This window comes from Vulpes vulpes, chromosome 7, assembly GCF_048418805.1.
Source record: "Vulpes vulpes isolate BD-2025 chromosome 7, VulVul3, whole genome shotgun sequence".
NCBI classification, from domain to species: Eukaryota; Metazoa; Chordata; class Mammalia; order Carnivora; family Canidae; genus Vulpes; species Vulpes vulpes.
Genome location: NC_132786.1, coordinates 85154555 through 85273008, shown reverse-complemented (window position 1 = coordinate 85273008; position 118454 = coordinate 85154555). Strand labels below are relative to the sequence as shown.

Genomic DNA, 118454 nt, shown 5'->3' with positions numbered 1-118454 from the left:
TTAGATCCCTGAGGATAGGTTTTGGAGGCATTACGAGCAACTACGGTTCAGAATTCTGCTGAATTGGAGTCTCCAGTTGACTATATGTGAGGCAAGTAAGAAACTGCACCAGAAGACCAGACTCAAAGGCCTAAGAATTTCCAGGGCAATAAGAAAAGAATGAAAAGTGCTTTGGGAACTTTGTAGGAAATGAAGAAACACAGACAGTAAGAGATTTGGAGAACAGAGAAAGCAATGAAATGAATTATACTTAAATTATTCCTTGATACAGATGTGGAGGGATATGTTCAAAATGGCATGGAGCATTGTCATGATTTAAAGCTCTGCTCAGTTCAGTCCTGGGTGCCAGCAGTGGAAGATACAAAAGGGGGGAAAATAAGTGCTTTAACTATGCAGGATAGACCCACACCAACAAACCACACCGCAAATTTTTTAATTTTTCAAATACAAGAATAAATCAAATGAAACTTCTGGACAATAAAACTATGTGCATAGTTGGATATTATTGCGCAAATATGTTGAAAACATGGTGGCAGAATTGATTTCTTAATAGAGGGCTACTTTTAATTGGGGTGAATTTCATAGGTTTGGGACTCAGAAGAGCTGGTTCTGAGTTAAATACTCCCTTATAGGCAAGGTTCAAACTAAACTGTTTTTTTCTTTTGGTTCATAATTCTCTTTGCTCATCTTTCTTAATACAAGTAGATCAGAAGCAATGTGGATCTGGACTGTACTATGTGTCAGAAACCAAGTTGTCTACTTGAACTTCATCTGTTATTTTCTTTCTCCTTAGAAGCAGGTCCCAGAGTTTTAGCTGGATGTGACACACATGTGAAGTGAAATATTACTTTTCTATCCTCCCACATCTCCTCCCCAACACATAACCATAACCAAGGTCAGACCAATGAAATATTAGTAAAAGCATGTGGGATTTTAGCTTAAAGGGAGCTGACTCAAAAGGACCCCTTCTTGTTTTTCAGCCTTTCCTCCTTCTTCTGGCCAGTGGCCATCTAAGACTGGAAGATGGTGGAACAGCAGCTGGAAGTCTAGGTCTCTATTGATACTATAGAGCCACTTCACCAACCCGGGACTGTCTTTCGGTCTTTCTTTCTTTTTCTTTCTTTCTTTCTTTCTTTCTTTCTTTCTTTCTTTCTTTCTTTCTTTCTTTCTTTCTTTCTTTCTTTCTTTCTTTCTTTCTTTCTTCTTTCTTCTTTCTTTCTTTCTTTCTTTCTTTCTTTCTTTCTTTCTTTCTTTCTTTCTCTCTTTCTTCTCTCTTTCTCTCCTTTCCTTTCCTTTCCTTTCCTTTCCTTTCCTTTCCTTTCCTTTCCTTTCCTTTCCATCTTTTCTTTTTCTTTCCTTTTCTTTTCTTTCAAAGATTTATTTATTTATTTGAGACAGAGAGAGAGAGAGGAGGGGCAGAGGGAGTGGGAGAGAGTAGTTTTCAGCAGACTTCTTACTGAGCCCAGAGCCTGACTGATGCAGGGCTCCATCTCAGATCCCCGAGATCAGGACCCGAGCCAAAAACCAAGATTTGGATGCTTAACCGATTGTGCCACTCAGGGGTCCCAACCTCTGGACTATTTATTTTTGGTCTTTCATTTGAGAGAGAAATAATCTCTATCTTGCTTTAGCTACTGTTACTTTGGAGTTTTCTTTTACATGCAGCTAAAACTAAAACTGACTGATGCATACTACACATTTAGGCTTAAGAACATCATTTTGCTTGGTTAAAATCTTTAAGGGGTGTGGAGCATAGTGGTTGTATGTGTATAACTGTAATACAGGCATACTTGGGAGATACTGAGGGCTCAGTTCCAGACCACCACAATAAAATAAGTCAAATACATTTTTTGGTTCCCCAGTGCATTAAAAAGTTATGTTTGCATTGCACTGCAGTCTATTGAGTGCACAATAACATTATGCTAAAAATGCTGTACGTACCTTAATTTAAAATTACTATATTGCTAAAAAAATGCTAAGCATCATCTGAGCTTTCAGTGGGTCATAGTATTTTTGCTGGGAGATTGTCTTGCTTCAATGCTGACGACTGCTGACTGATCAGGGTGGTAGTCACTGAAGGCTGGATAAAGCCACTGCTTTATCAACAAAGTTCATGTAATATTCTGAATTCTTTATTGTCATTTCAACAATCCTTCAACTATCCTCAATAGTAGATTCCATCTCAAGAAACACTTCCTTGGGCTCAGTCAGTTAAGGGTCCAGCTCAGTCAGTTAAGGGTCATGATCTCATGATCTCAGGGGTGTGGGATAGAGCCCCGCCTAGAGCTCTCTGCTTACTGAGGAGTCTGCTGGAGATTCTCTCTCTCCCTTTCCCTCTGCTTCATACCCTTCTCAAGCTCTAAGTAAATAAAATCTTTAACAACAACAACAACAAAAAAAAAAAAAAACGGAAGAAACTCTTTCTTTGTTCATCCATAAGAATCATCTTTTCATCTACCAAAGTTTTATCATGAAATTGCAAGAATTCACTCACATTTTCAGGCTCTTATAAAAACATCAAAGATCACTGATCACAGGTCACCATAGCAAATACAATAATAGTGAAAAAATGTGAAATATTGCAAGAATTACCAAAATGTGGCACAGAGACACAGTGAGCAGGTGATGTTGGGAAAATGCTGCCAATAGACTTGCTTGATGCAGGGTTGCCACGAACCTGCACTTTAAAAAAATACAGTATCTGTGAAGTACAATAAAGTGAAGTAGAATGGAATGAAGTTTGCCTGTCTTATGTGTTCTATTGATTGTTTTTTTTTTTTTAAAGGGAAACTGGGATTGAATTTGAGGGATGCCAAAGAAAGTACCAGCATCCCTTTAGGACCAGACGGCCCAAACGTAAGGGACCCTACTCCACCCAGAGTGCAATAACACCCCACTGATTAGACTAAATGGAATAAGAAACTAAACGGGACAAATTGTGAACTCCGACCTAATTCAGAAGGACATTTCTTTTCACTTTAATTTCTCCTAGAGAGAGCAGCGGGGTTGATACATTCTAACTTGGCTTCGGCATCATATGGTTTTCTAAATTGTCTATACAGTCTAATGTGTGTTTTGCTGAGCATAATTTGAGATTAAAATAATAAATGGGATGAAATTTTGCCCTAGGCCATGGAATGTTTTATTTTTATTTATTCATTTTTTTATGGAATGTTTTAGAATTAATTAACATCCTATTATGACAGATTTCAGAGATTTCTGGGAATAAAACTAAACTGTCCATCACTGGGCATAGATGAACAAAGTAGCAGTATCTGTTACTAGGGAGATGCCCAAGAATAGGTATTGGCTTACCTTGTCAAGCTACTGGTGGCTCCTTCTCCAAATGTGACAGCCATCTCATAGTGTGGGTTGTTAAACCTAACCAGATAATAGAATGAGGAACTCGGGAGGGTAGAAGGAAAGCATTTTCTATCTTACCTTACTTCATACAGTAGATCATCTAACAAGAGCTTGTCCTTCTGGGGGCATTCTGGTGAGGAAACTCTCCCCTGTAGTATTAGAAAGATGAAGGTGACAGTCATTGTTTCTTCATGGCCCAACACAAGGCATTTGTTCTTCCTTGCTGAGAGCTTCTGGCAACAGAATGCTATCCATTTCTTTGCTCTAGCTCTTGAATTCCAGAAGGCCATGTGCATTGAGGCGAAGAGCAAGGTTATAAAGCTATGGGGGATTGTATGACCTTTGGTGCATTGTACTATGAATACTCCACTGTTTTTTTTTTAAAGATTTTATTTATTTATTCATGAGAGACACACACACAGAGAGAGAGAGAGAGAGGCAGAGACACAGGCAGAGGGAGAAGCAGGCTCCATGCAGGGAGCCTGATGTGGGACTCGATCCTCGGTCCCGAGGATCACGCCCTGGGCTGAAGGCAGCGCTAAACCGCTGGGCCACCCAGGCTGTCCACTCCACTGGTTTTGATATAGAAATGCAAACATCAACCAGAGAGAGAATATGTTCGTATTATATTTATTTTATTATAATTAACACTAAGTATATGAATATATTTATACTTGTTATATTTATTATATTTACATTTATTTTATTATTCTACATTATACCATAATGTAGAGCACATCAAATAATGATCGAATACAACACATAATATATCCTATTTAAGAAACTATATTATGCTTACATTTATTTACTATACTACTCTACAATTACAATAAATATAAAATTTATGGAACATAACATACAATATTGTATTGGTCTTCTAGGGCTACCATAACAAAATACCACTAGCTGGGTAACCTGAACACAGAAATTATTTTTTCACAGTTCTGGAGGTTGGAAATCCAAGATGAGGTGCCCCATAGATTTGGTTGCAGATGACCTTCTTTCTGACTTCACATGGTCTTGTATGTGTATGTGCTACCTCCAAGTTGAGAGGGCTTCAACGTATGGATTTTGGGAGAACAAAATTCAGCCCATAACAAATATTTTATATAGATGATATGGATTAGCCATTTATGGAATACATAAGTGTGGGATTAATCAACATTTAAAAATCCAATATAAAATTATTTAGTCCATCTAAACTACATTTTTAAATTAATAAGCATCACATACACACACAATCTTTGTAGTATAGTAGGTATAGACCTTTTAATCTCTAGGTATGTGTCTGTGATAGTCCATTACTTATTTTGTGGTAGGGATGCTATCTCTTCAAAGTGGCCCTCTAGGCCATCACTTTAGATTGGAATCACTATGCAGGTCTTTGTCACATTGACTTTCAGAGTTTCTGCCCAGAGATTTGATCTTCCAAGATGAGAGGAACAAAGTGACAGCAGATATTATGCAGCAGAACTAGGTGTCATCAAGTTCTAAGTGATAAGGATTTTCATACTTAGTGAACCCTGACATGTTGGTTCTAGAATGATTAGCTTTCCTGATAGGAGTTGTTGTTGGAATGGAGACAACTCTTATACATTTGTATCAATATTGTCCTGAGGACAAACTGGAGCTTATGTTCTATATTCTGTACACTTATGGAATCTACACAGGCTTGTCTTACAAAGGTAGGCTTCTGGGTATTATCTGTCTTTCTCTTGCTCCCCTATTAAGCTCTTGATGGATATGAAGCACACTTCTCACCTCATGTCCACAACTGAAATGGGAGAGAAGTAGGAGGACAACTTTAACCTAAGGCCCAAATTGCATTCTACAACTTAGCTTTACCATAATAAAGATGCATTTTATACCAACGAAACTAAGCTGGTTTTTGAAAAGATAAATAAAACACACAAACTTTTAGCTAGACTCAAGAAGAAAAAAAGAGAAAGGACAAAAATAAAATCAGAAATGAAAGAGGAGATATTTCAGCTGATACCACAAAAATACAAAGGATCATTAAAGACTATCATGACTAATTATATACAAAAAAATTAGACAACCTAGAAGAAATGGATAAATTTGTAGAAACAGATAATGTACCAAGGCTAATTCATGGAGAAACAGACTCTTAACAAACCAATCGCTAGTAAGGAGATTGAATCAGTAATTTAAAAAATCTCACAACAAACAAAAGTCCAGGATCAGATGACTCTGCTGGTGAACTCTATCAAATACTTAAAAAGGAAGTAATAGCAATTCTTCCCAAACTTTCAAAAAATAAATATACGTATTGAATTTTATGTTGTACACCTGAAACTAATACATTATATACCAAATATATCTCAGTCTAAAACTAATAAAGAAAAGAATGCTTTTTAATTCTTATTTAACTTACTGTGTTCATTTTCAAGTAGGTTCAAGAGAGTAGAGAGGTAATTAGTGAATGTTCTCCTAACCCCAAAATTGGGTTTTGATGAGGTTTAGCCCCTAGTAACAAAACTTAAGCCCAATTCTGAGAATTGGGCATTATTTCAGTGTTGGACTGATGGGGAAATTTGATATGCCCTGTGTGGTCCTAAAGCTAGTAAAATGCCATCACCCTACTGTGAGTAATCTTAAGAATTGCGGGTAGTGTTGAAACTCGGGGTGGTACTTCAATGACTCAAAGTTATAGAAATGAGCAAAACATAGTCTTAAAATAAATTTTGGCACAGATTGTAGGATGTTATGCTATTTTATTAGACTTTAATGTAAGGTTGATGTAAATAAGATTTAAATAAGGTTGAAACCTCTTAGTAATAGAATAGAAAAATATTTTTATTAATTTTAAAGAACTTGGGATACCTGGGTGGCACAGCAGTTTGGCGCCTGCCTTTGGCCTAGGGCGCGATCCTGGAGACCCTGGATCGAATCCCACGTCGGGCTCCAGGTGCATGGAGTCTGCTTCTCCCTCTGCCTGTGTCTCTGCCTCTCTCTCTGTGTGTGACTATCATAAATAAATAAAAATTAAAAAAAAATTTTTTAAAGAACTTTTATCTATAATGAATTTTCATGAGGAGCTGTTTTTGAATATGAATGCCCACTCATTTCTTTCATGGTTTATGACATGCGCTGCTTGAGAACTAGCCAATGACACAAAGTTATGTAAGCGATAATTACTTTGGATTCTGTGATTTTCTTATCTAAGGTCTATAAGGCCAGATCATTAATGATCTTCCAGAGGTTCTCTTGCTTTCTCTTTGGCATTTTTGTCATGGGTCAAAATGGTATTCTGGAAATTATACTGATTTGCTGGAAAGTAGGATTCTAGACGTACCTGTGTCACCTATCTGTAGGGATTATCCAGGAATAGAATTAGGAAACTTTATTGTGTGCAAAAAGAGTTCCTTGGGAGGAAAGAGCCAGGTAGCCACCTTTTTTAAATTGATCCTTTCTAATTCTCAAATAAGTACTAATCAAAATTTTAAAAATTTAACAAATTTGGTATATTCTACAAAAATAACGCAGATGCCAAAAATTAATAAAGATTCTTTTTTTGCAGCAAATGATGATGACATAATGCCTATTCACAAATGGCTTGGGCAACTATGCTAAGAACAATTGGGATTTTCTGGCTGGAGAATCCTTGGGTGCTCATCCTTCAACTGCACTAGTCCAAGGTCTGTGCCCAGCACTGTGTCCCCCAAACCCTAGTGTCTGGCACAATGAAAGAAATCAATAGATATTCGGGCTCACACACACAGACACACTCATTCATTCATTCATTCATTCATTTCCATCGATTCCAGATTCTTTCCTATATTATACTTAAAAAAGCCAGAAATCAATAAACACACACACACACACACACACATATACTCACTGTTTATTTATTTCCATCCAGATTATTTTCTACATGTATTCAAAGAACTCAGAAATCAATACATACATTTATTTATATCTAGCTTTTCTATATATATTTAAAGAAGATAGAAATCAATAAGTATACAGATATACATATAGACAGAAGTGCATTTAATTTATGCATGCATAAATTAATGCATAAATTCATTGATTTTCATTGAGATTCTTTTCTACATATATTCAAAGAGCCCATTAGTCAATTAACATACAGATACAGGGGTGTCTGGGTGGCACAGTCAGTAAGGTAACCAACTCTGTTTTGGACCAGGTTGTGATCTCGGGGTGGTGAGGTTAAGCCCCTTGTTGGGCTCTTCTGCGCTCAGCACCCAGCCAGCTTAAAAAACTCTCTCCTTCTCCTTGTTCCCGTCCCATTCCTCTCTCTTTTAAATAATAAAATTTTGGGGATCCCTGGGTGGCTCAGCGGTTTTGCACCTGCCTTTGGCCCAGGGCGGATCCTGGAGTCCCGGCATCGAGTCCCGCATCGGGCTCCCGGCAAGGAGCCTGCTTCTCCCTCTGCCTATGTCTCTGCCTCTCTCTCTCTCTATCATAAATAAATAAAAATAAATCTTTAAAAAAAGAAAGAAAGAAATTTTTAAAAATATATATATACATATATATATATATATATATATATATATATATATACAGACACAGACAAGGGCACACAGACACATACACACTTTATTTCCATCCACATTCTTTTTTATATATATTTCAAGAAGCGAGAGATCAATAAATATACAGAGGCACAAACACTAAATAATTTATAATCATATTTTTTACTGTATATATTTAAATCCAGAAATCAATAAATATACAGACACACAGACACACACAGATGAGTACGTGTGCAGGCACACACATAAACACACGTTTATTTAATCTCTAGGTACTTTTCTATATATATTTAAAGAAGCCAGAAATCAATAAATTTACAGATACACACACACACACACACACACACACACAGACACACACATTTATTTACTTCCACTCCAATTCTTTTTTTTACATATATTTAAAGAAGGTGGAAATCAATAAATATATGGACACAGACACACACACAGACATACACATACTTATTTATTTCTGTCCAGATTCTTTCCTATGTATATTCAAAGAATATGGAAAAGGAGTTAAGGGTGGGGGCTGCGTATCGGTATTTATTTCTTCAAGAAAATATTAGGTGCTTCAGTAATAAGTTATATTACATATTTTACAGATATGTACCAAATATTTTCTTGTGTCATGCATGTTATTTATGAATTCAAAATCATTCATCTTAGTTTTGATTATTATTCCATGAATAATTTTATCTTTCCCCACTATTAAGCTCTTCTCCCTTTTTGTATTCTTGATTTATCTGGAATTTGTTAGTGTACTTTTTGATGTATGGTTTAGAAGAAGTGATTCTTCTCCACAGTCATATTTGATTATTTTTATGTGTTTTTAAAAGTTGTATGATTTCTCATGGTTGTGTAACTTATTTTGTATTACTAATATAATTTATTCAAGAAAGGTAAGGGGGCAGCCTGGGTAGCTCAGCGGTTTAGTGCCCCTTGGGCCTGGGGTGTGATCCTGGAGACCCGCGATTGAATCCCACATCAGGCTCCCTGTATAGAGCCCCTTTCTCTCTCTGTCTGTGTCTCTGCCTCTCTGTCTCTGCCTCTCTCTGTGTCTCTCATGAATAAATAAATTTAAAAAAAATAGAAAGGTAAGCGCTCCAATCAGTGAAACATAGGTTTCTATCAAGATTGACCAGGATACCTGGGTGGCTTAGTCTGTTAAGTGTCCGCCTCCTTATTTGGCTCAGGTCATGACCTATGGGTCATGACATCAGGGTTATTAGATTGAGCCCCTGCTTATGATTTTCTCTCTCTGCCCCTTCCTACCCCCTGCTTATATTTTCTCTCAAAAAAAATTGATCAATGAAAGTATGTTTATGAAATTAGTATATTTGTGTTTTAAGTAGTGTGGTCCTCATTTTAAACAATTGTTTTAATTAATTATTGGCCTCAACTATGTTGAATAAAAGGGATTCTTTATGTTATTCCTATAGCTACCAAACCTTGTTGATATCTTTCTGGAAGCCACTTTTTTTTGTAAATCTGTTAATGGATTTTAACAAATATTGCCATTGTTGTACAAAATAAGGTTAATGTTCCAGACTAGCCTTGTGATCAAGTTGCGTAATCTAATACAATCTTGAGGCTCAGCACCTTTTTGTATGTTTCCCTTAAGTTTTCTTTAATCACATGGTTTATGGAAAGAGGTGAGGGTCAGGAGTGGGAGGGGCCTCGGTGTCGCAAAAAGGGGATGAATAGGATATTTCCATTTTCTTTCAAAGTGATGTGGTTGATAGCTTTTCACCATATTGTTTAAATTTTAAGTACTTCCCCTCGCAGGCACTTGATAGGCTTTCGCTTGTGCTCCCTCTCCCAATTTCCCCAATTCCACGCACCACTCTGCACACCTGCGGAAATCTGTGTACTCTGGGCTGAATGGATAACTATCCAGGGTAGCCCCTTCCAAGGGGAGACAGTTTTAATTGTGTGTTTTCATCATTAGTTCCAGCTCTTTCTATTTAATCACCATCTTCATGTATCCTTCCCATAAACCGTGTTTATATGACCACCATGTCATATGAACCCAGCAACTTTTTGAAACTGGTACATTAAAGTCCCTTTTTAAAGTTTTCTATATGCAACTTATTACAACTCTGATGTCATTATGTTTTGAAATATAATAGGATGAATTCCTCATGGACTTCATCTGTCACTTTTCTTAACCTTCATGATCACTCTTTTAGTGTTAACTGGTATTTTAAAAATCTGATGCTCATTTCCTGCACATCACCATTTTACTTTATTAGTATGTCTTCCTTTCAGTCCTAATAGTTTGATAATTTTTAAAAAATATTTTATTTATTTATTCATGAGAGACACAGAGAGAGAGAGGCAGAGAGGCACAGGCAGAGGGAGAAGCAGGCTCCATGCAGGGAGCCCAACGTGGGACTCGATCTTGGGTCTCTAGGATCACGCCCTGGGCTGAAGGCAGTGCTAAAACGCTGAGCCACCTGGGCTGCCCCAGATAATTTTTCTATTAATAAATATTAAGTCTTCCATGAGGAACTTATATTAAATATAAATTTTTTATAGGTCAAAAGAATCACTATTATGTGGCTTTATATGTTAAAGCTTTGCATCTTAAAGATTTTATATTGTATCAGCAGTGCATGGTGTTATTTTTATTTTATATATAAAATTTTGAAGCCAGGAGTGATTTAGTTGATTTCCTGGGGTATCCTGGATAATGGACATTGGGTTGTTTGATTTACCTGTTCTTTATACCATCCCCCACTTCTGAACTTATTCCCACCCTCCCTCTAGACTCCTAGACCCCCCACCCTGCTCCACCCTCCTCTCTTCCTTCCCCCACCCTCCTCATTATCCCTCCACCTCCATTGCTTCCCAACTCCCTTCCGCCCCCACCCTCCTTACCACCCCACCCTCACTGCTGCAACGTCCCCTCTCTGTTCCTCCCACATTCCTTTGATGTTGGTGGACAATGCTGAAATGATCAGGACACAGTTTGCACTTAACCACTAAATCTTTATTTATTGAATTTTTATTATAACATCAATACAATATTAGTAAATAGAAATACAGCAATAAAATGGGGAAGGGTAGGGAGGTGGCTGGGGTAGGGAGAAGAGGCAGGGGTTAAGTAGGAGGCCCACAGACAGGGTTCTTCTTCATCACTTTTCTGTAACTTCTATGAATATTTACCATCCATCATTACCAATTTTATTCCGGCAAGAATTTCTCAAAGAGTATCTACTTGTCCTGATTCTTCAAAGGCTTTGCTCACAATCTGGATCCCTGTAGTTAACACCCAGGGCAAAGAGCCTCTTTTAAACTATTCATCCAATCACTTTTGAACTTTTTCCCACTAGAGTTTTATCCATGTCCAATTTGCTCTAAATAGGTTCATCTCCCTGTAGTTCCCTCTGAGTTTATTTGCAAGCTTTAAGGGTAACAATCATAGGGTAAAGGATCACAAGTAAGTACACATGTCCACTTAGAGTTATCTAATACATAATATCATGCTAACTTTTAAACTAACCCCACCCACCTAAGATTACTTAGTCCCTCCCACCCTAAAATAATTATATATATCCCCTATTACTTAAAATGATTACATAAAGAAATAAAAACAATGCAATGTCCACAGACTAATTCCATCAATCGCATTCTACAATCTGAAACAACAAAGAACTTTCAAGTCCCACTAGATGCTCATTCTTCAGATGAAAACGTAGCACGGTTCCCACCCAGCGCTTCATCTCAGCAGGTGGTCCTTCGTGTTTGCCCAGGTCTTTCCAGCAGAATGTTCTCTGTTGCCAATCTTGGAATCGTAGCTGACCTTCGATGTCTGTGGTGGATGACAACCGGATCAATTCAGGAGCCCAAGAGGTACCTGCGAACTTAAACAGAAATCCAGACTGCACCATGTAGACGTGCCCCTCTTTGTTTCGTGCACAAGTTCCTTATGTCACCTCTCATGATTGAATCAAACGAATTCTCCATTTTCTAGCATCTAATACAAATACCTCATTGCTCAGACTAAACTGACCCTTCAGAAATGCATGTAAACTTCCTCCATCTCAATATCTTAGCATGATGACCTTCATTAGTTCTCTCCGGGTGTGTCTAACAACAGGAGCTCATATCTTCTTCCTTGATTTAATTAAGACCGAATATTTGGGTGAAAAGTTAACCAAATTTGCCAGTTTGTTTCGAAAAGGTGAATGGCAGCTTTGCTTAATAATTCTGATGTTTTGATTTATGTTCTTTAGGCTTTATTTTGCTCCCTTTCTAATTCCCTTAGAGATTTAATTTCTTTGCTCTTTCCTTCCTTATGAATAAAGACATTTTGTGGGGAAAATGTCAAAAAAGGTATTCGATTAACATAATTAACAGCAACAAAATAAATTCAGTGAGTGAAAGGAAACTTATTAAATTCTGATACTATAGAATAAATTTGAAATTACTTATCCTTAACACCTACATTTATAGATATTATATATATCAATAAGGCATAGAACACACTGCCAACAGTTTTTCACGAGCTTTACTGAACAGCCAAATGTGGGTCAGGGTCTTCATCCATGAGTCGTTGACCCACACCACCATGCTCTGCCTGACCGTCGCTGTTGTTGGTCGACCCCTCCGGACTTGCTTGCAGGGATGGCAAATGTCCGTGTGCTCATGCCAGGGCTGCAGACAATGACCTATTTCTAGGCCCTCTGCAGCTTGAAAATCAATCGACAACTGTAAATTTGACACAAAACAACTTGAATTCAAATGTATGGATGATGGATTGATCTGAGGTAAACTGAAGTGACGCTTCAAAAGAGTCCAGAAGCACAAACGCACCATTTTCAAAGTAATTACTCGAAAACACATGAGTGATTGACAAGCTTTCAGATTCCATTGAAGAGAAAGTAGCCAATTAGGTATCTTCTTTGAATTTGTATCTCTTTTTGTGTGATTTTTTTTTAAAGGCCCAATTGATAAAATTGAAGTCCTATACGACGTTAAGCTAGAAGATTGAAGATGAACAGGATGAACTATTTTACAAATACTCCAGTTCTGAGGAGCCTCTCATTCACAGTGTTGTAAGAGAAGTTCACAGTCAAGAAATATTTTACACTATGTTACTTATCAATTTTAATTAGTTCAACAATAAGAATTTGATAGTAGTTTGTAATTCAATGGAAATAACTTCTGAAAGCAGTCATCACTTTAAAACACTGTTAAAAGACACTAGTAACCTACGGCTAAAACTTTTAAGTATTTAAACATGCAAGAATAAGGGTGGAGGGTAATGAATGTGTGAAAGATGATGTTGATGAAAAATGAAACTTCACCGTTAGACTCCTTTTCATGATTAGCAACTTGAAATATATACCATGTTGTCTACTGCTCAAACTGTGTTTTGGCAATTGGAGGTTGCGTACTGAAACACAAGCCCCTTGAAGCCTGCCTCTTTCTTCTCCGTGCATGGCAGCAAAATGGGAGTCTCAGCAACCAGGCAGGAAAGATGACACAAATCCTGCAGCAGGGTTAGTGGCAGTAGTAAAGAATTAAACAGAAAGAGAGAGGTTAGACAAACAGTTCAAGGTAGTAGCAAAAGACCAGGTAAAGAAGTCAGGCAGTCCCAGGTTAGCACAAAGCATCCAGGAGACTAGATGTCATCACTGGACTGAAGACAACGCTTGTGTTGTCTGTTGCTTTGAGTCGCTTGAGGCCTTTCATTTCGTTGGCAGCTTAGTTTTGTCTCCATCCTCTAAAGGGGACCCCTTTCCACTGTGTGAACTCTGATCCTTTAAGGTGGTTACCCATCAGGTCACCCTCTGGATGTAAAGCTCACTAAAGAAGTCCGTATCTTCAAGACAGTGTCCAGCGCCCCAATTCTTCTTCTTCAAAGATATCCCTCGCAGGCATAGGAGTGTGGGTCTGGGTGCTAAGTTCATGTCCCCTCTCTAAGCATCCTAATGCTACAGTCTAGTGAGGGGACTGGTGATGAAATGCCCAGATGCATATGGAGGCAGACATATGGAGAGATGCTTCCAAGACTTCAGGTGACCCTCTTCCAGCCAATAACAACAACGCTCCAAAATTCCTTCTGAAGTACCAGGACAAGTTGTTAACGTTAACTCAGAGTCTCTTAAGAGTTGAGTACTGGTTGGGCGTCCTTCTGATTTGCTACTCATTAGCTCTCCTACATGATGGAAAGGTAGTGATGCTTCATAAACATCTGACACACGAGCCACCAACAGTCTCTGGTTACCAGGTTTAACATTTTGTGGAAGCCATTACTGGCATGATGATGGTAAGGTGTTGTGAGAAAGCCAGAGTTCTTGGGTACGTGTGATTTGCACCAGGGTGTGAAGGCACACTCTAAACATGCAAGAGTCCCATCTGAGAGAGCACTTCCCTTCTGAGGCCTGAGGTGTTTCTGTTGCAGGGGCTTTGCCTGCTCCTGGGAGAACCGGTCGAGTTGCTGCTCCTTGAGATTTAACGGAACCATGAAAGTGGAGTTTGAAGATGGTGAAGTTTCTAAAGGTGCAGCAAAACAGATCGCGGAAGCCACCTTACACTGCACCAACAAACTTGGCTTCCTTAATAAGGCGTCGGTCCTCCAGGGATGTTAAAGAGTACCGAAACTGCAAGAAAAGTCATGTCCTTCTCCTCCTCCTCCTCCGTCTCCGTCTCCCCCTCCAAAAAGCAATCGGCATTTCCTGTGTTCGCATCAGCTTCTCTGTAAATGTCAATCATGGGATCTGGCAGCCCATTAATTTAGATGGTGACAGAGAGTGAGTTTCAGCAGGTAAAACCCAGGCTTCCAGGATTCGCTGGGAAGTAAACTTACGACGAATTTTAGTTAGGCTGGCAGTTAAGGTGGAAAACTGAGAGAAAATTCGTTGGTAAATATTCTGTCGCTCTCGGAGAGCTTGCTTTTTAGGGTGTGTGCCAGTCCAGGGTGGCTCTGACCTTCCTATAGCCATTGCAGCGAGGGCTGTGCCTCAGGCTGGCCCGAAGATGCAGTAGCCTACGTACGCACACAGTCACCGATTGAGAAGCCGAACAGGAGTGCAGTGTGAGGGCAGAGATCCTGAAGGACACGACAGGTGTTTACATGGTGCTGTAGGACGGCGGCGGCGGCGGCGGCGGAGGCGGCGGCGGCGGCTGCGGCGGCGGATACTGGGGCACCGGAGGCTGGCGGTACCAATGCGGATTCCAAGTGATCATCACGGGGACATAGAGCGATCGTCCATGCCCATCTCGCCCCACTGGGTACCAGGCGAATCCTACTGGGTAGGTCGGGTACGTGGCGTACGTGGGGTACGTCTGGTATCCAGGTATTTGAGGTACATACTCCGTGTAGGTCGCCAGGTGAGCCTGGTCATCCAAATTTGGAATAGAGAGTCGAGGATACTGATTCTGGATGGTGAAGCTGTTGGGAGCTCGGCAGTCGTAGGACACTTGCAGTTTCCACCCCCTTTTCACCTGGAGAACCTGGGCTCCGTTAGGGGCGATGGTTGGAGTGATGAGCCCATCCTTGACGTTTCTGGCCACGAAATCTCGCAGGGCTGCCATCTCGGGTTCGGACAGGGAGTACACGTGTCCGCTGGGGATACTGTGCGCTCCAGGGATCATTTCTATGGTCGGGTCGACCAGGCGGTGGTCTGGGTAGACGTTTTCATCCACCGGAGTGTACACATTCTGGACGTAGTAATACCTCACGGGTTGGTAAACGCGGTATCCATCCACCGGGTAGTAAAACGACGGCTGTGCTGGTGGTGGGAGCGACGGAGGTATCGGGGAATACATCCGGCAGTGGTATCGGCAATATTCGGAATCAAAGACGATGGATCGGGTGCTCCACGTGATGTTGGGATCGTGTGTGCTCAGCCAGCGCACGCCCAGGACGACGGGGAAGAAGGGAGACTGAGTCACGTCGAACGACAGCACCTCACGGTGATCTCCCAGGTCGACTATCAGGTCGTGCGTTTCGTGGACCACGGGGCCCGATGCTATGGGACGCCCGTCGATCGCTTCTACGAGTATCGGCCAGTCCTTGACCCTCAGAGGAATTCCGTTTTGGGCAACGTATTCGTGATCGATGAAGTTGCCGGAAGCACCAGAGTCGATCATGGCGCGGACGAACAGGGTGTGTCTGCCCGGGAGATGAATCTGGAGCATCACTTGCAAGTGCGGAGATGAAGCATCATCTTGTGGGGACCTTATTATTTCTGGCCCGGTCGCTGAAGGTCCCTCTACAGCGGGGCCGGGGAGTTTCCCGCCGGCGAAGCCTTGGAGGCCTTGGCAGGACAGTTGTCGGCGTAGTGACCTCCGTTGCCGCAGTAGAGGCAGAGGTTCAGCTTCCGGCGCCTCTCCTTTTCTTCCTGCGTCAGGCGCATGCGGGCGCCGCCCACCGGCTCGGTGGGATCCACCTGGTGGTGGCCCGCGAGGTGCGGCAGCACGAGCGCGCGCGGCGGGGAGCGCGGCTTGCGCGCGGCGGCCGCTCTGGCCAGCCGTCTCTCGATGTGGATGCACTGGCCGATCAGCGCCGACAGCGACTTGGCGACCTCGAGGCGCGACAGCTCGGCCTGGATGTGGTCGCTGAGGCCCTCGTGGTACTGGTCGATCAGCGCGGGCTCGTTCCAATCCAGGTCCTGGGCAATCATCTGGAAGGCGTTGGAGTAGTCGATGACGGACCCCATGCCTTGGCGCAGGCGCCTGATCTTGCGCTTGGCAGCCTCCCGCCTCTGCGGGTCTTCAAAGACGTGCTTCATTTCGGTCATGAAGGCTGGGTAGTTGTGCATCAGGTAGTGGGATCGCTCCAGCTTGGCGGAGGCCCAGCGGGCGGCACGGCCGGTCATCATGCTGGTCACGAAGCAGACGCGGACGCGGTCGACGGAGAAATCTCTGGTGCTCTTTTCCATGAAGAGCTGGCACTGGGCCATGAAGGGGACCAGCATGTCGGGGTTGCCGTCAAACTTCTCAGGAAGGTCGTCCGGGCACTCCTCCTCCAGCGGGGTGGGTGGGGCGGCGGCGGCTGCAGCACCTCGGAGCTCGAGGTCGTCCTCCTCGTCCGGAGGGGCGGGCTCCACTTGCTCACGCAGCGAGGTGTTCTCCTCTGTGAGCTTCTGCACCTGGTTCTGCAGGTTGTTGTTCTCCTCGGACTGCTTCATGACCTTCTCTCGGAGGTTGTTGATCTCTTCAGAGAGATCGTCTCGCCTTCGTTCGGCCAGGTTGGGGATGTACTGGCCCCTTGGGGCGCTGCGTGAGGATGAAGAAGAGGAAGAGGAGGAGGAGCAGGAGGAAGAGGAGGAGGAGGGGCCGTTGGGGGGAGGAGGAGGAGGAGGAGGTGGGCAGTCGGGCCCCAGGGTGAGGGTTGGCGTGGGAGGAGACCTCCCAGGTGTAGCTTCGCTCCTGTGGGGATGGAGGCCCTGATCCTGGCCTCCTCTTCCACCCTTTCTTCGTTTTGTTTTCAAAAGCTTTTTGTTTCTGTAAAGGAAGATAAAAGCAGAAGTTTATCAGACACGTTCAAAGCAGCACACTACAAAAAAGATTTTAGCAGTTAAAGTAGCCACTAAAGTACCTTAAATACATGAGTATTTAAAGTAGCCATTAAGATACTTTAAATACATGAGTATTTAAAGTATCCACTAAAATACTTTAAATACATGAGTATTTAAAGTATCTCTTTGCTCTACTTGCTTACATTAATATTTAATAAACAAACAGATCTTGCAAAAGGGAGAAGGAAGTTAATTAAGACAATAGGTAGTAACAAAAAGCACCCTACTTTTTAATGTCCAAATGACCTTTTCCCTCATCAAATGTCACCTATTATGATTCAACAACAATGCATAACGGTATCAACAGCAAGTTTACCTTCGCTGACCAGAAAAGAATGCGGAGACATTCTAAAATACCAGTTTGGATCAAGAGGGCACAGCAAGAAACTTTCAAGTCAAAGATGGAGACCAAATTAAAAACACAAAGCCAAAATGATAATTGTTATTAGACAAGTTACCTGAAAAAGAGCTAATAATCCAGCCAATAGGGAACCGAAAAAAAAAAAAAAAAAAAAAGGGTGGGGGATTAAAATCATCAGCTGGGAGGGAGGAGGGCACTACCTCCATGGTGAAGGTTACTGATTATCAAAACAAACAACAACAACAAGGGTCACAAAACCCACAAGATTGTCTAAATCCAACATAATCTGATTCCCCAGAGAGAATTCCCTTCGGGACAGAAGTGGCACTGAGCAGCAACGTGTGTATCGGCCTCTCTCCTTATTATGCAGTTCATCAACAAATGTTAATTGATGCCTCCTAGGAAGAGCTAGGCTATTAAATGGGACAGTCAAAAAAGCCCAGAAAGTTTTAGAATACCTCAAATTTACAGTATGGATTTAATTAGGTACTGCAGGTAAAGCAGTGAATACTTAACAACTGTTAGCTGATATTAATAAGAAAGGTAACTTTCTGTGTAAAGAGGCTAAGATTAAAACAGGGAGGGGCTGCAACTATGGCAACCCAGGCAGGCATTTCCCACCTAAAGACATTACTTTTTTGGGGGGGAGGGGGGAATACCCTGTTGGCCAAACAAATCCAGGGCCTCATTTGATTTGCAGGTCACCAGTTTCCAACTTCTGGTTTTTAAACAAGATTTGTCAGCACAGTCCCACCCAAAAGTTTATAATTTAGAGCAGGATAGGGCTGTACTCCTAGGTGGTGAGTAGCAATATGGGGGCATTGGGGGTTTGGGGGATTAAGGTCTTAATTATGGGTATGGTGACAATAAATCACACATACAATAAATCCAGCAGTGTTTATGTACTTCCTAAAATGAGGGTTAAATGCATTTATAGTAACTTAATTTTAACTTTTTATAATTTTTAAATGAGCATTAAGTTCTCATATTTGGAAAACTTTAGGAAAGCGCTCAAAAGTTTAAAAACATAATTTGTAAAGCAGGCAGACTGCCCATTCACTAAATTTTAACTTGGCATTCCTGGTCACCTGTTCTTCTCTGATCCATCAAGGCAATAATGGACACTAAATTAATTATATTAATTAAAGCCCACAAAGATAAATGTGTCATTCAAAGAAGTTATGTGAAAAATAGCTAATATTTCAATCAATAGGGTACAAGAAAAAAAATGAGGCCCTGGATTAGTCACAAAATAGTGTGATTTTGATTTATTAAATTAAAACCTTTATTTTTTTAAATTAAAAGCTTTAATGTCCCATTAAAAAATAATAAACACAAGTCAGGTGACTCAAGTGCCACTTCTGTATCTAGACATTAATACTTTGAAAACTTAGAAAACTTCTGGAAAGGCCTTCATAGCACGGCCTGGCGTTGCCTGACCCAGGTCAGGAAGGTTAACAACCCACATGTCAATCACAGTCACTGGGGGGGAGCTTTACTGAGGTCCCAGTCTCATGGTTTTAATATCTGCAAAACATAATAATAGGACAGATATAACAACACATTCAGAAATCAGCAAACAATCATTGTATATTGTTTAAGGAATCAAAAGATCAATAAGGGGTTAAAATGCAAATGATTTTAGTAGACAGGAAGGTAACATAAAAGTGAGAAGAAACTGGAGTTAAGACAATAAGGAGTGGGCTGGTGACTATGTAATGTAGGGATGCATGTCCCCTCCCCAGAAACATTCAATTCTTTAAAATATTTTTAATCCAGTGCTGGTCAAATAAATTAAGGGCCTTATTTGACTTGCAAGGTCACCAGTGTGAGACCCCTGACCTTTACCAAGATCAGGCATCAGGTACCCACCCCTGGGATTTTTAATTTTGGTGTGGGATTCTAAATCCTAAAGGAGATAACTGCCCAGAGAAGAGTAGTGTAACCTTTAAAAAACATAGGATAGTGGGCAGGCAGGTTAACATTCAATGTAAATAAAGCTTAAAAATATTTAAATAGCAACTAGACCACCAGTTAATTTGGGAACAGGAGCACTGTGACTCCATTTGCACCTCCCACCCCTTAACTAGGGGCTGGATTGTGGAGGTCAGGTCCAAAGGCCCCATTCCTAAAACCTGAAATGACACACAGTACTGAGCCAAGTCACATGGGATAGATGTCACCTTTACACATGAAAAAGAATCCAGTGTTAGTCTATATAGGAATTAAATACATTTGATTGACCTTTGACTCTTCCTGAAGACTTCTAAAAACTTGTTCCCCAAACACACCAAAAAGTAACAGTAGCCAAAAAACACTGCACATTAAACATCTCATTAGAAAATGACACTTCATTAAGCAACTCTTAATTGCTTTACATTTTCAAATGTCCCAATTTCTTTTTTTAGTACCATGTGTACTATTTGTGAAATGCAAATTATATTAATATGCATATTTTTACCATTGTTCTGAACTTTAAAAAACATAGAATTTTGAAAGGAGGTGGGGGTAGGGTGACAGGGGGGCTGGGAATTAACTGAAAGCTGTAATTACCACAAGTATAAATATGTAAAGATATATAAACTGCATATTTATTGGGGGGTGGGTGACAGATATTTGGGAGTCAGAGTCCTGGCTTATGGCTTACAATATATGAAACCAGGTTTTAAAATTTCTTCATTTTATTAGAAACATAAACATGGAACATCTGACTGGAGGTAAGGCATCAATTTGTTTTATGTGTATGTTTTATAATGCCAGCTAAAACCCTCCAATCTATTTTTTTAATGTAACCACTTTATGTTACATTATACAAAATGTAAATATGACAATTATATACCATGAAGTAGTCCACTCACCCTGAATTTAAATAGGCAATTAGCTTGTTTTTACTTTTAAAAAGCTATTTTGAATATCTTAAATACGTATAGTTTTGTATTATAATTACAGCTTACATTATTAGAGTTTAAAAATGTACTTTTTTTTTATTTTTAAAGGATCCAGTTAAGTGAGAGAAAAGGCAAGCAATGCCTTAGACAATCCTGGACAGCAAAGCACCAGGGGAAAAAAATCCAGAAAACACCTGCAGACACCAAAGAAGGCACTGAATCAGCCAATTCACACTGGTCACTTAACATATATTTAATGAATGCCTACCATGTGCCAGGCACAATAAATATGTAGGCAAGTTAGCCAGGGCTAATCCCCTAGAGTGCCCAGAAAAAAAACCCCAGCTTCACAGGCACACAGATAAACACCTCATCCTTGCCCCAAGGCCAAGCCAACAGTACCAATAAGCCACTTAAAACTCCTATGAAACACAGTTCAAGTCGTTCCTTATTTTGTATCCATCGAAGAATCTGATTCCAATAAGCCACCACAAATGTCCACAGTGTCTCAAAAAACCCTTAAATGTGAAAAGTATTTAAAACAGTTTATTTTTCATTTGTAGTAAAAACTTTTAGCTGGATTGCCCTTAGAGGCACCATCCAGATCTGAGCAGAAGTAGCTTTCATAAACCACTATCAAGTATTTAATTGTGGAATGATGTCATTTAATATATGCAAAGCACTCGTAAAAAGTGCTTGTAAATCCCAGGTATTATCACCATTGTTGCTAATTGTTCTTATTTATTATTCTTATATTTATTAGACACCAGTGGATAGAGAGCAAAATCGGCGCCGCCGAGAAACCGCAGGTGGGAGGGGCTGCGCAGCCAGGCTCAGGCAGTAAAAGCAGTGAAGGCGCGCAAGCGCAGAGGAGGTGGGCCTGTAGGGAGGGGCTGGGGGCTCTCACTGCGCAGGCGCAGGCGGGCTCCAGGAGGCGGGGCCGCAGGCCACCACGCAAGAGGCTAGCCCAGGGAGGGGCCAAGCTTTGGAGAGGCAGTGTCTGGGGGGACCACCTCGGAGGAGGCGGGCCTAGGGACAGGCGGGGGTGTGGGGGAGCAGCCTCAGAGGAGGCGGGCTCAGGGAGAAGCGGGGCGTGGAGGAGTGGCCTCAGAAGAGGCGGGCTCAGGGAACGGCGGGGCGGGGGGGGGGGGGCCTGGGGGAGCGGCCTCAAAGGAGGCGGGGCTTGGGGGAGCGGCCTCAAAGGAGGCGGGGCTTGGGGGAGCCCCCACAGAGGAGGGGGCTCAGGGAGAGGCGGGGCTGGGGAGAAAGGGTCTGGAAGGCGCGCTCTGGGAAGGCGCGCTGCAGAGGAGGCGCGCTCCGAGTAGGCGCTGGGAGGCGCTCGGCACGCTCTGAGCAGGTACTGCAGAGAAGGCGCGCTAGAATGGGCGGGGCGGGCCTGAGACTGGCTGTTTGCCTCTCCCAGGATCCCCCCCCTTCCCAAGCCCCTCCCACCAGCCTCCACGGCCAGATTCATTTCATGCAACAAGAGCAATCACCCCCAGATCCAACCCCCGCCCCCCATACTAAGCAAACCCAACAGTTTCCACAAACTGTTGCTGGACGCCAATTCGCGCCACCTTTACAACTACACCGCCACTTCAATCGAGCGCAACTAGGCAAGGCAGCCCGCTCTGCCACCACCAAAAGATTCCCTTTTACGCTCAAGTCAGTGCCCCTCCACTCCACTGCTATAGCAGGAACGGTGTGGGCAGAATGTTAAACACTAATTTTTGCCCGGGGCTCCATTTTGTCTAACAGCACCATCATGCAGACAACCGTCCTGCAGAAAAACATAGTGGGAGCCATTCCAAAAGGTGTGTTGGAGACAAAGGGTGGGGTCCCCCTCTAAGAAGACCGTAATCTTACTCTGCAGCTCTTGTCCCCTTCCAGCTGGTTTCTTTGTAGCGTAAAACAGCGCAGCTTATCTACCTCTGCAGCTGTTATTACTTTGTAGCGCATTTTAGGTGTGAATTCTCTGCAGTTCATGTACCTCTGCAGTTCCTGTGCCTCGTAGCACAATGAAGCGCTGTTGTAGTGCTAATGGTATCATTTCTGTAGCGCTAAGCTTCGGCAGCTCAGATTCTGTAACGCGTTTAAAGCGTGAATCAGTCATCAGTCTGCAGCTCATACACTGCTGCAGTTCATAATGGTTTGTAGCGCATTGAAGTGCCCATCAGCTTGTAGCGCAACTGAAGCGCCCATCCGTCTACAGCGCATTTGACGCGCTTATCAGTTTGTAGCGCATTGAAGCACCCATCAGCCTGTAGCGCATCTGAAGCGCCAGTCTACAGCGCATCTGAAGCGCTTACCCCCTTAGAGCGCATTGAAGCGCCACTTAGTTTGTAGCGCCTATCACCACGTAGCGCATTCGAAGAGCAAATTGCACATCGGTCTGTAGCTCATGTCCGTCTGCAGCTCATGTCTGTCCGCAGCTCATGTCCGTCTACAGCCCTTATCTGGACTTGAGTCCTGGAAATCAAAGCCCTGGAGGCTTGGTTTCTGCACTCTGTTTTGGGGGTTCGGCCGGTGAAGGCGTGACAAGATTTGCGTGGAGACCTTTAGGGGCACTACTGCATCTCCCGCAGCTCCCGAGGAGGACAGGGGATGAATGTGATCTTAATAAAAGAAACATCCTCACCGCATACTCACCACGCGAGGACTCCTCTGCGAAGACAGGAGGACGGGGTCCCACACCTGTGCCAGGCGTGGGTTCCGCCGGGTGCTCCGCGGCCCGGAGTGGCTCCGGACGCGAGCCCGCTCAGCGGACCTCTGGCGAGGCTCGGTGGACCCTCTTCGCTGTTCTCCCCAGGTCGCAGTCAGGTTTCTTCGACACACACCAACCGAAGTTGAAGCGCGTGTACCGGGAGCGCCGACAGGGAGCCTTATATAGGCTGAACAGAGGAGGGGGGCGCCAAATCCCAGCGTGCTCCGCGGGGTAGGGGGGCGGAGGGGAGCGGGGGCGGAGGGGGGATGGGGGTGGGGGTGGGGGCGGCGGCCGCGCTACGCGGGCCCGCCGCTAGAGGGAGTGCGGGATTAAGGAGGGGGTGCAGGATGCTGATGCTGAACCGGCCAAGCTGGGAGGAAAGAAGAAAGGGAGGGGAGGGGAGGGAGAATCGAGGACGGCCGGCCTAGCCAGGCCAAGAATGCAATTGCCCCGGTGGTGGGAGCTGGGAGACCCTTGTGCTTGGACGGGACAGGGTCGGGGGACACGCAGGATGAGCCCCGCGACCACTGGCACCTTCTTGCTGACAGGTTAGTGGCCCGCGCGCGACGGGAGGTCCTGGGGCCCACAGGCCGCCGCCTCCCCATCCCCCGCCCGGGTTTGGGGGTATCTGGGCGCACCTCCCGGGTGTCCTCCCCTCTCGCTGCCCCCTTCCACCGCACCCCGCACCCCGGTCCCCGGCCCAGGGAGTCCCTTCCCAGGCTTGCCCCCTGGCCTCTTTTCTCTGCGCCCCCGCGGCCCCTCCCTGCCCAGAGCTCGCAGAGATTCCCGCTCCAGTTCCCCTTCCTACCACCCCCGCCCCCTCACCCTCGCCCCCAGTTTCCCAGCCCTGGTGGTGGACCTTTCCTCATCCCCCAGCTGCAAAGACTCGGGGGCTGTGGCCCATTTTCCTGGGGGGTCGTTACCACACGAGTGGGGCGCTGCGGCCCGGAGACAAGCCATAGGAAATGGGGGCCAGGCTGCGTCCCCTTCCACACAGTCGCCTCCTTTCCCTCTTTTCCTTGCATTCGGTCCGGAGAGAGCACAGAAACGTGCCTTTGAAACACCTAATTCCCCCCTTGTTCCTAAGAGCGTTTTCTGGGCGGCGGCGAGGTCGTGTTTTCTTGGGTTTTCTGGAGCGGGGACGCGGGGTCGGGAAACACCGGGAGCTAAGCAGGGCGCGCTCGGGTCGGGCGACCCCGGCCGGCGGCCAGCGCCGAGGACAGGGGCCCCACCAAGTGCGCTGTTTTGAAAAGCAAAAACAATTAAAAGCAGCTGTGGAAGCCTCCAGCGCGCCGGGGGCCTCCGGAGGCTCCCAGCTATGGCCTCTTGGCGCTGATTACAAGGTTCACCCAGAGCCCTCGTTCTCCCTGCAACGTTACGTTTCTCTAAATCTTGCGGAGAGAGTGAGCACGTTTAGTCCCGGTAACCGCAGGTTTAATCCTTTCGAGCGTGTTGCCGAGATTCTGCCGCAAATGTTTGTGTGCATCTATGCCCAGAGACATACGTATTTTACGTTAGATAAAATTGCAGGGAGTCGCCAGCGTCTGAAATCCTGATGAAGAAGGATGCTTAGACGACAGCAACGACAACGACAACGAGGATTTCCATTTAAGCGCCTCAAAAGTGTTAGGCTCCGAGCAGGATAATTTGTTGATGATCTTAGAAGTTGTTTAAGTTAAAAATGGAAAACCGGTTGTCTACAGCTGAATGAGGTTTCTGAAATACGGATGAGACATTTGCAGTTGAAGGCTAAAATTGAGCATATTTTGGTACCATTGCTCCAGATTATTTATACGTATGGGATAAATAGGAGTTTGGCCCATTGTAGAGGACAAGGTGTCAGGGATCGGACTTGAAGCGAGCTTTTCTAAGAATAAACAAAACCGGAGCACATTTACTGAGATATTACTTTCTATCAGAAATTAAAGGTTGACCATATGAATGAATGAATGAATGAAGATTTCCAACAATGAGATAGATTTTCCTAGGAAGTTGGGGGTGAACACAATTATATTTTTTAGAAGTGCTTTTTAATCTTAAGATGTTCATCCTTTTCTGCAAGATAAACTAATTTTTGGATTCTTATGTATGCCAGAGTACCATTCTCTTGACGGCCGAACTGTCAACTCTTTAGGATTTTTTTTTTTTCAATCTAGAAAAAGTTACTTCATCTAATTGTTAACTGATAGGTATTCTTTTCCTAAAAAGTGAGGTTAAAAACCAAGATAGATGGTAGGGAAACTAAAAGTTTAAAAATCTATCCCAAGACACTTAAAGTTTGAACCACTTTGAACCAATTTAATTTTTTATTTCAAAATGTTAACCAGAATTTTTCTAATATAAAAACAGCTTTAGTATTATTTTTATCATACTAGATTCCTACTCACTGTATAAAATTCAGGAGAAAAAAACTCCAGAAAACTGGGGGAGGGGGGTTAAAAAAAAAACCAAGAAAATCAAGATCACCTGTAACCTCTTCATCCTGAACTAACCCCCGTAAACATTATAGTTTACTTTTTTCAGACTTTTTTTTATGAGAAATATGTATTTCTCTTAAAGCTGCATATGTATGATTCTTAAAAATGAGATCAAATTAATTTTCCTTCATTATTTTCTTTCCAAAGAGACCTGTCAGATAACATTAAATTTGCAGAGGTTTTTTTAAAAATGAGATAATATTAATTACTTTTTACAATTAAAATTTTAAATGAACAACAATAGGACGTAAATATTTAAAACTAGAGAACTGAGAATTTCCTCTGACCTGTGTGTTCTGAAATGCATAGTTATTATTTTGGTGTATTTCTTTGTGTTTTTTTATTTCTCAACATATGAAATAATTTTTACTTTGCTTAGAAATAGAATTTTCTAGGAAAAAATGACATACATTGGTAAGTAATTATGATAAAACTTTAAAAATATGAAACAACAAAACAATATTAAAAGTAAACACAAAAATACATTGATAGACAAATACTTTAGATAACGTTTATGTTATCTTACAAAACAACATTACCTGCCCCTCTGCCCCAATTAATAGACAGGAATTTTGAACACTTTTTTTGACATTTAGTATCCTAAGTGAATTTTTGATTTTCTCAGATATTTCCCACCATTGACTATTTCTTACCTATTTTCCACAAGATTACATGTAAAGCAAAAGAAAGTGGTAATGAGCATATTTATTTTATCAAATAATAACTGGTCATTGTGTTTGAACACTTTAATCCATTTTTAAGAGCATTTGCTCTGGATCTATGAAGCTGTTGTTTTACCACCTGCATTTAACTTCTTATGTAGTAGGAAAATTGCATTTCAAAAGAAAGTAGAATTTTCCCTTGTCAGGTAATAACTGCGCTTTCTATTTGGACATTTACCTATTTTATGACAATTTGCCATGTATCTGTGAAACTCTTGATTTACCTCGTATATTTAGCCTGATTTCTAGGGTGGTGGGAAAATTGTATTTCCAAACAAAGTGGAATTTTCACTTGTCAAATAATAACTAGACTTTCTAGTTGGACATTTTATCTCTTAAATGAAAATTTGCTTTGGACCTATGAACCTGCTGATTTACCACATGCATTTGGCTTAACTTTTGGAATGGTAGGGAAAATTTATTTCTAAGCAAAGTAAAATTTTCAGTTGTCAGTATAGCTGGACTTAGTATTTGGTCATATTAGACTTAGTATTTCATCATCTTATCTCTTTATTATAAGAGTTGCCATCAATCTAAAAGCTGTTGGTTTACCTGATATATTTAGCTTAGCTTCTAGGACAATGGACAAATTGTATTTTTAAACAAAATGGAATTTTTACTTGTCTCTCTCTCTCAGACATGAAAAATAACTAGGGATAACACCAGAGAAAACTAGTGAGAGACCACCTCAAAGAGATAAGGAAAACGTGTATTTCAGATTCTAACACTGGTTTCCCACTGATGAAAACCACACTCTAAACAAAATGCTGAAGGAGTGAAGAAACCCTGACATGTTAAAAAATTCTTCATTAAATATTCAGATTGTTTGGGGATTCCAATAAGGGCAGGATTTATAGATCCTATTTTCTCCCAAATAACCAGCTACTTTGTTTCTTTTTCCCTTATGCTAACTGTAGCACACACTTACTCTTTCTGACTCCTTTTCTTAAGCCCTACCCTTGCCTCAGCTCTAAACACCAAGGTGCAAATCCTATTGCTGATCTTATTTCCCGCTCTTAGTGTATAAAAGGATTCTAGGTGAATAGATGTTGTGAATTTACTTGTCTGCTAGAAATTCTTGGGATGGAGCTGTGTTTTAGTCCAGAGCTTCACAAAACTATTAACATGGTGACTTTTTTCCCCCCCTTTTCATCCTTTTGAACTTCTCGAGCAGAGATAGATAGACAGACAGTCGTGAACAGACTGACTCTCACACACACAACGACATTCAGGCTTTTTCTAAACTTCAGAATACTGTTCTCCGGTCTGCTGTCTCTCTGATTTCCAGAAATGTTAGCCAACAACAGGAGTGCAAAATTCAAAAAAAGAAGCTGATGTTCCTAAGGATCAACAAGTCTTTTTAAATGAATATTTTTTGATTAGAGTTTTCAAGTTGGTAGGATCATATAAAGTCTCAGTGCTCTTAAAGCTGTTTTACATGAACTGCCTCCAAACAACATTCTAAGCAGAATTCCTAGTGTCTTCAATTTTTAAACAATGTAACTATAGTAAAGACAGTATTGAATAAAAAGCAATCTCCACAATCTGAGGCAGGAACAGACATTTCCATTGATGCTCCTTTCCTTTTAGTCTTTGTTCTGTGTGTATATGTATTTTTCAAAGACTGTAATTTTAATATGTGTAGCTTTGTACACTTTGTTTTGAAACATAAGTGAATTTCGTTTTCAGCAAAGCATTTTAGGCTTTAGATGCTCTTGTGTGAGATGGTGTGTAGCCTAGCGAGATTGCTTTGTGAGCTTGAGGCAGGCTAAACTAGCACCAGCCAGGTGTTGTGGGTTACTGGGTTGGGGTCCGAGAGTGGTCCCTGGGGATAGATCCATGCCTTTGCCCTGGGTCTTCTCTTTTTCAACATTTTTATGAATGACTTTGATCAAGATCTAAGATGCTTGCTTTAATATCCAGGGATGACTTGCAAAGGGGTAACTGTTATAAGTAGATAACAGAATTCAGAGTTAATATGGTTAAAATAGGCTGCAATGCTAGCAAAAAGATATTTTATGGCAGTAAATGCATCATTATTCATTGGTATATAGGGAAAGAGGTGACTTAATGTGGTGGCAATTTTTGAGGAAAAAGAAGGTTAATATGAGCCAGGGGCTTGATGTGTCTGCAAACAAGAAAAAAAATCAAATTCAGATTCTGATAAGAGTATAGTGTCCATATGTCACAAAAATTAATAGTACCCCACTCTAATTAACCACATCTGTAGTATTGTGTCCATTTCTGGCTGTCACATTTAAAGAGAGACGTTGACAAATTAGACAACTTCCAGAACAGTCCGTGGGGATGGTGAGGGGTCTGGCAATCCTGTCATAGGAGGTATCCTCAAAGGGTCTGGAAATGTTTAGCTTGAAGACTAAAAGTAGACATAAACTCTCTTCTGTTTGCTCCGGAAAGCAGAACTAGCATCAGTGGGTAAAAGGTAGAGATGGATTTCAACTCGAGACCTTTCTAACAGTGCAGCTCATCAAGGGAATCAACTTAACACCTTTACTTGGACTGTTCTTTTAATATATCAGAAATATTCACCTTTATTGCAATTCATGTTTAATCTGAAGGCCATGATAACATTTTCGTGTAGGACAGCAAAGATACTTGTGATGGAAACATTTTTTTTTTTCTGATAAACTGTCCAAGAAGAATAGCCCTATGTGTTGCAAGTTGATCTCTTACAACTTGAAAGTAGCTGCAACTGGGCAATTTAACACATTCCTTCCTACCCTCTTATTCTGTTTCAAACATGAATATCTGAGAAGAGAATTAAAGGGCTTTTGGCTTTGTTGGTTTTTTTCCTCCCCCACTGCAAAGTGTCCTGGCCTTAACTTGTCTCCTATCGTTCCTCCTTTCCTGATGTTTCTTGCTGGCTGGGAGCAGGCTTCCCCGGGCAGAGTGGCCGCAGATGCTGGGGCACCCAGGGTTAAGGAGGAGCAGCCGCCGCGGCTGGGCTGGCCGCTGGGGCAGGACAGCTAAGCCCTTGACTGCTAGATCCTTTTACCCTGAGGGAAATGGGGGGCAGTTCTCCTTTCTGCAGTGTTCACCCCTCATATATCTTTGCAATACTTAGTTACAATTTTTAAGCTTTTCAGTTGAAGATAAAACCTTTCCATCAAAAGTAGCGTCCACCCATGTGCTGTTTTAACTTCTCTCCATTTCAGGTTAACCTGGATTCTGACCCTCTCAGGGGCACATTCTTAGCGTCTCAAACATGTCTTGTGGCAGATATTCTTTCTCCTCCATCCACCTATTGATTGTCCAGTCTGATTACTGTACCTAACTTTGGAAACTTGATTGCTCAAAATTAATTTGTAGAGTACACCACAGAGGATCCCACTTCTGAGGAGTGATGACTTGTATCACGTCTGGCTCCACAGAAACTAATTTTATGTCCCGGGGCCTTGAAAACTAAGGGGGACTTGGATGAGAGATGTAAAGAAAGAGGAAAACATTCTTCAGATCTTTTTTTTTTTTAAACCAACTTTTTCCTTCCTCTTTTACTCCTGCCACTTTCCCCCTTCTCCCCCACATGGCCACAATGTTCTCGCTCAAATTGTTAGGTCAGGAATATGGTCACTCTAACTCTGTGTGAAGTATATTTTTTTCATGTTGAACAAGTTTCTCCTTATTTTCTTTATCTTTTATAAAAGTGCCTTGCACTTCTGTGGGATTGTAATAATGCACAGGGCAACTTGTAATGGCTCGCTTCCCAGTTGTTGAAGATGCCACAGGCGTTCCTGCGCTGAGCTCATATTTCCGAGAGAGAAATGCTCAGAGATGAGCTTCTGGCTTGTCAGCGCTCGTTCACCTGATCCACAGGCAGCTAGTTGTGATTCCTTGAATGCAATGCTTGCTCCTGCTCCTGGGAAGTAAATAATCCTGTGTTAAATTTTGAAGCTTAAAAGAAGTCGTCTTAGGAAATAAATAGGTGGTCTCAAAACTTAAGTTGCTTGACATGATTACTAACATTCTATTCTTGAAAAAAAATTAGTGTGAGTAAAGCTAAAGTGCTGTTTCTTCTAGAGTCACTTTGGTAGAATTTTTATTTTTGGATCTTCCTTCACTAAGAAATTTTATGCCATATTTATGCAATAGTGGTTTAAATGTGTTTTATTACTTACAAAGCACTCATCTTTAGCATGTCTCACTTTCTACTTAATTGCCTTGGACTAATCAGATTTTTAGAATAGATCTTCGGCATTCTGTACCACGGGAATTGCCACGGCATCTGTTGTGACATGGAAGGCAGACTTTTTCTTTTCTGACAAACGAAGCTGCTCATTTCAAAAATGCTTAGGAGTTAGACAGCTCTGGTGTAAATTCTTCCCTGTTCTTTAATGCTTCACTCATTCGTCTGGTCACCACTTTGATTATTATGGAGATTTGGGGTTTATTGCAAATTTGAAAGAAGAGATCACAGTTAATTTTCCGATAGTAGTTAAAGTGAAATATTTTAGTTTCCTGTTTCTTCAGCAATAGGCACACATATAAAGTTATTCTTTTACCTTGGAATGCAGAAGAAAAGAAAAAAAACTCGCCCCAAGGGTCTTTTTGTTGATTTTTTTTCCTCCTTAGCAAATTGGTGTTTCCTGTTATGCAGTAAAATGACGCTAGTTTTTCTGTCCTGTGAAATAGTTAATCAGTGTAGCACCTTTAACATTTTCCATTTTTTTCTATAGCTATAGAGTTGATTCTAATCAAAGACCAGTACTGCAGAAGTGGAAACAGAACAGGTTGCTACATGTGCTTATCAGAATTTGAAATGTATGCTATGTTTTTGTGTAGCTGTTTTACTTCTAAGAGTTTAGCTTGCAGATAGACTTCTGAAAGTGCTTAAAAGTATAAAGATGTTTATTGTAGTATTGATAGCAACAATGAAAAATTAGAAAAAGTACTGGTCATCTCTACTAATTATTCTTTTTTAAATTTATTTCCTGGGTGTCAGCTGGTTTTGAGACTCCTGTTAGATGCTGGGGATTATATGGTCCCAGCTTAATGGAACTTTGACGCTACTGGAGTTGATAAAGATTAATCAAATAATCACACACATATATGTGCCCTTAGAGCTATGATAGGTGCTACAAACACTACTAGGATTTCTAAGGAGAGGATTTGGCCAGGGGGATTAAGGGAGGCTTCTCTGAGGAAGTACTCAGATATGAAGGATGAGTAAATGTTAGTGAGGTGAAGAGGAAAGGTGTATTTGAGGTAAAAGGAAGAGCTCTGTAGAGGCCCTGGGGCAGATTGACTTGGCAAATAGAAGGTGCTGGAAGAAATCCAGGGAAATTGGAGTTGAGAGAGAAGAGGGAACCCAATGTGAGAGGAAGTGAGATAGGAGGTCGGGGAGCAAATTTTGCCCAACATGTTAGACCACCTTAAAGAGTGTAATCTTTATCCTAAAATCTATGGGGAGTCTCTGGAGGGGTTTGAGGAGGACCAGATCAGATTTGCATCTCAAAAAGAGCATTTTGGCTGCTTTGTGAAGACGTTGGAGGGGTCAGAACAGCTTGCTGCTTACTAGTTCAGAAGGCTACTTTTGTAATCCTCAATGGAGATGAAGATCTCCTGTGCTGGGACAGTACTGGGGAGATGAGGCCAGGATGGACATTTGGGGGAGTAAATAGCAACAGGAGTGGGCTGTGATTGAATTCGCCATGGATACCAGCAAGAGGAGAAGTCAAGGACGATTTCTAGATTTCTGTCATATTCAGAGGGATGAATGGAGGTGCCCTTCATGGCATGAGGAATGACGGAAGAGGCCCAGACTTCAAGGGGGAAGATCAGGAGTCCTATTCCGTACAGGCTGACTCCGAGGTGCCGATAAGGAAATTATGTTTGCGCCACATGGTGTGAAGCAGTGCAGCCTTCAAATGTGGTATCATGTAAACACGTCCGAGATATATGATAAGGAAAAAAAAGTGTGGTCATATTATGTAAAAAAGATCCTGCGGTGTGTGTCTATGTGTATGTGCACAAACACAGGTCTGCGTAGGCATACACGTGGAAAGATGCAGAGCCTATTGAGAGTGGCTCCCCTAGGCATTGGAGAGAGGCCACAGATAGATGAGAGGGGATTTTTACGTTTTGTACCCTCCTGGTTATACTATTTGAATACGTTGCAGTGAGGATATAGGGCTTCTGTAATCAAGAAAAGGAATGACAGTTCCGAGTAAACAACAAATATGAGAGTATTTCTCTTTCAGAGGTTTCTTAATTAGAAAAACCTCGTAAGGATTATTGTGTGTGTGTGTGTTTTATTTTGAACAGAGTTTTTCTGACAGTTTGACTTCCCTAACCCAGTAGTAGTTCTTACACTCTGTCTTTTAATCCTTTTCCACTAGATTGCACTATTACACTAGATTTCACATAGTCTGTGTACTATTTGCTATTCTTCCTTTTCTAAATTTTATTAGTTTCAAAATAGTCCAAACATTTTGCAGATCAGGACATTAAATTATAATAGTGTGTATAACTACCACATCTATCAGGCATCCCTTTTGTTAAGGGTCCCACTGGTGCTCCCTATTCATCTAATGTTTCTGAAATGGAACACAGTACCGTTTCCAGGCTGTGGAATCACAGTATATGTTTTGGTCAGGCTCTTTGAGCAAAGGAGCAAAATTACCAAGAGAAGAGGATAACCGTCCCTTCTCCATTAACTATTCTATCAAATCAACACTTTTTCTTTTATTGGACATTTAATCTCCCCCCACCACCAATTTTGATATGTATGATGCAAAGTTGAATCTTGTGTCCATGCAATTTTTGCTTCTGTTGCTTTATTTCCTCAAGAAAAATTCCTAAGAGTTTATGAGAGTCAGAGATAGCACGTATCAATATGACTTGCTTCTTATTACATCTGGCTTTCCTCAAAAGGATTAAGCTGTAGCTTTCACCCAGCATGCCGTGGCCAGTGCCATCTTCTCAATCCTCCGGGAGGCCACATGGACTTGGGGGTGGTTAGAGCCCCTGGGCTATTGCCTCTGCTCATTAGCAGCCTCCAGCATTTACTCCACTCAGCTATGAAGTATTATCATTTCTCATGTGTCTCCTGACTGTGAAAACAAAGAGTGCTAAAGTCTATAATGCCAACTGGATTCACAACAATTTTTTTCATTTAAACGTTTACTTTTTAAGAAATTACATTTAAAGGAATCTCAGATTTTCTTCATATTGTAGATTAAATGCAATAAGAGCTCACGTTTTTTGAGAACATCATTTTGTGCGAAGCACTTTTCTGAAGATTTTAAATGTATTATCTTGTTTAATATCTCATAAAATGTTTCTATGAACCAGCACTAGACTGTCACTGGCAGAGAAGGAAACTGAGGTACAGAGACAGTATATAACTTGTCCAGTGGACAAAAACTAGGATTTTAACCCAGACACTCTGTCTTCCGAGACTCTGATAGAAAACACTGTATTTCTGTATTCCAACTTAATTTCACTCTAATGTCTAATATCTTACCTAGCTTGCACTAAAATTATGAAATTCAAATAATTTTCAAATGTGTTTAATAATGACTTATGTTTTCTCTGCTGGAACTCTAATGTTTTAACAAAGTTTGAATGCTTCTTATTTCAACATTCTTAGGTTTAAAATCCTGCTGTTAATTTTTCTCTTAGCAATATCTTTTCCTGAGGTTTGAATGGACAGGTCTTTCCAGCAAAGCTTTCTCCGTCCGTGGTTTCCAACTTTTTAGTTCTCCTATTTTAATGAATTACCATTCTCTCTTTATGGTAATTCCTCAATCCATTGAGAAGTGGAGGTGGGAGTCCAGAAGGTTTTCAGTTGTAAAGTCAGCCTATGTTTGGTACATATGCGACTCAGTTGAATATCCTATATACCCTTGAATTCTGTAGTTCTTCTATCAGCCTTCTAGAGTTCATATTTGTCTATGAGTATTACCTGATGAAATTGTGTAACCCACCTTCCTAAACTCTCCATGGTGGAGTCATGAATATGTGTTTTTAAATTTTTTTGTTACAAAAAATTATTCCATAATGCATGGAATACATTTTTATGGGCATTGACTCATTCTTGATATTTCTAATTCAGGGGAAACAGTTTTTCTGGAAAGAAAAATAAGTCGAAGATGACTTACTAGTAATGACAATATTTCAAATTGCATTTAAAAATATGTAGTTTACAAAATGCTTTCCCATTTAACCATTTGGGGTTAGTATTGATGAGTAGGTGACATGGACTTTGTGGTAAGCCAAAAAATGGGTTCAAAATTCAACTCTGCCACTTAGTAAATATATGACCTGAGTAAGTTACATGATTTCCCAAGACTTCTGGTCCTCACTGCAATATGGAACAAGTAATGCCTACTTCACATAGGTGATAATGTAAGGATTAAATCACTTAATAGATATAAAATCACTTAATAGATATAAAACTCGTGCCTCACACACTTAGCATTCAAAACATGGTAGCTAACAATAATGTCAACATTTTTGGAAAAATATGAAATCATCTTAATATGAGATACAATGTAAAAAGTATTAAGGATGGTTGCATAAAGGAAGGGAAGAGATGTAGGGGTAAGGAGGCAACATAGTGATTTGGGGAATGGTGAGAGAAGCAAAGAGATGTCAGGGACGTGAACTGTATATCCACTTTATGAAAACAAAGTCTGTGTCCCCTTCCAGTGAAATATGAAAAGAGACAGATGAGACAGTAGACAGAGAAAGACATGACAGTTTGGTTCTAAAGTGAGTGTGTTAATCAGATTAAATTTCATTTGGCATTTCCTGCTGTTTACTTGGACAACAATGTCGGAGTAAGTTATTATTTCTTTCCCTGGACATTCTGATTAGCTCATCAGCAATCAGTCACCATTCACAGCTCTTCAATTGCTTTTATTAAATAACAAACCCCTCCTTCCCAAGTCTGCAAATTATTCAGGTTTGGGAAAGAGTAATGTCTCTTCAGAGAGTGTTTGCCCCAGGCCAGATGAAATGTCGTCAGTCATGCTGCTACAAGACTCAGAATAAATCATGGAATATTAAGACAAACTTTAAGTACTGTATGGTTTCTAGGGAATTTCAGAGCATGCCAGCCACCTTTGGGTTAATTCAGGCTTTGATGATTTTTGAGAGGAGGTGTTGAGGAATTGGTTAAATTGTCTATGCCAGTTAATTGTCTGAATATCTCTTTAGTTTGGGCTGTGTAAATGCAGTATGTATGTTATTCTTTGCTTTTGTGTTTATGAATTACAGCAAAACTCACAACCAGGTACAATTGTAGCAGAGATTATCACGAACCCGATGAGCACAGTGGAATTTCTTTCAAGATTTCTGAAGATGGTCTGTTATCTTTGGAAGGAGTCCAAGAACCAGTCTATACACATTGAAATTTTTTTGCACGTTAGATTTAATCTTGAAAAGTTATGTATAGAGCAAATATTTTTTAAATTAAGTTATATTTTCCCATGCTAACTAAGGAAATTTGTTCTCACAGAAAAAGAAATGCTTTGGTCTTTTTATAACAAAAATCAAACTTTAAAATCAGAGCGTTTTTCAGTGAGTATCTGCATTTGTCATTGCATGGATTATAGTAATTTTCTATACAAGAAGCTAGTCGAGTAGATCCATTATCTTGGACACACAATTAAAAACAAATAGTTATTTCCATGTTATTGAGATTCCTTTCCCGAGGTGTGGGACCTGAATGATTAAGCAGGCCTACCATCTGTGGTGTTGTGTCTTGCCTTTAGTGACATTGTATGGTGGGTGGTATCATAAGAAAAATTGTCTTTTTTTTTTAAATTAGATGTATTGGTCTTGTAGTCTTCTGTGGTCAGAGGAGAACTTTAGGTGGATCTCTATGAAGTTTTTAAAAAATGAATATGCTCAAAGCAGTGCTGCCCTTAAAATAGAGCAATATCAGTGGGATGTCTTATGCCACTTCCATTTTTTAATGATTGAGAAACCAATCAAATTTGTCTTTTGAATCTTGTAAAAGCCAACTGGATGACCTTTATATAGGACCTGGAAATTATGAGCAATGATATGCTGGCTCACCTGGCAAGGACGTGACAGAGTGGAAGACAAAAATATCTCATAAGACTTGTCATCTTGGTAAATTCTTAAAATCACTCATAAAGTACAATATGTGTAGTTTTGTGTGTATAACTCTGAACACCGATTCTTATGCATATATAGTCTGTGAACTGCTGTGCTAAAACAAAGGAGGGAACAAAAGGGATGCTGTCTGGATACTCAGACCATTCTCTTTTTATGGTAATTCCTCAATCCATTGAGAAGTGGAGGTGGGAGTCCAGAAGGTTTTCAGTTGTAAAGTCAGCCTATGTTTGGTACATATGCGACTCAGTTGAATATCCTATATACCCTTGAATTCTGTAGTTCTTCTATCAGCCTTCTAGAGTTCATATTTGTCTATGAGTATTACCTGATGAAATTGTGTAACCCACCTTCCTAAACTCTCCATGGTGGAGTCATGAATATGTGTTTTTAAATTTTTTTGTTACAAAATATTTTGGGGTGTGAATATGTATTTTTAGAGAGCTGCCCAAGTGATTCTTATATGAGCAGTGTGTTGCCTTTGGAACTCAGTGATCAGGAGAACCCAACGGGTGGGATATTTTGCCACAAGAGACTGTTATGAACATTTCTGATCCTATTTCAGATTACATTATTTAGGAAGTGACTACTGTAATTCTTATCTAGATTTAAAAGGACATAATTTCAATTGTTAAGCAAATTAACCATCTATTAGGTGAACCATCCAGGAAATAGATCTTTTGGCAGATATAACGTGAGTACACTTAATTTTGCATATTTTAAATATTACATACAACCAAGTCATTCATTTGCTTGGGATGCTGAGGCATTTGATTCCCACTCACAGGTATCACTGAAATGATCACCTGAGGTTTTGTTTGCTTGTTGGTTTTTAATAACTTGGGTTTTGAATTGTATTCTTTTTTTTATTTGGAAGGGAACTTGGTATTTCTTATAATCTTATTTAAGCTCAGAATTTTCTTCAAAATTCAGTTTAAAAAATAAAATACAGTTCATCTCTGATCTACTAAGGTGAGGAGCCCTTTCAACATGAAGTTTTCTGTGCCCCTACCAATGTTTTTGTCTTTACTTCTCCTTCCTTTCCGAATCATGAGGTATTTTCTTTACTTGTATGTGCTGGTCTTACCCACTCTGGTTTCTCCTGCACTGTGTCTGGTGAGTTTTGTTCCTTTTCTTTCTCCTGGGTTTCTTTTTCTCACCATTTGTCTTTTCCTCAGCTTCTGATCGAAATCTGTTCCCCTGCACTCACATAACCAGCCCTCTCTGCACTTGGCCGTGTCTCAGTTTATCCATCGTATCATTTCATCTCTTTGCTCCCCTATCCTGGCCAATGTTCTTGAAAGATTAACTGTATTTGTTGCATCTACAACTTGACCTTTTGCAGTTTGGCTTCTATTCTTATCACTTTGTTGGAACTCAACTTTCAAGGAGTCACCAGTAACGTCTCACTTTACACACCTAGCAGTCTTTTCTAAACTCTCATTCTCTTTGACCTTTTTGCGGTATGTGAGAGTGTGGATTCCACTCTCCTTGATACCTCTTCCGTGACATATGTGACACTTCAGGTTCAGTTGTCCAACCTCTTTGACTGCCCTGTCTCTTATTTCTTTGCTGAATCATCCTCTGTGCTTGCAATATAAATGTATTTATTAACATGTTCTTTTCTCTTTGCTGTCCCTCCCACTTTTTTGTGCATTACTTCTTGGTATATTTCAGCTCCAGAAGCTAGGACCAAACTATGGGGTATATCCTGGGGGGGCAGGGTTCTTGGACTGAGCTGAACCCAGAGGAAACATACCTGAGATGGTTAGAGGAAAGGAGAATGAGAGTGAGACCCATTGTTATAGTTAGGAAAATGGTACCCAAATCCCATGTCTGAAAGGTAAGGATGAAAAATGGAGTAACATTAAGAGTGGTAGATTGGTTGATGGGAAATAAGGTAGATGAATGGCTCAAGAACACGAAGGTTTATCTTCTCCAGATCACTTTGTATATGAGGGTACCCAATACATATTACCTGGGAGCATGGTCTACTTAAAGAATTGTACTGGGGTTTCGCCTCAAACATCATTCCACTGGGGATGAACATCCAAATGTATCTGAAGCCCCAATAAGTTCTCTTATGTACCAGAGTTCTATTTCCATCTTCCTCTTAGATGGTTTTACCTGATAACCAAGTGGCACCCTGAATTTAATATGGCTCAAATTTATCATCTTTCTCCTGAAACTGACTTATTTTGGGGGGGATTCATAATTTATTACTGTTCTGTGTCACTCTGGATCAAATATTCAAAGTCATCTTTGATTCCCCTTTTAACTAACCCCACATGCAGCAATTTGAAAACTTTTTCTCAGTATTATCTCTATGATGTCGTATAACTGGTCCCACCTTTATTTTCCTTTTGCTTTGGCCACTGATTTATGGGCTGACTGCAGCCCTACACTCCAGAGATAGCCCCTACTAATTATCCCTTGACCCCAATTATGTTAATTTCTGCCAATGTGATGTTTCCAAAACTCAACTGTGAAATTTAAAAAATAGTTTAAACTTCTCACAACATCTCTCACCAGGAATAATATCCCTCCTAGGGTTTTTTAGTATTTATGCTTTCTGTCATTGTATATATGTGTAATTACTGTGTGTGAGTGTGTATGTATATATTTCATATACGTATATATTTCATATATGTATGTATTTCGGGTATACAAATACGTATGAAATACATATTTATGTACCTGAATTATCAATCCTTATAGATTATAAACTTATTGGGGTGCAAGACCTGTGCCTTGTTTACCTTGTATCCCCATATATTCCTTGTACTGACATGCAACAAATATTTATTAAATGGAATTAAACAGCTAGCTGGGCTGGAAGGAATCTAATCTCAGTTAATATTAGGTGACCTGGGATGGTCATTTTAATTTGACATTAATTTCATTTTTTGTGCATTTGTTTTATTCTGAAAAGCTTTTTTATTAAGCTGTGCTGATGGCATAAATGGAACAGTTAACTGGAAGACCAAACAGGCCAACAGTTTTATTATCAGCAGAAAAATGACTGGTGGGAAGAAAGATGGTGAGTTTAGGTGGTAAATCTAAATCCCCTTTGGGGAGTCAATTAAATGTCTGCTTCCAGTATTCCTTTTGCTTTTTTAGTCATGTGTGGATTCTTTTTTTGATAAGTCAGTCTGAAAAAATCCAGTTTTGTTTTCCTAATCTTCTAAAACTTCTGATCCTTTATGTTCTTAATCCATTGTTCTCTAGGTTTTTTTCTTTTGCTCTACTTCTGCCTTTTTTTTTAACGAAAAATAATTCTTGTTTTTAACCTATTGTGACCCTTATCCAGTCACTAGCTTGCCACTTATAAAAATTATTCCGGTGTGGTCATTATAACAATTTATTTATAACATTGAAAAACATTAAGAAGCACATTTAATATAAGTCATTTTAAAAACAATATACAACCTTAGAAAAATGGTCATAAAATATTTTGGCTAATTGTGGATGATTTTTGACTGTTTTGTTGCAAAACCAAATTGATGTGTTTTGCTATTAAATAATTAGATGGCACTTCTTCTCTTTTCTTTTTTTCTTTTTTTTTTTTTTAGATGGCACTTACTTTCTATTGGAAAGATGACCTGACCCTTGGATGATTGATTATTTTTTCTAAATTTTTTCTTCCCTATCATAAATGTGTCCATTAGCAATATGCCAGGACCTTTGAAATAATGCATTTCATCAGGGAGAAAAGACTTACTTAATAACCAAAAGATTAGTTGTTTTCAAAATGTCAATTATCATCATAAGCTTTTACTTAATATATTTTGATTATTTGCCCTTAAGAGCTCTCTGCCCATAAACCCCCGTCCCAACCCCCGCCCCCTCACAATTTTGGCTATATGTGGTCATGCATGTAGATGTGTAGCCTGGTTTCCATAACTTTGGGGCAGCCAAAATATTAAAAAATAACAATTTAAAAATGTTTTTTTAAAAAAGTCATTTTATGTGATTCAAATGGCTTTACTGCCATATAACAAATCCTGGGTACCTTGTAGGAGTGATTCCTGACTTACCTTGTTTTCTTTTTTTTTTTTTTAATTTTTATTTATTTATGATAGTCACAGAGAGAGAGAGAGAGAGAGAGAGAGAGGCAGAGACATAGGCAGAGGGATAAGCAGGCTCCATGCACCGGGAGCCCGACGTGGGATTCGATCTTGGGTCTCCAGGATCGCGCCCTGGGCCAAAGGCAGGCGCTAAACCGCTGCGCCACCCAGGGGTCCCCCTTGTTTTCTTCATACAGCCCTGAAGTTGGGGATCACTAGCTTTTCTCCAGCTATCACCAAATTATTCCTTAGCTGGAATCATTCACTCCCAGCTCTGTTTCACAATAGGACAGAGGCTTCCAATTCTCTTCTACACAGCTGTTTTTGAAACAAATCCATAAATACCTTTGCATTTCTAAGGAATTTTAATCGCTAATATCTTTAAGAAAACATAGAGTTTTATAACAATAACTTCCCATGAGAAGATGACAGAAATTTATTTTAAAAAGCAGTAAATGCATTTGTTCTAGGACTAAGCCCATCATCTCATAGTCCTTTCTCCAAACCCTCCTTAGATATTCTCAAGGGATTTCTCCCTGGTTCCTTCAAGGAAGTTACCCCTGATGACTACCTGTGTCTGGCTGGTTCCTTAATCAAGCTGAGCACCCTCACCTTCTTAGGCATGTACACTCTGCCTGTGTTCTAATCTTCCTAGTTTAGGACCCACATGGCACTCAAGGTTGCCATCTGCTATGTACTGATAGCTCTGTCATCTCCCAAGGACTTAGGACATGCCCTGATTTTCTGGTACCCCACGAAAGATCACCAAAACCTCTCCTTTTGAACTTCACATCATTATGCACTAAATTTACGTTCTTTCTCTTCTCTTCAGTTTCTTCTCTTTAACTTTGATCTCTAGAACTCCTGTCATCTTGGAGCATGTCCCTCTGTTTCCTATTTGATTTGCCAGAAAGGTGTTCCGTAACAAACCTGTTAAGCACTGTTGAGTCATCTACTATGTGCTTTCTTGGTGAAATGCAAGTCCTTTGCATATTCCAAGTCCTTTGCATAGAGCTTTCTCCAGAATTTTCAGATACTTGTCTTTTCCTCTTTTAAACTTCATGCTCCTGTTGGACCCTAAATTGATTTTCTCCTTGGAACCTGAGTGATAACTCAGTGACCAAAATAGAAGTGACTACTACATCTTGAATCTACTGAGGTATTGCATCCTCAGTTTCTTTGAAATCATCCTTTAGCTTCTTCCTTTTTGGTCTCCTCATCCAATTTAAATCCTATAAGGATAGGATAGGATTCAATGTACAGGGAATATATGGAGAATAATGTATTTCATCAACTATATGAAGAGAATTGTTCCTAGTTGCTCATGTAGCAAGGCCATTTTAAGTGCTACCCCAGATATCAAATGTTCTTTGAGGTGTTCTTGGCCATGAGTCCCAATCATCTCTTTTTGACAATTTCAAGAGAGCACAAAAATTTATAAGAGCATTTATATAGTAAAATAAGTTTAGTGATTGTATTTTTTGTATAACTTTCTTTTAAAATAATGTTTAGTTCTAAACTTTAACACTGGGAAGGTGTCTCTTCTATAAATAGGATTTTGGGGTCTCAGAGCAACACATTTGACATCATTCTACCTTGGCACAGATTAAATAGTTCAAAAAATTGTAAAGAGCACTCTAAATATGGGTGGAGGTAGACAAACTTAAAATTTACCCTAGAATAATTTAAATAAAAAAGGAATAAGCCTTCATATTACTAGTTTATATACTTTACTTAGATAAATATTTTCAAATTCTCCTTTCTTACTTAAGACAGCTCACTTTCCAAAATGGGTGAGCCTTAGGTTTACTAACTTTTATTGCTTTTTTTTTCCTTAAGAAACAAGAAACAAACTTTATCCTAAGAAAAAGTCAAAATAATCATGTACTGATTTACTGTTTATTTGCAACTTAAACTTTAATTTGACCTTCTTGGAAATTAAGTGATATGTACTCTGAATAATTGGTTAGAATTCTCTTCTGCCACCTTAAAGGAGCTCCTCCTTAGCTTACTGACAGTCAAGGAACTGGCATGGTTTGAAGATAGAAATATCTCTCTAGGTGACTTCTTTTCCTATGTGGTTGGAGAGGAACAGGAAGTGCTCTTAGGACTGAAAATACACATCCTCCTTTGCCTCTGAAAGGTGGCAAAGTTAGGAGGAAGAATCACAAAGTTCCAGGACTTCAAAGGACGATGTATCAGGCATATGAGTTTCTCCCTCTAGGCTCTGGTTATGATGGCTGAAATGTCTTCTTTTAAACTTCAAGTTTGTTTCTTTAAACAAAAGAATCTTTAAGTTTGTTTCCTTTTTGAAATTGTGATTATCAATGCACTTCTTCCAATTGTGCAGTGTTATTACAATAGCTTCACAAAATAAAGAATGAACTTGGATTATCTGGTCAAATTCTGGTTTGTTATCAAACCAGAGAGATAATTACAAAAGTGAAGGTGTATGCAGCATAATTAGTTTGCTGTAGCAGGTCATAATAATATAATGTACAGCCACTTATGTTTTCAAATCAACAAAATACATGACTTCCTGGGTTCAAGTCCCCGGCTTTTCCTCTTACTATTCCTGTAGGCTTGAGCCTGTCATTTAGTCTCTTTGGATTCAATTTTGTTATCTATAAAATGAAGGACTGAACTCTCCAGGAGAGCAAGTGCATGCCAACTCTAATCGGTAGTATCTGTGGGGAATTCTGAGTTAAGTAGAATGCTGAGGCCATATCTAAGTAGGAAGTAATGCTATGATCTGTCTTTAGTAGAGAAATATATTTGGCATGCTCAGACAGGATGACATCTAAAGCCCTTTTCATCTGCAACGTTCATGAGACTAAGTTTATTGATCACCAATTAACAATGGTTTGCAACCACTTTCCAACTGACATTTAAGAAAAAAACAACAGGACAAAACAAAAACATGTGATCATTACGTGGAAAATCAAGACATTTAACTCCAGCTTAGAAAAATAGTTTTGGTAAGTGGCTTTGGTTGGGAGAGAGAGAGAGCACGAGAGAGAGAGAGAGAGAGAGAGAGAGAGAAACCATTTTGCTTTTTGTAGAAAAAGATGCAAATCGTGGTTTGTCTTCTATCTCATATAGAGAATAGTAGCCTTATCTCTTAGAGAAATAAAATTTAAAAAGGCAATGTCATGCCTTCCCTGTGATGAATTCTACAGCCTAGACATGGTCTGCGAAATAGAAATGGTCACTGGTCACTGCCAAATGAATGGCCTACATCACATTGATGTTGAGTAAACTCAAAGGTGGAGGGACAGATTGCTGAGAAGAAGCTTCTGATTCAAAACCAAGATTTTTAAAGCGGGATTGGTAAAATACTAGGTAAATCTTAGTGAGGAAAAATCACCACACAAGTTGTATACCTGGCTGGGTACTGATGTCCCTCAAAATATTTTTTTACAGCAGTTATCCAGTTTGGTAATTAAATTTTGATTTGACTATAGAAATAACACGTTAAAAAATAGGTTGGGAAAGAAAATAGGTTGGGAAGGAAACCATAAATATATTAGACTCTGAAAACTCTGAAATGAATTCTCTCAACGTAGGGATAGCAAATGAAATTCATCTCTTATAATCAATTCTGATTAATTTGTAGCAGCTTCTCGGAATGCTGTGTATACCGGGGCTCCAAGCCTCAGAAAGAGCTTTTAGCTGTTAAAGCTATAAAATATAAGATGAGTCTTATTTTTTTCTGGCAGAACTTATAATTTTTAAATTATCAAAGATGGTCATATAGTAAAACAAGTTTAGCAATTATGTTTTTATGTAACTTTCTTTTAAAATAATATTCCAATTCTTAACATTAGGATTAACATGTAAAGAGGATTTTGAGGAATTGAAATGTCCTGGTGCTTAGGCAAAAGTTTATTTTCAAAGCTGTACCAGATATATGACTGTTCAGTATTATCTTTCATCTTAAATGTATTTAAAAATCTTCATCATTATTACCCCCAATTTTTTTCTGGGTAATACTTAACTATCAAGGCAGTAGAATGAACAGTTGAGAAATATGCATCTTCTTCTTTAAGTAATTTGTACTCTGTTAAAGCACACTTGTCATGTTTCCCATGGAATAGCTTATCTCTTAAAACTCTCCGAACACGAGAGGCAAATTAACAAAATTGAAGTGCTTTTAGAAATAGGCTTTAATTTCTTATTAATAAATTACTTATTAATTAGAGTGCATTACAATATTCTTAGGCTGATTTAGCTACGGCTAAGGGTAATAGATCACTTAATCAATAGATCTCTTTGTTTAAATTACGCAGTATATTTCCCACACAGCAAATATGTAAGAAATTATTTTATACAACACGTTAAATCCATTCATTTTGATTTGACAGTTCATGTTTACATAATGTATGGGTTGAATTAAGGCTTTCTATGGTACACTTATTTATTTCTGAATGCATTTAATACATGGAGTTTACGCTGCCATCTCAAGTAATGGCTGTGTCCCAATTATAGTAAGATCATCTATTCAGAAGTATACCGCATCAAGTAAGGACCAGGAAATACACCACAAAAGGGTCTTCAGGTGGCCAAAATCGATGCGGCAAACACAGGCTCCTGTTTTTCACATTTAGCAGAGCCCTGCGTGCGCTAAGACAGAACAAATTTGTTCTTACTTTAACACGCAACGCCACCTCATTTGGTAGTCTGGTTTCTAAACCTGCAGCAGATTAATAGCAGCAAATTAGAAGGGATAGAGAAGCTGCTATAGGAAACATACTGATAGCGATGAGAAATGACAGCTGACAAGTTGTCTACAGATGAGAAAACAGAAAATCTATAAAACACACAACCTTAAAAAGCATTAGCAGACTGGGACCTGCTAGCAGAGGTGTGTGATCAGTAAATGACAAGGCAACCAAACGGTCCATAAGGGCGTTGTTGTATAATAGAGCAGAGTGCAATAATTGATGTGCCAAATGATGATTCTCTACCATCATGAAAAAGGATTGATTCAGTACTTGAGAAAACTCAGCTCTCTGAAATGTTTCCTTCTTTGCAGTGTGTGGTAAAGTGAGAACTTACTATATTAAACCATAAAAATTAGCAAAGGTTAATATAAATGGACCTTTTAGAAGGATTAATTTGTGAGAAAGCATCTATGAGAGATTGACACATAACAGATACCTAACAAAGGCCACCCAGGTGTAATACTGACAATACTTTATGAGTTTCTTCTCTAAGAGTTCGGTGGAGAGACAACTTTAAGGTTTAAATCTAGCTGGGACTTGCAGGGTCTCACACTCAGCAGCTAGTTTATTCTATATCCATGTACTTGTTCTTGGTGATGCAGAAAAAAGTCTGGTGAGTGTTCTCTGGACTTTTTTGTAGGGAAGGGACTTTGTATGTGCCTGAGCGTGTGCATATGCCATTAAAAATAATCATTGTGATAATTGTGAAGTTATATGCTATAAATTCATTAGCAATGCACCACCATAATCCTTTCAAAATTTAATGTTTACTAAATACATCCAAATTTGCTTTTGTTTTTAAGTAATTGTAAATAAGCACTCAAATGCACATGCTCATCACGATGTTGCTCCCTTAGGGAGAAAATTTCAAATGGACTATTAATAAAGGAAGACAGGATGCTATTTAGCTAGCATGAGGTCCCACTTTATTGCTACTGCCATCACCGTCTGTTACTTGATTCTTGGCTCTCTGCTGTCACATAATTGTTGAAATGGACTGTAGTTTTCTGTACCTTATGACTAAAACGTACAGTGAACAGTTTTGTGAAGTTTTTGGTAGCATGGTAATGAAGGACATTGAACTACGTTTAGGGAGGGTGACATAATTACCCTGGCTGCTTGCCCATATACTCTTTTGCTCTTCTGAGATATGTAATTTTTCCTTAAAAAGATCTGTTATTTATGACTACCTATCTTCAGTTTTTAATCTTTGCGAATCTAGCTACCCTCACTGCTTGAAGATGATGTTTATGACCCCCTGTGGGTTGGACTTTTGGTTTAATTGTTTTTCCCATTAATGGTGATGGATTTGCACGGGATTTAGCCGCACACTGGTTTCCAGTTTCATTTGTATCCAGTGGCATGTGTTTGCAGAGGTAATGGATTTGCAGCCGTAGACAATTGCAAAGCCATGCGATACACAGAGACCAGACCCTGTGACCTCAGCTTGATTAGCATGACACTGTACACATGTATATTTCAGACATTATTAGATTTTAGTACTGTGCATTTTTAGAGTTTAAATTTGATTTTCAGGGTTTGCGTTTAAGGAAGACAATATGCTTCAGGCTTTCTGTTTGTGACTACTGCTTAGGTACATGTGAGCGCAACATGTGTTAGCTGAGTAATAGCGGTTGTTGGTGTTGGTACAGAACATATCAGCATTATTTATATAGTTCGTGTTTAGAACAAGAGCCTGTACCTTTGAATACTGTGTCATTTGTTGTTTCCGAAAGGAAGCTAGGTCTAAGTACTGTCCAAATAGCCTCGGTTGAAGAGCGATTTGTTTTGCAAGTAACAAATGGGGAAGGTAAAGGTAAAGGGCACTTCTCTAAAATGTTGTGTGGGTGCCCATAATTTAAACTGATGCTACAAAAAGGAAGTATTATTTTCACAAACAAAACATAGTGGCTTAGTCATTTTCCATTTCTAGATGATTGTGCCATACATCCATATCATGTTTTTCTCAAAGTGAATGGCGTACTATACTTATAGTGAAGCAGGCTTTACTGTGGAGTTGCCAAGGTAACTGACCAGCAAGTATGCAGTTCAGCAGATTGCAAAAAGGCAACTGAGTACATGTGAATAAAGAAATGTGGATGTCATCCTAAAACCCATGAGGGCCATGGTAGATTGTGGTTTGGCTCTGTAGATCACAGAAATGTTTTTCGTGAAAGCAGAAACTGAGATGTTCTATATTAGTCCTTGAAGTGAGGTGATAGGCAGTGGCAGGTACCCTTTAATGGTTCTACTTCAGGCCTTGCCAAGGGCTATATAGAAAACAGAATCATTTCAATACTGTTTAATATGAACAACCTTTCTTTTGGTTGTAGAAGCTAGCTTTTACTACCTTGTAGCAGCAAAAACTAAGGGATACTGTTGGTAGTTTATAATGTAAATGGAGGATGATAACTCATAAACTGCTACACACGTGTGAGAATTCAAATTATAAAACTGAAATTTAAGCTAAGTATTATATATATAATATGTATATTAAGTGTATATATATATATATATAGTCCATGAACATAACACTTGTGTTTACCTCCGTGGTGCTTTTTAACTAGAAGGTATTCTTCCATTCAATAGGCATTGATAAAATTGTTCAGCTACATCAGACACTTTCTAGGTGCCAAGAAAATAACAAAGATCTATAAAATTCAGTGCTGGACTTCAAGGTGTTTTAATCTCTAGAAAGAATAAGTTAAACTCTGGAGAGATTCCTTTAGATTATTCAGAATACTCCTGTACTTTGAATGTAGGGTTGTGATCTGGAATTTAAACACCTCTATACATGGAATGAAGTAACTTCTCTGTAGGGGTTCACAAATCTCCATAATTTGACTCTGCTTACCAGTTTTTCTCCTTTTACCTTAATTATACCCCAGGACTATTGGCTTATTTTTTTTTCCTTGAAAGATTCCCCCCAGTAACCCACAATTGTATCTTACACAAGTTTTCACCACTGAAATGCCCAAATCCCCATCTGTGAGTTTCAGAATCTTGCTAGTATTTTACAAGTCATGTCAAGTTCTACTTCTTAAATAAATCTTTTCCAGCTTCCATTGCTCCTTGCCATCTTTCCAGATATTGCCAGAGGAGTTTACACCTCAGAAATCATACATAGTTAGGTGGTCGTTAGTCTCCCAAGCCAGATGGTGAACTCATGGAAGGCAGGGACTGGGTCTCCATCTTCACATTCTCCACAGCACCTAGCACTTGGGGGATGTTGTGGAATCCAATGGGTGAAAAAGCTCAAATTCTCATCCTCACTGTTTTTCTGTGATTTGTTCTTTCTTGTTTTTTGGAATGGGATCATTTCCACAGGTGAGTAAACTGTTCTTTTTTTTATTTTTTATTTTTTTTTATTGGAGTTCAATTTGCCAACATATAGCATATCACCCAGTGTGCATCCTGTCAAGTGCCCCCCTCAGTGCCTGTCACCCAGTCACCCCAACCCTCCACCCACCTCCCTTTCCACCACCCCTTGGTTGTTTCCCAGAGTTAGGTGTCTCTCATGTTCTGTCACCCTCTCTGATATTTCCCACTCGTTTTCTCTCCTTTCCCCTTTATTCTCTTTCACTATTTTTTATATTCCCCAAATTAATGAGACCATATATGTTTGTCCTTCGATTGGCTTATTTCACTCAGCCTAATACCCTCCAGTTCCATCCATGTTGAAACAAATGGTGGGTATTTGTCGTTTCTAATGGCTAAGTAATATTCCATTGTATACATATACCACAGCTTCTTTATCCATTCATCTTTCGATGGACACCGAGGCTCCTTCCACAGTTTGGCTATTGTGGATATTGCTGCTATAAACATTGGGGTGCAGGTGTTTCGGCGTTTCACTGCATCTGTATCTTTGGGGTAAATCCCCAGCAGTGCAATTGCTGGGTCATAGGGCAGATCTATTTTTAACTCTTTGAGGAACCTCCACACAGTTTTTCAGAGGAGCTATACCAGTTCACATTCCCACCAACAGTGCAAGAGGGTTCCCCTTCTCCACATCCTCTCCAACATTATTGTTTCCTGCCTTGTTAATTTTCCCCATTCTCACTGGTGTGAGGTGGTATCTCATTGTGGTTTTGATTTGTATTTCCCTGATGGCCAGTGATGCGGAGCATTTTCTCATGTGCTTGTTGGCTATGTCTATGTCTTCCTCTGTGAAATTTCTGTTCAAGACACAAAAGTCCAGGGCCAGATGGCTTCCCAGGGGAATTCTATCAAACATTTAAAGAAGAAACAATACCTATTCTACTAAAGCTGTTCCAAAAGATAGAAAGAGATGGAATACTTCGAAAGTCGTTCTATGAGGCCAGCATCACCTTAATTCCAAAACCAGACAAAGACCCCACCAAGAAGGAGACTTATAGACCAATATCCCTGATGAACACAGATGCAAAAATTCTCAACAAGATACTAGCCAATAGGATCCAACAGTAGATTAAGAAGATTATTCACCTTGACCAAGTGGGATTTATCCCCGGGATGCAAGGCTGGTTCAACACTCGTAAAGCAATCAGTATAATAGATCATATCAACAAGATAAAAAAACAAGAACCATAGGATCCTCTCAATAGATGCAGAGAAAGCATTTGACAAAATACAGCATCCATTCCTGATCAAAACTCTTCAGGGTGTAGGGATAGAGGGAACATTCCTCAGCATCTTAAAAGCCATCTCCGAAAAGTCCACAGCAAATATCATTCTCAATGGAGTAAACTGTTCTTGAGGAGAAAATGCTAGGTCCTCTAAATACCAAGACTACTTAAGAAAACTGGCAAAGTAAATCAGGAAAGGAGGAGTTACCTTTACCTACCTAGTTTAAACGTAACTTGAGCTTCCTTCCGTCTGTTCCATAGCCTTTGAAGTTGTGTTTTTAGTAGCAAAGCTATGGATACGTGAAGGTACAAGCCAAATATTTTAGTTCAGTTCTCCAAATTTGGCAGCCATCCACAGAACTGCAGGGACAAGTTTTCACAGATAAAGAAACATTTTGTGGGAGTTCTTATTTTTATGCCGAAAATTTTACTGTCAATGATCTTGTATCTAGGGCTTTTAGTTAGTTGTGAGCCTAGAGTGAACAACCTTGAGGTTCTCAAGGTTAGTTACTACATTTACAAATCCATCAGTGACTAAAAAAAATAGAACTGGCCTGGTAGGATTTATATGTTTAAAAATTGCAGCCATGCTAACCAATCAGGAAGATAGAAAACTGAAGGAGATTGTAGAGGTGACAGATTTAATGGCAGTAATGTGTTGGTGGAGATGATGATATCACGGGAAAAACAATAGGTGGGAACTAACCAAACCAATTTAGCCATTTTAATGTATTTATGAATACATAAATACATACTTACATATCATAAGTAACCATGAAATCTTCCCCTATTTCATTTAAAGAAATTATTTGCACTGAATTTTATTATGTGATTTTTTTTTGGTATTTTTTAGGATATAGCATAGCAGAAGAGATTATATTGTGTGAATTATTAAATGTCAAGATCAAGTAAAATGGAATAAAGAAGAGATACAAGGGGAGAGATACAAGAAATAATACAGAGAAAGTATCCAGTGCACTTTTATAAGTATATATGAAAGTAACCTTACATATACTGATGATATTATATAGTATGGTATGCTATGTCTAGCAAATAGTTAATACAGTTTAGATTCTTAGCATTTAAAAATTACTCTTTATACTTTGCTTTGAAAGAAGGAAAAAAGATAAACCGTAGTAATTATGCACTTGGTCAGTTCTCATGATATATTTCGTTGGCAATTATTTCCATAAAAAGAAATTACTGAAAAAATATTATGAATGTCTTCATTATTTAATAACAATTTAAATTATTAAATGTGCCTAATTTCATTGACATATTTGAAAGTCTCTAAACACACACATTGAAAGAGTTGTTCTGTGTTTTGTCTTGAAATAATTTCCCTTTAAAACAAACTTCTTAACAACGTTGTGCATGTTGCTTGTTTTCCCAGAAATTTATAAAAAAGTGAAACCTTTCTTTAGTGTAAGTGAATTATTGAAAGTATATCATTATTTTTCTATCTCTTATCTTCCCTCTTTGTTTTCAGTGTACACTATTTTCTCGAAGGTGCATTCTGATCGGAATGTATACCCGTCTGCAGGTGTCCTCTTTGTTCATGTTTTGGAAAGAGAGTATTTTAAGGGGGAATTTCCACCTTACCCCAAGCCTGGTATGTTCTCAGTGGGAAAAAAGTGGTTAACTTACTAAATTTTTCTTTTTGTTTAGTGTGCATAATTTAGATGATATATGATCAAATATTATTAACATTATTTGAAATGGTCTGCATATGTGATAAATTGGTTGTTGTAGGATAGTTCCCATTTTAAGATTAAAAATTTAATTACAGAAGGAAATAGTTCATTTTCGAATTTCTAAAAAACCTTTATTTCCAGTTTTCCAGTGCTGAGTTTTGTGCTTTTGACAAATGACCTACCTCTGTTTGCATAGAAATAATTATAGCTGTACAATTATGATTTTCTGTATTAAGACTTAGATTCTTACATAGTACATTGATTTTTGGAAGACCAAACATGTGTTGTAGAAGAGAATGAAATACGGCATTAAACAAGAATTATCAAGAAAGCTTTTATAATATGAGATAATTTTATATAACTTCTTAATAATATAATGGAGATTAATTTTTCCTTCAAAATAATACCAATTATGATGCTTTATTTAATTCACTGTTGGTTTAAATTATCTTGTGTTGGACTGTCACCAATGCCATCAAATTAATGAAGATATAGAAAGAATAGCAAGAAAAATATGTTATTACAACTCTTAAGTAACAAAAAATTTCTTAAAATTATAGCATTAAAATTAATATAAATATTATTTTTGTAGATGATATGATGAATAACATACCTAAAAACAGTCAGAAAATAGTTAACCATGTTCTCACCCACATTAAGAAAAAAGTAATCTTTTCATCAGTTATTTAAAAAATGTTCTTTTGTGTGGCATTCTGTGTTTGCAGAACTGTATAGCTGAACCTTTTGAACAGTAGCTCCAACATTTGGGAAGAAAATATGTAATGAAAAGCATAGTTTCTGGAATCCAGCTGAAATTAAATTCTAATTTCACCATTTGAGAAGTTGCTTAACAAGGAAAATTACATATCCTATCAGTAAAATTAGGGCTAATAGTAGTACCACTTTATAGGTGTGTTTGAAAAATCAGGTGAAATTGTGCCTGTAAAGGCCAGGCACATCCTAACAAATGATGCTGTTATTATTGTTTCTTAGTTACATTTCTTTTGGATTTATAACATCTTTGGCAACTCATTCTCCAAGATTTTAAAATTACATTATTTTTGTTTTGATGACACTTAAAATTTTGAGATATTCTTTGAGACTAGTTCAAGAGTGTCCAGAGTTTTATGAAAGGCTTCTCAAGAGAATGAATACATCAGCACCATTAAGGGATTTGCCTGAAAGATAGCTGTCTCATTGGCAGAACTTTCACACTCCTCTGTGATCAAAGAAAAGGAAAGAAAACAAAATTTCCAAAGACATTGTATGACTGCTTTCTTCGTTGCATGAGATTTCTAGGCAAACTAAACAACCAAAAAGATTTTTTCTTTACTTGAGGCTCTAATCTGAATTACCAGATGGATTTTTTTTTTTTTTTGGTGTGTATTTAGTTTGCTACAAATGTAAGAAAAAGATTTTAGAAATATTTTGATTGAAATTATGAAAGCAACATGTGTGAAAATAACTGTTTTATATCTTAATTCTGTGCTTCTTATCTAGGTGAGATTAGTAATGATCCTATAACATTTAACACAAATTTAATGGGTTACCCAGACCGACCTGGATGGCTTCGATATATCCAAAGGACACCGTATAGCGATGGAGTCCTATATGGGTCTCCAACAGCTGAAAATGTGGGGAAACCAACAATAATTGAGGTAATTTAATTATAACAAAGTTGTATTATGGGATTTTTTTTTGTATTTTGAGTTTCAAATGTTGAAATTAAAATTTATGACAGTAGTTTTCAGTATTTTATACATAGAAACACATTAGATAGCATTTGGAAATGAACCATTCCTTTTTGCTCATTTACAAAGGTCTTTATTTCTGTTTTTATATATAAAAAGGAGCAGTCTAAGTTAGTGTAAAAAAATTAAAAGACATTTAAAAGAAGTAGATTACTATAGTATGAATTCTATTTAAGAAAATAAATATAAACTGGAAACATTTGCTTTATATATTAATTTCAAATTTTCATGTTCATTAAAATATAGTCTTTAAACAGATACCTGATGAGCCCCTATCATGTGCTAAGTATTATGATAACTGCTTGTGGTAGAAAAATGAATAAGAGGTGAGTCCTGTTGTGTCTTCTGGTCCAGGCATTGAAGCACTGGAATGGAAATCCACTGTTAGTCAACATCATCATAACAACTCTAATCAGAAGGTACTGTTAATACAGAGTTTTAAAAGGGTAAATAGGAATTCACTTCACAAGTAGAAGGAAGGCTATCTTACAAGAAATACCACATTAGAATCTTGGAGGTATAAAAAAAAACCCAAAACACATGATGTTAGAGAACTCTAATTGGGGCTAGAAGGCAGGACATACCCCAGAGGGCAAATGATGGAAACAGAGGTGTTGATGTTGGTAGGGGTAGATCTTTGAGGGTTCCATAAGCCATGCTGATAGGTTTAGCTTTTATTCTGAAAGACATAGGTGGTATTCGAATTCATCAGATTTTCAGCAGTATCTAACATCATACCTGGAAGGTATTAGAAATTAAAACAATAGCAATAACAATACTGACATTGAAACTTTAATGGGAATGAATACGTTTTAAAAAAATAAATGGATATAAAATCTAGAAGTATTTCCCAGTCCATTATACCCAACAAAATCAGAATTATGATGGCGATTAATGGCAGGACAGTCCTATTACAGTTTTATGCCCTGATTCCTATAGGATTCTAGATTTTAGACTCTAATTTAACTCATCAATTCCACAAAGTTTAGTAGTAGTGACCAGGACAACAGCATAGGAACTACTAATGGAATTTCCAGGAGCTTATATAGGTCCTGAGTGGTATATTTTCTATGTGGTATAAACTCTGAGGGGGTTACATGCTTTGAATTTTTCTCCAAAGTTTTAATCAGCCATAGACTTTTATATGAGCTTCCAGTGTTGGTCAAGAGAAGGTGTTTTTTCTTTTGAATTGAAGTTTAAGTTAAGTTATTAACATTACTTTTCAATGATTTCTATCAATAAATCTGCTTTCTTAAGACAATGTAGATAAAAGATAAGGAAATATATAGATATAGAAATAGAATATATAGATATGTTTATCTACATAGATATAGAAATATGTATACATATAAGAAAGAAGGTTATTTTGTCTTATCAAAATAATTTTAAAAACTATTCAGTAAAGTTATATAGGTTATTTACCCAAAATAATAGCAAATGTCATTTTTTTTAAATAAGTTTTTTTTTTTAATTTATTTATTCAGAGAGAGAGAGACTGAGAGGCAGAGACACAGGCAGAGGGAGAAGCAGGCTCCATGCAGGGAGCCTGACGCGGGACTCCATCCTGGGTCTCCAGGATCAGACCCGGGCTGCAGGCGGCGCTAAACCGCTGCGCCACCGGGGGTGCCCGCAAATGTCATTTTTTAACTGGAAAAACATTAGAGGAATTCTGTTTAAATTGAACAACAGGGACGCCTGTGGCTGAGCGGTTGAGCATCTGTCTTTGGCTCAGGGTGTGATCCCGGAGTCCCAGGATCGAGTCCCATATCGGGCTTCTTGCATGGAGCCTGCTTCTTCCTCTGCCTATGTCTCTGCCTCTCTCTGTGTGTGTCTCTCATGAATAAATAAATAAAATCTTTAAAAAAATTGAAGAACAAAACAGGAATGAACCCTCTACCCCATCTATTACAGAATATATTAGAAATCTTAGCTAGTGCAGTAAAGAAAAAAAAAACATAATCTGTAAGTATTTAAGGGAAGAAATAGAATTGTCGATGCTATAAAGAGTCTTTAGACTATTAAAATTTTAGGAAAACCTAGCAGTAAGCTATAGGATCAATATGAAAAACTTGGTTTTATTTCTATACATGAAAAATAAGTATTGAGAAAATAAATGTTTTAAAAAGATACCATTTTTAATAACAACAAAATTTATAAGGTACTTAGAATAGATCTATCAGAAGGTATGCAAAGTTTGTATGGAGAAAGTTATAAAACTTAATAGTAACATTATATAAATGGAAAGGTAGTCCATTCAGGGATAGGAATACTTGAATTCATGAAGGCATCACTTTCCCCCAATTGATCTATAGCTTCAATGCAATTCCAGTAAAAATCACAGTTGGTTTTTTCATGAAACCAGTGTCAACTAATTCTAAAATCTGTGAAGATAGGTAAATGGGGAAAAAAAAAGATGGTAAATGGCAAGAACAATCAAGATACTCCTAAAGAAGAAAAAGAAGAGGGAAAGGTTTCTTTCCTTTCCAGACGTCAAAATTTATTATAAGCCTATAGTAATTTCACAAAGATGTATAGATACAGAGATAGACAAATTAACCAATTAATAGAATAGAGAGCCCAGAAACAGATCCATCTGGAACAATGATGTATGTCAGAAGAGATGGTGCCGCAAATGATCGGGGAAAAGGATGTCTATTGAATGGTGCTCAGAGAATCGGTTAGCCATATGGCAAACACAAAATTAGATTCTTACTTCATAGGAAATATAAAACTCAAGTCTAGATAGTTTAAGGATTTAAATGTGAAAAGCAAAATATTAAACTATTATATGAAAATGTTGAAGAATATTTTTCTGAATTTGGAGTAGGGAAGCTTTTCCTACATATTTTTTACTTAAGAAAAGATTGAGAAATTTTACTACGCTAAACTTGTCATCTAAACTTGTCAAAATAAACCATTAAAAAATAGACAACCCACAAACTGATAGAAGGTATTTTAAAAATATATAGCTGACTATTGATATGTATCTAAAATATGAGAGGACTCCTATAATAAGACATGAAAATAAGAAATAAGACATGAACAGACATCTCACTAAAGAGAAGATATAAATGACAATTAGGTTAAAAAAAAACCTTACTCTCATCAGTATTGAAAAATGTTCAGATTAAGACCACAACGAGAAGTTTACTCTTGGTAAAAGTCATTGAGGATGGATATGGGGATTGGATAAGTCCTTTGGAAAACAGTATTGAATATTTCACATAGCTGAGTGCCACTACCCTATGATCCAGCAGTCCCACTTCTAGGCATTTACCCAAAAGAAACACTTGCAAATGTCCACTGGAGGCATGGATAATCATGCTTATTGAACGATGTTTGTATAGCAAAACACTGGAAATCCACAGAGCAGTGGAGACCCACAAGTATATCAGGAAGAGAATATATACAAAAGTTCATCAGCAGAATACATAAATAAATTTTGGAGTTTCACATAATGAATTACAAAAAATATTTAGTAGACTTGACACACAATGTTGCATAGTTTCAGGTGTACAACACAGTGATTTGACAACTCTCTAGTTATGCTATACTCACCACAAGTGAAGTACCATCTGCCACCCTACCACTCTTTTACAGTATCACCGAATGTTTACAGCAACAATGAACATCAGCTTGCTCAGCAACATAGATAAATGTTTTAAGCATAATGTTGAATAAAAAAAACAAATCCCAAAAGGCTACATGGAGTTAAACATTTTTATAGAGCTCAAAAACAGGCAAACTAAATAACATATTTTAAGCATACATGCATTTATAATAAGACTATATTTAAAATAAAAGGGATGATAAAATTCAAAATGTCTACTTCTGGTTGGAGAAAGGGATAGGACAGAAATACGTGTGTCAAGCTAAGATTCTCAGGTTCATTATGTTCTGATACCATACTACTAACATAATGTTATGAATATGTCAAATAATATGCTAAAAAGGTAATGTTGAAAATTTGGCATACTTTTCATTTAACACAAGTAGTGATTTATCTATAACTTCTTTATTCATATATAGTAACATTTACAGTATGTAAAAATATTCTATTAATATAGTCAGAGTTTTGCATATTTTCAACTCATATTTAATCATATAAACCCATGGATTAATTTATTTAGCAGATATTTATTAAGCATCTAAAATAGATCAGCCGGGATCCCTGGGTGGCGCAGCGGTTTAGCGTCTGCCTTTGGCCCAAGGCGCGATCCTGGAGACCCGGGATCGAATCCCACGTCAGGCTCCCGGTGCATGGAGCCTGCTTCTCCCTCTGCCTGTGTCTCTGCCTCTCTCTCTCTCTGTGACTATCATAAATAAATAAAAAAAAAATTAAAAAAAAATAGATCAGCCACTTTTCTAGAAATAGGGGATCAAAAAAGTATACACACCTGATACCTCTCTGCTGTAAAGGGTCTCACATTCTCATAAGTAAAATTGAACTGAGAATGTTACTGTATTTAAATATCTCCTTAGAAGTGATAGAAGGACTGCGTTCTGTTGTAGCTGTTAAAATTAAACATTAAATATAAATTCAGATAATAACATTCTCTTCTCATTTATGAAACCTACTTCACTCTTTCTGGTAGCCTGTGACTTTAAAAAATATTAGAATTTATGAAATTTATAGTAATGAAATCTGTGATAATTATGAGAAGGCTAGCCATAAAAATCTTGTCACTGACTTGAAAATGTCTAATATTTCTGAGTTTTAGCTCTGAGATATTCTAACAAATAGTAGAAAATTGATACTTTTTTCTTTCCAGTGAGAATATGATTAAGTTTTTTGCAGGGCAAACCTTTGAAATCATGAAGATTCTCAAGTCTTTTTTGCATCTTTTCAGTTACTTCTTTGTGAACAATAGTTCCTAATTTATTTTAATGACTAGTCTTAATTTTAGTGTCCTGCATGAACCTCGTTGATTATGTGTCCCAACAGATAGCAACAAGGAAGTCATTAAATCCAACAGAAATTCGACAGATTGGGGACAGAGAAATCTTTTTAACTTTGTGCAGTAGTATGCTTTTCAGAATATGTACTTTGAAATATTTAAAGGGTTGGACTTAGGTATTCCAAACTTCTGGTGTTTTCTTTCGCTCTCAAATACTCTTTCTGATAAGTGTGATTTCTTTCATTTCAAGCTCATATACGATGCTGTAAAAATCCTTAGTATTTATTTTTACATAGGCACAATTATTATTTTTAGTTTGGGTCAGTTTGGTCCTGCTCTCTTTTATCTCGCTGCCCACTCCAGCTGCAGTCACTACCAGGAGGCTAGTGCTGGGATGCTAAGACTATTACACAATCATTTGTTGTTTTTAAGGTACTGTAGACCTGTCTGAGTGATTTAATATCTGTTATAAAGTTAATTATTCCTTAATTTTTGAAGCCATAGCCTGTTGTTGGCCTTTGCTTTGTTTGTTGTTTGCAGTGGCTGTTTCTGAGTTGACTTTGATGTAAGTTCTTTGGCTCTGCAAATGTTTACTAATATTTGACTCTACAAAGGGATTGATATGTGTTTTTGGGCATGTGCCATGAGCCTTATAGACTATGATCCTTACTGCTCTACTCCCATCATGAGATATGATTTCTAAGAGGTTATTCGTGCATATTTTGACTGGTTGGCGTGCAGTTTAGTACTGAATACAAGCAACACAAAAGATGTGCTTTTTTTTAAGTGTACTTTTTAGTGTAATCCTCAAGCTCCATTTAAAAGTACAAAAATATATTGTTTTTGTGGGGTTTTTTGAAATCTTAGAATGGCAGTGGTAAGTAATTTCTAATGGTTAATCCATTTACTAATGATGCATCTGCATTGCTGCTAGCACTTAACGGTCTTCTGTAAAAGGGCCTTTCTGATTTTAACTTTTTGTTTTAGCATGTTAAATAGACTTGCCTAATTATTTATTTTCCCATAACATTGCTAAAAGCTCTGAGTTGTTCTTGCCCGGAGAAGGCACATTTTGTAAGTACATAAATAATGAAAATGGAAAGAACGACAATTTGTTTTCATTTTGTCCTTAATGAATTTTGTTTCCCAAATAACATTTCACTTCTTTAATATGATTTTCTTTTTCTAATAGATAACTGCCTACAATAGGCGTACCTTTGAGACTGCAAGGCATAATTTGGTAATTAATATAATGTCAGCAGAAGGTACGTATGGAAGATATGTTGCTGATTCTTTTCTTATATACAAAAGTATTTTATTATGGTTTATGTATCTATGCAAAATATAGTCAAGGATTTTCAGGGACCACATACCTAATATAACTAACAAAATGGTAAAGTATAGAAAAGAAAGCTAAACAACCTTTAATTGGTTATAAAATATCATGATGGGTGATGGTGCTGAAAAGCTCAGAATAGAGACCCAAGCACACAGGCCACTTATCTCTGCAGGCCTTGGTTTCATCATCTATAAAATGAGACCAAGACTAGCATTTCTCTCCCAAGTCCAGGGTAAGGAAGGAGTCCATGAGTTAAGAATTGAAATGTGCTTAACACAGGGCTGAGTGCAGGATACAGGATCAGTAATTAGTAGCTAGTTTTATTATTTTACTTTAAAACTGATCACATGTGAAGACAGAGTTGTTGATGGAAATAAACTGGAATTTGGGTCACAGACTCCTTCCTAAATAGCTAATTATTCATTTCTAGAGTCTATGAGTAATTTGGATTTACATATACTCAAATTGTAAGTGATTCTCAAGGATTTGGAAAGTTAGGGATAGGGGAATATTCCAAGAATTGTTATTTCAAATATTCTGTCCTATTTTGGAGTTTTATTGGGAAAAGTACATACTGCTAAAAACTTTGTAGTTAAAATTTATGTATCATGGGATACCCCCCTCTATACTAGATATCATTATGAGGGTAACAGAAGAAGAACGGACACAGCATTTTTATCCCAAAATTATTAAAACAATTATGTGTCCTAAATAGAGAATTTATAGTTCTATTTGTGAGTACAATTAAATGAGCAAATGCAAAGCATTTTTTAGGACCTACTAATTTGGAATTCATGGTAATTCAGTAAAGGTTGAGTTAAAAAATTGCCTTTATATTTTATGGAAGGAAGTAATTTATATAGAATTGATACTGCAGAACATAAATTGGGAGATTGCATAGAGATTTGAATCCCTTTACATAAGTTTTTTCCCCCGGTTTCAGCAGTATCAGATGCAGACAACAAATGTGCTAGTTTAAAATTTAAAGTGACTTTCATATATGGAAAGCAAGTCCAAATGCTAGTTCTGTGGGCCTGGGCAGAAGATTCCCTGTCCTTTTCTCCTTCCCATGGTCTTCCCAGGAATCTTTAGATTCCTGCTTGGAACAGGAAGACTTTTATTCCCAACTTCAATTGTTACTGGATGCTTGCACCCAGTCTAAAGTTATTCCTGTAAAATTGGAATGCCATTAATGATCAGAATAATCACAAAATTCCCTTTCTCCTCAGGAATTCATCAGTGTAGTGGTATGGTTACATTATACTGTGCTTGGACCACTAACCTTACCATAATGCCCTCAAGGGGGCTCCCCATTCTTAGGTACAGGAGTCCTTACAGACTGAGAGACGGCCTCAAGTCTGGTCTCAGTACTGGTAGATACAGAATATACTGACATCCTAATAGGGGTTTGATGCACAGGCACCAATGTTCAAGCAGATACTAATGGAAGACTATCAGACATCTATAGGATTGAAAGTTGGCTTTACGGGCTATTTATCTAAATCAGGGATTTTGAAGATGTGTTCGTGAGGTAGGAACACTGGACAGGTTTTGGAAGCCTCCATTTTTATTTCAGGCAGAGCTGCCCTGCTGCCTTTTACATATGAAAACCAGTGAACCAGAGAGCATGCATTTATCCTTGCTGGTCTAGACAGCATAAATATGGGCACTAGGATGGACATCTTTGAGCAGGGCCTACACATGTGCCATTTCTCCCAGATGAGATTAGGAAAAGAAATAGCAAAAGTTGCATATCAGGATAATCATGCTCAATCTGACTCCCTGCCCAACTGTCTCCTGCTCTGAGAGACCTAATGGGAAATTAGTCATGTAGAATCACAGAGCATGGAGCTCAAGGAGAGTACATAGAGTGATTCTCTAAATTGGGTTTCGTGTCTCAGAGGCCTGCCACCAATCTGTTGGCCTACTGTTCCCTTGGCCTCTGTGATGTCCAAATATAGCAGGCATGGGATTTCCCCAAAGTTAGAAAGCTCCTATGACTCATCTTTGGAAGGTCTGGCAGTAGTGCTTGGCTCTGTAGACAGCAGGCAGCTGCATGGCCCAGAGCCTCTAAGGGTGTGGCGGCAGCGGGTCTCAGAAAGGAGCCACGAAGCAGGGTCGCATGGATTAGGGAAAACCAAGTAACAGTTCTCCAAAAAGGAGCACTGAAAACAAGAAAAATGTTTTGCATGCTTTTTTAGAAAAGTGGATATAAAAACACTGAGTGAAATTAATGGATGATAGACTTCTAGCACACTCATAACTATATTTGGTATTATTTGTAAATATTATTTATTGCCAAGAAACTGTTCTTCATGGCATATTTATGCATGGCTGTTTTTCAGTATGGAGAAAAATGTGGCATGATTAAGCTACTGTTTAGCTATATAAAACAGGAAATGTATTTGCATAAAACAGGAAACTTATCTACATAAAATAGAATAAATATATCATATTTTAGAAGACTGCAGATGAGCTATACATCAAACAAATCTAACAAAATCACAAGCAGAATAAATGGCAGTGTAGAAGATGAATGAAGAACCTTCTGTGATTAGTTCCATGAAAAACTCAATCTTTAGGAAGAGATACCACACTGTAGAAAATTCTAAAGCCTGAACATCTTCCCTGACTTCACCTCTGGCATCAAGTGTCCTTTAGTATTAAAGAACCTTCATAAGAAATGAGGTCATCAAGATTTCAGTTACTTATTGTGTAATTTTTAGTTTTTACTTAATTGTTGAATAACAGTATAATACTTTACAGATATATGAGTTTTAATGAAATAAATCAGAGGATAAATGAAGTATAATTACTGCTGAGGGCTTTAAATGTGTGTATAGTCAGAAACAATTTCTTTTCCTCTTAAAGGAAGAATTTCAGTACACAACTTATTCATATTATTTATAGTAATTGCTTAAGTTTTCATATTATTTATAGTAATTGCTTAAGTTTACTATTTTATAAGTTCTTATTCTAGGCTGGCAGCTTCACTGAGCACTTTATACACAGATTCTATTAGGATAAAAAAAAATCATCTGAGGCAAGTTCAAAGATGGTAAAATCCTGAGTTCCTCTAAAGATCAATTTTCCCCCTCTGAATACACAGCGCAAGTACCTACTCACCCTCTGGTTTTAAGTGTTAACTGGGATAATTCACCACAATCCCTTTAGCTTGGTAAGGGATAGTAAGTATTCCAAACAAGGTATCTTTTATTATTATAGAAATTTGATTAAACAAATAAAAGCTATTCTTTATCTTAATAGAACAATCAGAACGTAGGGAATGATTTTTTAAGTTCAAGAGTAACATTTGAGAAACTGAAATACAGTTGATCTTTGAACAATATAGGGGTTTGGGATGCTGACCCTTGAGCAGTTGAAAAAAATATATATATATAACTTTTGGCTCCCAAAAAACTTAACTACTAATAGCTTACTGTTGACCAGAAATCTTACCAATGATAACATAAATGAGTCGATTAATACATATTTTGGGGGATCCCTGGGTGGCGCAGCGGTTTGGCGCCTGCCTTTGGCCCAAGGCGCGATCCTGGAGACCCGGGATCGAATCCCACGTTGGGCTCCCGGTGCATGGAGCCTGCTTCTCCCTCTGCCTCTGCCTCTCTCTCTCTCTCTCTGTGTGTGACTATCATAAATAAATAAAAATTAAAAAAAAATACATATTTTGTATATGTGTTGTATACTGTATTCTTACAATAAAGTGAGCTAGAGAAAAGAAAATATTATTAAGAAAATCCTAAGGCAGCCCAGGTGGCTCAGCTGTTTAGCGCCACCTTGGCCCAGGGCATGATCCTGGAGACCTGGCATCGAGTCCCACGTCGGGCTCCCTGCATGAAGCCTGCTTCTCCCTCTGCCTGTGTCTCTGTGTCTCTGCCTCTCTCTCTCTGTGTGTCTCTCATGAATAAATAAAATCTTAAAAAAAAAAAAAAAAGAAAATCCTAAGATGCATTTGCAGTACTGAACTAAAAAAAAAAACCCACATGTAAGTGGGCCCACATAGATCAAACTCGTGTTGCTCAAGGGTCAACTGTAAATTCTATTTATGTCTGTTCTACTTAGTTATACTGAGAGTCTGAGTTGGATTGGTTACTTTAAAATAAATGCTAATATTAAAATTTTTTGGAGGGAAATTTGATGAGTTATTGAAGAGGAAAAAAGCTAAATCTCTAACAATGTGAGATCTGGAATTTTGTGGGAAATTTAAAATCTAATTCTCTAGAATATTTAATTATGAAGTTATCAAAAGAGTAAAATTACTATGATTTCAGATTTTTTAAAAATATAATCAATATTTTAGTAGAAGTAATATTTTAACATACTCTGAAGAGATCAGTAATACCACAAATTAAAAATATGGTATTTCAAATTATACATAAACAACTCATAAGCAATTACGGATATTTTGTAATGTCTTCTCTATTTGGAAAGGGTGTTGCTCTGACTTACTTCTATGTTCAAATGGGCATAGAACTACCTAGGGGCATAGTGATTAAATAAGAGACTGTATGTGAAAAAGATCTGTCAATTTTAAAACACTATAAATACAAAATATTACTCCTACCTATGTAGGGTTCTGGAAATGCTCCTTCTACCGGGTACCTTGGTAGATGAAGAGACTGGCAGGTCACTGGCAAATTGGAAGTGGATTTAGCAGGTTTTTTTTTTTTTCTTTTTTGGCCAAATCCTATAATTATAAATGGCTCTGCTATCCCTTGGTTAATTACATTGTAGGTAAAATTCTGTGTCCAATGTAAGTTATGTGTTTAGATATTTCCTCCGTTATACAGAAAGCCTGTAAAGTCAATATTAGTAGTGTTCCCCAAAGCCAGGATTATGACAGAAATAAACAATATTGAATTGTTCTTTTGTTTCTCTTTCAAAAGACTTCTTCATTAATAATATGCATACCCTTTTTCACCAAAATTAGACTTCCCGTTACCATATCAAGCAGAATTCTTCATTAAAAATATGAATGTAGAAGAAATGTTGGCCAGCGAGGTTCTTGGAGACTTTCTTGGGGCGGTGAAAAATGTGTGGCAGCCAGAGCGTCTGAACGCCATAAACATCACATCGGCCCTAGACAGGGGCGGCAGGGTTCCTCTTCCCATTAATGACATGAAGGAGGGGTAAGCAGACCTTTATCTCGTTGCCTTAAATATGCATTTTTAAATATGGTGATCTTATCAAATGTATTATAGTTGGAAGATGGCCTATTGCATTTTTTTAAATAAGAAGTAGGTGTTGTAAAGATATGAAAACACTAGCAATTTTCTATATTGACAAAGAGGTTACGTTACTCGTTCTTTATATCTGATGTTCCAGGTCCTGTGAATTCTAATTGTAGATCAGGATCACCATCATAAATTATAGCACTAAGTCTCTTGTACCTTCCATAGAGAGGCTGATTATTTAGAGCCCTGCATTTCAAAGAAAAATTGATGCTCCAGTTATCAGCTGCAGGACACTCAGATTGCTGTAACTTTATTCTAGGAAACTATTTCTTCGCCTTTAACATTCTTTCCACCATGTGTCGGTGACGGATGGCCAGAGTGGATTTGAAACCTATTTCTATAGCCTGGCCTTGTCACTCATCAGCTGGGTGACATCAGGCAAATACTGCACTCTCTTTTGCCTCGATTTCCTCATTTGCTCCTAGGGGGATTGTATTCTTTCTTACCTCAGACTTGATGTAGCATCTAAATGAGACAGTGCAATTGAGAGGGATTTGCCCACTCTCATGCCTTACAAAGTGTGACTTAGACCCTTGTAGAATTTAAGAGACACTTTTTATGCCTGGGGGAATTGAGAGGATTGAATGTCGAATCACGCTTTGATCTTTAATTTTTAACCTATAGGTTGAAGCAGATCTGCCTTAAAAAAAAAAACCATTCTATAAACATATGAGATAATGGAATAAATCACAGTTTATATAGCATATCCCTTTCCAATTCCTCCTTTATCCATGTACATGATAACATTTTTATATAGATGCTATCTAGAATTAACTAGAGTACCCGGATTAATAAGAATTATACTTAAGGGCAGTTTTAAAGGAGAACTTTGTTAGAAATAAGGGAAGAGATCACAAATAGACATAGATGAAGTATGAGTGTAGGCAGAAGGGGGTTAAGGGATAAGCAGTGAGCTGTGAAGTCCAACTTACAAATTTCAGAATTAAATTGTAGCTTGTATGTTACAGTAATGGGTTTTGAAGTCAGTCAAGCACACATAGAAGTGCCTTGAGAAAAAATAGTTGCTTTATCACCGGTCTATCTGTTGGTTGGTTTTCTATATGAAACCATAATTTTAGAGCTTACATTTTTTTACTTGAGAGTTTCAACATGATTCTCTTTCCCACTGGGTAATTAAAGAAGAACCATGGAAAAAGATGAACGGGGGGTCTCCCCTGAAAACATTCTCCAAGCATAAAGTCTTTTCAGTAGTTTCTTAAAGTAATATGTTCTACAGTGATAAAACAATGACCAAAAGATGGTGGAGGAAGCAACTCAAACACCAGGCCCTGGTAGAGTTTTCCCTAGCTGGGCTTTCTTCTGGGCTCACTCTTCCCCCATCAGTAATATAGGCTCTACCCACAGAGGCCCTTTTAGAAACAACTAAATTGAACTAAACAACTCTCTAAAGCAGACTCTGACCTGAAACAGTGCTTTCCAACCATGTCTTGGCTAAGAATTGCCAGTTGAGTTTTAATAAAAAAAAAAACAGAGGGGGCGCCTGGGTGGCTCAGTCACTTAAGCATCTGACCATTCATCTCAGCTCAGGTCTTGATCTCAGGGTAGTGATTCAAGCCCACACTGAACTCCATGCACAGCAGTTAAAAAAATTGGATGGATGGACGGACAGATAGGTTCCTGGCTTCTGCGTCCCCCTAGAGAGTCTGAATCTTTGAGGCTAGGGCTGGGCCCGAGCATGTGACTCTAAATTAAGAACAGAATTTTTGTCCTACAAGTACTTGTTAGAGAATTCAGTCATTAGCTGATCCCCCAGCACCTGCTAGAGGGTGGCATGTACTGTCAGCTATTTGAGAGAGTCAGTCCCGTGGCATTTATTTGGACCCTGTTGTCTCAGATCCCTTCCCAACTTGAAATGCTTTCCATGAGTTTTAATTTAATGTTAAGCCATAACCTTTACAAAGTATTCATATGATAAGTCTTTTAAAATAGCATTTCTATAAATTGTAACCAATTCCAACTCCACTGCTCCAGTGTCCTATATGAGAACCAATGGAACAAGGGCATACTTGAGTATAATTCCAGAAGAAAGAATTGTCCCTGGGAATGATTTTGCATACTTTCTTTAGTTGTTATCTAATGCCATAGTAACAACAATAATTTTTTTTTACCTGTTGCCTTAAACTTAGAAATAAAATCCTGTGCTTGACTTTTGTGCCATACTTTCTTTTTGTTGATTTGGTCCTAACACTTAATTTTTTTTTTCTAACACTTAATTTAGTTAATAAACTTTCTGCCTCTGTACTTTCTTTTGAAAATAACGGCTAGGAATCCCTTTTTAAAAGGAAATATTAAAGAAAAGTAAAAAGAAAAAAAAAGCCAAAATAACAAAAAACAACCTAGGGTCAGACACAGCAAAGGGATTCCACCCCTTCCTTTTCTAAGATTTTCCTTAAAAATGTAGTCATGCACTCCCACCATATTAACTAAGCACCTGACAAAAGTGTTCTGCTTATTCCGCAGTAACAAAAGTCCCAGTCTGTGATTAAAAAAAAAAAAAAGAGTAAAACCTCCATGAAATTATTTCCTATTTTACTCACGGTGGGCACAATCTGCTAAATGCAGATTTTTCCTACTTGATGTATGTATGTAGATAAATAAAGAGCGGATGACTAAGAGAAGCTCTCGGTAGTAGACCATCAGAGTTAATCCATGGCCCTTCCACAGCCCAAAGCACTGTTCAATGCCAATCATCAGGAACCTACTCTGCAGCATCCCAGCCCCTCATCCCTCCTGATGCACATTTGTTCACCTCTTCAGACTCACTGACAGCTTTCAGACTTCTCCTAAATCTAACAGAAAACAATTATAAAGATTTACTTCAAAGTAAATAAGCTGCTGCAAAGGAAGCCTGAGCCTCCTGCAAAGATTTTCTTTCCTTTGCCAGACCCATAACCCCAGGCAACTGTGCTCTCTCTGGGTGTGGTCTCTGTGCTGCTTTTGCTCCTAATACTGTGCCAGAGGCTAAGGACTTGTGGATGCATTTAGCCTGGGATGAAGCTAGTGGAAAGAGGAGCAGGTTCGTATTTCACTCTAGGCATGGCATAGCTGCCAACCCAGGGTAAGTGATGTGGTGTAAATGGCATCTATGAAGGGAATGATAGGGTGTGAGGATTAAGGAATATACTCACTTTTCATAAAGAGATTGTCAAACCTCCCACTATTTCCTCTGGTTACCAAAGCATGTGGATCTAGCCTCAATCAGCAACAGAGAATCTTAGTGTATTCGTTAGACAGTCTCACAAAGTGTTCCCTCTAATTAATTGTTTGCTTTCTGCCCTATAAAGGCGTCTGTGAGAAATTACACTTGAGGAAGAGAATGTGAGTCAGTGGCTGCCAAATACTGCTCTGATGCAAGGTCATGATCCTGGACCAGTCCGTAGAGTTCTGTTGAATTTGTCCCCATGTTTGGTGATTTATAAGATTGTCCTTTATTCTTAATAACGTGCCTCCTACATTTTTGCTGCAAATACTCTCTTTTGTTTTGTTTTTATTTTTTGTATTTTTTTAATTGGAGTTCAATTTGCCAACATAATAGCATAACACCCAGTGCTCATCCCGTCAGCACTCAGTGCCTGTCACCCAGTCACCCAACCCCCCACCCACCTCCCCTTACACTACCTCTTGTTTGTTTCCCAGAGTTAGGAGTCTCTTATGTTCTGTCACCTTCTCTGATATTTCCCACTCATTTTCTCACAAATACTCTTTTGGAATGATGGTGATATATGATAATATGATAGGAACTTCTCAAAAGAGCCTTTAATAATGTAAAAATTGGAAGCCCATCTAAGTCCATTTTTATAAGTATAAAAATAAACCAATACATGAAATCAATGTAACTATATGTCTAAAATCTATCCTACGTGCTACACATAGATTGACTTATTAAGTACTTTTATTGGGGAATAGTATACTAACCTTTGTGCTCTAGCGATTAAAAAAAATATCTGTGCTCACAGTCTATTAGGGACCAGGCAAGTAATCAGATAATTAAAAAACAGTCTTGTACATATCCCCGTTGAGGTAGTCACAGAGAGTGTTCCTCCTTTGCTTCAGGTCCATGCCTGGAAAGGGTTCATAGAGGACGTGAAGCCTGATCTGAGTTTAGACTATGAGTACAAATTAACCTGCTCAAAAAATAACAAAGGAGGAATTCTAGATAGAGGGGTCAGTCAGCTTGGACAGAAGCCCTGAGGTAGGAGAAAGCCTAGTGGATTCAATAACCTATTTCATGTGGATTTAGAGAACAGGGATCCAGAAGTGATAGTTACCAAGGAGTAAAAAACCAGACCATGTAAAGGCCTCGTATACCAGGAATAATTGTTTAGATTTTATTCCAAAGCATTAGGGACATTTGCAGAAAATAACACATGGTTGAAAGAGTAGACTGAACCCAAATGCCTCTTTTCTGCAAGTATGAACTCGGGGTGTGAGTTCATACTTGCATTGACATGGTTTTGAATTTTTGTGCTGCACTTGCATTTTATTGTGAAAATAACAGCTTTATTGAGATGTAATTCGCACACAAAACTAGAAGAGTCTGACCCTTGTATGCCAGTTCCCTCTTCTGATAATTTATTCCTTCTCCAATGAAGAGGGACAAGCAAGTAGTAGAACCAGAGTCTGGAAGTGTCCTTTGTTTTCTTTTTTATTCTACATTAGACCTTTTATTTAGTTTAACTTATTCTTTATTTTTCATCTCACTTTTTGGCCAATTGATTGCAGATATGCACAAAACAAAGAAGTGGTGTGGGGGACAGAGGGCAGGAATCATATTGTATTTTCTAAGGGCTCAGGAGTTCCCAGGCAACATGTAACATGTGAACACATTCTTTTCTAAACTGTCTTTTATTTCCTATATACACAAAATTAAGAATAAAACACATTTGTTACTTGGATAATTAGGTCAAATATGCAATCATTGGATCCATTTATCTGGTAGATATCTGGCTAAAAAAGGCAGAGTTTGGACTTATTTTTCTTTTTATCCTGTTACTTGGTTTTCAACATTGTATGTGTAAAGGCCACAGTGAATATGTTCTCCCTCAAGGCAAATTGAGTTGTTCAAATTGGAAGAAAAGACTCCTTCATAAGGAACAAAATCTGCCTGTGTAGATCAATTCTTTTTTTTTTTTTTTTTTTTTTGTGTAGATCAATTCTTAAGAGTTTGAGGCACCATGTTTTGTTAACATTGGTTGAGAGCCTCGTAGTTGGCAACACATTCCTATCTCATCTGTTTACACCTTTGAAAGTTTGAAAACATGTGGCTAAGGTCATAAAGGTAACGATCATTTTCATTTCGCTTCATAAAAATTTTAAGTTTCTTCGTGTCAGAAAGCTAACTGAAAGGAAAACAGATTATGAAAAATGTAATTTTAGCGTGTATAACATAGAGTTATTATTCACGGCCTCATACAAAATTATTTTTTTCTTTTGAAAGCCAACACATTGAAACTTACTGGCTCTACAAGAGAAACAATGAGTATACTTTTTTTTTTTTTTTTTACTTACAAGACAAATCTAATATCTCCTTCTCTCACTCAAGCATGACATTTGTAGTCTCTTTACATTTTATATATTAACTCATTGATTTCCCAGTATTCTTGAAATAAAGTTGACATATGGCATTGTACGAGTTTAAGGTGATTTCACATATGTATATGTTGCAAAACGATTACCAGAATAAGTTTAACATCTATCACCTCGTGTAGTTACAGATATTTTTTTTTAATTTTTATTTATTTATGATAGTCACACAGAGAGAAAGAGGCAGAGACATAGGCAGAGGGAGAAGCAGGCTCCATGGACCGGGAGCCCGACATGGGATTCGATCCCGGGTCTCCAGGATCGTGCCCTGGGCCAAAGGCAGGCGCTAAACCTCTGCGCCACCCAGGGATCCCTAGTTACAGATATTTTTATTGTTATAAAAACTCTAAGATCTACTCTTTTAGCAACTTTCGAATATACAATGGCTTGTGTTTTAAAACTGGTATAATGCTTTTTATTCATTCACTTGTTCTGCACATAGGCTCCCTGAAGACAGTGAGAAAGACTGGTTCAAGAAGGACCTTTAAAAGGGGCTGTTGGCTTCACATTGGAAAGCAATGGTGATCAGAACTAGGATGTAACAGGGAGATGGAACATAGTGGACAGGTGCATGTGAGAGTTCTTTCAGGGTAAATGTCAGAGACTGCTGATAGATTGAATATGTGGAAAGAAGGACAGGAGTCAAAGATGATGGTACTTGAGCATCTGGCCATGCCAATCATTGGGAGAGAAGAACATGGAAAAGGAGAAACAGGTGGAGGTGGGGTGGGGTGACAATGAGCTCAGTTCGGAACATATTAAGTTTGTGAAGCCTATGGATCATCCAAGTAGAGATGAAAGTAATTTGGCAGTATGTGTCAACTGTCATAAAAATGTTTCTACTTCTAGGCATCTCTGTAAAGATAGTAACATTAAAAAATATGCAGAGAGATAGTCTTTGCAATATTATTTATAACATCAAAAAAATTGGAAGCAACTTACATGTCCGACTCTGAAGTAATTGTTGAATAAATCATGTGCACTTAAAAAATTATATTGCCATAAATCTATAATTATGAAGACTGCACAATATGGAAAATGCTTATGACGCATTAAGGGAAAAGGCAGGGTATAAAATTATATTTTAGAGATGATTGCAATTAGGTTAAAAATATATGCATTTGAAAAACATTTTACAAGGTACATTGGAAAATGGAAATAGTTCTGTTAGTAATATAAATTAATTCTTGTTTCTATATCCCAGGTTTAATGTAATGTTTTTATATTGCTTTTATAATTTGAGGAAAAAAAATAAAAACTGTTCAAAGCACCAAAAACTCTTATGCCCACTTACCTTAACTTGAAGTGAATTAATTTAAAATCTTACTAATTATAAATGCAAATCAATGTCACATTAAAGCAAGTTAGCAGTTGTAAAAAATACTCATTTCTATATTTATATGTCACAATTATTAAGGAGATATATGGTCTTGGTTAGGCAGTTAATAAGGAAGTAGAAATTGGCTTTATGTGAAGCTTACAAGTAAGAACTCGTTTTAAATGGAATATATTTATATTCGCTGATCATCTAAATACCAATAGTTTCTCATACATACTTTTGTTCAGAACTTTTATTTTTATTTTCATCTTTAGTTTTAGCCTATTACATATTATTTGTCTCCCAAAAGCATCCTGGTTATTGAAAAAAAATTTTTCCTTCAAATGAATCTTAAGTCCAAATATATATTTGACATAAAGAACAACCAAATGAGTTTGTGTAATTAAACTCTGGCACATAGTTGTCAACTCAGAGTGTGAGTTCATACTTACATTGACATGGCTTTTAATTTTTGTGCTGCACTTCCATTTTATTTTTGAAAATAACAGCTTTATTGAGATGTAATTCATACTATACAATTCACCTACTTAAAATATATAACTCAGTGGATTTTAGCTTTTTCATAAAATGGTGCAATTGTTACCACCATCAATTTTAGAACATTTTCATCATCCCAGCACCTTCGTCCCATACCCATTGGCAGCCATGTACCGTCACCACCCCCAGCCCTAAGCAACCACTGTTTACCTGCTATCTTTATAAATTTGCCTACTCTGGGCATTTCATATGAATGGAATCACACAGTATGTGGTCTTTTGTGACTGGCTTCTTCCACTTTTCCACAATATTGTTTTCAGGATTCATTCATATTGTAGCATGTATTAGTAATTCATTTCTTTTTATGGTTGAGTGATATTCGATTGTATGGATATTCCACCTTTTATTCACTCATCAGTGAGCATTTAGACTGTGTCTACTTTTTGACTACTGTGAATAATGTTGCTATGAACATTCACAGATAAGTCTTCGAACAGACATGTTTTCATTTCTCTTAGGGTATATACTTAGGAATAGCATTGCTGGTTCATATAGTAACTCTGTATTCAACCTTTTGAGGAACTTCTAGACTGCTTTCCAAAGCAGTTGTACCATTTTGCATTGTCACCAGCAGAGTAGGAAAGTTTCAATTTCTCCACATCCTCACTGGCACTTCTTATTGTCTGATTTTTTATTATAGCCATCGTATGGAGGTAAAACAATGGTTTTGATGGTAGTTTCGATTTCTCTTGTGCTGAGGGCTAATGATCTTGGACATTTCAAGGCATTTCATGCACTTATTGGATGTTTGTATACTTTTTTGGAGAAATGTCTATTCAGAACCCTTTCCGTTTTTAAATTGGATTATTTGTCTTTTCATTTTTGAGTTTAAGAGTCCCTTATATATTGTAGATACAATTCCCTTATTAGATACATGATTTGCAGCTAATTTCTCTCATTTCATGGGTTGCCTTTTCACTTTCTTGATGGTGACCTTTGGAGCACACTATTTTTAATTTTGATAAAGTCCAACTTATCTAGTTTGTTCTGTTCTTGCTGGAACTTTTGGTGTCATATCTAAGAAACCACTGCCTAATACAAGGTCATACAAATGTATTCCTTTTTTTACCTCAGAGTTTAATAGTTTTAGGTCTTCCATTTAAGTCACTGCTCTATTTTAAGTTAATTTTCTTATATGATATGGGGTAGGGATCCAGCTTTATTCTTTTGCATGTGGATACCTGACTGTGCCAGTACCATTTGTTATAAAAACTGTTCTTTCCTCCATTGAATTATCTTGGCACTTGCTTTTTTTTTTTTTTAAAGATTTTATTTATTTATTTATAAGAGACACACAGAGAGAGAGGCAGAGACACAGGCAGAGGGAGAAGCAGGCTCTTCTTGGGGAGCCTGATGTGGGACTCCATCCTGGGACTCCAAGATCACGTCCTGAGCCAAAGGCAGACACCCAACCACTGAGCCACTCAGGCGTCCCTCTTGGCACTTGTTTACCAAATGTAAGAGTTTATTCCTAGACTTTGAATTTTATTCATTGGTCTACATGTCTGTCCTTATGCTGGATTACTATTGCTGATTGATTTGATTACTGTTGCTTTGTAAGTTTTAAAACCAGCAATTGTGAGTCTTCCAACTTTTTCTTTTTCAAGAATTTTTTGCAGTTATTTTAGGGTCCTTGAATTTCCATAAATTTTAGGGTAAGCTTGTCAGTTTCTACAAAGAGAGAGCTGGAATTTTGATGGGTTTATTTCATTTTATAAGTAGCTATAACATTGTCATTAGGAAAATAAATATTTATTTAGAGTAATTCCTAGTTTTCTCTCTTTTGATAAACCTATGAGATTCCCTTTTCTTGAGCTGCTTCAAGATTATTTAAATGCTATTATCACTATCTTCTCTTTTTGTGTGTGTGTGTGAAACTCTTATTGACTAATTAAGTAGCATTCTTTCCCCCTAATTACTAAGGTATACACCAAGAAAATAAATTTTGCTTGCCTAATTTGTGCTTACCAAGTAATAGTTTTTCTCTTGGATTAACTTCTTGAATAAAAGAGTGAGAGACCTTGTATAGTAGGAGACCTAACAGTAGGAGTCTGTGCAGTAGAAACTTGGGTAAAATAGCTAAGTGCCTAAAGCTCCATACCTCCAGAGATGTAATTTCACAATCTTATTAAAATGAGATCAAGTGAGATTTATTACCTGCAATTATTTATTAGTTTGGTGATAGTGTTATTTCTAAATAATTTACTTTAAGAGTAATTTTTAAATGTAAACAATCTACCAAACATAGTAATCACGGTATGTCAGACACATGCTTACTTTGAATTAAAATAAATTGAGTGAAAAAAAATTTTTTAGAAATTAACATAGAATTAAGAGAGTGTCTGGAACACCAAAGCACTCAGTAAATATTGGTTAAATAAAGGAAAGAATGGAAGGCAGCTCCTCCATGAATCACTGCTTTTAAAGCCCAGGCCCCTACCTTAGGGATGATTCTAGATAATCCCTCAATTCAAAAGGATAAATCCTGCTTTCAGGGTAGATTGTTTTTCAGTGTTTCCAATTTTCTCAAAGGATAACCTGAGAGTTTCACATTTTTGCAGCGTTTATGTCATGGTTGGTGCCGATGTACCGTTTTCTTCTTGTTTACGAGAAGTTGAAAATCCACAGAATCAATTGAGATGCAGTCAAGAAATGGAGCCTGTGATAACATGTGATAAAAAATTTCGTACTCAATTTTACATTGACTGGTGCAAAATCTCATTGGTGAGTTTTTATTTTACTGTGTTTTTGTAAATGTACTTAGAAGTGATGTGGCTGGAGAGAACATTTGACTAAAACCTGAATTGCTTTTAGGAACAAATCCTGGGTTTACTTTGTTAACGCTATGGACTTTCCTTGACTTTAAGGATTTGGCAAGCTTGTTGACAGTGCATCCATTTAGAAAAGAGTATCTCCACTTTTGTCCTCAGTCTACCCTTGATCAGTTGCTGGGGCTGCATTAGCTTGGCAGGTGGTCCAGATGACCCCCCACCCTCGGACATCCAGGTGGCTGCTAAGCCAAGATAGATTATGGAATCAGTGTGACATATGGAGAAAGTCTCAGATATGCTGCCATTACCCACTTTGGAAGGAGAGACTGGGGTACAATAATAAATCTGAAAATAAAGCAATATGGTGCTACGGGTCAGTGTCCTAAAATTTCAAATTGTAGGGAAAGTTCAAGGAATAAGAAAAAATTCCAGTGAGCAAAATTAGAATCTTACCCAGGGCCCCATAAATATTAACTATTTCTTTCTAAATATCCTTTGTAATTAGGATGCTAAAAGACTTAAGAAAATGTAGGTAAGGCTTCATCTATCAAATTTATATTATTTTTTGATCTTGCTTTCTGGAAGATCGGTAAGTTGTTTTACTTTTTAGTGACCTTTAGATTTAGCTTCTGTCACCTCTTGATGATTGGTGGTGAGTGAATTAGATCTAAGTTTAAAGTTGACATTTGAACAAAGTTATTGACACATAAACACAACTGTCATTTCATGTCTTAGAGAACCAACTGCAGGCAACTTTCCCGGATGCAGTACAGAAGAACATAGTATTCACGTCGCAGCACTCAGCACCTGTGACCCTTGGCCCTAGACTCTCCTTTTTATGGGACTGTGTCTTAGGAAAATAATTTTCTTTCTTTGTCTTCTTAAATCAAGTAAAATTATTAAGCTTCTATGGTTTATGTGTGTTATACATAAATGTTGAATTTGCAAAGCTTAATATTTCAGTCATGGTGGTAATCGTACAAGGATGCCAAAGACTGAATGGCTGCAATCATAACTTGAGTAGGTACCTGTAACCAGAGGCAGTAGACAGTGGGCCCTAACAACGCCATTTTACTTGTGTTTGTGCTAAAAGTTGTTGATGTTTAGGAATATTACCTCATTTCTAAAGTTTTAAAAATTGACCTATGTTTTGAAGTTTTTAGTTTCTGTGGTGAGATTTTGTAAATGGAAAGATGGGGATTTTCATTTTTTATTTTACGTGTATTTACTTATGTGTCACATCTTACCACAGAAGATATCGGGGGCTTAAATAAAATAGTGAAAACAATAAATGTAATAAATAAAATACAAAAGAAATAGAAGATCAGGACCTGAACTTAAAAAAAAAAAATAGGCCCAAGGTCAAGTTTGACAACAAGCTTCCTAATAGGTCCATGATCAAGAGAAGAAATTCATCAGTTACTCAATTCTCCTTTTTAAAGGAAGCAGACCATCAATTCCTTGGCAGACAGTAAAGATTTTACTAGCACTGTAGTCTTGACAAAATTCTTCAAGTGTTTTGTTTTGTTTTGTTTTGTTTTCTGGAGAATATATTGAGAAATGCCACAAATCATTCTCCCCAATGTATTTTGGCGGGAGGGTAAGGGTGGGGGGGCAAATGTAGTGAGAAGTTTCACATGGCTATTTTTATACCATCCTTCAATAAAAACTGCAACATAATTAAATGCAACTCAGTGAAAGCAGTTCAGTGAATGTGGAGGTAAATGGATATAGTGCAAATGCACATTTTTTTGATTCTCGAATAGAATTTAGTAAAACTCTAGTGTTGGATGAGTTACATGTTCCTTAGGCTGTCTTTCCTCAAAATTCTGTCAGCTTGATCAAAGAAAGATCAAGGTTATAATCATTTAGAAATTATCTCTCATTTTATTTTTCTTTTCTCTTTCACTAACCTTAGAAACCACACCCACATACCTGGTTGTCAGCCAGTTCATGGTTTGTTAGCATCTGCACTAGAAGTTGGTCCCTAGGAAACAAGAAAGGTACATAGTAGTATGAAAGTCTTCTGCTTCAAAGAAGGAACTGTGAAGAGCCCCCACAGACACACACCTTTATTATGCATGAATTCATGTACATATGTCTGTATGTTGTGGAAAGGGCATAGAAAGTAGGCCAACATAAACCCTTTAATCTGTTATTTTTGTTCATTACTTCTTCCTAGCTCCCATAAACAATTGCAAGTTCAAGATGATAATGTAATTAGAAAAGATTCCTTGTTAAAAATGTGTCAAAAAAAGTTTTGGTATGTCTGGGTCTTAAACTCGAAATGTTTGCAGCTATTAATTTGATGTATAATTGTCTTCTTTTGTATCAGGTCGATAAAACAAAGCAAGTGTCCACCTATCAGGAAGTGATTCGAGGAGAGGGGATCTTACCTGATGGTGGAGAGTACAAACCCCCTTCTGATTCTTTGAAAAGCAGAGACTATTACACGGATTTCCTAATTACACTGGCTGTGCCCTCGGCAGTAGCACTGGTCCTTTTTCTAATACTTGCTTATATCATGTGCTGCCGACGGGAAGGAGTGTGAGTACTTTAAAACACTAATAAAAAATTATCAAGCCTACTAGGATAACAACATATAAGATTCCATTAAAAGCCAAGTTTCATTTGGTTCATAAGATACTTTATAAATTAATTGAAATTGTGTTCAAGTCAAACTACAGTACTTTATTCCTTTAAAATGAATTAAAATAGTTTTGAGTCTAGTAAATCAAATTAGAGATATAATTACTTTATTCAACAATTATTAAGGCTAGATGTAAATTCATGCTGGCAAAACAGCCCCAAGAATAACAGAGGCTAGCTCTCTTGGTTATATAAGCCATTTTGTACAGAGGCTATGGAATCTATTGATATGGTAATTGCACTTTAAATAAATAGTCTTAGTTTGATCAGAAGTGGTGGTCAGAATTCTTCTCAAAATTGTTCTGTCAAACGGGTGACATAATCTACATGTTTAAAAGATATGTATATATACATATAAACCTAGGAGTAAATTAATGACATGAGTATAATTTGAGTAATGAGTGTTCACTTCAGGAATAGTTAGCACTTTCAGGACATCTATGTCAATTAAAATAATCTCCCAAGATTATCTGGAAGTCAGAGCAACAAAGCAAAGGATAAAAAATTAATAAAGCAGCAAGTAACAAATTCTTTCATTTTTACATGTAGCTTGATTTCATTATGTCATAGAATTTATTTCCAAGAGCTTGATTCTTAATATCCATTTTTTTTCCATTTTTCTGTGTGTTTCTCATCAGTATTCCATCTCTGTATGTGTACTCATCCAAGTAATGTCATAAACCTGGTGGCAAATGCTGCCTGGTTGCATTTAATAGTAACAATGTCAGCATTTCCACATCATGCAAGATCCCATGAGCATATAGTCTTAATGTTTCAAATATCAATGCTATTATTTAATTCATAAATTTTGTTTTGTTTCTAGGGAAAAGAGAAACATGCAAACACCAGAGTAAGTGTCTTCTTTCCTGTTATTTTCTTTATCATGTTTTTTCACTTCTCAGTTGCTTATCATGCTGCATACATGTGTGTCATGCTTTTACTTTGTCATTCATCATCTTTCATAGTTTATTTCATAAATGTGAAAGCTGCTTTCTAAATAGATATTTAGGAGGGATAGAGACTAAAAATAAAAAGGGTTTGAAAATAAGATTACATAGATAAAAATTAAACCTAAAATTTCAGATTCAGAATATTAACTTGCCATTTATATGATGTGATTTCCCAATCTGCATTTCTATAAACCAGAGAACAGATGAAAAGACCTTTCATACACGTTTTCCTGAATCTACAGTAATAACCTACCATAAAATGAAACTTCTGTGAGTATTTATAAATGCCCCATCAGAAGAAACAATGTAAAAGCTATGGTAGTTTAATCTTAATTGTAGAAATTAAATAGAATACTAGTTTGTTTCTTAGGGCTGAAATATTAACACAATGCTTTATAGCTTAGTTTCATGCAAGACACACTTATTTAAAAATTGGTTTACGATGTTCAGTTTTGCTGTGTTAAAAGCATGTGAAATATATCTTTTTCAGAGATAATTTGTAGAGTGCCCAAAGTGGAATGATGTCTTATTTTAAAAAGGAAAAAAAATTACAACATTTTCAAATTTGATGACCCACTGGGCTAATATTTGATTTTAAATATATGTTGTTTTATTTCTTTTCCATCTAGCATCCAGCTGGTTCATCATAGTGCTATTCAGAAATCTACCAAAGAACTCCGTGACATGTCCAAGAATAGAGAGATAGCATGGCCTCTGTCAACGCTACCTGTGTTTCACCCCGTAACTGGGGAGATCATACCTCCTCTGCACACAGACAGTTATGAGAGCACGAATATGCCACTGATGCAAACACAGCAGTAAGTTTCCATGTGGTCCTGTCATTATTAATATGCATGAATATATCTACTTAATTTCCATAAAGACTAGACCTTTTCATTATTGCTTTTGTTTGTTTACAACTCTAAGAGAAAATACCAAAAGGACATTGACAGGGTGGATCTCAACCTGGTGGTGCTGACCCAAACATAAAGGATTACTTTCAGGAAATGCATTTTTTTTCTTCACTAATTGAAACAAGATGACATTCACCTTAATATTTAAGATATTGACACTGCTAATAAACTAACATGTGTTCTCAAAGATGAGTTAATTGTGAAAGAGAGAAGCATATCCTAAACCATAACAAATTGATTCTTTTTTAGAGCTATTATTAGAATTATTTGGTTCTTTTAACCTATTTTTTTAATGTTATTACCACACATCTATTTAATCTAATTTTTGTGCCTCAGGATAAAAGGTTTTTATGTTATTTTTTGTGATCTGCTAATATATCAAAATGAGTAGTTCCAATTTTGACTATAAATACAATTTATTAGTGCCAACCTTTGTAATATTGGAAGGACTATGATCAGAAAGTCTGGAAGAAGCCTACCTATGGGAGGCAGAGGGTTGAGGAATTTGCCCAGTTGCTCTTTGAGAACCCACATTATATGCCTAGAAGCTCAATTTTGATATAAAAGAATTGTAGGTAAAATTGTCATTTATTTTTTAGAACATGGCTCTTTATTTTTTCTTCTTTTAATCAAATGTTAAAATGGGATAAATTTAGTTTCCCAAGGAAGTCACAGATTTGTTTTTGAGATCCTCCTCTTTTTCACTTTGCTTTTGTAAATATGATGGATATAGAGAAAAATCTACCTCACCCCACCCTCACCACATAAAGGGTATAATATAATAACCTCTTACTGATTAAAGATTTCTCTGGGAACCATAATGGATGCAAAATTTACCCATTGCAAATGCTTATTTTGTAACCATGCAAAATGTATGTAGTAATTTGGAGATTAAACAGTAATTAATACGAATAGTATAGACTCAATAAATTTGTTCAAAATACTTCAGAAATCTGAAAATATTGTATTAAACTTTTCTAACATTATTTGCTTACTGTTGAATAGGCTAAGATATGTGTTTATGTGGGCATGTATGTATAAGTAATTGAAGTCTGATTGACAGTGGAGAAAATTGCATACATTTAAAATTTTGAGTTTTGGAAACATTTGATCAAGGATGTGAATTTTTTTTTAAGATTTTATTTATTTATTCATGAGAAACACACAGAGAGAGGCAGAGACATAGGCAGGGGGAGAAGCAGGCACCCTTTGGTGAACCTGATACAGGACTCGATCCCAGGACCCCAGGATCACAACGTGTGCCAAAGGCAACTGCTCAACCACTGAGCCACCCAGGCAGCCCAGGGATGTGAATATTGAAGTCACACAAAATTTAGTTTTATGCAATGGAAAGGATAGATTTCTTTGTTCTCTGATGGTTAGTGGGACATCCTAAAAAACTTACTTCACCAGTATTAGATACAGATGAAAAAAATTAGTATATTTCAAGAATATTATAGTAGCTCGTGATTTAACAATCTCTCATACTTTTTTTAGATGAAAATATGAACAGCCTTACCATTCATTTCCAAATGGAAAGAATTTTTAAATCTTTTAAGGCTACCCAAGAGTGCTAGTGAAATATGGGTATATATTCTTCAAATGTTGATATATATTCTCAAAAGCGAAATTGTCAAATACACTTGAGAAACAGTTTTTTTGTTTGTTTGTTTTAAAACTACAAGAGTTCTCAGAGGCCTTGAGTGTATTGATATGCTTCATGAATCTATGGAAATAGGCCAGAAGAGGTAACCCTTCAAAGAACACAGTCCAAGAAATGCTTCTGTTGACAAAATAACAATGCTATCAAATTTTGGAATAGAGAAATAGTCATTATAATGAGTAGGGGAGCTTAAATATCTTTGTAAATCCATAAAACTCTGTTGCTAGGGAAATTGAAGGAAGAGAGAAAAGCTATGTCATTTAGAGATGCTTTCTGACCATATCATGTATGTTGAGAATAAGTAGCTCCTTAAAAATTATTTTGATTTTCTGTGGTTAGAGTTTTGCAGTGTTTCTACCCCTATTATAAACACAACAAAATTTTCTATTTAGTTTACAATGAAATACATCTTCCTGGTCCTTCCATCACCCCATCAGCTGTCATTATGTTGATCAGATCTCTCTATTTGCAAATGCAATAGGTTATTCTATTGAACTTGTGACAATTTGACCATATATGTATTTTTAAGTCCAGAAAACCTTCACATTATTCAGATTTCTGCTAATGGAAAAACTCCATTAACTAGCACTTCTATATAAATAGGGTAGATAGATAATTGATGATGTGCACAATGATTATTCTGAGGCACTGCGAGTTCGTCAAGTACGTCTGACTCATCAGAGGGAAATTAAATTACATTCGGTGTAGTTTCAGTGTTGAGTGTATATTATCTTTCTTTTATTCTTGGAAATGGATAATATGTGCACTGTCTCTATGGTAACTCCCTATAAGCCAGAATATGTGATTAACCTCATTTTCCAACATGCCAGATAATAGGGAGATTCATTGTATCAGGTTCGTCACAGCTGTCCTTTACGCAAATTCATCTTTTACTCTTACCTTAAAAGCATGGCCCTATTTTTTAAAGTTTTATTTCAGCACCAAGTGCATGCATATGTATTTTGGTCATTTGGATTGAATTGAATTCTCCACATTAAAATGAGATACTCTATTTGATGAGGCATTACAGTACTTGATAACCAAGTCCATGCTTGGCGAATGCTGCCTGGTGTTTGTTAATTAACCCTTCCTAAAAGGGCACGCATTTCATTTTCCGATATTCATCCTAACCCTACCGATTTTGTCATTCATATATAATTTGGCTAGCTATAGGATTTCATGTTTATTCTTCAGACTTGACACTGGAAATATTCAAGCATAAGGACATGGCTGAAAGTGGACTTTGGCTTCTAAGTGAGACTCAAGAACATTCAAAGCTTTCCTTAAGAGCTGTGTGGAAATTTGCCTGGGTCTTTTAAAGAAGTCAGTCTAGAAGGTCTAGAGAAACTTCTAACAACGCCAGGTAGAGAACTCATAACAGTTCTATGACAAGGGGCTGCCACCATTATTTGTCAGTTTCACAGTAATATTTTCTTTTTTGGTATAGTGCTTCACAGGGCTACACACTGGTACCATGCAGTAGACAGTAAAAGAAATGTCTGATCATTTGTGGATGATAAAATTGAGACATGGATAAGAGATAAAGCTAAATTAGGTTAAAGCTGAGATTAGATTATTTGCCTATCTTGATTCAAGTCAAAGATAATGTAGCCATTGAACTCAGAAGGATCTCTGATCCAGGTTACAGGCAAGGGATGGAGCAGGTAGTGGCAAGGGAAGCTGCAGAGAGAGTAGGAGTTGGAGCAAGCTCAGAAAGGACGATTTCATTTTGTATTTCATTTCTACATTCCAGGGTAAAGAGACAGTATCAAAGGCTGTTAAAACAATCACATAATATAGAAATGTAGGGTCAGTTTAGCTTGATCTTTGCTAATGTATTTGTTAATAACTGTTTTATTTTGGAATGATTTTCAAGGTTCAGAACGTTGTAAAGATAACACAGAGAGTTTCCAGAGATCCCTTACCCAGTTTCCCCATAGTACATTGGTCACAACTAAGAAAATAGCATTGGTGCTTTACTATTAAGCAGACTTCAGATTTTTTAAATTTAATTTAATAATTTGAGATTTCATTAGTTTTATTTTTAAAGATTTTATTTGTTTGAGAGAGAGGGAGGGAGAGACAGCATGAGTGGGAGGGGCAGAGAATGAGAGAGAGAGGGAGAGACTCTCAAGCAGACTCCGTGCAGAATGTAGAGCCTGATGCAGGCTTGATCCCAGGACCCTGATATCATAACCTGAGCCAAAACCAAGAGTCAGATGTTTAGCTGACTGTGCCACACAGGTGCCCCGGATTTTATAGTTTTTTCCCCCTAATGTCCTTCTTCTGTTCCAGGACTCTGTCGGGGACACTCTGTCGAGGCATGTCTCTTTCCTCTGATCTGGGCAGATTTTTAGACCTTCCTCAGTTCCCATGACCTTGACAGTCTTGAAGAGTAGTAGTCACACATTCTGTAGAATGTTCCCTGCCCCCTAATACAGTCAGACTTTTTGCATCTGTACTTAATCAGTGATCTTTGCAGTTCAGTGAATACATGTTACCATTAACAATAAGAAAAACTTGTCTCTTTAGGTCCTGTCCCCTTATTACCAATCATTGCTGGAGATTACATTATAGAATAATTCCTTTTTATAATTTATTTATTTATTTATTTATTTATTTATTTATTTATAGTACACACAATTGGTGGGGGGGTGGGGGAGGGAGAGGCAGAGGAAGAGGGAAAGAGAATTTTAAGCAGATTCCACACCCAGCAGGACTCCATCTCACAACCTTCTCAGATCATGACCTGAGTAGAAATCGAGTTGGATGCTTAACCGACTGAGCTACCAAGGTGCCCATAAAGTAATTCCTACAAGTAAATTTGCTTTGTCCAAAGAGTCATCATTGTGATTAGGGTTATGTTTTTGACCAAAGATTTAACTTAAAATATATTACAGATTGACTGATGTACCTTGAAAACAAACCTTTGATATGATTTACATGCAGAAAATCAAACTCCAAATTATAGCATTTTAGGTCCTAAAAGGTATGTTGAGAGAGAGAGGCTAGCCTGGTTCTGTCCAAAGTTGCAGATCACAGTCACCTGAGTAGCTTCTACAATGCAGATCCCAGAGCTATCATTCTGTGGATTTGGAATCTGCTGGATATTGTGAGTTAGGTGGATCAGGAAAAAGGATTGAGAATTCCTGAATAAAATAATTAAAGGAACTAGGTTTCAGGTTTTGGAAGAGCCACCTTGGTATTTCTTTTGGGGGTAGAGGTGGGGACGATGTTGTTATTTACACCCTTCCACTTAGAGTTCTAAAAGGGGGAACAGTTTCTCCTTATTCCTCCCTAAGAGGTATGTACAAAAGAAAAATGTGAAAGGGGAGCAGTCCAGGTGCTTGATCTAGAGTGTTGGGACGATTTGTGGGTTTATACTTACCAGCTTCAAGACTTTTCACACCTCCTTCAGCTGCCTGAGAAAAATGGTGTAGAGAAGTGAGAGATGAGTACTGATTAGTCCTAAATGAGCTAGAGAAATGCTGAACCTCAAAAAACTAAAAACTACAGGGAAACTTTAATTTTGCACTTTTATGGGAGACATTGCTGGAGGACTTCAGATATTCAATTCTCTAAAATAGAATTTATTCTAAAATTTGTAATGTATTATGTGTTTCTTTTGGGGGTAGATCTGCTTCCTTATTACTCTTTTCTCATACCAACATCAGTATCAATCGATTTTCCCAGAGTGAGAGGCATCTTAATAGAAGATTTTATGTAATGAATAATAGGGGAAACTACCCAAACATTTTTAGAATGATTTTAATTATCTATATGAAAATTTTCCTTATTCATTATACTAAACATAATATCTAATCCAGAGTAATTGAGTCTCCCTCAAAACAGGAGGTAGGTCGTGCTTAATCTTTTATAAATTAATGAATATAAAACTAGAATTCAGTCTTCTAATTAAAGATATACGAACTAATCATTTTAGCTTTTGTCTAAAGTATTTTTCCATTTGTCTTCCCCTTGGTAATAATGAGAACTAACTATGGTATAATTTCATAAATAAAAAATTAGGTTTCAATGAAAGTTAATATCAGTGGAAGAGAATGTTTTAGGGGACCAAGGTAATGGTTTCCTGTTGACTAGAAGTGTCAAGCAGCCAAGGATATTTCGAAGCCAAATCTTTTTTTTTTTTTTTTTTAATTCAGCAAGGATGCAGTATCTCTTTGTTGGACTTTGGTTCTATACGTTTGTACTGCTTCAGTTTAAAGCTGTGGTAGATTTGCTTTTGGCTTTATGCAAACAGGAGAAAAATACCTAAAAGACATAAATGAATATCTCCTTTCTCATTTATGTTCCATGCATGTTCTACATTGATTTGGGTTAAAATTAGGCTTTGAAATTAAAAGTTACAGTGACATTTCCAATTTCTTTGTGTCCTTCCTTCCTTAATCCAAATAACGGCCTGGTTCTTTAGTAAAAGTGGTAAGGGGTTCAAATCAGCATTTTTGATGGAAAAAAAATTATAGAAAATTCAAGGGTTAGGCAACATCAATTTTGCTGAAGTAATTGGGAAATTCCAAACATATACTACTATTGTTAAATATATTACTTATTGTTAAATAGCTCCATACTAATCTTAAAGAAAAGTGTTTTGTATTCTATAAGGCCAAACTAATGTAATTTATTCTATATAGCCAAACTAATGTCATTTATTTTCAAATGTGGCACAGATTCGGTGTCTTAATGCACATCATTTAACCTTTCTTTGCTTTTGAGTCTTCAAGCAAGTAGGAATATAATGCATTGATAATCATCAACCTAACTCATAGATTTATTCTACAGGATATCCAAGAATGTCAAATTACCTTAAAATGGTTGTACAAATAATAAATAATTGTGTCCTCCCCCCAAATCACTTATTTATTAATTTGCACATTATTACCTTTGCTTCCTTAAAGAATAAAGTTTGTGCAATGGCTAATTTACATAATTTTCTATTTAAATGCATGTAATTAATGGTAGTAAAATTAGGAAATAATTAATGCTAATAATTTAGGGAACTCCAGTTTTCTTAAATCTTTTTTCTATGTAATGCAGTTTACATACACATAATAATCTTTCCATTAGTACATTAATAACATAATTATTCTAAATAGTTTTATGACTTTATAGAGGTCCTTTCTTTGAAGGATTATTGGACTTCTATTTGAAGTCAGCCCCGCTCCCTTGTGTAATTGCCTTCAGTGGTGTGCTTTCACCAAAGATGGAAATGCTTCTATTTCCTCACTGTCTGGTCTGCTTGACTGTAGTAGAGTTGGTTACTCATAGCAATTTCTCCAGTATGCCTGAAGCAGTGCTCTTATGAGGTACCTCCCTTCAACTCTTAAATGGAATTCACACTTCAAGTATGCCCATCAGGGATATTTGAACACTCTGACATTCATAGGCTCACATGCAGTCACAGGTTTGGGCACCCACTAGAGTCAGGTGTGCCCACCCTGGAGATGCGGGGGATGCTCTATCTCCACAGATTTCTTGTTGAGTACCTGTTTGCACATATAAGCACTCTTATATAACTCATCTATATTTCAGTTGAGATTGCGTGTAATGCATGTACATCGTTCAGACCGAACCAATTGGGACATGCACTGCAGGTATTTTTAAATCCATAAACCAAAGTAACACCATTGCTTTCTCAAGAGATCTCTGGATTTCTTGCTACCTTCTGCGTATGGCACTTTCTCAACCAACCATTTCTCCTCAAACCTAGCCAAGCCCATTACTATTTACACAGTTCAGTAGTGTAAGAGGAAAAAATCAGGAGCTAGAGAAGAAATGACAGGGTGGAGATGGACTTTGATCAATGGTTTTCAAACTTTGTTCCACCAAAGGGTAAGTTGGACTGGCTAACAGGAATAAGGGAGTTCCAACTACTTCAGCCAAATATTGATTTTGAATTTGGGGCATCCTTGATTTAGGGCTTTTGAAAGGCTTTTCTTGTCATCTTCAGTATTTTTGTTTTGTCAAAGCATATTGATTTAATTCATTAATAGGCTAGGTAGAGCTAGAGGTGATAGGAAATGAAGTGTGTATGTGTATAAGGTGTGCTCGAATAGCTTCTGATGTAGAACATATAGGCCCAATTAGTTGTACCTGAGAAGTTAAGACTCATATCCCCCTCTCAAAGGCACATGAAATTGCTTTTTGACTTCTATAGTAAAGATGTTTGTTTTCCCATCCTTAAATCTAGAACTTATTTTCTCTGTGGTTTATAAATTTATCTTTTTACTTCTATGATCAAAACCAGTATAAATACATTGTGTGATATACTGAAAGAATAAACAAGCAAATAAAATACTCCATGAGGCCACACAAGGATAAGTAGAGTTGATAGGTAATAGCAAACAAGAATATAATTATTGGATGAATTATTAAGTAACATTCTCGAATTGAATTAGAATTGATTTTATTTCCCTAACAATATATTTAAAATGGAGCTGAAAACTTTAAAGAATTACTCGAAGTCATTAACATTTCTATAGATTAATTTAGGAGCTTAAGTAGTATTTAGCATATATAGCTTTCCACTTAAGATCGTTTTATTTGGAACATAATATTTGCCTGGCTGAAATGATTCAGATCAATGATTTTCAAACTCTGTTTTTTGGAAGTTTCTTAGAAATGCCTTAGGGGCCAGCATGTGGGGCAAAAGAAACAAAGCAGGTGGAATTCCTGGCTCCCTTGTTTCAACCCAGGCAACCTCACATTTATCTCTTTTGTACATCAAAAGTTCTGCTTAGGATTTCAATTAAAAGGAATTCCATTGCTGAAGAGAAACAAAAAAAAAACTGAAAACTCCTGGTTTGGATCTAGCTCTACTCTGCAACAAGGGAATTTATTCCACACAGATTCTAAATTGTATATTTTTGCAAATTTTAATATCAAAATATGAAAATAAATGAATATGAATGTTAATAAATATGTGTATTTTATGTGAATCTTTCTAAGTATCCTTCTGCACATATTCATTCAAAAATTATTTATTGCATGCTTAGTGTTGGGGGTACTAAACAAAATAAGAGGTTCTTGCTGGTAGGGCATTTGGGACCAATAAACATTATGTGATGAGAAATATGACAACAATCAGCATGTGTATGAAACCATACTAAATGGTAACCTAATGGAGAAGCAGTGCTTGGAGAGTGAGGAGGCGTAGAACATGTGGTACTTGAGATATTTTTTAATTAAAACAAGTAATGGGTTAAAATTTTTGACCCATTGCTTGTGGGATAGTTTTAGATTATAAGAGTAACTTGTGTCCATTGTAACAAATTTTAAGTTCAGTTTGCAAGGACAAACGGGAACTGGTTGGGTCAAAAGATGGCTGTGGCCATGGTGGCGGTGGCTCTATTTCAGGCAGTCAGGGGATGCTCCATGTCGGGACCAGATATATTGATGGTCTTCTGGGCCCACACTAAGAAACTTGAAACTTAATTTGCAAGTAGGCATAAGGAAATAATGATGTGTGTTTAAATGACTTAATCAGAATTGTGTCTTAGAAGATCATCTGACAGCAATGTGTGCAATGGATTGTGAGGGAGCAAGAGTGGGACTAAGGAAACAATTCAGCTTAGTTGCAAAGTTCCAAGTGAGAAATAGTGATGGCTTCAACCAAGTTAGCAACACAGGTCAAAAAGAAGACAGATTCAGAGAGATATTGAGGAAAATTGTCAAGAGTTCCCAAGATTGGGATGTGGGAACTGAAGGAGGGGAGAGGTCATTGCTGACATCTATATTGTGACTAGTACAGTTGAGTGGATAGCCAGTGTCATTTCCTGCACAGGGATAGAGGAGCATAGCTTTGGCATAATAAATAAAGATGGGTATGTATGTTGTTCTGTGAGAGCGTGTGAGCATGTACAGATGTTCTAGACCTGGGTCTGAAAGTGTACAAGTGACAAGTGCAAGCCTTGGAGTCCCTGGGTTCACATCTTTATCCACCACTTCTTAGCTATGTAGCTCAGACCTCTAAGGGTATTTCTTTGTCTGTAAGTTGGGAAAAATAATACTTACCTCGTAGGTTGTTATGAGGTAGAGCACAGCATTTAGTGGAGCTTTATGAATGTTATCAAATATTATATAATTCCTCTTCGTCAGACCTCAGGTTTCCCATCCATAAACTCATGGGAGTTTGCTAGCTTAGATGATTTCTGGGGATCTATTTAGCTATAAAATTTTTCATCCTAGTATGTCTACTGTCTGTATGTGTGTAAACAAAGTTTTACTCAAAAATGTCAATCATTTCTAGGAACTTGCCACATCAGACTCAGATTCCCCAACAGCAGACTACAGGTAAGTCCTAAAAGTAATGTTGATATATTGATGTATGAAGCTAACAGACTGAACGATAATTGTAGTACCATATAATTGATGAAACTTTTTACTTCATCAAGTAAGGCAAAACAGTTGTGTCATTCCTTAATCAGAGTTAGAACCTCAGAATAATAGCTTAGATTATTGGATAGATTGGCATCAGAGTGATAAACATAGGGTAAAGGATCTTAGAGCAAAAGCATCCATGGAGGTCCTGTCTAATTAAGGAAGACTGAATAAAATCCCCTTCCTTTAGCGAAGCTCCCTGTTTTTCCCCTTGGTATGAAAGATTCTTAGCTTGGACCCATCCAGGATTTGTCTCAGTAAGTGAGCAGCTTGAAACTGACTCTTACAAAAGGAAACCATTGTGACTAATCACTGAGGCTTCGGGGGGATAAATGAGAAATGGTTGGCCTGGTTTTAATGCCACTTTAAAAAGCTGTTATAATATGACCAGTGACAACAAGATGGCGGATGATTCTCCCTTGACTATTCTATTTCCCTAAGACTTGCTTTCTTCAAGTTTATTTCTTTCAAGTGTCCCTAAAAAATTTCCACAGCCAATTATTTCATTCATCTCGGTACCAAGTAGATAACTTATTCATGATTGTCTTCTAATTAGTGGTTGATTCCTAGTTCTAATTGCCAGGCAACCAGTAATGCCTTTTGTGGCTCTCTTGGAAAAGCAAGAGAAGTTTTAAAAATGTAAGTTGGATGTGGAATTCTGAGTATGAATAGTGGTATTGTAGTAGGGAAGCTATTAAGTAAGTCTCTTAAAAACCTTGCGCACATATAGAAATTTATTGGATGTTTCCATTCAAAAATTATTTTCTCTATTACTGCTTTCGGGAATTTAAGGAGATTTTCGTTTGACAACTTTTCAAAGATTTGAGGCAAGTATAATGAAGTTGTTCATCAGATTTTAATTATGCGATAATGTTTATCAGAATTTCCCCCCATAGTTTTGATCACTTGTTTTAATTAAATGCTAACGTGTTTCAACAAGGGTGTTCAATATATTGATGTGGTGGTGCTACTGTGTAAGCATTCAGGAGATTGATGAAGGAACAAACTTTGTTATAAATATCTGTTACCTAAAGAGCAAAGACAAAAACAAATCCCTGTTAACCACTAATTGCATGGCTTTTTTCTTTTTTTAAGAGGAAAAATTTTATAGGAATATTTCTGCATTTCCCTCATTAAATTCATAAAGTTATAATTCTTCTAATATGCCTTTCCTCTGATTCTTAACTATTTCATGGAAAGAGTGAGTAGGAGATGACAGTTTCTAGCAAAACAGTGAATAATTTGTGTTTTCAAAATCCAGATTTTATTTATCCCCCCATTAGAGGAAATAAGCCTGAGTAGATGATATTAGAGAGACATATTTGATAGTGGTATAGATTTTCAGCAAGTAGACTTGTTAGTGTGCTAGTTTTTAGTAATAGGCAGCATTTTCAACTACAAGGACAATTTATGCCTGAGCAAATGGGATAAGAGCCAAAGAATTTCCCTAGGGGAATTTTAGGTTGTTCAACTCAATTTTCTAGATTATTTTTCTAAAACAGATTTTGGGGAGCAGGCATTTTGTTTGAGTCAAGGAAGCTTTGATCTCCTTTTTTAGTTGATACGATAGCCTATTACCTCCTTGTTTTCTTATATTTTTCTGTAATTTGGAGCACATTATTGACTAAAGTGCACTATCTCCTCTTGGTTGTTTTCTTCTTGTCACTGTTGTTTTCGATGAGTTCCCGAAGTATCTAAGTGCTAAAGGGAGAGAGACCACCCTAGCATTTTTATAATTATGATAGATTGTCGTGTTTCTGCCTCTGATAAATGTACAACCAAATAGAGTTATGCCTCCTGGAGAGAAGAGCTGAATGGGCAGGTTACATTCCTAATTCCCATTCTGTTTGAATGAAAAAAGTAGTTTGTTTCTCAGTTTCTCGATTATTTTGCTATGTATACGCATCCATGGATTTAGTGCTATTTATGTATTTTCACGGCTACAACAGCTTTTTGGTCACTCCTTCCTGGTCTTCCCAGGACCACAAAGAGGCAACCACACTTGTGCATGATTATCATGAAATAATAATTTGCCTTTTCCAAGCACCTCAAGCCACTGTGCAAGGTCACAGTTGTTGTTGTTGTTTTTTTTATGAAGATAATTTAAGCACAAGGTTTGTCTCTTGGATACCAAGTAATTTTATTTGTAGCTACTTATATGGAATTTGTCAGGGAAGAGTATATTTTGAAGTTTGTTCTATTGAGTTAGTGATTTTATTTTATTTATTTTTTAATGATCACCAAAAGTTTAAGATACAAACTAGCTGCCAGTGTTGTAATCCTGGACTTAAGCGCTAGCTGAGATAATAGAGCAGTTACAAGCTGACAATAGCACTGGCTTTTGGACGAGGCCCAAGCCATTCGGTTTGATGCCCCTTCAGGTTTTCTCATTTTCTTTGCCCTTCCAACCTACACGGTATTTTCTAAAAAGCCACGATTAAAAGGTACAGTCATACATCCCGCAGTCAACCTCATTCTTTTTGTTTATTGTGGGAAGAATTTTTAGACCATTCCTTCTGAGAAGTACAAACCATTACGGCTTTGGCCCAAGAAGGAGAGGACCAATTTAGAATTTTTCCTTTTTAAAAAAACAAAAAACAAAGTGCAGAGAAATAATGTCAACATAATTATTTTTAGAGTACAATAAGAAGATAGAAAATTGCTCCTTGTCATTCTTTGTTTTGCTCAAAATCTAAAAGTGTCCATGCCCTAAGTCATGCCTATATTCATTCTTCCACACTGCAGGTAAATGGTATCCCTGAAGAAAGGAAATTGACCGAAGCAATGAATTTGTAATCAGACAGCATAGGTGTTGTATCTAATTTCTTCTCTTTTCCAATAATGCATGAGCTTTTCTGGCATATGGTGTGCATGTTGACAGTATTAAGTATGTAGCAAATAACACTGTGTAACTTTCATTTTACTAATGTATTTTTTTTGTACTTAAAGCATTTTTGACAATTTGTAAAACATTGATGACTTTATATTTGTTACAATAAAAAGGGACCTTTAAAATAAATATTATTAATGAAGCTTAATATCGGGTGAAATTTATTTCAGAAAATATTTGATTGCTTTCTCTATAGTAGGAATCTTCTGTTGCTAGGAACAGGCTCATGTGGTCATTCTTTATTCAGTAAGATTTCAGTAAGCACGCTCTATAAATATGGAAAATGTCTACTCTCTGTGTTGGAGGTGAATAATCCATTTAAATAATACTGTGATCCTTATGGCATGTTTTAATCTGTTCTTTTATATACTACTTCTTGGAGTGTTTTATGGCTTATGGATCTGATGATACCTAGTTTATGAAGGATGGCTCAGGCTGCATAATTACTTGTTTTAAAGATTTTATTTATTTATTCATCATAGACATAGAGAGAGAGGCAGAAACACAGGCAGAGGGAGAAGCAGGCTCCATGCTGGGAGCCCGACGTGGGGCTCGATCCCGGGACTCCAGGATCACACCCTGGACCAAAAGCAGATGCTGAACCGCTGAGCCACCTAGGGATCCCCTAATTACTTGTTTCTGTAATCAGATACTTGGTTTTAGAAGCAAGCTGGGAGCTATTACTCAAAAAAGAGGATAGTTACCCACTGTTCGTGATATGAATTAGCTCCAATACCTTGAGTTCCCCTGTAATAACACTACTCTCAAGGCTTTCCTCATACCATAGTGGTCTGCCTCATACATGTTGGGTACTCTTGGTTAAAATGTGGTTGGTTATCAGACCAGCTCGCAGGGCCACTTTTGAAGACTAGACCAGCTAGAAAACCTCTCTTCTCTGGGCAGATATCTGTGTTACTTGTCAGTTGGTCAGAGGACACACAAATGTTATGTAAACCTGATTTGAAATCTAAAAAAAAATCCCTTTTAGCATTGTATGCAACAATGTGTCTTTCACCTAGGCATTCTATCATGTCCTTGACATCGGAAACACCCCTACCCCCCCAACCCCCACTGTCTCCTTTTTGGGACTTAGCAGAGGGTATAGGTTCTTTGATTTCTTAAAGGGTGTAGGTTCTTTGATATCTTGTATTTTTATTCCTTCCCAAAACACATAGAGGGTTGCCACTTGCTATTCTTCAGGAGTTACCAGCTTGACGTTGTAAATATACTGGGTCAGTTCAAGTCCTAGGAGGAAAGGTTGCCATGACTCCAGATGACTAGATTGTGACACAGTGGCAGAGAATTAACAAACATTGCTCCGTCCAGTGAAATAAAACTGTTAGTCCAAGTGAGCAGGAGCTTGGTAGTCCAAGTGAGCAGGAATAATAATATGTGATCCACAAATAAGGAACTACAGATCAAGGGTTAGGAACTTGATTCATCTGTTCTAGGAAAGAAGCCACTGTGAGGGTTGGAAAATGCAGATGGAGTTAGCACTGGTTTTTGCACTGACCATATTAAAGAATTGAATGGGATAAAAATTATCAGTCAGCATCTCACAAATTGGTGATAATTGCCTTAATCTCTGCCTCTGAAAAAGTGATCTTGCCTCTGATTTGATATTTTGATGGCGAGGAAGAGTTCAAGGAGTTTCCTAATGGTCATTGCTATCTTAGTAGTCCTTAATTTATGGGTCAAAAGGGGGGCATTCTGCTCCATGCTGAAGATTTCTATCCCAAGTAAACACCCTCAGAGTGGGCAAAAGAATATATGGTAAGTTTGGGATCCCAAAGACGAACTTAAATTAGAACACCTTTTCTCAGTTGGCCACAGTAAGGCTTTACCCTAAAAAAATCAACTGCAATTGTTGTCAGCACCTTCAGAAATTCCAAAAAAACTCAGATCTGGATTCCAAATACCCCCTAAAAGTCTGCGAATTTTCCTTCCTCCAAGGGGCAGTCACCCAATAAATTATGACCTCTCTTTATAAAAGTTCACATCTTTGTAAGTCTACAATGATGATAGAAAAGAATGTTAGGTGCAAATGTTAAGGTTAAATTTGAGGCTAAGAGATTTATTCAGAAAATAATTAAAAAACAGCATTAAGGCCAGAGCCTCCAAGTACAGATATAGCAAGTAGGTGGGATATGTGGCTTCTGGGATCAATGAATGGTGCAGGACTAGAGCTATCACTTCCTATGTCCTGACTATACCCAATTGAGTGGATGGATAAAAACTTTCTAGCAAGCCACTATCTGATGGAACAACTGCAGAAATATGCAATTTGGATATCCTGTAGAGCCCTTACTAGCTGCTTATTTATTGCATACCCAGTGTCTTAATGTGAGTCAAGTCATGCTCTGAGGATATGGTGGTAAGCCAAACAAAGCACAGGCTCTGCCCATGTGGAATTTGCATTGTAGTGGGAAAGACAGACATTAATCAAGTAGTCATACCAATAAATGTCAAAATGCAGTCGTAATAAATGCTATGAGGGAAAATAATTGGTGATATAAAAACATATCACAGAGTACTTGCCCTAGTCTGCAAGGTCAGAGAAGATTTCCTAAGGAAGCTTGTGCTATCAAAAGGAGGAATGAAAACTCATTAGATGAAGTGGTGTGAAAAAGAGTATTTGAGGTGGAGAAAAGAGAATATCTATCTAAATTCTATTGGGAGAAGAGATCGTAGTAAATACAGTTCTATCAGAAAGTCCAGTGCAGCTGGAGTGTGGACAATAGGAAGAAGATGTTGGGAAAGTGTGGAGGAGGGTGAGAACCAAGAGTTAGGCAGGACCAAGCCATTGCATGACTTGAAAGGCAGACAAGTAAAGTCTGAAGGGTTTTAAGAAGAAGGGCTGTGATGTCATCTCTTGCATTTTTATACAATCCAGCTCTTCCATAGAGTAGGTGAGTGGAGTGAGTATGGCTAGACCAGCTAGTAGGCTGTTAAAGGCAATCAGAGAAATAATAGCTTTGATTAGGCTAAAGATGCAAAAGGTGGTGGGAAATGGACAGATTCAAGAGCTATTTAGGCGATAAAAAAACAGTAGTTGTTGGTACGTCGATACTTTAGAAGTGGTGTTCAGTAAAAGAAAGGGGCTGATTCTGATGTTTTGTGGTTTTCTGGGGAATTGTTTTTGTTTTTGTCAAATGACAGTGTTGCCCATTGTGATAGAAGTTACTGGATAGAACTAAAATTGAAGAAAACAATATGAGTTCAGTTTTAGGCAAAGTACCTTTCAGAAAACCAAGCAAGGTCGGTGAATTTGAAGCTCAAAGTAGAGGTCTGGACTGATGATATAATTAGTAAGTCATCTGGGTTAGGTACTCAGTGTAGTCATGAAGTTGATGAGAAATCTGGCCTTTAGTATCACCCAAACGTTCAGAGGTCAGCCAAAATTTGTTAGTTATTCCTCCAATAGCTAGCAAAAAAGATAAAGTATATAAAGTTGGGTATTTGCCAGAATCTAATGGTCAGAGAAAGGCAGGATGGTATTTTATTCACATTTCACAGAATTAAAATGTAATAGTATGATTTTTGTAGACATTTTACTACTTTATTAATCTTACATTTTTAAATGGTGTAGATGTACTACACAGATTTCTTTGGTCAGATCATCTCACTTTACATTCAATAATAGACTGTAGTTCATCTTAGGTAATTTACCATGTAGTTTTGGAACTGATGTTTATATTTGTAAAACTGTGGCAACCATGGGGATGTGCTGCTTGGATCTTCCTTCAGGAAAGAATTTGCCATTCAGCTGCAAAAAGGGTGGTTAACTGCCAGCTACCAGCTGTTAGCACCTTCAGGATCTGCCTTGACCTTTGAACACAGAAACGCTTTTCCTGGGCAGCCACCCTCCATCCATGGCTGAGCATGGTGTCAGTACCAGGGCCTAGGACTCCTCTAATGGAAAAACTTTACTCTAGAGCTCCTGGGTAGGTTGGCTGAGACCCTCCGGTTTGCATTGCAGTTGGATGACCTCCTTACTGAATCTTGTTTCCTCTCCACCTGCTTTCCTTTTAGAGAGGTCAGATCTCCATCATGGACTGAAGATTTGCCTTCAATTCAAAATAGTAATAAGAGCTGATTAGAGCTCCATTACAAATATAGAATATAAGTCTCTGTGTCCTAAAGTACATGATTTTTTGGTGAAGATTCCACATACATGAAGCCAAAACAGAAAAGTGTCCTTCTTAAAAGTGGATTTTATTGAGTCAGAAATCTGTTCGCTAGTTACCACCTCAGTAACTAGTGTGCTATTTGTTTTTGCACCATTTTCAAACAATATGTAATTCCTTTCTAATCAACTGGGAATCTATTGATTGCTTTTATAGAGCAAATTCACAAAAGGCAGCAATACAAAGGAAATTTTGAATTAGTTTGGTTTCCCCAAAACAGGTTGTAAATTTGAGGATGATCCCAAGAAGCCAGAATATGGAAGCAGAAAGATTAAGGAGTCTAGGAGGTTCTGAAGGAAAGCCAACATAGAGTATGTTGTGGATCTGGTTATTTTTCTGGAAAGCAGAACTCTGTTCTACTGGGGATCCTCTAATGAACTCTGTAGAATACACCTCAGAATTTCCCTTCAAAATGACAAGAGATTTAGACTTTCATTCACAGAATCACTATCTTGCAGCTGAGTTACTCCAGGGATCATTAACTCTCCTGTATTCCTGGGCTTTGGCTGTGAGTGGACTGAGGAAGATCTTGGTGCTCTGGAGAAAACCCTGGGACAGGGAAGCTGAGAGATATTATGAAAACTCAAGGTGAGAAAAGAAAGCTAAACAAACTGTTAGTAGGATTTCTTCATCAAGCAAAGGACACTGCTGGATTTTGCACAATATTGTTGATACCCAATGTTAAAAGGCAGTTACCATCATTTGAACTTAGTAGTTGACATTTCAGTTTGCAGTGGGATGAAATCATTGACACATAGCATATAAGTCAACTTGTGATATACATGACGTTCATATTTAAAGGAGAATTGCTTGATGAGTTTTTTGCTCTACACTGAAAACTCATGCCAGGAGAGGATGGATTTTCATTTGGGGAAGAATTATTTTGTGAGCTGTGCTGATGTGACAAAAATATCCCAGAAATCACAGTGATTTAACACAATGAAACACTATTCACTCATATCACAGGTCCGTCTTCCTCCATCTTGTATGCTGTATGATCTGGAACACATGGTGTCCAGGATTTCTGAGGGAAAGGAAAGAGTTGAAGGGTCACATGGGATGTCTTTCAGAGCTGGGCTTCAAAATGGCTTCCCTCACTTTCATCTATATTACCCGGTATTGTCATGTTCTCCAAAGGTAATTTCTGTGGATGTCAGGAAATGTAGTCTTCCTGTGTACTTAGGAAGAGGAAATGGCTTAAACATGTAGTAAACATGAACATTATTTTGCCACACATGTTGACTGGGTAAAACATGTGATTAGTGATTATAAACTAATCAATGCATATAACAATGAAGGATATAATTACATGAATAAACAGTTCTATCATCCCAATGACCTAAATGGTGAATTAGAATTTTCAGTTGGAAATAAAAACAACTACTACAAAGAAATGGAGTAGATATAATAGCAAGCTAGATACACAAATCTTGGAGAAATATTGCATTAAATTCTTGTAGAAAAGTATATGATTATAGATTCACAATCCCTTATCTGCAATTCCCAAATCCTAAGATTTCAATTTCTTCAAAAGTTTATAGCAAATCTATCTAATGGTAGAATCTGACCTGCACAGAAATGGGGAGGTTTATTTTATCTTTCTTAATCCCACTTGGTGTGACGCTTTGCTATAGAAACATTAAAATTTTGTTACATGATATTGCCCTTACCCTACTGAGTATGTTACATAATGTAAGATTTATGAAATCTAGAAAAAATTGAGTGGTCCAAAATTGATGTGGTCCCAAGAGTTTCCAGAAATGTATTGTGGACTTATACTAATTTTTATAAATCTAATGTTTAATTTTCATATGATGTTTATATAATAAGCTTTTTATTACCTAAATTTGGGGTTCCATGTGTGTGCCTAAAGCAAATTAAGTGGTAAAACAATGAGAAAAATTGAGATAAATTGGTCTAACAGAACAATACATTTCCTAGTTCTATCCACTGAGAGGACCCAGAAGTAATAATATCCCACAAAACCTAGCACTCATATTTTGATTTCTAGGAGCCAGGGCTCCTTGACAAAATGGCTGATTTCAGGGCTTCAGAAGAGAAAGTGTAGATGAGCCCAGAACCCAGAAAACAGGAAAAAGAATAATGGACAATTATCAGAATAATTCAGGAGTGAGCTAGAAGGAGCTCAGCTCACACCAGCCAAATATGAGACAATTTGGTTAACAAAATAAATACAGTAATGTATTATAATCTATAGGTAAAATAAGATCCCTGAAACTATACTGATATAAATGAATGAGTAAACGAATGAATTGATGAGAATGAAAAGTGTACCTTACAGGTAGAATGCCAGCTGATGCAGAAAATACGGTGGGATCATTTTGTGATGACCACAGAAGCAACTGTTTCACACAAGAATCATAAAAAGATAATTATATGGAAACCAAGATCTGGGCACCATTGCTTCTATTTTTTTAAAAGATTTATTTGTTCATTTATTTTTTTAGAGAGAGGAAAGACAGACACACAGGGGGAGTGGCAGGGGGAGAGGGAGAAGGAGAGAAGCCGACTCCGCACTGAGCAGGGAGCCCAACGCAGGGCTTGATCACAGGACCCCAAGATCATGACCTGAGCCAAAATCAAGAGTCAGATCCTTAACCAACTGAGCCACCCAGGTGCCCCTGGGTATCATTTTTTTAAAGTCCTTCAGTGGATAGAGCTAGAAACTATAAAGATGTGTAAGCTTCTTCTATCTCTATGATAAAATGGGATATTTACATAGTCTCAAAATATCTCCTTACAAGGTAGTAATGAATTACTATATTAGTTTCCTAGGGCTGCTGCTGTAGAATACCATAATCTGGGTGTCTGAGAATAGTAGGAGAGGCTAGCAGTCTGAAATCAATGTGTCAGCAAGGCAACCTCAGGGGAAAATCTTTCCTTTTTTCTTCCTAGTTTCTGGTGGTTTGCTGGCAATCCTTGGCATTCCTTGGCTTGCAGTGGCAGCCCTTTGAGCTCTGCCTCTGTGATCACATGGCATTCTCCCCTTGTGTGTCAGTATCTCCTCTTCTTAGAAAGACACCAGTCAAATTGGATTAACAGCTGATCCTAGCCCAATGTGACTTCTTAACATCTACAATAACCCTATTTCCAAATAAGTTCACATTCTGAGGTGTTAGAAGTTAGGACTTCGATATATCCTTACCCATGCCCCATGTTTAATATGTTTATTGCTTTCAAGAACATAAAACCAATGTACATCCTAACCTATGCAAAAACAGGTTGGCAAATATGACAAAAATAGTAATACTCATTTCTGGTATTAGTTCTAATCAATATTTCTGTGATTACCAGTGAGGATAAACACTTTTTTCCCATAATGTTCTGGCTATCTTTTTTTATTGTGGATAACAATAAAAGATAACATTAAATTTATCATTTTAACCATTTTAAGTATACATACAAATGCTAAGTACCTTCACATTGTTGTGCAATAGATCTCTAGAAATTTTTCATTTTGCAAAATTGAACTCGTTGTAGACTAATATACACTGTATATACCCATTAAACACTAATTCATCCTTCCCTTTTCAACAGCCCCTGGCAACCATCTTTCTACTTTTTGTTTCTCTGATTTTGACTACTTTAGCTGCTTCATATGAGAGGAGTCATACAGTATCTGTCCTTCTATAACTGGCTTAGTTCACTTACCAGAATGTCTTTGAGGTTCAACCATATTACAGCTTGTGACAGCATTTCCTTCCTTGTTAAACTGCTATAATATTTAATTATAATATTTAATTGTATGTCTATGTTATGTTTCCTTTATCCATTTGTCTATTAATGGACATTTGGGTTTTTATTTAATTGTATGTCTATGTTATGTTTCCTTTATCCATTTGTCTATTAATGGACATTTGGGTTTCTTCTACCTCTTGGCTATTTTAAGTAATGGGGCAATGAACATGTGCAAATATCTTTGAGATCCTGCTTTGATCACTGTCCTTTAGCATTGGCATGGGGAAACCCATCACTCTACTCTGAAAATAATGGAAAACACCCCTTTAACCAAATGATCCAAGTTACTATCACCAGTAATGGGACAATTGATCTAATGTGTCTCCGGATATGGTATAACAACAAGAACCACTGTTTCTGCAATATTACTGCCCAAAATGCCTGCCCTGAATCTAAATATGACAATATAAAATTTAGAGACATTCTACAAACTAACCGGCCTTACTCTTCAAAACTATCGAGCTCATGGAGATACAGACTGAGGAACTCCAGATTTAAACAGACAAAAGCGACATTACAACCAATGGTAAAATGTGATGTTGGGCTGTATATCTCAGCTCTTTTAGAAAATAAATTGTATAGCTAGAGACATGAGTGGATATATAGATAGACATGATGAAACAAGTTGGTAAAATATTAACATTTCGTAAATTTGAGTATATGGGAACAGTGGTACTATATTTAAAATTTTTTGCAAATCTGAAATTAATCTCAAAATAAAAATTCTTAAAAATAGCATGCTAACTAAAATATGAAGAACAGATAAAAAGGCAAGAAATTAATGCAGGGAAAAGAAGAGCAACTGTTCAGGAATATAACAGGGATGAAGAGATGGCCAGAATTGTTTGTCTTTGAGAAATATTAAGGGGCACAGAATTGATAGGATTTGCTGACAGATTGGCAATGTGGGGGGAAGGAGGAATCAAGATGACTTCCAGAGTTAGGGCCTTACTTTCCGAGTATATTTTTGATCCATTTATTGAGTTTGAGAAGGTTGGGCAAAGAATATCTTAAAGATTGAGTTAAGAGTTAGTCGTGAACTTTTTCTAGTTACAAAGGCTGTCTCACACTAGGGCAAAGAGCAGGGTGGATGTGCCATCTCGGGAATTTTCACTGCCATGTGCCAAATTTTTGTGTATATAAGTTTGTAGCAAGCCTCTAAAACAAATTTTATTGGCTACAACAGAGAGTATTAGTAAAATGTTAACTAGTATGTATACTAGTGCTTGGTAATGTCTGTATCAGTGCAAAGTGTTCAAAGGTCTGCCATGGATAAAGATAATGAAGTTCAGGGGTCTTGTTTCAGGTGAATGTGTAACACAGGGCTATCTTAGACAAACCAAAAAGGGGAGCAAACACATTTCAAAAGCAAATAGAATTATGTCCTGATTTATCTGTGGTGATAGCTCATCTCTGAAAATGATCAGAAATGGAAATGAATAATTAAAATTGCTTCCTCTTTGCATTCAGAGATTTGAATTTGACATCATGAGCTACTAGGCCAAGCCAAGAAATCAGAGTCATTGAAATAGAAGAGTCTTTATTGATTGTTCCTGGAATCCCCAGCGAGACATAGCGATGTGCATTGATGCCACATCTTGATAAATGATAATCATGGATTAGAGACCTAAGGTCTTTGTTAAAATAGCTCTGATCTCTCATGTCCACAAACTGCATCAGAGTGACTCACAAGCCTATAAAGTCTATTTTGTAAGAAATGCCAAGTGCTAAAAATAAAAAATGGGATGGGAGATATACCTTTCAACTAGATTATACTATGTAACTTATTTCTTGATGTGTCATTTGTCTGCTACAACTTTGCTGTGTAACACCTCCCCTGCCCCAAATAATAAGTATTTTTTTCATTTGCTTGGGTCAACTGTTTCGACTGGGTTTGATTAGAAGTATCTTCTAATCTCAGCTGGATTTCCTCGTATGTCCAGCTAACTACTGGCTCATCTAGGATGACCTCAGTTGGGATGATGGGAGAACTTGGTTTCCTCCCACTTATCTCATTTAATTGGCTGGCATGGACGCATTCTCATGGCATGGCAGAAACACAAAAGAGTGTAAATCATGCAAGATATTAGCAGACAATGTGAAGCTTCTTTCAAGCCGCTCTTTGTGACACATTTGCTGATATCCCATTAGTCGAAGTAAGTAAACTGGCGGAGGTCTAAATCGGAGTGGGAAAAGAATGTAAGATAATGAGGCAGACTGTGACTATGGGGTGCCTATTAAGGGGGGGCCATTAGTGTGATCGATCTACTACACACTGGTCCTGATTATTTATATTCTTTCCACATGCAAAATACACTAAACCTCTTTCAAGGCTCCAAATTGTCATTCAAACAGACTTAAAGTATTTAAAGTCCATCAGGTTCAGATACTTCTCCTTGGATGTGGCTTCTTTGGATATGGAGACACATACTGAAACTGTAACTAGCTCCACTCCCACAACTCAAAGTAGAATGGTAACACACAGATTTGATAAATATAATAGACACTTGTGGGTTTTTATTTAAGATTTTATTTATTTATTAATGAGAGACAGAGGTAGAAACAGTGGCAGAGGGAGAAGCAGGCTCCATGCAGGAAGCCTGATGTGGCCCTGAGCCAAAGGCAGACACACTCAACCGCTGAGCCACCCAGGCATCACAATAGACGTTTGTTTTTAAAAGAAGGAAGCATTGGGTACAGATAGCAGTCATTGATTTGTTTTTAATTGCTATAAATTAGAAATATCACAAAAATAAAAAAGATCACAAAATGGATCAAAGATCTGAACTGATATCTAAAATTATAAAACTCTTAGAAATATAGATAAAATGGCTTCATCAAAATGACACACCTCTGTGCATCAAATGACACTACCTAAAGGTTGAAAAGACAGCTCACAGAATGGGAGAAAACATTTGCAAATTATATGCCATAAAGGATTAATGCCCCAAATTTGTAAAGAACTACAACTTAACAACAAAAAAACCCAAACAGCACAATTCAAAGTGGCCAAAGGACTTGAATAGACATTTCTCCAAAGAGATACAAATGGCCAGTAAGCATATGAAAAGATGCAAATGCATCTGTAATATTTAATATATTTTTATATTATAAAATGTTTAATATCTTAATTGACCTGAGAAGAAAATGAGGTGATCATCTCTATAGAAGCTGAAAAGTCATTTGACAAAATTTAAATTCTAAGTTTTAAAAAATTCATTTATTCACGAGAGATACAGAGAGAGAGAGAGAGAGAGGCAGACGCGCAGGCAGAGGGAGAAGCAGGCCCCACACAGGGAGCCCAATGTGGGACTCGATCCTGGATCTCCAGGATCACGCCCCAGGCTGAAGGCTGCGCTAAACCGCTGATCCACCTGGGCTGCCCTAAACTCTAATTTTGGCCCCAAAATACTCTAAATGAACATTTGATTGCTACTTCCTTAATATGACCTATCCAGTCAGCCTTGTGGAACACTACAGGCACTCTGACTAAATCAGGAATATCTTACTTGAAGGGTCATGACAAGACAACATAAAGAAGACAAGAAACAAATGTCATAATAAGATAATAAAGGCATTAGAGGCAGAAAATAATGAGAGAAGCAGGCTGAACTATCAATATGTAAAGATGATATGATTGTAAACTTGAAAACCTTGAAGAATCAACTGGACAAACTGTTACAAATGAGTAATAAAAAATTCTCTAGGGTGCCTGGGTGGCTCACTCAGTTAAGTGTGACTTCATCTCAGGTCATGGTCTCAGGGTCCTGGGATTAAGCCCCGAGTTTGGCTCCATGCTCAACGGAAGTTTGCTTGAGGATTCTCCCCCTCCCTCTCCCTATGCCCCAACCCCCACTGTGCTCTCTCTCTCTCAAATAAATAAAATAAAATAAAATAAAATAAAATAAAATAAAATAAAATAAAATCTTAAAAAAATTCCCTAAGATAGAGGAGATGTAGACTTAATATAGACACATCTTCATATACAATTACTAGTTAGAAGCTACAGTGATAGAAAAGACCTCATTTAGAACTGTCATCAAAAAGAGAAAACATCCAAGAATGAACCTAACTGGAAGAAAGCAAGTCTTACCTGAATAGAAACTTTAATGTGCCACCGCCTGATGTAAAAGACAATTTATGCAAATGGAAAGGCATATAATAGTTTTGGACCAAAACTATAACCAAAGGATATTGTTTATCCTAAATTGCTTTGTGAAGTGAGTGTGATTCCAATATAGATACTAATAGGTTTAAAAAAAAAAAAAAAAAACAGACAAGCTGATTCTAAATTTCATTTGGAAAAACAAACAAGAATCACTAAAAAATCTGATTAATAAAAGAGCAATAGGTACATTCACTAGACATAAAACCATATTATAACATATTATGACATAATATAACATGATAAAACCTCTATAATTAAAACTGTGTGAGGCTGCTGAATGAATAGCTATTGATTCAGAGTAAAAAGTACATAAATTGTCCCATACAAATGAATAAATTTAGTATGTATTATAGGTAGCATGTCAAGTCCATGATGGAAAATATGGACTCTTTAATAAATAGTATTAGCAGTAGGTAGTTACCTGAAAAAAATTAAGCTGGATCCCTACGTCACATCATAAGTTATCAAAAATAAAATACAAGTGATTTCCTTTATCACTTTGGAGTGAGGAAATCTCTATTTAAAAATTATTCAAACTCAGAAGTCATAAAAGAAAGGACTGACAAAATCTCTCTATATATAAAAAAACTTCTACAAAGCAAAAACACCATAAACAAAGCAAAAGACAGACTGAGAAAAACTATTTGTATCTCATGTCATAGACACAGGGCTAATCTCCCAAACATATAATGAATTCTTCAGGGTTGACAAGAAAAAGACTAACAATAGATAAATGGGCAGACAGTATAAGCAGAGTGTTCACAAAAATGGAAATATTAATTGCTTTTAAATATATGACAAGATGCAAGATGATACACTGTTGAGGGTGTGGGACTGCAGAAGACAAGCACTAATGCGTTGCTGGTCAGACATATAAATTGTTGGGGTTCCTAAGAATGGCAATCTTGCTGTAAGGATTTTTTTTTAAGACTTTATTTATTCATGAGAGAGAGAGAGAGAGACAGAGGCAGAGACACAGGCAGAGGGAGAAGCAGGCTCCATGCAGGGAGCCCGACCTGGGACTCGATCCCGGGGCTCCAGGATCACGCCCTGGGCTGCAGGCGGCGCTAAACCACTGAGCACCCCGGGCTGCCCGGCGATCTTGCTGTAAATACCAAATGAAAAATGTATATACACTATGATCCAGTAATCCCACATCTGGGAACTTACATACATACTTATATTGCTGAAAAACAATATATAAATAAAAAGCTACTCACCATAGTATTATTTGTAGCAGTAATAGGTTGGAACTCATTAATAAGAGAATGATGGATCAACACAGGAATCAGTGAGGAGTTGGTGGATTGGTGGCAAGACAGTGATAACAAAGAATTGGGGAAACTATGCATTGGTAGGGAAATATCTCCAAAGGAATATTATGAAGTGGGGGAAAAAAGTACAGCAACCTGAATCATACGGTGTATTTTATACTAAAGAAAGCAAAATAGGAGTATATATTTCTATTTCTTTGTACTATGTAAAGGAACTTTGCAAGAATACAGAAGAAGCTAGTGAGTACCAGCCACAGGTAGATGTGAGAATTTGATGGATAAGAGACTGCGGAGAAAAAGGAAAAGTTTTCGCGCTCTGCCTTTAATCTTTTTTGATTTTTGAATTATCTACATTTATTTCCTACTCAAAAATAAACACATAAAAGGAATTATCGTGAGGGCTGTTGACCTTGAAAGAGGAAACTAGAGGACGTGGCTGGCGCCAGTATACATTCCTATTTCTGTTATCTCCACATATCTCCCCTGGTATTTTAAAGATGACCAGAATGCTGGGAGAGACGCTTGCCAACCCTCTGGTGTCTTCTTTCCGATCTCCCCTTATAACTCCATTGGTATTTTCGAGGCTAGATCTTGCCAAAAAAGAAGTATGCACATGCTTCGTGCGGGAAGTGATGGACCATTGCGATTTTTGTTCCAATAATACGCCTGTTCTTCTTACATGTGCCCGATCAGATAATATTAGAACTCTGAGGGAAGAATTAAAGATAACCACTGGAATGGTAGAGCGGGGGATAAAAGGCTTAAATCAGTAGGAAAATAAAAACTAGGCGATTGCAACACATTAGAAGAGGGAAAAAGAAATAACGACAATGAAGAGTAATAGAATAATATGAAATGGGATGCAATTAGTAAGACTGAAAATTAGAGTTAGCAGAAAAAGTATGAACATGTAAACCCCCTCTGGCAATATCTGGACTGCAGCTATTTTGTTTGTTTGATTGCAAGGACAAATTTAGACATGAATCGACAGGAGAACTAGGGTGAGGGAAACATTTTTCTCTGCATATGGAAAGCCGGAAGAACCGCCAGAGTGCCACACTGTGGGCAGTAATGACCTGGTAAGATGCTCCTCGGGAAAAAGCTTGGAATTTGCTCTTAACCACAACAGATGGACTATTGAGGAACCAAATTTCTGCTCCATATAGCACAGACTCAATAATTTTGTTCCGTAAAATGTTTAAGGAAGGCATAACCAAAAGCCCACTGCTCACATTAAAAAAAAAAAAAAAAAAAAAGAGGAAAAAGGAAAAACTTAATAAAGCTCCCATAGAATGACCAGCTTTGGGCAGTGTTGCTTCCTGATGTACCCTCCAAGTTAAACAATTTAGGTAAAGTAGTCCAAAGTAATGGAATGAAGTGATGTACTATATGGAATTGTAAACTATAAACCAGCCATAAATTAGAGAAAATCTTGTTTTAAAAAAAAATTTTAAGAGTTCTTTATATAAAAATATTTAAAGTAGGTCTATTAGTTTTTTAAATACTTTTTTAAATTTGCCATTTGATTTATTTATGGCATTTCTTTTGACCAAGAGAAATATTTCTTTTTTACAATGGATATTACAATCATATGCACTTTGCTTTCCTTTTTATTTATATGTTTTAAACTAACTTCTCTGCATCAGAAATTAGATAAAAATTACATTGTATTTTTCTCTCCTTTTCTGGCTTATTTAAAATTCTATGTTCACTAAATTATGAATTCTCATATACCTGTAAATGACTCCATTCCCATTTTTTATTTCTGGTTTTCAGATGTAGCACATGAATTTAATTGTACATTTCTGGGTTGTTATTATTATTATTATTATTATTATTATTATTATTATTATGTGCAAATACGTCCCTCGTCATTTTTGGGGTGGCTTGGAGGTGAGCTGCTCAGATCTCACTTCAGAAAAATCGACCGTGAAATCCAGCATGCAAGAAAAAGAATCACCATTTTGGAAGAGGCAAATGCTCCTGATCAGCCATTGGAGATAGGGCTACTTTTACACAATGACAGATGGGAAGAATGTGTCTGGAAGTGAGGTGATCCACTTAGGTTCTGCTCACTACTCTCTTGTCCTCCTGGGACTGTGAATGAACAAGTGCATCAATCTCAGCCTGACGAGTGTGATTACCAAGAGCTCAGAGACCCTTCCAAAAGGAGAGTCTGGATCCTAACTCTAGGTAAGCCACCAAGAGCTGCACAGCTAAGGGGAAGTGGGATTTAAAACTGATGATGGAGGAAGGAGATTGGACAATCAGTTGTGTCCAGAAGGCTAACTGCACAGGCAGGGATGCAAGCTTATCTTATTGAGCTGTTAAAAACTTACCTTCAGAAAAAGCGGCCCATGAAAATGATGTATTTGTGCACAACACTAAGAGTGAGCTGTGACAGCTGTGGAAGTGTCCTGTTCCCATCTCCCTTCAAGAGAAGCTGATGTGCAGAGGATAATAAACAGTCTGCAGATACCACACTTTTGTATCCACTCCTCTGTTCAGGGAGAGGTCCTCAATCTCCCCGGGCTGCTCCCAGCCAACAACGAGCAGGGCAGGGGTCCATTGACCAGGCTATTCCTCTCCGAGGCAGGATTCCTCTGAATGTGTAATTTTGCTCTGGGGCATCTCACAGCCTGGCTGAGAATTTCTCAGAGTTTCATACAAGCGGACACTCCTTTTACTCAAATTTCCATCCTTCCCCTCTCTCTCCTTTCACAGTTGTCCCAAATGCATCATGGTTTGAGGGAAAGAGAGTAATCAATACGACCAATAAATTTTGAGCTTGAACATTTTTATGTAAAAAAAAAAGTATAATCAGTCAAAATAGAAGACAAATGGCCACTGGGGGAAATATTTGCAGCATTAGACAAGGCATTATCATCCTTATTTTACAAAGAATGCCTGAAGATCATCAAGAAAGAGATAAGCCTTTAAGTTTATATATGGATAAAATAGACATTTTATTAAGAACAAAATTGAAAGCAGAAAAAAACAAATTATGATTCTCCTATTGGCCCAACAAAAAAAATTACTTTCCCACAAAGAATTCCTTAGCTGTGTTATGACAGAGTTTCCCAGAGCTGAAATATCTCCTCAGAGAGGCCTGTTCTGACTTTTGCATGGAAGAGGCCTCTCTAACATTGCCTCCTTTTTGGAAATGTGGAAAAGAGGGGGAAGAGGGGAAGTAGTATAATTTCCTTTTCTTCCACACAACATACATATGTTGGTTTTATTTTGGTTTCTTGCTTCCAAATGTAGCATACCAAATATGCTGTTTCGCACCTTCCTATTATTTATTTACTTCTTTATTTGTTTGCGTATAATCAATACACAAAGTTACATTAGTTTCAGGATAACCTCCTATCTTGAGTGGTCTGCCTAACATCTCTGACTTCCATGCTCCTTCTTGCCACTCTCTTTTCTGCTAAGGGTGACCACTCACTTCATCAGAGATCACAGATGGAGCATCCACGGGTTAGAGCTCCCCTGAGGGAGCTCTGTATATAGGGTGGGGTTACCTTTAATCTCCTTCTGAGCATCAGCATATGTTAGGGTGTCTCAAATTTTTTTGAAGGGCCAGGAAGACTAATGCCACAAGAAATAGAGTAATTTTCTTGAATTCTCCAACATCCTCTGGGATATAAGGAAAAGGGGGCAGCTGAAACCACATTCTGGTGGGGAAAGAGTCTCTGATTCAATTTATAATTTATAAAGCCACTGGCTGGGGCCGGATGCTCTGGGTGGGATCATGATGTTGGGTGGTAAGAAGCAAGTGTCCACAGAAGCGGTCACTGCCCTGTGCCTAGAACAAATGTGTACCAACAACTTGAGTCTGTGGTCTGGCGTTTGGTCCTCAGAGTAGTTACTCTGAAAGAGAAACAAAATTGGTAGTTAGGGAAGGAATGAGCACAGATACCACTAGAATTTCTGGTAAACTTAAAAAAAAAAAAAAGAGAGAGGAAAGAGCGTTGGCTGAGAGGGAGAAACAATGTAGAGGGAATTGGAGGAGGAGCCCTGTTTTTATGAAAAGGTACAGAGAACCGTGAAAGCTTGCTATTGGGATATTTTATGAGCTGTCCTGGGTGCCACTATTGCTCATCTGGCTGGTGTGGTCTGAAGAAATACTTACGACCATTACACTGTCTTCTTCCAAAAAGCATGTGAGAAAGCTTACTGGGCTGGACAAAATATAGTCAGATAACATATAGTTATATATATAACATATATAACAAAATATAGTCAGATGAGAAGGAGAAAGGGGCCAAGAAGGAGGCTAATAATTAATAATGAAGGCCAAAGCGCCCTGTTTTGGGGGATGAAGCACAAATTTAGCTCTAGCTTTTTATCAGCAAGTGGGAATAGCCAACTCACAGTGTCCAAAAGATAGCAGCAGATGAACTGCTCAGGAGAAGCAAAAATAGTCCAGTCTAAGGCCAGAACGAAATAACTCTTGAGAGTCCACATAAAGAGGCCATTGTGTAACATAATCAACAACATTCTTAGAGTTGACACAATGATGAATTTCATATAACTGTTTTGTAGCGTGTCCTGCAACGCTGACCAATGACTTCACACTGAAGAGAGATTCTAGGGGTACCTAGGGAAAACACTGTACAGGTGGTCTTTGCTAGGTGCTTGCCTCACTTAACTCGGGGGTACATTTTAAAGGATCCGAGGAAGTGGTAAAGAGCAAATTCTTAATGTTCCTTTATAAATCCTGTGCTTTAAACCCACAGCTGACAGACAGTAGGTAGCTGGGAGTTCAATGCTGCATACCCTACACCTGAAGTTCAGCTGTTCCAGGAATCTAGGAAAAAAGTGGACATTGAAAAAATAGGACATTGAACTAGTTAGTGTAGGAGCGACATCTTTTGGGGAAATTTAAGTCTAATGATCAGCAGTTTCTGAGGGAATTCTATTGAGTCTAGCCAAGATTCTCTTTAGGAAAACAACATTGGATGTGTACTCTCACAGACACATGGGCCGTTAGGTTCCAAATTTCTGCTCAATATAACCTAGTCTTAATGAATAGTAGTCTGGAAAATGTGTAAAGAAGGCATAACTAAACATAGTGGCCATTAACCCCCAACCCCCACCTCCCAAAAAACCTCCATCCAAAAAGCCTAGCTTTGAGTACTGTGATTTCCTGATGTTCTTCCAAGCTAAATTATTTGAGTAATGTACGTCAAGGTAGCTGAATGAAGTGACCTTCTGTATAGAATTAATTAAGGAACCAACTGAAATTTGGAAAATACCTTGGTTTTTCTAAACTTTAGGAGCTCTGTATATTTTCAGGATGTTCCTTTTTTGTCAAATACTCATATTCCAAAAATTTTCCAGCTTATACTTTTTCTATTTATGACTTTTGGTATATTGGCTTTAAATTTTTATGTAATGGGATGTAGGAATTCTGATTTTACCTTTTGCTTTATCCTTAATGGGTCTTTTCTCATCTTGAGATATTCGCTTATATTTTCTACTTCTTATGTCTTTAAACCTGTTACTCATTTTTTAAGATCTTTTGGTCTATAGAGTAAGAACGGGAGTCCACTGTTCCCATACCCATAGTTAAGCAATTGCCTTGGGACTATTTAAAGACTATTTCTACCTTTCCCTCGTAATGTGAAATCAAACTATCACCTTATCCTAGTGTCTTCTGAATTAAAATGTTTCTGTGCTGGTTATTCTGTCCATTAATCTATATATTCTTGCATCTACTATTCCATACTGATGTAACAATAACTTAATGATATGTCTAAATATCCAATTGTCTGAGTCCTACCCTTCTCATTTCTTGGATATTCTTGCCCGTGTTCTTTACAGCTTCCGTTATAAATTTTGTAGTCTCTAAGAAAGGGCTCCAGCTCCATGTCCTTTGTATGTGTGTGTGTATATTTAGAAAGTTCAGGGCCACTCAGACTTCAACTACATGTTTTTCCATCACTTTTTCTCTCCCAGCGATAGGTGGGACATGGTTCTCCCAGAGCCATGTCCTGAGGTGGACATGAGATGGAAGGAAGCAAGGAAGAGAGATGGCTTCTTAAGTTCTAGTTTGTTTTTTCTATACCATAGATGGTTGTCACTGTTTTCTCCTGAGTTACCTCAGAGAAACACATCTTGCCCCTTCAGACATTATGTATCTTCTGAAACCAATCTCATGTAGTTTCACAGAGGAGAATCTATTCCTTTTATTAGCAGGACTTCGACCTGATGACTTGTCAAACAAAACAAAACAAAACAACACAGCATTAACTGGCTTGGTTATGAAAAAGCTATAGTCAAAAATCCAATACTTACTGCAACGACACACAGGCTATGAAGAGGGCTAAGAATTTAAAAAAAAAAGAAGAGAAACTGCCAGATACTGAATTGAGCTTTATTCTTTATTTTCACTGTATAAGCCTTTAATATGACAAACATTTATAATATTGGAGATACTTTAAATTTGAAAATAAAGGGAAAATAAATTTAATTAGGATATTTTTCTTTCTTGGGATAAGAATCTTGATACCATTTTTTACTAAGATGTAAAATGTCAGATTTTCCATTGTGATATTCAGTGCAATTTTACCTTTGAATCCTCTAAAGATAAGGGGTATGTGGTTTCATTCAGTTTTATAGTCTCCCAAATTCTTTGTAATTGTTACTTTTGAACATGAATAAAATAATAGTATTTATAATAGTATTTATATTTTAAGGCAACTATTCTTCATGTATATGTAGAATTCAGGTATTTGTCATATTTTGGTTTTGGGACCATATTAAATGGCAGTCACATAACTTCCACTTGTGTCTCCTCATTTTTACTATCATCATTATCATGAAAAGGTCAAACAAAAAGTGTTATTAAATTCTTGTAAGATTTAAAGCCAGAATTAAAATTAAGAAAAAGAATTTCTAGAATTTAGTCTTCAACCTTACAACTTTCAGAATGTAGTTGTCACTACTTCCTTCTCTGGAAACCATTTTTAGCATAAGGAGACGTACCAAAACATTTCCTTGACAAATAAGTTTCCCCAAATCAGAATTATCCTAAGAAAGAACAAATTAAGTAATACATTTACACAATCAGTTTTGAACGTCTTTGCAGAGAAATATTCAAACTGGTAAAATGGGTTGAATTTCCAATTAAGATGGAACATTTTTATTCCAGTCTTTGCAGCTAAGTGAAGGGGGTCATTTTCTCTTGAATGATGTGAAGAAATACATTTCTTTAAAAATTTCCAAACCTTTGTGGGTGCAATGTTACCCAAACCCCTGTAATATAGCAGACTCCCATGTGGTACATCCAGTTTATTAAGCAATACACTAACCTGTCTGTACCACAAGCCATGGAACATATCCTGTTTGTGATATACGACTGTGTCCAGAATGCATCCTAAAATTTTAGCATAAAGTCATTCCCAGGGAATGAAAGCTTAAGTTCTAGGTCCTTTTGAAACTAATTTGTTTCACTTTTGTAAGTCCACAGATCATCACAACAGCACTTTATTAACATACTTATTAATTATAACTTTATTAATTTTAATACTAGCCTATATCAAACTTTAAGATTTTTTTTTTCAAGCCAATTGGTCAATAATTAACCTAAATATGTTTCTGAGTCATTTGGTAAACTTAGAATTTTATCTGAAAAAACACATAAATATATTCAAGTGGGTGGCATTGTTGATACCTGGGCTCTCAGATGCATTAGAAAATGTCACAAATGAAATTTTCATAAATTTTTCTGTAAGTTCTCAGCTATATCTTGATACACTGAGGAAAATAAGAGTTTTCCCAGTTAGCTGCCTATTTTCAAAAGCCTATTTCTTTTGGCATATAATTTCTGCTTATTTCTTTTGGCATGTAATTTCTGCTACATTCAGTGGATATGCTTTTAAAAGTTACCATCTGTTAAATGTTTTGATGCAATTTTTTTCACTTAATATATATATGAATTTCACAGCAATATTATTTTTAAATTTTTCATTTAAAATCAAGTCCTATGGAAATGCCAGTCTCATTTAATTCATTAATCTTATTTTATTTATACTGGCACTCACATATACATTTCTAAGTACTGGCAATGGTTTTTAGTTTAGTTTATTTCATAATGGTTTTTAAATTGTATTCTTTGACACAGTTACATTCTGCCTATTAAACACAGAGGAATATTTTTGACTTCCACAAAAAGCACAATCTCTCTCTTTTTAAAATACATGGCTTTCTTAGTTTATCTTTTCATTTTCCTGCTTCCAATAGAGATATGAGTCCAAAGAAATAATTCTCTACTACAAGAAAAATAATAGTATAAGAGTAATGGTAAATGGCCATTGACATCTGGTCCCAGCATAAAGCAAGAAAATGAGGCATGATAGGCTGGATCCACAGTGAGTAGAAGACTTATGGTCTGTATGGTATGTCTGGGGCTCAGCTCTGTAGGTAGTTGCACTCGAGATCAGAAAGACCTTTATCCTGCTGCAGTCACTATTTATCTGGCTGCATGAGTACATCACATTTTTTTTTTTAACGTTAGGCAAATCAACATTCTAATAGCCAAATAGAGTATATCTTTAGGCTCCTATCTAACTTGCTAAGGAAAAGGTTTTCTCCCAGCTGCCTTACCTTTGCATGACTGCCTACCTGCCTTGAATGGGGTTAGTATTTAACACCATTTTTTGCAGCATTCATGAATTCAACCAGCAAATACCTGAGAGATGGGCATTGCTCTGAGAGTTGGGGATACTGTGGTGAATAAAGCAGAAAAATCTTTGTCCTCAGAAAAATCATGTCCTAATGGGGAGGGATGGAAAATTTAAAAAAAAAAAAAGATAAGTAAAATGTGTAAGCATGTCATAACTTGGTGCAAAAAAAGAAGCCATGACAATATTCCAGGAAAGAGCTGGTGGAGGTTTTGGAAAAGGGTGATCACACTGGAGGTGATGAAGTGGTTGAATCACTGAGTTATGGGTATATTTTGAAAATGAAGCTGACAAGATTTACTAAAATTCATGATGGAAAGGTATAAGAAAAAAAGAGTCAAAATTGTTTATCTGATCAAGATGAAGGATGTAGTTGCCATTTATTGGAAGAGAAAGACGGCGGTGTTTTTGTGGCCAGTAGAGGGGAAGCTTAGTTTAGGTTTTGACTTCTTAAGTTTGATATGTGTTTTAGATATTCAAAGAGAAATGTTAAGTAGGCAGTTGGATATCTGAGTCTGAATTGTAGAGAAGAGATGTAGACTGAAAATATAAATTTGATAGTCCTCAGAATATAGATAGTATTTAAAGTCGTGTGAGTAGGTGGTATTTCTTAAGAAGTGAATGTGGAGGGCTGAGGTCTGAGTTTTGGGGAACTATTTAGAGGTTGAGGGTGTGTGGAGGATCCAAGGAACAAGACTGGAGGAATGGCTATTGAGGAGGGGAGAAAACAGGAAATGATGATGTCCTGGAAGCACAGTGAAGGTGGTTGAACAGGGAGGCAGTAATCAACTGTGTCAAATACTGCCCATAGGTCAAGTAGGGTGAAGATTGAGAATTGATCATTGGATTTAGCAATACAGAGGTTCTCATTGATCTTGACAAGAGCAGCTCAGGTCTGAAGAAGAAAATAAATGAGGTAGTAGTTTTGGGAACACTAGAGATAAAGAGGAGTTTTGTTTTTAAGATGGGAGAAATAAAACCAGAATCCCTTAGTTGATGGTTAAGCCTCTTTACTCCACCCATAAGAAATATCATCTTAACCCTGGAGTTGAAACCTTACTGGAGAAATGGAAGAAATGATAAAATATAGGACCAGGTAATTAGTGCTAGAATAGTTTAAAAAAAAAAAAAAAGAAAGAAAGAAAGAAAAGAAAAAATAAGAAAATGAAAGTAGTTTTCAGAGATGGTGGAGTTCAAATTTTTAAATTCTTAATTCTTAAAATAAGTTGGATTTTGGTAGATGAAAAGAGTGGGAAAAAAAGAAAAGTATGATATTTGGGGAACAGTAAGACTGGCCTGGTTGGAATTCATATTAAGAGATGAGGTGATAAACATAGAGAGCTTTTACCATCAGCTAATTCCAGCTTTGTTATTTTGGCAATGGAGAGTAAAAGGATTAAGTAATCCATCTGCAATAGCTGTAGAATTAAAAAATAAAGTCTTGTTAATAGTTTTCTTTTTAGTGACTTTATTATTAGAAAATTCCCTCAAAAGTTTTCTCAATAAGGAGTAAAAGCTAATAAAACTAGCTGAACTTTAAAATATTATAATAATTACTTTTAAGCCTGAGGATTTTGCCCTATGCAAGAGAAAAATACCTCTAGGTAACCACAAATTTCCTTTTAAAATGTTCATCTATCCCATTTTTATACTCTGGAATGGTATTTTAAAAGTATTTTATAAATAAGAAATCAGTTAAATAAATTATTTTTAATTAAACCATTAGATATTTTACAGTTCACAATATCAACTCTACTTTTGGAAAATAGACTCTTGTTTATATTACTTTGTAGGCCTAACTTTTAAAAAATACAAAATATTTCTAATCCGTACAAGGCAGTAAAAGGGATTTCATTCAAAGAAAGACAAATATAGATTTAATGGAGCTTGTCAAATAGGCGTATCTTAAGTTTTCACCAACCCTCAAAATCACCTTAAATAAAACTGGACTTAGTATTTGGAATCCTTGAAGTAGTTGTCAGGATCAGTTCTGAAGATAACTACCTGAGTTATTTTTACAAAAGGAATCCTGTAAGGATGAACCATATGAAACTACCATTTTTGTAGGTTAAAAAAATTATAGCATAGTAGCATTTTAATTAACAGCTCAACATAAAAATTCCAACTTGTCTCTCCCAAGGTTTGTTAAAAGTCCCAACCTCAAGGTGGGAGGGACAACCTGAAGGGAGCAAGGCATTGTTCTAGAAATTGCACATTCTTTGAAGAACTGGTTTTTATTTGAGTATCTATAGATGAAGGTTCTGCCCTCGCTCCTATTGGTTGTTTACTTATTTATAGAGCCTTAATGCTTACCATCTAGTAAAAAAAAGTAAACACAGATATGCTTATTATTAAAGTTAATTTTACTACGCTTATATGCTTCCTTTTTTTTTTTTAAAGATTTTATTTATTTATGATAGACATAGAGATAGGCAGAGACAGAGGCAGAGGGAGAGGGAGAGGCAGGTTCCATACCGGAGCCCGACATGGGACCCGACCCCGGGACTCCAGGATCACTCCCCGGGCCAAAGACAGGTGCCAAACCACTAAGCCACCCAGGGATCCCCCGCTTACATGCTTCCTATACTAACATTCGAAATAAAAAAGCATTTGTGGAGAAAAAAAATTCACTCACCTTTAAAATTGTAACTGGTTAATATATCTTACAATGGAATGGTAGGGTGCAAATGTTATTTTACACCAGCACCTAAGCAAATCATAGGACCTAGCTTATAGGTACAGTGAATGGTTTTAGATCAAGGCTCTGACTTTTCAATGCTGGGCTGGCTCTCCATAAAAATGGGAAAATTTGGCAAAGGAAACATGGAAAGATTGTGGCAAATTTGAGTCAGCAAGTCCCTTTTGAACCCCAGTGGTAGATATCTCAGTGCGATTTATAGTAGAGAAAATCTAAGTCTAGAGAACCTCTGTGGTTTTATCTCAATTTTAGTGGTCGAAATATTCCATTAAATATCTTTTTCTGAAGAATGGTATGGATGAGCAATGCTAGTCAGAATCTGAATCAATGCAGAAAAGGTTTCAAAACATACACCATAGATAGATGCTCTCCTTATGGCAACTTCGACCACAGTAACCTCTTACCCATAAAGACTCATTAAAAAATTAAATGTAAAAAAAAAAAAATTAAATGTAGATAGAATATACTTTAATTAAATGCACTACACTGTAATTATTACATATAACTGTAACTAAAACAGTAGGACATACTAAATGAGAGCACATGAGGAAGAAAGGGCTTGTTAGTTAGGTGTTAGGTTCGAGTCTGAATAGGAGAGAAAACATATTCATTGGGTATCACTATTGGAAGACGTAAGTGCATCCAAAAAACAGAAAAATACTGGTCATCTTTCTTTTTCAATTGTTTCATCGAGAAGAATCTTTTTTGGGTGATAAAACTTACAAGCTAAATTAAAATGCACTCTACTCATTGGCAAGCCACACCAGCAAGAATAATGTGATCATGGTACTTGGAAGTTTTTGATTTATAACTATACTATTCTTTACTTATAAGGCTGCAGTCTAGGAGGCAGAGCAATGAATCATTACAATTGTCTATCTGGGAAATGTCAAAAGATTAAGTAAGGGCAGAAGAAGGGAGAAAAGGAAAGAACACACATTTTTGTCTGAGAAT

The 118454-nt window shown here is 37.5% G+C and overlaps 2 protein-coding genes and 1 long non-coding RNA gene across 10 annotated transcripts; 1 reads left to right on the top strand and 2 right to left on the bottom strand.

Moving 5' to 3' along the window:
* Positions 1-10856: 10856 nt before the first annotated feature.
* On the bottom strand, positions 10857-23544 carry PEG10 (paternally expressed 10). Its single transcript, XM_026003782.2, is given in 3 exon segments — positions 10857-16138; positions 16141-17345; positions 23307-23544. Coding segments are annotated over 3 exon segments (2382 nt in total). The 5' UTR covers positions 23312-23544; the 3' UTR covers positions 10857-14966.
* A 165-nt stretch (positions 23545-23709) lies between these two features.
* Positions 23710-92872, top strand: SGCE (sarcoglycan epsilon). Of its 8 annotated transcripts, none has more exons than XR_012002665.1 (13): positions 23755-23920; positions 39608-39715; positions 51563-51685; positions 53268-53425; positions 59609-59681; positions 64707-64905; positions 75052-75214; positions 77597-77808; positions 78734-78760; positions 79057-79130; positions 79490-79678; positions 89704-89747; positions 92580-92872. XR_012002665.1 is itself a non-coding variant. In XM_026003775.2 (13 exons), the coding sequence occupies exons 1-13, from the start codon at positions 23812-23814 to the stop codon at positions 92628-92630; spliced, it is 1491 nt and encodes a 496-aa protein (XP_025859560.1). In that variant the 5' UTR covers positions 23757-23811; the 3' UTR covers positions 92631-92872. The 8 variants fall into 8 exon arrangements, 7 of the variants coding, with proteins under 7 accessions (XP_025859566.1, XP_025859565.1, XP_072620392.1 ...); XM_026003775.2 differs by lacking the exon at positions 79057-79130 and adding an exon at positions 90627-90661 and having other exon boundaries at positions 23757-23920; XM_026003780.2 differs by lacking the exons at positions 39608-39715; positions 79057-79130 and adding an exon at positions 90627-90661 and having other exon boundaries at positions 23723-23920.
* Positions 92873-109053: 16181 nt separating this feature from the next.
* On the bottom strand, positions 109054-112334 carry LOC140599707 (uncharacterized). The gene is made up of 2 exons (XR_012002664.1): positions 112220-112334; positions 109054-109985 (listed from the first exon to the last, which is right to left on the bottom strand). It is a non-coding gene; the product is annotated as an uncharacterized lncRNA (long non-coding RNA).
* Between the last annotated feature and the right edge of the window lie 6120 nt (positions 112335-118454).

Coding starts and splice junctions, on each gene's coding strand:
- SGCE (XM_026003775.2), top strand. CDS start 23,812: ATGCAATTGCCCCGGTGGTGGGAGCTGGGAGACCCTTGTGCTTGGACG. Junction 39,716..51,562: donor GACTGGTGGGAAGAAAGATG/GTGAGTTTAGGT, acceptor CTTTGTTTTCAG/TGTACACTATTTTCTCGAAG. Junction 64,906..75,051: donor ATTAATGACATGAAGGAGGG/GTAAGCAGACCT, acceptor ACATTTTTGCAG/CGTTTATGTCATGGTTGGTG.